The 129,378-nt window shown below is 38.2% G+C and overlaps 4 protein-coding genes and 1 long non-coding RNA gene across 10 annotated transcripts in view; 3 read left to right on the top strand and 2 right to left on the bottom strand.

Moving 5' to 3' along the window:
- Positions 1–9,967: 9,967 nt before the first annotated feature.
- Positions 9,968–27,157, top strand: LOC108244126 (B-cadherin-like). The gene is made up of 18 exons (XM_017430030.3): positions 9,968–10,161; positions 12,005–12,119; positions 14,683–14,771; positions 15,920–16,105; positions 16,525–16,665; positions 17,029–17,184; positions 18,704–18,851; positions 19,062–19,234; positions 20,316–20,444; positions 22,855–23,040; positions 23,251–23,495; positions 24,000–24,142; positions 24,455–24,546; positions 24,671–24,803; positions 25,152–25,373; positions 25,690–25,823; positions 26,000–26,143; positions 26,274–27,157. The coding sequence occupies exons 1-18, from the start codon at positions 10,114–10,116 to the stop codon at positions 26,490–26,492; spliced, it is 2,703 nt and encodes a 900-aa protein (XP_017285519.1). The 5' UTR covers positions 9,968–10,113; the 3' UTR covers positions 26,493–27,157.
- A 4,695-nt stretch (positions 27,158–31,852) lies between these two features.
- Positions 31,853–34,236, top strand: LOC112451106. The gene is made up of 3 exons (XR_003039856.2): positions 31,853–32,067; positions 33,055–33,169; positions 34,146–34,236. It is a non-coding gene; the product is annotated as an uncharacterized LOC112451106 (long non-coding RNA).
- Positions 34,237–34,610: 374 nt separating this feature from the next.
- On the top strand, positions 34,611–45,500 carry LOC108243357 (cadherin-1-like). Its single transcript, XM_025008481.2, has 14 exons — positions 34,611–34,828; positions 35,248–35,388; positions 35,754–35,909; positions 37,611–37,758; positions 37,982–38,154; positions 38,659–38,787; positions 40,658–40,843; positions 41,054–41,298; positions 41,872–42,014; positions 42,403–42,494; positions 43,023–43,155; positions 43,421–43,633; positions 44,121–44,230; positions 44,529–45,500. The coding sequence occupies exons 1-14, from the start codon at positions 34,718–34,720 to the stop codon at positions 44,574–44,576; spliced, it is 2,028 nt and encodes a 675-aa protein (XP_024864249.2). The 5' UTR covers positions 34,611–34,717; the 3' UTR covers positions 44,577–45,500.
- Positions 45,501–49,216: 3,716 nt separating this feature from the next.
- Positions 49,217–82,336, bottom strand: rasgrp3 (RAS guanyl releasing protein 3 (calcium and DAG-regulated)). 3 transcript variants are annotated; one of them, XM_017427325.3, is made up of 17 exons: positions 82,207–82,336; positions 66,024–66,166; positions 65,424–65,526; positions 64,931–64,993; positions 64,359–64,490; positions 63,756–63,903; positions 61,945–62,118; positions 58,698–58,814; positions 56,679–56,957; positions 55,171–55,251; positions 54,927–55,040; positions 54,706–54,821; positions 53,190–53,337; positions 51,655–51,691; positions 51,332–51,481; positions 49,814–50,181; positions 49,217–49,656 (listed from the first exon to the last, which is right to left on the bottom strand). In XM_017427325.3, exons 2-17 carry the CDS (start codon positions 66,091–66,093, stop codon positions 49,648–49,650), a joined length of 2,109 nt encoding a protein of 702 aa, XP_017282814.1. In that variant the 5' UTR covers positions 66,094–66,166; positions 82,207–82,336; the 3' UTR covers positions 49,217–49,647. The 3 variants fall into 3 exon arrangements, with proteins under 3 accessions (XP_017282814.1, XP_017282805.1, XP_017282822.1); XM_017427316.3 differs by lacking the exon at positions 82,207–82,336 and adding an exon at positions 78,575–78,823; XM_017427333.3 differs by lacking the exon at positions 82,207–82,336 and adding an exon at positions 68,900–69,054.
- A 2,205-nt stretch (positions 82,337–84,541) lies between these two features.
- ltbp1 (latent transforming growth factor beta binding protein 1) overlaps positions 84,542–129,378 on the bottom strand; it is a 114,527-nt gene continuing 69,690 nt past the window's right edge. For 3 of the 4 annotated variants that reach the window (XM_017430894.3, XM_017430903.3, XM_037973430.1), the window contains exons 7-28: positions 129,204–129,378; positions 126,980–127,082; positions 121,849–121,908; positions 120,924–121,046; positions 117,425–117,592; positions 112,918–113,091; positions 110,103–110,186; positions 109,373–109,498; positions 107,491–107,610; positions 103,120–103,242; positions 101,677–101,802; positions 100,829–100,957; positions 98,696–98,824; positions 95,112–95,249; positions 94,447–94,608; positions 93,807–93,896; positions 93,597–93,725; positions 93,370–93,510; positions 91,856–92,032; positions 90,553–90,714; positions 88,636–88,785; positions 84,542–88,553 (exon numbers count right to left, since the gene is read on the bottom strand). The exon at positions 129,204–129,378 is cut by the window's right edge and continues 127 nt beyond it. In XM_017430894.3, the coding sequence (XP_017286383.1) occupies positions 88,381–88,553; positions 88,636–88,785; positions 90,553–90,714; positions 91,856–92,032; positions 93,370–93,510; positions 93,597–93,725; positions 93,807–93,896; positions 94,447–94,608; positions 95,112–95,249; positions 98,696–98,824; positions 100,829–100,957; positions 101,677–101,802; positions 103,120–103,242; positions 107,491–107,610; positions 109,373–109,498; positions 110,103–110,186; positions 112,918–113,091; positions 117,425–117,592; positions 120,924–121,046; positions 121,849–121,908; positions 126,980–127,082; positions 129,204–129,378 (2,962 nt within the window). In that variant the 3' untranslated portion in view covers positions 84,542–88,380. The remainder of the gene's footprint in view (positions 88,554–88,635; positions 88,786–90,552; positions 90,715–91,855; positions 92,033–93,369; positions 93,511–93,596; positions 93,726–93,806; positions 93,897–94,446; positions 94,609–95,111; positions 95,250–98,695; positions 98,825–100,828; positions 100,958–101,676; positions 101,803–103,119; positions 103,243–107,490; positions 107,611–109,372; positions 109,499–110,102; positions 110,187–112,917; positions 113,092–117,424; positions 117,593–120,923; positions 121,047–121,848; positions 121,909–126,979; positions 127,083–129,203) is intronic. The other variant, XM_017430912.3, reaches the window with a different exon arrangement.

Raw genomic sequence — 129,378 nt, 5'->3', positions numbered from 1 at the left:
GAGCCGAGATTGTGTAAATTGGACAAACTAAATAGGAGAGAAATTACTCAGCAATTTATTGTGCCTAATGAGAGGCGCAGAATCACATTTGGGTGCTTTACTTAGGTGAGATCAGTGCACTGCTACATGGTCATGTTGTGGAAAACTTCTTTATTTCTGTGATAGAGGTTTAGGTAGAGATATCGGCCTATCACAGATACATATGTATATTTCATTCTGTTCTTCATTTATATACCATATATATATAAGATTATATATGTTTGTGCTTGTGTCTGTGTGTGTTGAGAACTGTAAGAACAAATAATCCTTCATTAGCACCCTCAATAAAATGCTTAGCACCCCCTTAGCACCTGCAGAAAAAAATATCTGGAGCCGCCCCTGGTTGGCAGCAACACATCTCGGGAAGAATGCAAAAAAAGGCTATAAAAGTACAAGAGGGCTCATCTGGTCTTCTATCAACACACAGTTGAAAAGCCTGCCTCTCTGATGGTATGGGGATGCATTAGTGCCTCTGGCATGGACATCTTACACATCTGGAAAGACACCATCAATGCAGAAAAGTTTATATAGGTTTTAGAACTACACATGCTCCCATCCAGACATCTTGTTCAGGGAAGGCCTTGCAGATTTCAGCAGACGATGTTAAACCTCAGACTGCATCATTCCAGCAGCAGGGCTTCGTATAGAAGAGTCCAGGAGCTGAACTGACCCGCCTGCAGTCCAGATCTTTCACCAGTTTAAAATGTTGGTGCGTTATGAAACAAAAGACTCCAGCAGAGACCCAGGACTGTCGAACATCTAGAATCCTCCATCAGACAAGAACGGGACAACAATCCCTCCAAACCCTCCAGCAGCTGCTCTCCTCGGCTCCTAGATGTTTACAGGCTGATGTTAGAAGAAGAAGAGATGCTTCACAGAGGGAAACCTGACATCATCCTAACTTTAATGAGATGTGTTGCTGCCATCTAAATCAAAACTACCTAATTTTTCTCCAAAAAGGTACAATTTCTTAGTTTAAACATTTGATATGTTTACTATATTTCATTGTGAAGAAAATACAAGTTTATTAAATTTGCAAAGTATTGCATTCTGCTTTTATTTACATTTTACACAATGTCCAAATGTTTTTGGAATTGAGGTTGTACTATAAAAGTCGAATTACACAAAGCTTTTAGTAACAGTTTAATTTATGGGTTCTGTTGTTTCCAATAAATACGAGAATAATAGGGTATTAATTGTAGGACTGAAAAATCATTTTACATTCCTTCCAGGCAAGGAATGGAGGCCCCATGTGGTCAGAGCCTCTAAAATGATGTGCTTTGCTAAAAGTCAATCAATTGACCACAATGGTCAAAGGAAGATGTTGGGTTTTTCCCAACGGAGAGATTACTCGTCATGATTAGGTGTTTATGCAGATATTGTATCTGTTTTTTGCCAAACCTGGTGCTGTGCATTATGAGTAAACATGTCTACTTTGGTCTCATCTGTCCAAAGGACATTGGTTTAGAGGTCTTGTTCTTGGTTCATTCAGATGCAGCTTTTAAAACCTAACTTGACTTGCCATGTTGTTTTAGAGAGAAGACTCTTTCTCCTGGCAACCCTTCCAAACAAAACATATTTGTTTAGTTTTTTTCTAAATGTCCTGCCATAAAGTCTAAGATTTAACCTGCTAACTGAGACCTGTCGAGTCTAGGAACCTGCAGTCACTCTGAACAAATATCTATTGTTAGAATGTGTTAAAATATATTCCTTAAAATGTATCGAACAAGACCACTTTTCATGTGGCTCACACTTTTTGCATAATCTCTGAGTTCTATAAATTTAGACGTTGTAGGCTAGTCCCTCAGCTTGTGCATTCAAATCTCACAAAAACAGATGTAAAAAACTGCATCTGAAAGTTTACCAGACATCAAAGCAAAGATGATTCTGGTCTTTATCTGAGTTTAAGTATAGGCCTGGTGCTAAAATGACCATCTGTTGCTTCCTATGTACATCCTGCTTTATAATCTAGTCTATAATCACAACTGAAGTTATGTTTCAGAAGTTAATCTGTATACTGTATCAACATTTCTCAGGGCTGCTGTTTTATATCTCATAGTTTCTGTGATTCCTCGTTGCTGTAACCAGATACCGCAGCTTGTAATCATTGACCCGGCAGTTAATAATTGACAAGATGTTCTTCTATGTGCCACCACTAATGGCCCTGACAGAGAAAGACTATCTTGCAGGCAGTGAAACATAGAAAAAAAGATTTGCGTTTAGTTCCTGCTGTGGAGCCAAAGAAGGATGAGTAATGCGTTTGTCTGCAGTGGGTGGCTGAAGGGCAGAAGACCATAACCGTCAGCCTCGGTGCTTCATGTCAAATGATCGAAATGGATGCAGTGGGATGGATTTAAACGAAACTCGCAGGAAGTAATCATTGCATATACCGCTACAATAATGAACTTTTAGAGTCAACGCAATCTAAGATGGCCGCCACCGCCAATCAGCCTTAGCAAACACAAAAGTGGCTCTAAATCAGTCAGTTTTACAGATGTTGAGCTAAAGTCCGATGTTGTGGTAGCTCATAGTACTTCACAACACACAGTCTGAGACCACTTTCAGTTTTGTACGAGGCGTGTTGGTAGTTTCCAACCACACAGGGAAGCACAAGAAATGTCAAAGGTCAGGTAAAACTTACAACGGTACTATTTCTCTCAAGAATAGTGCTAAGGGAGAAGTTAAGTGAATTCACAAGGCAACATGTGGGAAAATTACGATGGTGTATTAGGGTCACTCAGAAGAAAAAAAATTTGCTTTTTTTTTTCTTTTACATTTTTGTTTTTTTCAATTTTGAGGTGAAAGTTAAAATTCTGAGTGCTTTAAGTTTAAGCCTGAGGAGGTGAACCCAATTTTTCCATTTTATATTATTATTTTAGCCTAGGGTTATGGACGCACTTTTACTAAGTAAACTACAAAATAACAACAAGGAGCATTTTCCTTGAACCAGTCCAAGGTGCAGACTTTATCTCTCCCACAGCAGGCGATCTTAGGGAACTTCCTTCAATCCTTCACAATAAGAGTCTGAAACATACTTGTGTTGTTGACTTTAAAACCTTGAAAACATCTGAAGTTTATGAAAATCCCTTACTTGTTACTGTTCTCCAGTAAAACTCACACTGCAGCCTAAACTGCACTGGATTTTTAGAAAATATTAACGTGTTGGCAATAGGTACAAACACAGGTTTATCCATATTATTAAAACTTATTCAGAAGTATAAAGTCAGTATTTAAACAAGGCCTTTTTGTGTATTTTTGCAACAGCAATGGTTTGGATTTTATCACCTTTTTATCTTAAAAGTAACTTTAATCTCATCATCTCAACTTTATTACTGAGATATTTTTTGGACTTTTCTCTTTTTTTCTTGCATAAGTTTGACTTTATTAAAGTCAACTTTAGTCATAACAACTTTGATCTCCAAACTTGGATTTTTCTTTTCTCTTGAGTGGCCTTAAAATGCTGTTGCAAAGAAAACATGTTTGTACCTGAAACACTATGAACAGCAAACCATCAGTATAAAGTTACAAACAACAAATCTTGAAAACCTTGCAGTATTGTTAGCAACAAAAAATGACCAATATAAGACACACGGGTAGCTGATTCTTTTTATTTTAATCTTTACTAGTTCATCCTTTTTATTTGCACAGTTACTGGAACGCTTCTCTTTTTTCCTTTCTCTGTCTTTCAGTTCTCTCTACCTGTTCCCTTTTAACCCCAAGCTTCTGTGGGACTTCTGATTCAAAACATCCTCATACATGAAACCGGTTCACTACTTTCTCTCCCACAGCCACTCTGGTGAAGATTAGCTGCCTCTGCTAATAAACCACACCAAAGTCCAACTGGAGTCTGGGATGTTATACATACCTCACAGATAATGGAAGGAAGCAGATGGTTTGTGTGTGTGAGAGAGAGAGAAAAAGAGAAAGAGGGAGGGAAAAAGAGGGAAAGAAAAGAGATAACATTTTGATATCAGAAATTCCTCAAAGGATAAGAAATCTGCTATAAACTTTGTCTTGGAGCCGAGATAGAAAGCCACAGGCAAGGTCAGAGCTCCATTCCTTCAGTATGAATATGAAGAGAGTTACTGAAGCTCAAAGCCTCTGTTTACTGAGCTGATACACTTCAGTATTAATATAATGTGACATGTATGGGTACTGTTGTGGTCAGAAGTTTATACCTACTCATCATGGGGATGAATGTCATATTAATTTAAGGATTTTGTTTTTTTTATTTGAATCATTCTTTTTTTCCAAGTTTGAATGGTTATACAACATACAATTTCAATGAATTAAAAAAAAAAAAAAAAAAAAAAAAAAAAAAAACCTGAACGCACAAGTTTGACATTAATGTGGATTTTCTCCAATCCAGACGCCCCACTACTGTTTGGTTAGATGTCTCTTAGAAAGTTGCACCTCAACTACAGGCTTCTTGCATCCATCAACAAGCCTCTGGTATTAATCTGTGGGGATAATTGACCACTCTTTTTGGCAGAATTGGTAGAGTTCATTTAAACTGGTTGGTATCCTGCCAGAGACCAGGCTTTTAATCCCCAAACTCTCAACAGGGTTGAGGTTGGGGCTTTGGGGATCCTAGCTTGATTTTAGCCTGTTTTATCCAGTTAGAAACCAGTTTTGAGAGTCTGAGATCATTGTCTTGTTGGAACACTCAACTGTGTCCAAATTTCAACTGACTAGCTGTTGACTTGAGGTGAAATTAAAGAATTTGGAGGAAATAATGAACCATTAAATGTTTCTTAAGAAGACATTTAGCTTGTCCATGTGGAGCTTGAAGATGTTGCATTTGGAACAGGGGCTTCTTTCTTGGATTGTAGAACCACTAAAAAAATTAGGTAAATGTTAAAAAAGGTAAATATTTAAGCCTAGATTATGAAAACTGAACTAACAGGATAAAGACAGGCATTATAACAAAAACAATGATCTGGTTAAGAACAAAGGAAACCGGGCAGAATCAATACTGAGAGAAACTACAAATATAGTGGATAACAGCTGAGCAGCATTTAGCAAACAGAAACCAGCTTTGACAGGTCAATCAAACAGAGGAATAGGAACTACCAAAATGAAACAGGAAGCAAGCTAAAAAAAATTAACAGGAGTCCAGACTAAAACCATAGAACTAGAGAAATCAAAAGCAACCAAACTGCACCATTAAATAAAGGAACTAATAATTGCACAAAATGTTTCAAAACTCTTAAGAACCATGACAAGACAGAAGTCTTTTCATGGACCAAGGTACCTGTCACATTCTGTTGTCAGATTGGGTCGTCAGCACATGACTCAAAAATAAAAGGACAAAAAAGGCATATAACGGTGGTTATTGCTGAACTTTCTCAGACGCTCAGCTGCCAGCCATGGGCGTCTGAGAAAGAAGTTCTGTGCTGCATAAAATGATAAAATGTTCGGTTTTGCAGTTTGTCATTTTGCAGAAGTCTTTTGTTTTAAAATAAACTCAGACGATCTAAGACGTAACGTCGGCTTTAGGGCCAGTTCATGGTATTTGTCTGGGTCAGCTTAGTGTAAAATTTAGAAGTGTATCAAGATGAGCTGTTTAAGTTTAAGTTTGGAACTGGCAGCAAAAATATGACCAATGTAAACACTAAATACATTAGATTTATTTTTAAAACAAAACTAGTAAGATGAGAAGAGGCTTTGTACTGTTATGGACATGAAAGAAAAAGGCTGTCATCAATAATGTAACAAGGTGCCATGTTGAAAGAGCTTGTGTTCGAATAATCAGCAGTCGTTATGAAGACATGACAGTGACAGGAAAGCATGTTTTAAAGTTAAATCTGAAATTAAAGTTTCAGTGACTTGTACTGGGACCATTTTACACACTTGTATTAGTCTGAAATCTGTGGCTGCTGTGCTGATGGACATACACCTGGCTGTAAGGTGTAACAAAGACTATGTGTTACCAGTATATAAAGAACGCTCCACCTGGGAGGGAGATGTGGAGCAGATTCAGGGACCAGGTCTTTAGTAACACACTCCAAGAATGTGAAACATCACTTCCCTGTGGGGGAAGGGGCCGAGACATGTTGACTCTGAAACTCTTTTCCTTATCTGTGGATGGACAAGAAGACCACCTTAACCAACATGTTGCCACCTCAGTGACACATTTTGTCACACCATGCATTAACGTGTATTTTAGGTTATCTAATCACAATGGGCCAGCTCGTATTACGGGTGCAAATCCACCCACGGTGCATTAGGAGACTAACTCAGACCACATTCCAATGTGGGCTTTGCTAAATAGAGAAACCCTTTTTTTTCAGGTCAGTGTCCTACACTGACTTGTGACCATTATCAAACATATAAGACCTTGTCCACACGGAAACTCAGCTTTTCCAAAATGATCTTCTTATTTGTCGTTTCTAAAAATATCCTCACAGACACTGGTTCTGGAACGGTCTAAATTTGGACAGATAGAGTTTACGTCAGACAGACCTGATGAGCTAACAGCTAGTCTGAACACAACAACACGGATTGCTGCCATCCTCAAAGGATGCTGTATAATTTTTACACAGAAACCCACTTCAAGAAGGCAGAACTTTTCCTTTGAATTTTTGCTCTTGTCCACAAGTCTTTCAGGGATCCATATTTGCTATTTCAATACATACGAACCAACATTTTACCACAAAATATCTCCATGTCAAGTCCAGATGCCATGAATTTATTTTAAAAAGTGAGCTCTCAAACCAATCCAGACTTGACATGGAGATATTTTTCTTTGTCTTTTAGTCATTCTGCTGGCCCAACCCAAGGCTGCCAAAAAAAACCACTTTTTAACAAGAACTTAAACAAGCTATAAAAGATTTTGCTGTAAAGGTCGAAAAACAAAGCTTCTTCAAAACATAGTTGGGTCTTTTTTTACTTGTCTGATTGCATTTCCGCCCCAGTTTGTTGTCCAGTTGGGGATCTGTAGTTATCCACCTCTTCTCTCAGGTTTGATACAAGTATTTATCTTACATTACTCCTGTTAAAATGGCCGATAATCTCTTTTGTCTTGAATATAAAAGATGAGGAGTTCAAACACCTTGCCACAAGGCAGTTCCCTTTTCTCAGCCTTATCAACTCTGACACAGAAATGACCTGCTTTTTTTGCCATAGTTGTTTTGGAATTAGGTCAGGGGAACTTTGAGTCACAGCAGATCAGCAGAAATTTAAGGAATGCAGCTTCAGTTTGTGCATAATATGTACAAGCAGCAACATGAAGGTTGGTCAAGAAAATACTGATGATCCTGCCGCTAAGGAATTTTTAAATTTGAGTTGATTTAGATGGAAGAAATGCATCCTTTTTAGGCATTGTTTTGGTAAGATTTGAGCTTTTCTCCTACATGAAAAATCTTGTCTCTGGTTTTTCCAAACTGGGATTATTCTGACCGCTGTCTATATCTGTAACAATTGGGCTGCAAGAAAAGGAAGACTGAACGCTTTGGTAAACAGTTTAAGATTTTAATTGACAAAACAACTATTCTACAGTAAAAAACACCAAGGTCATGTGTTTTAAAGTCAACTTTAAGTGAGAATGTGACAATCATGTGACTGAAAAAGCAACTTCTGCACAGAGGCATTAGGATAGTGGTTACACTCATGGGCACATAAAAGGAAGTGAAACACTCAAACTCAAGACGCTAACAACGTAATCCGACACTGCTTACTGTCTTCCTCCCACTCTTCCTCCTCATTCCACTCCTCTTCTTCGTTCACTCCCCCCTTCCATCCCTGTCTTCATCACAGACTGACCATTTACTGGCTAAGTGGTGGCCGCTGTGGACTAACCGTTCGTTCTTCTGCCCCCACATCCCTCCGTCTGTCTGTGGGAGGGATGGAGGACTAGCAAAAGATAACATCACTTAATTGCTTTCTGAAAGGTCCCCGTCTTTAACGGCCACTCACTCTGAAGCTTCAAGAGGATTCAACTCCACATCACATTAGAGCAGCTAGGAGGGATGCTCCCATCACAGATTTACAACTCAGTGTTTACAGCCTGAAGCCTCAGTCCAGTCCAGTGAAATGCCACAAACCGGCAGAGAGGCAAAGTTTTGAGGAATGACTAGAACAACTTCTTTCATAAAGAACAAAACAGACATAAATGTTGTTCACACACTTTTATTTGTCTCTCTGCTTGTCCTCAGGTGTTGGACAGTCACACTGAGAAGCCTAAAGGTACTCGTTCCACTGTCATGAAGAAAAAAAAAAAAAACAATTCATAAAATAAGAAACAGAATTCGTAGTTATTTTTTTTTCTCATATGGATGATTGATGTGACTTTAAATTAAAAATTTGTTCACAAAATTTCTGACCTGATGCCACATGGGTTTGTTTACCTACAGAAACAGCCTTTTGATAAAGAGAAGTGTGACACTTTTGATGTACTGATACATATTTCTGCTCACATTTATTGAGTAAAGCATGCAGAGAGGTGTTGATAGTTGTTTTACTCGCTCTTTCTCTTTGCTTTTGTGTTTAGCAGCAGATTCACTTTTAAATTTAAACATCTTCTCCTTGATCCTGTGCTTGTCTGATTCCACCACATTGGTTTACCTACACAGACTCCACCGGCCTAATGTAGGTCAGTCATGTGACTCAAGCTTCGGTGTGGTTTTCGGCCAAATTCGTTGTTTACATTGAGTGTGTACCCGCATTTCAGAACTGCTTATCTCTATCTATATACATGAAAAACTACCAGAGTAAACTCTTTCAAACTGCACCCTTTGATATAGTTCCGGATAACCTTTTATTTTTTTATTTTACAGTTTACAATGAGTACTTTTAAACCTCACTTCTAATGGCTAATATGTGTTGAAAAGACTACAAACTGTATCGTACATTTCTGAAGACATGTCCTCCTGTATTTGTTTGTGTCGGAGGAAATATATTGATAATCCCTGCACACAAATTAAGAAGGAATGATATAATAGTGTGTGCACACTAATGCAGTGTATGCTTGTATGCAAGTCAAAAAAACCAAAAACCACATTGTGTGCCAGGAAGATAAATGAACAAAGCAGCCAAGAGGCTAAATGAAGTCAAATAAAGATGTAAAGTCATAATAAGTTAAATTTGTTATTAAAAAAACTGAAAGTTGTTGTACATTCTGCCATACAAAGTCGTATATATGTTTTTTTTTAAATTATTTAGTCAATATTATTCAACCTTTTTTTTATTGGGGAAAACTGACAACTCAAAGCACATTAAGTCTCATAATGCAGCAGCAAATGACTTTCTAGATGCTGAATACATAAATTAAAAATATTACAATAGCAAAAAAAAAAAAATAAATACTATTAGTGCGTTATACAAGTTCTGTTTTAACTTCATTTGAATTTAAATTTCCTGGCAGCAGACATGTGTTTGACAGTAAGAAGTCTAACCCGTCTCGCCATTTAAATGATTGGGTATGAAAAAGAGGAACCTGAAATTTCACCTGCTTCCACTGTTTTTCACAGGCCTGCTGGTGGGCTCTTTAAAGTGGTTTCAGCTGACTTAGCAGATTATTTTTCTGTTCTCATTTACGCCTGTTTTGGTTCACATACATGGAATCATGATCACTGTGATGAAGAGCTGACACTTAAGAATTAGATTCTGTTAATATTTAATGTAAGTGTTGAAGTACCACACTTCTCTTCTGATTGTGTGTGTGTGTGTGTGTGTGGGGGGTGTGAAACAGATCTCTGGGAAAGAGACAATAAAAGGAAATGAGACTCACTCTGGCCAGATTAGGCTCTTTGCTGTTTAATAACGCCGCTTTCTGTCGATTTCCCCGATGAGAAACTAACAGAAACTCCAGGTAACTGCCCCGTTCAGGTGTGCTCTGGTCTATGACCATATCAGGAGCTCCGGAAGCGGCGCACCTGTGAGCTGACGTCATTAGCTGAAAGTACCTGCTGAGACTCACTCGGTCGTTTCTCATTCAGGCGCTGAAACTGCGAGAGAGAGAGAGAGACGCCGCGGTAAAGGATTTTCAGAGGAATACGCTTTAAGTGGATTTTATTTGTTTGTTTTTACTTTTTTGACTTGGAGAGGAGTACCGACACGAGGCCGTACACAGAAATGGGGACCGCCTGGTTCACGGTTTGGACTGTTTTAGTAGTTTTTCAGGTGAGACTTCCTCGTTTCCTCGCTGCGGGCTGAGCTCTCCGGACAGACACCTTCGACGCTCTTTCAAAACGTGTCCTGGGTGTAATTAAAACCTCTTATTAAAACTTGCCTATTTGTTTGAAATACCCCATTAATAATAATAATAATAATAATATTTAATAAACTCCTTTAACTTTATTTCACTCGTTATCTCTGAGCGTTAAAGAGGCTTAGGTGCCGATAAAACACCCACTACTCAAAGTGCATTATTTAGCCTTGGAATAATAAACTATGTTTGAGTTGAGCTAAAACAAACAAAAAAAAAGTGAAGCTGGATTTAACACAACGTCCGTAAAGGTAGCACCACCTGGGCTCGAGCCTCGCCCTGCTTCCGGTAAAGACGGGAAACCTGACTGCAGGTTGAATTTTAACTCTGCATGTTTGAGGTGGAACAAATACACAAAGTTTTTGACTATCATTTAGTTTCATTTTTATCTTGTCGTGGCATGAAGCTTCTCAGACTGGTGTAGAGCTTCTTATTGGAGCCGAAAATAAAGAACTGATTTATTTCATATTCAGCAGTGCTCTTTTTAATTTTTACTTTATTCTACTATCTTTGTGCTTTATCCTATTTTATTCCTTGTGTTTTATGTTTTATTTTACCCACTAAAGCACTTTGGTTAACCTAGTGGTTACTGTAATGGGCTATACAAATAAATGTATTATTCTTTAGACTTCATTCTTTGTCTTTGCAGTAGAGTAAATACTAAGACTGGTATTACAGGTAAAGAGTAACGCTGGTACCAAAAGTGTGAAACTAAGCTGCGACGCCAGGCAAATGAAAAGTGAAAATTGTTGCTTTACCATTAGTGGTTTACTGAAAAAAATGGGGATTTTTCTATGACCAGTTCCACTCTGTGGAAGTCAAGCAAACCAGAACACAACGCTGACTTAATTATTTAAAATGTATGTTTTGTTTAACAAAGTTGCTCAACTTAAACATTTATTGGAGAGTCCTAAAAGCTCCAGAAGTTAATGCTATATGTGTCCATCCAGTGGTTACTTCCTGAAAAATCCAAATAAAGCTTCTGTTCTGTAGTTGAAGACGTTTCCCTTTATCGATTCCAAAAAAGCAGAGTGAGTGGAGTTCCAAGCTTTTATAAACCGATGTTTCTTGGAACTCCACTTGAAAGCTTCATTAAAATCCATCTTGTTCAGGAGATAAAAATAGTCGACTCTGAAGGTTAATTCTTAGTATTTTAGGCAAAGGATATTGTGCAATGAATATGATTTTTGAGCGACTCTTGGCTACAGCCACACCGAATTTGACCGCATTGTCTGTAAAGATCAACTGATTTAAAGCCATTTTTGAGCTTTCTAAGGTCAATTGGCTGTGGTGGCCATCTTGAATTAGGGTTGGCTTCAGCAGTTAATCAGTTGTCGATTATTTCCTGACAGTTTTCATTAAAATCTGTGCTGTGGTTCATGAGATCTTTTGCTAACAGACTTCAAATACCTAATGGCTGAATTTTAAACAAAGATCTTGCACAATCCGTTAGCGCTCAGAATATGTTGTTAATCAGTCTCAGCTACAACCAGGCCAAATTTTCTCATTATCTGTAAAATTGAGTAAGTTCTAACCATTTTAACAGGCTTGATAACATTTCAAACCTTTCCAAACAGCTTTATTAATGTGATGTAAATAAAAGGTTAAATTTATCCTCAGTGTTTTGTTGCCAACATACTATCCACCTTTCAGCAATAGAGAGCTGCTGTTTTCTTTTAATTATACGTTGATAAAATGTGTTCACCTATTCTAGACTTAAAAAAAGCAGGTTTAATGAGTTTTTTTCTCCTCTCCCAGGTCTTGCCTCACCTGGCTGCGGAGGAGTCATCATGTCTGCCTGGATTTCAGTCGGATTTGTTGATATTCAAAGTGAGCGGAAAGCACCTGAGGCCAGGCACAAGACTGGGCAGAGGTATGAGCAGGCCGTGAAACCGTAGTCTCACTCCCTCTGTAACACTCACATTCCTGAAAGGCATTGCGATGGTCGTTCCCCGTGTGGTGAATGTAGCTTTTTGCATGGAAAAGGATCTGATCATTCACGCCCAAAGTGCTGCTTTTGTCTCAGGTTAACTGTTCCCTTTGAAACCAGCCTGAAAATACACTCAGGTCTCGGCTTGCACTCGGCTCCACGCCCCTCCTAATGCGCTTAACTTTGGGCCCAAACAATGTCCCCGAGCCTGTTTCGCAGGGTTGGCTTTTCAAAAGGTGGCAGATACTCAGAACAAAAGCAGCAGCAGTTGGATGAGGGTCAGAGTTTGTACATTTTCACAGATCTTTTCCTTTTTAAACTCTTACTTGTTGGTACACGTTAGGTTTCCTTTTTTTCCCTTTGCTTTGTTACTAGAATAATTTTATCTGAGTCTTAGTTGTGACTGAGAACATTACTTTGACTTATAATTTCTTTAATAAATAGTGGTATAGACTTGTTGTGTTCAAGGTTTGCTTTCCTGCGTAGGAAACAATTCAGCTGGCGTGTCATTAAAAGGGACAGGTCACACATTTTAAAGTGCAGTAGTACTTAGTCACAACACCGAGTACATCCTGCTTGTTGGGGTATGGGGAAACAAGGACTTAAAGGGTTCAGGAGAAATAGTTACACAAGCTGTAAAGATTGTGGGGGTGTTTAATGCTAAAATAGTTAAAAATGGAGTGCGACGTTTAACAAGTTGAGCTTAAAGAAAATAAATTGTGAAAACACAAAAAGCGATTGAAGGCAGACTGAGTTTGAAACCGTTGAGAGCCATGCAAATAAAAAGAGGCACTGAAAAACTGACACGGTAGGTTTAAACGGATACTCCATTTGTTGGTCTAACACCAACTTTGAGGCTTTAAGTTGACCCGATTGTTAACAGCGGATAAGACATTTAGTGCAGGGGGCGACAGTGGAGAGGGGACAAAAACGTCACACCTCAGCACAGCAACCAACAACTTCTGTATTGATGTACATGAAGAGGATTCACTCAGGGTTCGGATGTTCGGTGTTTGGTTTTGGTCTGTTCAGATGCGTAATCATGGCAAACAGAAAATCAGCACTCGTGATACGAAAACATGTCAGGTCGGGATCATAGCAGCACTCCGTTTGAAATCTTATTTTAAGACTATGAGCTTTGGGCTCCTGTGACAGCTTGTCACAGTAAATATAAATATCCTTTTGGTGTTTTCTCACCATATCACTTGGCCCACAGCTTCCTGTTCATTTATAGTAGTAACTAGGGTTGGTGCCATGATCCAGAATGTACTGTAACACTGTTTTAAATTCCTTATTTGTACAGTGGATGAGTAACCAAGCAGACCTTATCAGTACCATATTGTTTTTAGGCTGGCATAAAGAGAGTCTAGTTGGATGTTTTTCATTTTTTTAATGCTCAAAGCCAATCATTACCTGCAGCTCTTTGTTTATCTGATTATCAGTTATGAGTCAGGATCTTACTCATGTCTGAACTACTTCAAATAAATCCAAAAACTAGTTTTCCAATTCTTGTAAACAGAATTTGAGCCCAACATTTAATCATATAATAGAACTTAAACACACATTTTATTTTTAATGTTAGTTTAAAAGTAGCAAGTTGCAGTTTTGTGGCTGGTTTCAACATTTGTACAAAAGCTATATTTTTCTTTTTAAATTGTGTTTTTTGTTTGCCAGAAGGTTGGAAGTTTAAAAATGGTTAGTTTTGTGAAAAGTCTGCTTTATTTTTTTATTTTTATAAAATTAAACAATTGAAAGAACATCCTCCAAGAGTGGTGACTCCATATTTTTTTGCCAGGGCATGTGCAATTATTTCTGATTATAACACGATCTTAGTTTGAAACTTTAGTGTCCAAGGCAGAAAGCGTTGATGGGCTTTCCTTCAAGGAATGCTAGGCCTTTTAATTTTATTAGCGTTTTTACATGCAAGTGACTCTCCTTAAGAAATGTATTTATTTAGTTGCTGATCGGCCGATCAAGCTGAAAATGGTCATTGTCTGAACAGTCGGGGCCTTCGTACTTTAAAGCTCAGTCCATGATGGATAAAGCGTCTGGTTGCAGCTGGCCACAGGTGTACGGGGTGGAGCTAATTCCTGTATGAGTGCAACTGGAACATGAATCACTCGAGTCCAGTCACGACTTGTACTCTGAAACTTCAAAACAACTTGGCATTCGCTGCAGCTTATAATTAATAACCATGTTTGTTTCTTTTTAAATTCAGATGCACTTAGACTCTGTCTTATTGGAAGGTGATGAGTTTTACAAACCTGCCTGTAGATGAACTGAATGTCTCAGATTATTCTGACAAATGCTTGGAAAAAACAAAATGTGTACTCTCTGCCATTAATCAATAAACCTGTAACTTTAAAAAAATGTATTTCACGTGTTATTTTGCATCCTGTTGCCTTTGTCATTGTTTTCAAGGGTTTAAATGTCATTTAAGCTGCGCTTAAAATTGACAGTGGTTTCCACAACCATTTTTTTTAATGGTTGATTATTTTGTTTTCAGTCGGCTTCACTGACTGCACGGACCGCACGAGATTTCTTTTCAGCACTGACGACAGCCGATTTGTGGTGCACACAGACGGAGTATTAACTGTGAGTGACAGACTTCATCCTGTGCAGTTTATGATTTAATGTTAATTTAAAGTCTTTACAGGTCCATTTGCAGATGTAAAAGTTACCCGTTTGTCTTATGTTTTTTAAATCTTATTTTTTTAAATTAATTTCTAAATTAGTTTGTGGCATTGCTGTCAAAGCACACTTTCTACATGGTGTCACATTAAAAAAATGTTGTTGTTCCCCATTTTTTGTCCTCTAACTGCATAACATTAATGCAGTTTAAAAGCTAAAACAAGTTTCTCATGAGTGGAAAAGAATCTGTATAGAAATGAATGAGCTCATTGTTTAGAACCATAGTAATGAGAGCTAAAATTAATATTTTAACCTGCCACATTGCTCAGAATTTGAAGTTTCCTTCTTTACATTAAAACATACCAAAAAGCTGTTTAATGTAGATCTCAAAGCCTTACAATATTTGCCAGGAGCTTCCAAATAATGGGAAATGTTCAATGCCTAAAAGACTCCAAACTAAAAAAAGGTAGGTGTTTTACAGAAAACTAACTACTTCTGTTTAACTTGATCCTGTTTTCTGAAACCAGAATCTCAAGCGTCCCACAGATGTCTTGTGGTTCTCAGGGCTACATTTGTTTGTCATTAGCAGCTGATAGACGTGGTTTTAGTAACTTCTCACTAAACTGTGCTTCAGATAACCTCAACATGGCAGCCAGAGCTCATATTTGATTGACAAGAGATAATAATCATTAGTTTTTCTCATCTCTGTTCTTTTTATGGAGTTTACTTTCATATGAGACGTTTTAACCAATGCCACAGGACATGGCATTTTCAGCAAATCTCCTGGTTTTTTTTCAGAAATATACATAAATGTATTCAACCTTTACATATGTAGTAACAAAACTGTTACTCTTAGACAATTAAAGTATGTTAGAGGTTTGAAGAGATCAACAGCAGATTTGTAACAAAGAAATTTTCTAAATGTTAACTTTGCTATAAAAACTGATTAGTGAGGACACTAAAGACACAAGTTGTGGCAACAGTTTGATACATGTAAAAGATGTCCACGTTTAAACTTTTGTAGCATTTTGTAAATTCTGTCAGTCTGTAAAGAAAAGGTTTTGTAACTCCAGACTTATTTCTAACTTCAGCTTGTTCTTCTGTTTCTGCAGGTAAAGAGACCGGTTGTTCTTCATGAGGGACACCGGGACTTCTTCATCCACTCATGGGACTCACAAGGTCGTAAAATGACTGTTCCTGTCATGGTGCTGCATCGAGGGCCTCATCATAACCACCACCAAAATGCTGAACATCAGCATGGAGCGGACAAACACCACAATCTGACCACCAACACAGAGGTGGGTTTAGAAACAACAGGAATATAATACAAGTAGAAGAAATGATGAATGGGTCACAAAGGATCTCTTATTTTCTAATCAGATTCTTGTTATTGTGTTCTGTTTTTGCAGACATCATATTCTATCAAACACTGCCCCTCTGTGGTTGTATTTAAATACACAACAATAACAGCATCTATATTGCTTCTTTATAAACCTGTGAGCCAATATTTTAGTCTAGAATAGAATTTGACAAACATTAGTACAAGGAGGAAATGTGGCCCAAAATGTTTGGGGTAAACTTGAAGCAATCACTGAGCTGTAAGAATCCTAAGAAGCTTTTTAAGTTTACTTATTCATATAATTTTACACCAGGAGCTGTCAACACTTTCTAAACATATCAGTTTGATCTCTTTCTGATCTTTTACTTGTTTCCTCAGAGTGCAGCAGATCCACAGGTGCCCATCCTGCATTTTCCCAAATCTAGTGAAGGACTGAAAAGGAGGAAGAGAGACTGGGTCATTCCTCCCCTCAGTGTTTCTGAGAATCATAGAGGACCCTACCCCCACAAAATCGCTCAGGTAAGAGGAAGAGATCTTTTTACTGTTTGATGCTGCATTTTCATTTTGTTCACTGCATTTATTTTCCTGTTTTGAAATTAAATTAAAAGGGTTTTGGTTTGGAATGTGTTCAGATGTTTACATTATTTGGGGAACTCTGCAAACTTGAGTTCTGGGCATATAATTTTACCATTTAACAACAGTTTCATTAGGTGAATGTTTAATACAATAAAATCTGTTCTTAATCTCATGTGGAAAGAATGAGATGATTTAATCAGGCAACTTTTTAGATGTTTGACACTTTATAAGCAACTTGTTTCCATCTGCATTTTTAAGTATTTGTAATATTTGCTTATTTCAGTTGTGCTGTTTTTTTTTTTTAAGATCCGCTCTGATAAGGACAAAACAACAAAAATCCATTACAGCATCACTGGTCCAGGAGCTGATCGGGATCCTGTTGACCTCTTCACCATGGACAGGACGAATGGTAACCTGTATGTCACGCAAGAACTTGACAGAGAGAAAAAGGATAAGTACACGGTAAGCACGTTCTTAGGTTATTTTTCTTACAGATGTTTTGTCTTTGGGTTCTTTGACTTTTTCAACTTCAATACTTAGTTAAACAAGTTACATGTTTGTCTGATGCATGCTCAATACTCCATGTAGAAAAATTTAACAAGGTTGATTCAGGTCCTCTGGACGGGTTCTTCTTAAGTTTCATTGTGCTGCTTATAAGGCTGAGTTTGTTTGCAGTTCCTTTTGGATAAAGGAGGTTCATCTATTGGATAAAAGACAAAATATGTCAACTAAGAAGAGCCTGTCCAGAGGACCTGACTTAACCTTTTTAGAAGTTACATGTTTATTACTGATAAAATGTGCAGTCTATTGATTGCACATCATTGCACAATCATGTTCCACAATTTTTCGTAATGTTGAAGACAAAACTATAGACAGACTTGCTGTTGTCCTGTTTGCTAAAGTTGAAGAAAAGGCTGCTAACTTTCTGTGTTGACCCTTGACAATCTGCTAAAGTAAGAGACTAAAGTATGTGTGTGTGTATATATATATATATATTTTTTTTTTATTTACACACATACATACATACAGGACGCATTCTACCTGTAGGTGTTCTATCCTCTCGATCTACAACATCTTATGGATGACGCAGATGAAGCCCAGAACTAAGGAAGCGTTATAGTTTCTAGGCTCTGCCACTTACAGAGGGCCAGAGCGTATCCTAACGTGATATCAGTTATTTTACTACGTGTAACCAAAACTGTAACTGGTTCAAACAAAGTGATCGTGTGGGTGTGATGCAACCTTGACATGTGAGCATGTGGCAACTAATGGAAGATAGCTTTTAATATGGAAAAGAGCTTTAAGACAGCCATAAAAAGCTTTCGAGTAACTGATTTATGTCTTTATAACACTTAAATTTACTTCAGGACATATCTAACAAGCTGAAGCAGTTAACTTTTTCAACTTGGAGAAGAAAACAAGCAATTCAAAAGTTGCTGTGTTTTTAATAATCAGCCAGGATTTAGACACATTATTACCACAGTTTACAGCCAAGTTTATATTTTTATATCATTCTTTTCATAAAGCTTGTTTTATCCTGAGATACAAATTAAAGCAGTGTTAATGATTTTGTTCATAAATACTGTAACACTTTATAGTATTGGTTTATAACAGGAGTTTACAATTTATTTCACTCATTTTTGAAGAGGCATTGAGTTTTGATTGAAACAGATTATCCATGTTTATAAATTGTTTTTCTCCAACATCCTTCATCTTTCCTGATATTCACCCACCACATTTTAGTTCTTTGCTATGTTTATTTTACTTCATTTTTAGTTGAGTTAATAAGAAGTACATACTGGTTGTTAAAATTGGTGTCTTCATTTTGTCATTGCCTTTAGTAACAGGGTTGTGACAATCAGCGTTTGACATTTAATTGTGATCTTGTTTTAAATGCTTCTATAACCCACTTTAAGGAACATGTCAGTGTTTGCTTTACAAAATTAACCTCTGAAATGATTAATCTTATTTTTTTCTTTAGTTTCAAGCACATGCTGTGGCAGAAGGCGGAAGTGAAGGTTCAGAACAGCCTATGGAGATTATAGTAAATGTAATCGACCAAAATGACAACAAACCTGTTTTTGTGGAGGCCTCCTACATAGCACAGGTTCCTGAGGCCTCAAAGAAAGGTAAAGCTGGTGAAATGGGTTTTTTTATATTGTAAATATTTTTTAAAAAGGAACTAAAAAATGTCAAATTATTGGCAAAACCCCAAATAAATACATTTTTACATTACGGAAATATACATTTTCCTTTTAAAATAGATTTTTGTAATGAACTATTTTAAAAATTATGTAAAGCTTTTTGTCTAAATTTATCCCGTTCTTTTTCTTGACAAGGTTTTCAGGTGGTTCAGGTTGTGGCAACTGATGCTGATGAAGAAAACACTGACAATTCTGAAATCCGCTACAGTATTGAAAGCCAGACCCCTGAGAAGCCTGACAAATACATGTTTTCCATCAACCCAGTCACAGGAGCCATCAAAGTCAATGATGAACGTCTGGACCGAGAGGTGAGACTCATAAGAAAACAAAGAGCCAATACGACTTAAAGAGTGTTTAAAGATGGTCATTAAAATATCAACAAAGAACCTGGTTCTGAACTAAAACACTGGATTTATGATCCAGCAGTGATGGGAATAAAGGTAAAACAGTTGACTAAAAATGTTCCTTTTAAAGCATTGCCATGAAAGGTAGCAATACCACAAACCTGAACTGTCTTAACCCTCTGGATCCAGCATGTTCAAGTCACATGATTGATTTAAATCGCTCTAGCTGGAAAATTGTGCCCTCTCTGAGACTCCAATTTTAATTTGTATTAAAGTTTTTAAATCATGTTGATAGGTAAAGTAAAACCAGAGTTACAATAAATAATTGATGCCATATCTTTTGTTTCTGAAAATCGTTGTCATATTTGAAACATGTTATAGCTAGACAGTCTCAGGAAGAAAACAGCCCCATCCTCCATCCAATCTCAGCCCCAACCCTGTTGAATGGACAAAAAACACACACCACTCTCCAATCTGACTGAGGCCTGAAGTTCTTAGTGAAGTGTCAAAAAAAATGCAAAGTGCAAAAGCTGAATAATGTTTAGCAGAGACAAAAAAAAACAGCAAGCAAAGGAGTGAGTAATGAGATTTGTGATATTTAGCATGTTTGGATTTTATAGTTAGGGTGTAGTGTAATGAGTTTAGTGTTGGGTTTAATCAGTTTCAGTGTGTTTGAGTCAAACCAAGGAGGCTTTTTGTTTGAATGTGGATCTCCAGCTTCTGTTTAAAGTTCAGACCCAGAGATGATGGAGCTGCAGGCAGAGCCTCTCAGACAGAAGGAGAAACTCAAAAGCAGAGATGGAGTCTAATACGGACAGGGATGATTTTGTTGATTAAGTAGATCTATTATTTGTTTTAGAAGAGGATTACTGGAAACAGAAACACATTTTGTCTGTGCCCTTTTAGCCAAAATAATGACAAGAGATAGATTTAGATCCTTTTTTTCTGGTTCCTTGTTCAATTCCAGCTGAATTAATGTCATTCTGTGTTTTAATAATGTTTTTCTGCTGGTGGTGCTTCTGATTAAACTGACTTTCTTCAACAGAATTACCCTCAGTATGAACTGACTGTTCAAGTAGCAGACAATAAGGGTGATGGTTTGACTGGATCTACAAAAGTAACAATCAAGGTGACAGACAGCAACGACCACGCTCCAGTCTTTACAGAGGCGACTGTAAGTATAACAAACATGCATGACTGGATTTGTTGTTAATCTGCTGCTTATTTGCTCATTTATTTTAGCAGATGACTACAGTCTACAGACTTTGGGTAATTCACTTAGTAACAGGGGTTTAGTGGTAGGACTAAAGTCACAGTTTATTATGTAGCTGGCATGAGAGTCATAGGTCTGTATGGGTTCAGTACAACAGGAAGTAAAAACAAATGATAGGGTCTTGTTCAAAGGCAGCAGGTTTTGTACAACAAGGTAGAATTTCCCAGCTGTTGATTTCACTACAAAAATAAAAAATGAAGTTGTTGTATCATCATCAGTCTGAACTGTAAATGATTTCCTACAGCCCATGTGTCAAAGTTTTGTAAACTCCAAAGTGTTATCTCTAAATTTGGTTAAGAAAATTTTACAAAAAAACAATTAGCAAAAAACAAGGAGTGTTTGCTTTAACTGACTTGATGTAAACAATGCTACTTTAGAAAAAGAAAACGGAGCTGATTAAGATCTCCAAATGCAAAAATGTAAAATAAATAAAATGTGAAATACTTCTCACTTCTCAGCTAGGTGAGGAAATGATACTGTATCAGGGACATTGACTAAATACTTAAAGGGTTGGGCATCGAGTCTCGAATCGTTTGAAAGTTTTAAATTTTGATTCCTAGTTTTGATACCTAAAAGAAAAAGCTGCAGAACAGGAATAAAGAATCTGCAGGAAGTGTGCACACAACCATGGACAGTGTGCAATAGAAATCAAGTGTGGCACACAGGCGCGTCTTAGTTGCACAACAGATTTAAATCACTCCAGTGGAAAAGATGCGTTCTCTCTGACACTCCAATTTAATTCATGTTAAAAGTACAGACTTCAAACTATATACCAGTTTTTAAATTGTGTCGAAAGGCAGAGTAAAACCAGAGTTCTGATAAATAGTTCACACCACTTTTTTTTTTCTTCTGAAAATCATCATTATTGTTGCGAGTTATAAGGACAGCAGTGAAGACGGAGTCTCCAGGAAAAAAAACCCACCATCCTCCATCCGATTTCACTCCCAACCCTACCAAATGAAAAAACGCACACCCCTCTCCAATCTGACTGAAGCCTAAAGTTATTAGTAAAGCATAAAATAAATTACACAGAAAAAGAAGAAAGAGGCCCAAAAGTTGAAGGAAGTTCAGCGGAGACAAAAACACACCAAAAAACAGCAACCTCTGGAGTGAGAAATGAGATTTGTAATATTTAGCATGTTTGGATTTTGGAGTTAGGGTGTACTTTGGTGTGTTTAGTGTTAAGTTTAGAGAGCTTCTCTGACAGAAGCAGCTCAAAGGCAGAGATGGAGGAAGATAAATAAATGATAATAAAAGAAATGACCAATCGGCTCAGTGCAACATTTGCAATAAGATTATATCGTGCAAAGGAGGCTAACCAGGCAGTTGACCAGACTGTTCCCCATAGCGTCCAAGGGAAAGATGTTGGTGTAATAAATTGAAGAGTGCTACAGAAAGGTTACAGCATATATTGTCTCTTTTAAGAATCTGAATCAAGAATTGTTAAGAACTGGAATTGAAACGAGAAATCGAAGTTGTTTGAATGCAAACGATGCCCAACCCTATTTAAAACGTACCTGCTTGCCATACAGGCACATCTCGTGGCTCTCCATAGCTGCATCAGATCATCTGCAAACCTTTCCACACAACTGGGAACAAACAAGCAGGTCTTTAGGATCCAAGTTTAGTAGCTGCTTTGGAAAATCATGCAGGAGCTTTGTTTGGGTAGAGTGCTTTAGAAAGTATCTTCCTTTGCTTATCTGACATGATGACCTTAAAATAAAGACTATGGGTACAAGAGCATACACACTGAAGGATCTTTGTTTTTCACCTGTTGTTATTCTGTATCTGTCACAAGTATTGACTCCCTATTCCTCCTACAGCTTTGGAAAAAAAAACCATCAAACATCAGAACATACAGTTTGATTAGGAATAGTGTAGCAGCAGTACATTTTATGGTGTAAATGACATTTGCAGAAAAACTGCAAAATTCTCCATAGACAAGATTTTGGTGAACCGGGGGGGCAGACTTCACAGTAGAAACATCTTTCAGAGTTTAAACGTGTAACAAAAAGTTGGACTTTACATGACTTAGAAAGTATTTCAGGTGGTGTCTGCATTGGCATCAAAATGTCAGAACCCTATGAGATGTTTGTTTTCCCCCAAATTCTGTTTTTATTAATTTTTAATATATTTTTATATTAAACTGTCATCTTGCTAATATTAGCTAAGTTTATATTTTTAATGTCCAATTTTGCAGATCTGGTTGCATTTTCTCTGCATCCCAGAAAGCATAGAGCCCTAATTATCTTTTTAATCTTTGGTGAATTACAGCCTAACACCATCTTTACATTTTATTCAATATTTTCAGTATACGGCAGCAGTTGAAGAAAATAAAGTAGACGCTATAGTTGTTCGAATGTCGGTGACAGACGGTGATGAACCACATACTCCAGCCTGGAACGCCAAGTTCAAGATTATTGATGGAGATCCTGGAAACCTTTTCAATGTAACAACAGGAGTTAACAAACAAGAAGGAATCCTTAAAACTGTCAAGGTAGGAACAGAACAAGCTTCTTGGTGTATTAATGCAAGAAATACTTCTTCCCAGATACATATAATTTATTGTACAGAGAATTTCACAGTGAAATTTACATTCCTCTTACCTTTTTATCAAATTGATTAGAGTAAATTTGTAGAGATTTGATTGTATCTGAACTGTTTGTCTGATCAGATGTGCTGTGATGTTTCTTCTTCCTTTAACCAGGGTCTTGACTTTGAGAAAGTCAGCAAACACACTCTGTTGGTTGCAGTGGAGAATGATGTTGATTTTGCAGTTCCTCTGACCACTTCTACAGCTACAGTAATAGTAACTGTGCAGGACGTCAATGAAGCTCCAATCTTTGATCCAAAAGAAAAACATGTGTCCAAACTTGAGAACCTTGCTGTTGGCAGTGAGGTGGTGACGTACACGGCTTATGATCCAGACACGGCACGCAAACAGAAAGTCATGTAAGGAAACTAAAATACTTTACAGTTGTAACATGCACTTCAACACAAGATAAAATGAAATGTTTATCTCAAAGGTTCAGGAAAGTTTCCAACTCAATAAGACATTATTTTTTCAGCAGCAATAAAGCAAGTTTTTCAGTACTATGCAAAAGTCTTGAGCCACTTCACTTTTTGTTTTTATATTATTTTTAATTTCCTTACAATAAGCCAATTAGGTAACAGAGGTTAACATGGTGTATCTCATACTACTGCCATTGTTCTTCAGAAGAAAAAAAAACATTTCCTTAAACGCTGTTGTAATTTTTGTCAGCAGCCGCTGTCATAACAGTTTGCCTTGTTGCCGAGGATTTGCCTGCAAACAGCAATGAAGTTTCATTATTTTTTAGCTAAAAAGTAAATAAAGAAATAAACTTAACAATGTTTGAACGTGCATCACATTGTGCCTCATAATAAAGCTCAGACCTGATTATAATCAACTCATCTTTCCTTCTTATAAACATCCAGGTATAAAATATTAGCTGACCGAGGAGGCTGGCTGGAGGTAAATAAGGACACAGGGTTGATTACAGTGAAAAGTCCAATGGACCGGGAGTCCCTCTTTGTAACGGACAACAAATACACAGCTCTTATTGGTGCATATGATAACGGTAGGTGTGAGGGTTTACTGGTTTATTCAACTGCTGCTTAGGATGAAATGTGAAATGAAACAATAACTTGGACACATTTTATTTTCAGTTCAGTGCTAAAAATGGAGATGTGTAAAAGTTTTTAATTTAATCATAAAATTATCATCTCATCTCAATAAATGTACTTTTAATGAGAATATCAGCTGTGGCAGATATAGATTTTTGAACATCTTCACAAGCAGAAATGTTTTGTCCATCTTTTTAGTAATGTAATAAAAGCTTTTCCAGAATTCCTTTCGCTTTGCTCTAATGATGCATGTTTGTCCTCATCAGATGAACTCCCAGCCACAGGAACTGGAACTGTGTTCATTACGCTTCAGGATGTTAACGACAACGCTCCAGTCATCGAGGAACGGCAATTAACGGTATGTCTTACTCCTTCATATCTGAGCACTTCTCATTAGATCTTTTTAAAGCAGATGAATCTTGTGGGTTTGTGACGCTGTTATGAGTGTGAAACAAAAGTTTGAAAGTTGTATTTTTCTACAGATATGTAACAACGATCCACAACCTCAGCTGCTGAGTGTAACAGATAAAGATGGACCGGGCTTCACCTATCCCTACAGCGTCACTTTAGTTAAGACTGCAGAAACTAACTGGACTGCTAAGATGAACGGCACCAGTATGTACACAAATCATAAATTTATATCTGATGAATATTAAAACACTTCTTTTTCTCGCAGAATCTGTTTTCACTCATCGTAAACAGTGTCATCCAGTCAAAACCCTTTTAAAGAGAAACCAGTTCAAATTAATTACATGTGCAAATTCACAAAATGCTGCAGCAAAATGAAAACGTAGTCATATTTTTTTTTTATAGTGCTGGAATCTTTCAGATTGTTAGAAAATGTATTTAAGTTTTCTGACTGACTAAGAAGTGCTTGGTGGGGATAAAAGAAATAAATGAACTTGTCAAAGTGAAAAATAAAATTTGTTGAACACTTTTTTTTTTTTTTTTTCTTGCCCACAGAAACGGGCATCGTCCTGACTTTAAAAAAAAAGCTTGAGAGTGGAGTATACCATGTGGGCATGAGTGTTTCGGACAACCAGGGTCTGTCTCAGGTCAGCACAGTCACAGCCAGAGTTTGTGACTGCACCGGAGAGGACAATTCCTGCAAAGAAGGACGCGCTGTTGCCGCCACCAACCTGCCGCTCATCCTGGGAATACTTGGGGGTGTCCTGCTGCTGCTCAGTGAGTTTGAGATTTTGTTTTATTTCAAGATAATTGGGTGGTTTGTACAAATCCAGAGACTCCAAGTAGGAAAAGGAAAAAAAAAACATTTTTGAAACGTCACATCACTAAGTTGGGACCCTGTAAATCAGTGTGTCACTGATATGTTCAGTGGTTTTAGAACAACAATGTAAATTTGTATCTTTTTGAAACATTACTGGGTAACACACACTATTTATTTGTTTGACTTTACAGAGTCGTCCTCTCCATTTAGTACAGTTTTGTTGGCCTAATGATGGTGGATGAATGTTTTTTTTTGTTTGTTTGTTTGTTTTAGTGTTGGTGCTGCTGCTGCTTCTGTTTGCTAGGCGAAAGAGTGCAGCAAAGAAAGGCCCTCTTCTGCTGCAAGAAGACGACACCAGAGACAACATCTATCACTATGCTGAAGAGGGAGGTGGAGAGGAAGATCAGGTAAATTGTGACACTGACTGATACTCAGAATATGTTCAGTGATGATTTTTACAATTGTTGACATGTGGCTGAAAATTATACTTCATATTGAAGTATAAAACTCCTTTCGTCCAGTGTTTTGACTGTTTTTGAACCATAATATGATCTGTGTAAAAATATTCATTACTTTCCATCAGGAGTATAATCTGGGTACTCTCCATCTTGGTCTGGACAATCGACCCGATGTGTTCAGGAACGATGTGGCTCCAAATTTTTTGCCAGCTCCTGAGTACAAGCCTCGTCCCGCCAACCCAGATGACATCGGCAACTTCATTGTTGATGTGAGTGAAGAACTTAACAAAATGGAAACAACTTATATCAGTGTTTAATAACATTTATTGTTGCAATCATTTTATGATTATAAAAATATAAGCTTGTAAAGCCTTAAATATATTTGTTGTTCTCTTTCAGAACCTGAAGGCGGCCGACAATGACCCCACTGCCCCACCCTATGACTCCTTGTTGGTGTTTGACTATGAGGGAGGAGGCTCTGAAGCAGGAAGTCTCTCCTCGCTGAACTCGTCGAACAGTGGGGACCAGGACTACAACTGCCTCAATGAATGGGGACCCCGCTTCAAGAAACTGGCTGACATGTACGGAGGAGGAGAGGATGATGATGATATGCTGTAGATGTACCAACAAACGCTGTGAGGAAAATGGCTGCGTGTATATTTAGTCTCTGAAAGCCACCCGAGAAAACTTTCAGCCAGACGAATGTTTTGTGGTTTTGTTTTATTTTTAAGTCCCACTGGTAATAAACAGCCACAGCTCAGAATCCAAAGGATGCTCTTCACTTTTATAGTTTCACCTTTAGAAAGACTTCACAGGCTTTTTTTCTTTTTAACGTTTAGGCTCAAGACCTTTGCTTTGTGTTCCCTGTAATGCAGAGCCACGGTGCAGAAACGTCATCTGTTTTGTAGCTCACTGCAGCTGCATATGTAACATTTGTGTAAAGGGGGCAAAACATAACTTTTTCTTGTACCTTTTGACATTTGTACTACTTTTTTACCTACATTTTTTCCTGTTTGAGGACTAATTTAGTGACTGTAAAGATAAAATCTAGGTAACCAGCCAATGACACTCTAAATAGCACTGGCTGACTGAGTTATTAAATGTTTTATTTTTGTTTTTTTGTTTATAAATACAGTATCTTTAGCTTCTGCTAAACTGTGTACTGCTTTGTCAAAAACCTTAACTGCAAGTGTTTGTTAATCTGACTTTTTTTAATTACAAAGTTCTTTTAATCCTGTATATTTTTAGTTTAAGGTCAATAAAAAACAACAACAAAAAACTGATTTTGATTTTAATTCCTGTTAATTAGAAGTCCAGTTCCTGAAAGCAAAACATTAGTTTCTGGTCACTTGATAGCTGTCAACAGTCAAGTCACCTTCACTTGACTGCTGACAGGTTGGAAAATAACATTACTGTAGATGATGTTACCTTTAAGGTGGTGAAAGGTTTATCAAGTGAAATGGCACATTAAACATTTCATAACAAACATTTTGCTTATTTTATGTGGGAGGTAGAACTTTATCTGGTCTAATTTTTTGTATATAGAACCATTTTGGTCATTTAAATATTATTGGTTTTATATTTTTATTATAACTACCTGCAGAAGCCTAATTAAATGATTGTGTGTAAATAAATGGAGCACGAGCTTCAGGTCTATATTTATTATTTTAAATGGGAAGAAATAAGGTGTCGAAACTTCTTAAATGGACTTTCCTTTGCCTGAAAATTGTTTGACTAAAGTTTCTTTTTGACAGACTGATTTCTGCCCAGAGTGAGTAAACAAAACTTGATGTGAATTCGCTGGAAGTTTCTGTGACAATTAGGAAATGTTTGTGGGCTGTAATGGTCCAGACACTACTACGAACTGCTTCAAAGCAGGGCTTCACGGTTGTCCCAACAAAAATTCAAACCTTAAAACCAGCATTATTTATACCTTTTTATCACCTGATGACAATCAAACACAGCATTGACACAGACACTACTCTGTGGAAGACTGTCTGCAGGCTTCTGGTCCCCAAGTCTGTGCACCCCAGGGAGCCTGACCTCGTCAGGCCTGTGGCTTTAACGACTCCTGATGAACAGTGAGCTGGATGCTTTGCAGTTCACATAAAAACCAGGCGACTTCCTGCCGCTTCCTGGTCCTTTTCCCACCAGGAAAAACGTGAGCTCTGTGAGAGTCATGCTTTTTGATTTCTGCAGTCTGTGATGCTTCATAACTGGGTCTGATGTAGTTGTCTGCAGTCCAGGCGCTTTCTCTGTACACTCCAAACTTCAAATACCTCTAGAAATTCTCTGATGACAGAAAATTTCTGTACTTGTAACAAAGAAGGATGGTCTGGAGTACAGGGAGGTCCGTCACTACCAACAATGTAAATGGATATATACATGCATAACATTAATACTCAAGTTATGAATCCCACAGCTTGGAGTACCTTTCAGTATCTTTTAGCAGATGGTTCTATGGCAGTTGAGATTTATTGTCTAAAAACTATCATAATCAAAGCTGTGATATAGTGCATAGAAAAATATAAATAGCAACTCAGACCTTTGCACTTATCCAAAATAAAAGTTAACAAACCTTCTGAAGGCATTATTAAGTTAGGACTCAGGATCCTGAAGAAATTGACCTAACATGCTGAAATTGCTTTAAGCTAACGAGATAAAATATTAAATTGCTTCAATTTTGGTGTCTTGAGGACAAAGACCTGGATGGCACTTGAATGAAAATAAGACTGAAGTGATGGTTTTTGGAGGCACTACTGGACCCTCTCCTAAGGATTTAGGTTCCTTGGCCCAGTACAGTAAGCAAACTAAGCAATCTGTGGGTCAAACTGGATTCTGAACTTAAACTAGACAGCCAGATCAGGGCGGTCATTAAGAGCGGTTTTTATCATTTAAGGCAGCTGGCCAAATTAAAACCCATCCTTCCAAGGAGGCACTTTGAGAAAGTAATCCATGCCTTTGTCACCACCTGGATGTATTACCGTAATGCACTTTACATGGAGGCTAGTGGGTCCTTCATTGCCCGACTGCAGAGGGTCCAAAGTGCTTCTGCACAGTTTTTCCCCTGTTTTATCTTCACGCCTGTCTGGTGTAGGATCCATTTTAAAATACTTTTATTTGTTATTAAATCTTTGAAAGGCCTGGCCTCACCCTACCTTTCTAAACTGCTGTGTCCCTACAAACCCACCTGCTCCCTCAGATCAGCTGACCAGCTGCTTCTGAGGGTCCCCAAATCTAGACTTAAGCTCACGGGGGGATCGTGCTTTTAGTGTAGCAGCTCCTAAACTGTGAAACGAACTTCCCCATCATCTTAGACAGGCCTCTTCACTGTCTCATTTTAAAACACTTCTTCAAATCCACCTGGTATGACCTTAAAATCAATGGCGATCACTCTTGACCTAAGAGGTGTCCAATTGTGAAGTTTAATTTTCCTCTGTTAAATGGTTGCATAGTTAGAGCACAAGGTCATCTGTGACCCAGACCCTTGTAATCAGTAGTGATCACCCTTGACCCATGTGGTCTCCAGCTGTGGAGTTTAATCTTCCTGGCTTACAGCTGCAGAGTTGGAGCATGGCTGATATGTGGCCTTGACCTTTGACCTCGAACTTTGACTGGATCACCACATTTTCTGAAAATGTCATGAAAACCCGTTCTTAACTTTTTGAGTAATCTTGTACACAGACAGACTCTACCGAAAACAGACCCTCCTTGGCAGGTAAAAATAGTATTTCTCCTGGTCACAATATTATTTTCAGTAGTCAGAATCAAGTTAGAGATATCTGCAGTCACTTTATTAGGCTAATAAATTCAAATTTAAAATATGTACAATTCTGATTATACTAATAAAAACAAATTACAAAATGTAAAACCCCTAAAATGTTTAAGTATAGTTTCATAGTCACACTAGATATTCGTCCATCCATCCGTCCGTCCATTTTCTTTACCCGCTTCTCCTTTTTGTTTTGCGGGGAACTGCTGCCTATCTCCAGCAGACACTGTGAGAGTCGAGGTACCATAATTAGATTGTTTGTGGTCAGACATTAATGGGTAAGAGTTTCTGATATGACTGGCTGTAAGAAGGAAGTGGCAACCTTGAAACTAAAGTCAACCTCAGACTTGTTTCTTTTTGGTTGCAAGATGTAGTTTTTTGCAACAGATTGAAATACTTAAATAAATGCATGCAAATTTTAAACCACACAAAGCTGTGCAGAAAGAAGGGCACAGCACATGAATATATTTCACAATAATTTGTAAAAATGTGTTACCTACAAACCACTATTTCCTGATTCCAGACTGAGCTGTCAACTGCAGTCTGTCTTGTGTGCAGTGAGCCTGAGAGACGCTGCTTTTTGTCTGGACTTCTCTCTGTTTCAGTTTTTGTGCAATAAGTTGTGTTTGTACTGCAACAAAATGATATTCAGATGATATTCAGAAGTGATGGAGCCTAAATGGAAACTTATGCAAAAACCTTGTACTAAACAGACCATCACATCCTGAACATGGGTTCAGTTACTTTAACACCAAAGAGACACAGAATTACAAGTTGGGTTTTTCATTTTTTCTACAACACCCACTTTTTCCACCTTCTCAGCATCAAATTCACAAAAGCATCACATTGAAATAATTATTTTTATTCTATGTCGCCTACCCCAAGTTTATAGGCTTTTAAAAGTCATTAGTATTAGTAAAATTAACTACAGACACTGGTAGCAGAGTTCTGGTATGACTAAGCAGACATGAAAAATACTTCATTACTTAAAGTGTACTTAAATGTACTCATCTGTCAAGAATAATTACAGAACTTGGTAATTGTTTTATGGTAGTGGTAGTGTGCCAGGTTGTCATTTTTTCCCTGAGAATGCGAACAGGCTCTTGTCTTCTGATTTTACATTAGACATAAGACAGTATATGTTTATTTAAATAAAATAAAGTTATTTCTATGCACCTTTGGACTCAAGGATGGCATACAGCATGCCCAAGTTGTTAACAAATGTGTGTCTCTGTGAAAATTTAAGTAAATGTGGCTCAGTGTCCCCCACCTCTGCTGAGATGTGGTTGAAACTCTGTCTGAGGTGTTTGATAATAAAAGGTGGGAGTTGAAGATCTTTCTGAGGGTTCTTCTACCAGGCATTACCAGCAAACCCTCACTACATGTTTGGGTATGCGGAGTCTGTCTGCCATCTGATCCAACACCTCCTCTCCTCTCTTCACCTCTCTTTACCCAGGTGTCCAAAACCTATGGCTGCAGATCAGATGACACGACTACAAAGTCTATCATTGATCCACTGCCTACAATGTCCTGGTGTCATGTGCTCTTATGACCACCGGTATGTTTGAACATGGTCCTTGTTATTGATAAACTGTGTCTTGCACAGAAGTCCAATGTCAGAATACTGCTCAGGTTCAAATCAGAGAGGCCATTCTTCCAAATCATGCCCCTCCAAGTTGAACTGTTGTTACCCACGTGGGCACTGAGGTCCCCCAGCAGAATGATGGAGTCCCCAGCTGGAGCACCTTCCAGCATCCTCTCTAAGGACGCCAACAAGCCTGGGTAGTGTTTATCAGTTCAACTGAAAAGTGATTTGAAGGTTGCTCTATGTGGTGCTCTCCTTCTTTGATTACATTAAGACAGTAAAACACACACACACAGAAGGAAGAGTGATATTTTGGTATTCCACAGAAAATTGGACTTTTTAAAAAGTAAAAAGTGAGTAAATGTCAAACTATGTTTTTAAACATGGCACACACAACATTGTAATTGACAAAAGTGGTTCTTTGTTCTGGTCCAGCAAAGAGTTGGTGCCGAGTTAGAACTAGTTTTTTTAGATCTCAGTGGTGGAAACAGAAAGAGCTGGTGCTAAGTGAGCTAAGTCAACCTCTGCAGCCTGTCTGGTGAAAAAACACCAGTGAGATTCTGCAGATGAAGGTGTGCAAAAGGAAGTGTTGAGGTTTGACAGCTGAGTATGTTTTCCGCTCTCAGTGTGTGTGGATGTTTAAGTGTGTGAGTGGGTGTTTAAGAAAGATATCTTTGTGACAACAGATGGCTTAAAGAAATTTAATTAGTACTTTTTTATTCTTTTGTGTTTCACCCCCCAACATTTTATTACTGAGAGGTACTCACAAGGAGTTTTACACACAAATGGCAACTTTTTGTTTAGCAGTTTGGAGTGTGTTGTTTGCCATTTTTCAGGTAAGATTTCCTTTTTAATAACCTAACTCTGAAAATGTCTTTGATTCGTTTTGAAAATTCTCCTTGTGTGACTGAAACTATTTCAGTTAATTCAATTTGACGTATTAAATAGTGATACAAGTCAAGTTTTAAAAGACTTCTTTATACATCTACTTGCCCTCATATGGCTAATCATTAACCTAGTCTGGAGGAAAACCTCTGCTCTTTTCTTCATACTTTTTTCTCTATGGCTGATGTTATGGCTAAAAAGGTACCGTATTCTCCGCACTACAGGGCACACTGGATTATAAGACACACTGTCAAGGAATGGTCCATTTTCGGACTTTTGTCATATATAAAGCACCAGATTATAAGGTGTATATTATAAGGTATAAGGTGCACCTCCCAGTCTTGTAATTCCATGCGCACCACAGGCGCTCCATTCAAAATGGATGATTTTGGTGCTCTAGGGAAGCTGGTACACCTGTATCAGCATTTATATTTTTTCCTCTCTCTCTCATGTAACTACAGGGCTGACACCCAAAAAAAAAAAAATTATGTTCAGTCTACTTAGCTTTTCACAAATATGAAATACAGACATTTTTGCTTAGGAAATGTTGTAAGAACGTTTTCCTTTTTCACTCAGTTCTCATTTCTGCAGTGTAAAAAATAAATAAATGAAAGGTCCCTCCCTCTTTCTTCCTTAGCTCTTTTTATGTGGCACAAATTGGTCTCTGCCAACACCTGTATGGGTAGCCAATTGTTGCACTCCACCTTTTTACTATACAGCCAAACTTCAACTCAAGATGTCTTTTGGAGGGGGTCACAGAGGGAAAGGAAATATAAACTACAGAACACAATATAAACATACAAAATACAAAAAAACAAAATCATTCAAAAATCATGTTTTTCCCCTGTGCAACAATAGTGTTCCTCAAGGACCAGGGTTGAGAATCACTGGTCTAACTAATGTAGGTCTAATTGAAAATACTTATTTTCTTTCCTCAGGCTCCAATTCTAGTGGCTGCAGAGGAATCAACATGTGTACCTGGATTTGAGTCAGATTTTTTGATACTCAGAGTAAACAGAAAGGACCTGAGGCAAGGCACAAAACTGGGCAGAGGTGGGAGCAATTCATTAAACTTTTACCTCACTTATTCTTTAACCCAAACATTTTTGAGGTGCAATGTTTATTTTCAGTGTTTTATGAATGTACTGGAGCTTTTTATACATATTACTATTTGAGCATTTGTGAAGTATTACATCTGACTGTTAGTAGTTATGGGAAGCTGTTGATATTGTTTATGCAAGTAGCCTAATTGACCACAGATCTTAGCTCTTACTCAGCTCCACACATCCCGTAATGTTTTTATCTTCAGGCCAAAATGGGTGAGAAGTGTCTTTTTATACAGTGTATGTAAACTTCCGGTTTCAACTGTACCTACATAATATTACTAAAAAACATCTTGAAGAAACATCTTGTCTCCAAATAATGCTGAAAAACGGGTTCATGCATTTATCACATCTAGGCTGGACTATTGTAATTCTTTATTATCTGGGCATCAAAAACCCTTTAAAAAGTCTTCAGCTGATCTAAAATGCTGCTGCTAGAGCGCAGACTCATATGCAAAAGAAACTAATTTATTTACAAAATAAATAAAAACAAAACAAAAAGCTGACGTGGCAGCAGAGACTAAATAATAACAAAAGTGAGAACATAAAACACGAAGCAAAGAGGTACAAACAAAAACCAGAACGGGCACTGAGCGAGATAACCAGGAACAATAAAACAGAATGCAAATAACCCAAAGAAAACCCAAAACCCGACACAGAGAAGATTAATGAGATGTAACCTTTAAGAAATCTCCTCATAGACAACCAGAATGTCTTTATTAGCATCATGACATAATTTCAGTCCTTGATTTATGAAGTCTAGAATACAAATTGATTTGTTTTTCTTTAGTTTCATGTTTTCCTGTTTTTAGCTGCATCAGATCTCATTTACTGTTATATTATTTACAGAATATGTTATCAAAATGGTCAACTTTTATTTTAAATGTATTTATTTTGCATGAAATAATTGTTTTGTTCATTCCTAGTTGGCTTCACTGATTGCACAGACCTCGCAAGATTTCTTTTCAGCACTGATGACAGCCATTTTGTTGTGCAGACAGGCGGCATATTAACTGTGAGTAGCAGACTTGACTTGAGTTTATTTTCATCTGAGATGTTTTAACCAATGCCACAGGACATGGCATGTTCAACAAATCTACTGCAGTTTCTTCAAAAATATACATAAATGTATTCAACTTTTACATAGTAACAAAACTGTTACTCTTAGACAATTAAAGTATGTTAGAGGTTTGAAGAGATCAACAGCAGATTTGTAAAAAAGGATTTTCTAAATGTTAACTTTGCTATAAAAACTGATTAGTGAGGACACTAAAGACACAAGTTGTGGCAACAGTTTGATACATGTAAAAGATGTCCACGTTTAAACTTTTGTAGCATTTTGTAAATTCTGTCAGTCTGTAAAGAAAAGGTTTTGTAACTCCAGACTTATTTCTAACTTCAGCTTGTTCTTCTGTTTCTGCAGGTAAAGAGACCGGTTGTTCTTCATGAGGGACACCGGGACTTCTTCATCCACTCATGGGACTCACAAGGTCGTAAAATGACTGTTCCTGTCATGGTGCTGCATCGAGGGCCTCATCATAACCACCACCAAAATGCTGAACATCAGCATGGAGCGGACAAACACCACAATCTGACCACCAACACAGAGGTGGGTTTAGAAACAACAGGAATATAATACAAGTAGAAGAAATGATGAATGGGTCACAAAGGATCTCTTATTTTCTAATCAGATTCTTGTTATTGTGTTCTGTTTTTGCAGACATCATATTCTATCAAACACTGCCCCTCTGTGGTTGTATTTAAATACACAACAATAACAGCATCTATATTGCTTCTTTATAAACCTGTGAGCCAATATTTTAGTCTAGAATAGAATTTGACAAACATTAGTACAAGGAGGAAATGTGGCCCAAAATGTTTGGGGTAAACTTGAAGCAATCACTGAGCTGTAAGAATCCTAAGAAGCTTTTTAAGTTTACTTATTCATATAATTTTACACCAGGAGCTGTCAACACTTTCTAAACATATCAGTTTGATCTCTTTCTGATCTTTTACTTGTTTCCTCAGAGTGCAGCAGATCCACAGGTGCCCATCCTGCATTTTCCCAAATCTAGTGAAGGACTGAAAAGGAGGAAGAGAGACTGGGTCATTCCTCCCCTCAGTGTTTCTGAGAATCATAGAGGACCCTACCCCCACAAAATCGCTCAGGTAAGAGGAAGAGATCTTTTTACTGTTTGATGCTGCATTTTCATTTTGTTCACTGGATTTTTTTTCCTGTTTTGAAATTAAATTAAAAGTCTTTTGGTTTAGATTTTGTTCAGGTTTTTAAATTATTTGGGGAACTCAGAAGAATTGAGTTTTGGGCACGTAATTTCATTAAATTTCATTAAGTGAGTGTTTAATACAATAAGAATCTGTTCTTAATCTCATGTGGAAAAATTAGATAATTGTTTTAATCAGGCAGCCCTTTGTTTAAACTCTTTATATTTTTTAGATGCAACTTGTTTTCTCTCTTTGTATTTTGTAAGTATTTGTAATAATCACTTATTTCTGCTTTGGTGTGTTTTGTTTAGATCCGCTCTGATAAGGACAAAACAACAAAAATCCATTACAGCATCACTGGTCCAGGAGCTGATCGGGATCCTGTTGACCTCTTCACCATGGACAGGACGAATGGTAACCTGTTTGTCACGCAAGAACTTGACAGAGAAAAACAAGATAAGTACCCAGTAAGCACACTCTTTGGTTATTTTTCCGACAGATGTTTTGTCTTTGGATTCTTTTTTTAACACTGCAATACTTATTTAAACAAGTTACTTGTTTGATATTTATAAAATGTGCAGTGTTTTGATTGCAAATTATTGCACAATCATGATCCAATTTTTTTTTACCAAATTTGTTTTCTATCCTCTTGTGCTGATGCATCAGGTTTTTCCTCAGCCAAATCACACTAATAACTCGTCCACTTAATCCTCCTCCTAGTAAAACAATCAATTATAGCAAATTAAGGGCAGTGCCAAGGGTTGCATCAGGAAACTGAAAATGCAAACAAAACAGAGGATTTGATCCTAAAAGAACTCCACCTTTGTTATGTGTATGTAGCTGGTTTAGCTTTTCCCAAATGAGACAAACAATTATTTAAGTTTGCATTTTGGCAACACAACAAACCTTTTCAGCCTCTCAGAGAGCATCAGCATCAGCTATGAGAGCAGCCACACTGCTGCCAGCAGAGGCAACGGGTAACTTTAGACCAAAACAAACCAATTCAACACAGGTGTTTAAGGCCCTGTTTACACATGATCCACCTCCAGGAAATGTTAGAGATTTTCCGATGTTGATTGGCAAAAAGTTACATGTTTACATGGTAATGCTGTGCCTGTTGAATCCACAGCAGTTTCCATGCCAGGTCACTAGTTGGCGCACAGACACCAGTCTCTCTAGCATGTAAGCAGTTAGATCCAAAATGGTGAATACACAGTTTGTTTGGACTTACAGTGAGGTTGGGTTGCTGATATATGTTAAAAAGGGTGAGCTGCACAAACAGTACTCTGCTGTGCGCCATTATTACTGCTATTGATCCACTCGTTCATGGGCAGAACAGCTATTGACTGGTCATGTGTGATTTCACCTGTTGCAGCTTCCTTGAAATGCAACAGGAAGTTTTCCAAAGTTCAACTCTGAAACCTGGGTTCAAAAGTTTTGGTCTCAGACAATCCAATCGTTGTTGACGTGTAGATGGACAATCAAATAGAAACAGAAATGTTTCAGTTTCACTGGAGAACAGCATCATGAAAACTGCCTCCAAGACAAAAAAACAATGGAAAGAAGTAGCTGAAGCAGTTACCTTTTTCAACTTAGAGAAGAAAACAAGCAATTCAAAAGTTGCTGTGTTTTTAATAATCAGCCAGGATTTAGACACATTATTACCACAGTTTACAGCCAAGTTTATATTTTTATATCATTCTTTTCATAAAGCTTGTTTTATCCTGAGATACAAATTAAAGCAGTGTTAATGATTTTGTTCATAAATACTGTAACACTTTATAGTATTGGTTTATAACAGGAGTTTACAATTTATTTCACTCATTTTTGAAGAGGCATTGAGTTTTGATTGAAACAGATTATCCATGTTTATAAATTGTTTTTCTCCAACATCCTTCATCTTTCCTGATATTCACCCACCACATTTTAGTTCTTTGCTATGTTTATTTTACTTCATTTTTAGTTGAGTTAATAAGAAGTACATACTGGTTGTTAAAATTGGTGTCTTCATTTTGTCATTGCCTTTAGTAACAGGGTTGTGACAATCAGCGTTTGACATTTAATTGTGATCTTGTTTTAAATGCTTCTATAACCCACTTTAAGGAACATGTCAGTGTTTGCTTTACAAAATTAACCTCTGAAATGATTAATCTTATTTTTTTCTTTAGTTTCAAGCACATGCTGTGGCAGAAGGCGGAAGTGAAGGTTCAGAACAGCCTATGGAGATTATAGTAAATGTAATCGACCAAAATGACAACAAACCTGTTTTTGTGGAGGCCTCCTACATAGCACAGGTTCCTGAGGCCTCAAAGAAAGGTAAAGCTGGTGAAAAGGTTTTTTGTTCTTTTATTGTACATATTTAAAATAAGGGAACTATAAAATGTCAAATTATAAAAAATCTAAAATAAATACATTTTTACATTAGTGAAAACATATGCATTTTGTTTTTAGATGGATTTATTTATTTTTTTACATGAAATATTTTACAAACTTAGTAAAGCTTCTTCTCTAAATTGCTCTTTTTCTTTTTCTTGACAAGGTTTTCAGGTGGTTCAGGTTGTGGCAACTGATGCTGATGAAGAAAACACTGACAATTCTGAAATCCGCTACAGTATTGAAAGCCAGACCCCTGAGAAGCCTGACAAATACATGTTTTCCATCAACCCAGTCACAGGAGCCATCAAAGTCAATGATGAACGTCTGGACCGAGAGGTGAGACTCATAAGAAAACAAAGAGCCAATACGACTTAAAGAGTGTTTAAAGATGGTCATTAAAATATCAACAAAGAACCTGGTTCTGAACTAAAACACTGGATTTATGATCCAGCAGTGATGGGAATAAAAGTAAAACAGTTGACTAAAAATGTTCCTTTTAAAGCATTGCCATGAAAGGTAGCAATACCACAAACCTGAACTGTCTTAAACTCTGAATGTTTGCAGTTCAACAAAAACCTGAAATGAACCCGCCACCAAGCAAATGACTGCTTCATTTGTAGACCCACTACTTAACTGTGACGTTATTGTTATTGTTCAGTAGTTTTCTTTTACACTTCCACCCTGGACTTCTGTGGGGAGCTGGGAGCCCCTCACAATTGACTGTGTTTGTTAATATCCCTCTGGTTCCTTGTTCAATTCCAGCTGAATTAGTGTAATTCTGTGTTTTAATAATGTTTTTCTGCTGGTGGTGCTTCTGATTAAACTGACTTTCTTCAACAGAATTACCCTCAGTATGAACTGACTGTTCAAGTAGCAGACAATAAGGGTGATGGTTTGACTGGATCTACAAAAGTAACAATCAAGGTGACAGACAGCAACGACAACGCTCCAGTCTTTACAGAGGCGACTGTAAGTATAACAAACATCTATGACTGGATTTGTTGTTAATCTGCTGCTTATTTGCTCATTTATTTTACCAGATGACTACAGTCTACAGACTTTGGGTAATTCACTTACTAACAGGCGTTTAGTGGTAGGACTAAAGTCACAGTTTATTATGTATCTGGTATGAGAGTCATAGGTCTGTATGGGTTCAGTACAACAGGAAGTAAAAACAAATGATAGGGTTTTGTTCAAAGGCAGCAGGTTTTGTACAACAAGGTAGGATTTTTCAGCTGCTGACTTCACTATAAAATAAAAAAAAACTAAGTTATTTTATCATCATCTTCATCAGACTGAACTATAAACAGTGCCCTACAGCCCAAGTGTCCAAACTCTCTCTAATTTAGGTTAAGGAAATATTATAACAGTTTAAGCATCAAAACACTGGCATTTTGTAAGTTTAGATCATTAAAGGAAGTTAAGGTTTAAAGACCCCGAGGAGGGAAACGTGTCAGGAGACAGAGGGAGAAGAGGATAGGCAAGAGTATAGGACAGTAAGCTGTGGACTGTAAGGTCGTGGCAGGGGAGAGTCTGGCCAGACAGCATTAGATGGTGGTGTGTAGGATGTGTTGTGGTGAAGAAGAGGAAAAGAGTGAAGGCAGAGAAGAGAACCAAATGGTGGAAGTTAAAGAAGGAAGGATGTTGAAGAGTTCAGAAAGGAGCTGTTAAAGGCTCTGGGTAGTAAGAAAGACCTTCCAAATGACTGGGCTACTACAGCAACAGCAATTAGAAAGACAGGTAGGAAGGGACTTGATGTGTCATCTGGACAGAGAGAAGATCATAAGGAGATCTGGTGGTGGAATAGTGAAGTACAGGAAGTTATCTAAAGGAGGAGCTTAGTCAGGAAAAAATGGGACAGTGAGAGGAGTGAAGAGAGTAGACAGGAATATAAGGAGATGCAACATAGGGCAAAGAGGAAGCAAAGGCAAAACAGAAGGTGTATGATGAGATGTACAGGAGGCTGTACACTAAGGAGGGAGAGAAGGACTTGTATCGACTGGGAAGACGAGAGGGACCAGGCTGGAAAGGATGTGCAGCAGGTTAGGCTTGTTAAAGACAGAAACTGTAATGTTCTAACAAGCAAGGAGAATGTGATGAGAAGATATAAAAAGTACTTTAAAGAGCTGATGAATGAAGAGAATGGTATGAAAAGACGAGTAAAGGTCATAGAAACTGGAGAAGATTAGTGAGGATGAAGTTTGGAAAACTTTGAAGAGGATGAAGAAGGGAAAGGCAGTTGGACCAGATGACATACCAGTGGAGGTACGGAAATGTCTAGGAGAGATGGCAGTGAGGTTTTTGACTCTATTATTCAATGGCAATTTTGAGAGTGAGAAAATACTTTAGGAATGGAGGAGAAGTGTGTTGGTGCCAATCTTTAAGAACAAGAATGATGTACAGAGTTGTAGCAACTACAGGGGAATTAAGTTGATGAGTCACATGATGAAGTGAAACTCATCGTGAGAGAGTTGTGGAAGCTAGACTTCGACAAGAGGTGACTATTTGTGAGCAGCAGTATTGTTTTAAGCCAAGAAAAAGAACCAAAGTCACCATCTTTGCTTTGAGGATGCTGATGGAAATGTACAGAAAGGTTTAGAAAGAACTTCATTGTGTTTTTGTAAATAAATTCACATCTTGCTCTTGCTGATATGTTTTCATGTGGACAAGTTAGCTGAAGTGATAAGTTGATATTAGATCTGTTTATATTTTTAACGTCCAATTCTGCAGATCTGTTTGCATTTTCTCCACATCCCAGAAAACAGAGCCCTAGTTATCCTTTTGATCTTTAGTGAATTACAGCCTAACACCATTTCTACATTTTATTTGTGTTTTTCAGTACAAGGCAACAGTTGAAGAAAATAAAGTAGACGCTATAGTTGTTCGAATGTCGGTGACAGACGGTGATGAACCACATACTCCAGCCTGGAACGCCAAGTTCAAGATTATTGATGGAGATCCTGGAAACCTTTTCAATGTAACAACAGGAGTTAACAAACAAGAAGGAATCCTTAAAACTGTCAAGGTAGGAACAGAACAAGCTTCTTGGTGTATTAATGCAAGAAATACTTCTTCCCAGATACATATAATTTATTGTACAGAGAATTTCACAGTGAAATTTACATTCCTCTTACCTTTTTATCAAATTGATTAGAGTAAATTTGTAGAGATTTGATTGTATCTGAACTGTTTGTCTGATCAGATGTGCTGTGATGTTTCTTCTTCCTTTAACCAGGGTCTTGACTTTGAGAAAGTCAGCAAACACACTCTGTTGGTTGCAGTGGAGAATGATGTTGATTTTGCAGTTCCTCTGACCACTTCTACAGCTACAGTAATAGTAACTGTGCAGGACGTCAATGAAGCTCCAATCTTTGATCCAAAAGAAAAACATGTGTCCAAACTTGAGAACCTTGCTGTTGGCAGTGAGGTGGTGACGTACACGGCTTATGATCCAGACACGGCACGCAAACAGAAAGTCATGTAAGGAAACTAAAATACTTTACAGTTGTAACATGCACTTCAACACAAGATAAAATGAAATGTTTATCTCAAAGGTTCAGGAAAGTTTCCAACTCAATAAGACATTATTTTTTCAGCAGCAATAAAGCAAGTCTGTCAGTACTATGCAAAGGTCCAGTTCCACTTCAGTTTAAAAACACATTTTTAAAAATTTTATTTTTAATTTCCTTGCAATAAACCAAACTAAACAGGGGTTAGCGTGGTTGAAAAATTGAATTATTCTTAAATTTGTCTGCTTTCAAATCTATGTCGGCATCACTGCCTTAGTGCATCTCATGCTAACACCTCCACTGTTCACAAAAACCAAAATATTTCCCTTCAAAAAACTTTTGTTAGTAGCCGTTGTCATAAACAATGTGCCTTGTTGCAGAGGATTTCCCTGTAGTTAGTTTTATTTTTTTGTTTAGCCAAAAAGAAGAAAAACGACGTCAAAAATGTCTCATTGTCTTGTTTGAACGTGCATCACATTGTGCCTCATAATAAAGCTCAGACCTGATTATAATCAACTCATCTTTCTTTCTTATAAACATCCAGGTATAAAATATTAGCTGACCGAGGAGGCTGGCTGGAGGTAAATAAGGACACAGGGTTGATTACAGTGAAAAGTCCAATGGACCGGGAGTCCCTTTTTGTAACGGACAACAACTACACAGCTCTTATTGGTGCATATGATAACGGTAGGTGTGAGGGTTTACTGGCTTTTGAATTTGCTGTTTAGGAGGAAGTGTTAGATCCTAACATGAAATAAAGTAAAAGGGGCTTAATTTTCAGGTCAGAGCTGACCCAAATGTAAAAACCCAAATGTTTATCACTTCATATCTCACAATCTGACTGAAAGAGCTCTCTACAAAACTTAATAGTGTGAAAACAAAAGTCCACCCTCTTTCAAATCTACAATTCTAGGGTTTTACTTATCAGGACATAATAAAACCATCTGGTCTTTACCAGGTTCTCAAATCATTCAAATGTAACCTCAAGTGTGCAAAAACTTTCCACATGTAAAGTTTGTGTTTTTATTTTCTTTCTGTAAGGTTTGTTGTACTGATGCATGTTTGTCCTCATCAGATGAACTCCCAGCCACAGGAACTGGAACTGTGTTCATTACGCTTCAGGATGTGAACGACAACGCTCCAGTCATCCAGGAACGGGAATTCACGGTATGTCTTACTCCTTCATATGTGAACAGTTGTAGTTGTTGTTCATTGAACATTTCTAAAACAAATTGTGGTGTTCCAGACACAGGAATCAATGAACCTGTAGCTTTAAGGCTTCTTAGAGCACTTTGCTGATATGATTTGTGCTCCTGTGTGGTGCAGGTTGTTACTGGAGGTTCAGTTGATTATATACAACAAATCACCACTGGGGTGCGCTCTCTTCTTGTGTATAGGAGACAGGGAGACAGTTCTGTACAGCTCATTATTTTAATCCTGTAATAAAGTGATGCCAAGTGGCACTTTCAGTTGCCTGCTTGAATAGTTATTTTATTCAACCTGGTGTATCAAACACAACACAAATGAAATGTGATGCGTTTGTAAGAAGTGTGTCGTAAAATATTCCCAAATTCAAAATGTATTTTATGGTAAATTACTACAGAGTTCTCAGCTTTAGAATTAAACAATCAAACTAACAATAAATTGCTGCACAATCAGCCTAAACCAAAGTCTGAAAGTTGTATTTTTCCACAGATGTGTAACAACGATCCACAACCTCAGCTGCTGAGTGTAACAGATAAAGATGGACCGGGCTTCACCTATCCCTACAGCGTCACTTTAGTTAAGACTGCAGAAACTAACTGGACTGCTAAGATGAACGGCACCAGTATGTACACAAATCATAAATTCATATTTGACAAATAATAAACCTTTTTTTTATCTTCAAACCTATTTTATCCTACATAAACTGGTATCATTTAATTAAGTAAATAACCTTAACTAAAAGAAACCAATTAAGAAAGCTTATGCAAATGTCAAATCTGTGCTGAAATTTTCCAGTTTGTCATTAATACCTTTTTAAAGAACTTGTATATTTTTTTTATGCAAAACTTCTAAATAAAAAGGCTTTTTTTGTTGTTGTTTGCACACAGAAACAGGCATCATCCTGACTTTAAAAACCAATCTTAGGAGTGGAGTATACCATGTGGGCATGAGTGTTTCAGACAACCAGGGTCTGTCTCAGGTCAGCACAGTCACAGCCAGAGTTTATTACTGCACCGGAGGAGAAGGAAACTGCCAAGAAGAACGTATTAATCACTTTACAGTCAACTTGATTAAACTTTTAGTTGTCCTGCTGCTGCCCAGTGAGTTTGAAATTTTATTGTATTTTAATATAATTGTGCTTACAAATCCAGGGACTCCAAGTGGGAGTTAGAACTTGGACATCATAAAACAATGATGAAACATCATATAACAGCTTTGGTTGGGACAGAGAGAGTGATACTGAATTACAAAATGAACATGCACCAAAATACTAATCCTCATGTCAAACCTGAATTTAGGAGAGGAGCATTCAGCTTTGCTGCTAAAATATGAATGTAAAATATCTAGATTTTTTTTTAGCTTTTTGTTCCATACTGAAAGACAGAGTCAGTGAGACCTTCGAACATTGCCTGTTTTTAAGTCTCTTAAAAATAGCAATAGCATTTTTTACAATCTGTTTCAATAAAGGTAATGAATGAACATTGCTAAACAGAAAAAAGGAAAACATTGGGTTGTTCTCATTCTCCTCCATTAATGATGACTAATTGATTGAAAATTAATCAATTAAAACTTTGTGCTCTTTTTTAGTAACAGTGCTGCTGGTTCTGTTCATAAAGTGGAGAAGACAAGTGAAAAATCTGCCTCCATCTAAACATGACAATACCTCTCATCAAGAGGGAGGTGGAGAAGAAGATCAGGTAAATGGTGACCCTGGCTGATTGTGCTCACACAGTCACAATATTTTCACACTCAGTTACACATCACACATTTTCACAGATGACTGAATTTTGTTTACTGTTCATGTAAAAGTGTAAAATAAATAGTAATGTTTGTTTCCAAAACAGGTATTTTTTGAAATAAATTACCTATTTTCAAAAGTCTTGTGGTTCAGCTTTACTCAAATAGAGTTCATTAAGTGACTAGGGAAGGACTGTGAAGTTACAGTGAATCTCATTATGTTCTTTGTAAAATGATTTCTTCATCACTCTTCATTAGAACCTTGAGCTGAGCGCTCTCAGCCGTTGTCCTGACAACCAACCATAGATGTTCAGGAATTAAATGGCTGCAGTTTTCTGACCAGCACCTCAGGGAGAACCTCATCCACCAACCCAGATGAGATTGGCAACTTCACTGTTAATGCAAAAGGTGAACTCAGTGGATATCAGGACATCTTCAAGCATTCCCTTCAAAAAACTGGCTGGCATATATGAAGGAGGAGAGAAATGTACCAGAAAACAACTGCTGTAAAGAAAAATGGCTGAAGATGAAAACTTTGCTTTGTTTTATCTTTGCTCCCACAGAGCATACTTTATTTAATAAGTTTCTTCAGCTACAGTGATAAGATAAGTGCATTAGTTACGTTTGTTCATGTGCAGTAGTTTTTATGTTTTGAGAAAAAAAGCCAATAACATTTAAGATTAAATCTAGGTAGCTATGGAGGGCCGAAACCAACATAATCAAAAATAGAAGCAGAAATATATTTATTTTGCTTTTGCCTTTTCCTTACACATGCATTTCATCAAGTAATGTTTATAATGCCACGACTGCGGCTCTCAAAACTTATATTTTTTCTGTTCTCCACCTCATTGACCAGCACATCAAGTTCTGCCTCGGTGAAATTTAGCTTCTTCGCTCTTTTCTCTGTGGTTGCCTTGGTAACCATGAAATAACATTGATCACCTGTATGGCGTGAAATGTTATTTCATGGTTACCAATGGCAACCACGAGGAGGAGGAAATGTCAAAAGAACAAACGCTTGTATAAGGAAAAAGCAAAATATATTTATTTCTGCTTTAATTTTTTAATAATGTCTGTCTCGGTCCTCCGTAGTTAGCTAGGCTATGCCATGCCATTTTTTAACCATAAGCTTGATGAGATTTTTTTTTATCCTTTATAAACATCTGCTCAGTTTCCTCTATATGTACTTTGGTTAAATTTGACTTTTAATAAAGCTATTTTATTACAGTGGATTTGTTAATTGTCTATATTTTACTTCAAGTATAATCACACCATGTAAAGTTACCGTAGTTGAATTATAAAGTCTCCCACAGAAATTTGATTATGATTTTGACTGATTAGAAATTTGTCTCCAAAACAAAACATCTAGCTCTGAACTGAAAACTCCAAAAGGTGCTTTACTCAAGACTGCTCAGGTTTTTGGTCTACATATAGAAGGATAATCATCCACAGAGAAGTTACTGAGAGTGATGTTATCCCAAACTTTACAAGTTCTAAAAATTGTTTTGTTGTTCTTTGGGTTTTTTTTTTTGTTTGTAAGTAGGTTTTAAGGTCAAAAGTTGAAGAAATAGTTAATTAAAAATTTCACAATACTTTTCTCTCCAATATACACTGCCTGGCCTCCACCTGGATTTAACTAAGGAAATAGGTACGAGCCTCCTATTGGATAATTACTGCATGAGTGATTATATTTCAGCTGGCAACAAGTTTTTTAACCCCAATTGGTGCAATGATTTGCTTCTCATTTCTTAAACAACCATGTTGAAAGACATCCTGTGGTTGTGGAAAAGATGTCGGTGTGTTTGACAATGGTCAAATAATTGGCATGCTTCAAGCAGAAAAAACATCTAAGGAGATTGTAGAAACTACTAAAATTGGGTTAAGAACAGTCCAACACATCGTCTTCGAGGAAGAAATGTGTCTGGAAAAAAATCCTGAATGATTGTGGTCGGTGATCACTTAAACATTTGGTGAAAGCAAATTGAAGAAAAACAACAGTAGAACTCTGGGCTACGTTTAGATTTACGCTGTTCCAGAGTGATGGGCGCATCAGTGTAAGAAGAGAGGCAGGTGAAGTGTTGCACCCATCATGCCTAGTGCCTACTGTACAAGCCTGTGGGGGAAGTGCTGTGATCTGGGGTTGCTGCAGTTGGTCAGGTCTAGATTCAGCAACAATATGTGCTCAAAGAATGAGGTCAGCTGACTACCTGAATATACTGAATGATTAGGTTATTCCATCAATGGATATTTTCTTCCCTGATGGCATGGACATATTCCAAGATGACAATGCCAGGATTCATCGGACTCAAATTGTGAAAGAGTGGTTCAGGGAGCATGAGACGACATTTTCACACATGGATTGGCCACCACAGAGTCCAGACCTGAACCCCATTGAGAATCTTTGGGATGTGCTGGAGAAGGCTTTGAGCAGCGGTCAGACTCTACCATCATCAGTGCAAGATATTGGAGAAAACTTAATGCAACACTGGATGGAAATAAATCTTGTGACATTTTTTTGGGTGGTAATTTTTTATTTTATTTTATTTTTTTGGCCAGGCAGTGTATTTTCATAGCAAAACTTTAGCAGTGTTATTGTTACCACCAGGTGTCAGCAAAGAACAAGGTTTAAATGAAGTTTTTGCCTATTGAATATTTTTTAAATTTGACCAAAACAGCTACAACACTGTAATTTCTCAGTATAAGATGATCTCAAATTAAAGTTCTGCCATGAAAGGCAGCGGGTGATAAGCATTACTTGGCCAGGCTTTTAAGTTTTTATTTTTTCAATAACACAGTTGTGTACACAAGAAGCTGTTCACTTGATTGATTTTGTCTGTAGATCAGTGAAGTCAGAGCTTTAGGCTTTGAGTTCTTTCTTTAAATGGAAATTTGTCATTAAGTAGAAAAATCTTTTGAATACTGTACATTAAAATGACATTTACTTTTACTGTACATTAAAATTTACTTCAAATATTATATACTGTGGATATAAAGAGATTACACACCCATGTCAAAATGCCATATTTTTGTGAAGTAAAAGAATGATGATGAATCATTTCAATCATTTCCCCCCTGACTGTGACATATTTCCTGTACATCATAACAGAAAAAAAAATCTGTTGCAGGGGAAAATATAAAAAATAAAAAGATGCAATAGACTGGTTGCATAAATGTACAAACCATTAAACTAATAGATGGTTGAAAAAATCTTCTGATTTATTTACAAGAGTTCGGTAGGAGTCTATCAGGGTGCTAAACCTTGACTTGGTACTATTTGTCCACTCTTCTTTGCAAAAGTGCTCCAAATTTGTCAGATTGCAAAGACATCTCTTGTGTGCATCTCTCTTTAGGTTACATACTTTTTATTTGTTTAAATCAGCTGAAGGTCTTGACTAGGCCACTTTAAATCATCTTCTGGTAAAGCCATTCTTTTGTTGATTTGGATATTTGCTTGGGGTCATTGCTTTTTTTGAAAAATGTTATTCTTCTTCATGGGGCAAGGATAAAAGGGTAAAATAGCAGAAGTTGAAGTAAGCAGAATGCTGATCAGAGGTCTAAGAGGAGTTGAGTCAGGCTGGGCAGTGAAGAGTAACCAGTACAGGGAAGATAGTGAGGGAAACTGCTAGGAAGGTGTTTGCACCTTCCTAGCAGTTTCCCTCACCATCTCCCCTGTATCCTCTGGAAAGTGGAAAGAAGAAAAAAAGAAGTTCAGCGATGAAATGAGGAAGTGCAAGAAAGTATTCAAAAGAGGTTAGCTAAAATAAAAAAGTGGGATAGTCAGGGAGAGTATTTAAGCAAGAGTAATTGAAGGCTAGGCACTTGGTATAAAGAGAAGTAACAAAAGCAACGGAAAAGGCTTATATAAATAGTATGCAAGGCTGGACATTGAGGAAGAGAAAAGGGACTTGTATAAACTGGCTAGGCAGACAGATCAAACTGGGAAGGATGTACAGTAGAGGGATTTAAATAAGAGTTGGACATGTACTGACAAGCGAAGAAAGTGTGTTAAGGAGGATGGAAGGAGGACTTTGAAGAACTGATATGAGAAGAAAATAATAGGGAGGACAAGCGAATCAGAAAGTGCATAGATTAGTGATATAGAAGTGAGGGTAGCTATAAAGAGGATAAAAAGAGAAAGGGCAGTTGGTTCAAATTACCTATCTGTGGAGGTATGGAGATATCAGGGAGAGATGGCATTAGACTTTTTATCACAATCGCAGTTCTTTAACACAATCATGGAGAGAGGAGGCTTGATGAACGGAGAAGAAGAGAGTACAGAGCTGTAGTACCTACAGAGGAATAAAGTTAACGATTCATGCCATGAAGATATGGGAAAGAGTTGTTGAAGCTGCGTTACGAAATGAGGTGATGATCAGTGAGCAGAGGTACGGTTTAATGCCAAGAAAGAGCACGAAGGGTACAATGTTTACTTTGAGAGTGTTGATGGAGAAGAGCAGAGAAGGTCAGAATGAGTTGCGGTGTGTGTTTCTGAATCTGTAGAAAGTAGATGATAGAGTTCAAAGAAAGTAACTGTGGTGCTTTATGAGGACGTCTGGTGTGGCGGAGCAGTATGTGAGGGTAGAGGGACAGCTCAAAACAAAGTCAGAAAGGCAAGGCTGATATGATGAAGAAGGACAAATGGATATTTTAGACAAAGAATTTAGAGCTGCCAGGGAGGAGGAAAAGAAGAAGACTACAGGTAAGATTCATGGCTGTACAGTGGTGAAAGATATGCAAAGGGTTGGTGTGACAAAGGAAGACATTGTGATGGGGAGAGGCAGATGATCTCCCTGAAGGGAGCAACTGAAAGAAGAAAAAAGAACATAAGAAAAATAATATATCAAAATATTCACATTCTGTATGATTTTCATTACGTTCACTTTCAAATCGTCTTTCCCTTTATTTGCAGCTTAATTTACACATATTGTTTACTTATTTACATTCTCTCCAACATCCATTCTGGCTTTTCTGAACAGTTGGCCAAAAAACTTCTATCTTGCAGCAGAGGATGATCTCTGTTCACAGCTTTGTCCATAGGTCATTGCTTATTGACCAACTGCTTCACTGACCCATTGCACATTTCTGTGAAATTTTCAGTCGACTTGCTTTTTCTTTTCTAAAAGCTCATGTAATGTACATCCAGGTGTAAACAGAAGCCTAAGATACAGCTTTGGATGGAAGAGTCATTAATGGGATTTACAGCAGAACACAGCTACGTTCTCACGCTCTGGTCTAAAGAGGACGAGATAATCTGGCCACTGAAGGGGAACCCTAAGCAGCCCAAAGTCTTCCTCAATGAGAAGTGCCTCCTGATCCCCTTGGCGAAGGGTCCCCTTGTCCTCTTCCTACGGGCCCAGCCCTTGCTGCTGTGGTCAAGTCAGCTGTCCTTGAGGGAAAGAAAGAGAAGTAAATTTTAACTTTTGTGTCTGGAAAGCTGGCATCCACATTTAGACATGTTCTCAATCTGAGAGCAGAAAATTTGTCATAGAGTTAAAATGTTACTTTTTAGTTTCAGTCAGGGGTGATTCCTTTCCTTTTCTTACATTTGTTACCCCGTTCTGTGCCGGCTCTTCAGAGAAGTCGGGCTTGTTCTGATAGTCCGTACTGCACCGGGAGGAAATTGCCTGGTGCTGCCCATCATTCTGGTTTTCCCAACAGGCAAATCCTTTATTTTTAGACATTTTCCTGTGAGTCCTGTATTTCATTTTGGGGAAGGTGTGGGAGCCGCTATCTGTGGCCCCCCAGCTAAGTTCAGGCCAGAGGGGCTCGGTCTGCGTGGCCTGGCTGGTTGTGGCCCTCTGCAGACGCACGGAGATCCTCTGGGCTGATCCCGTCATCAGGGTGATGGACTGAGTGTCCAGAGCTGGACCTGCTGAAGGGACAGCTGGGAACTCAAACACATCATCCTCATCTGAAGGAGAAGCACAGGACATGAATTCATCAGTTAGTTCCTGTAATCAAATGCTGTTGGATGTAGGGCTGACCTCCAGGAAGCAATAGGTGAAACATTCTTTTCAAACATTTTAGAAATGTTTGGGTTTTACTTTTCTACTTTTCTACAATTGACTTTAACAATGTATTACAGAATGTCACTGTTGCAGCATTACATTTTTTGCAGCTGCAGATGGCTTCCTGTCACATTAACATTGTTGTTCTGGTATTTGGTCATTTGTATTTAAATTTACAATTGAATCACCTAAAAATACTGAAAGTAAATTTGATGTTTTTTTACAGAAATAAGTTGTGTTTTTCACTTAAAGAAACCACCTTCTTTCCTTTATATTGACTATGGTGACACTGTTTATATCAGTGTTCCTGTTTTATCTCTAAGAATGTTGGACGCTGTTTTCCACAGAGCACTAAGATACATAACAAGATGTAAATTTGTCTCAGCACTCTGTATACTCAGGTTAAATGGCCATCATTGTCCACACACACATACTGTCCTCAGTCTTCTGCCATTTTATTTATCATAATATATGTGAATTAAACAAAGCAGCTACAGCCTACACTAACAGCCCTTCATTACTTTCACCACACCCTCAAACATACAGAACAGAAGGTATTTTCCTACTCTCCTCCTTCATCTCTCTTGGAATATACTACCACAAAATCTGGCTTAATTTCATTAAATGGAGTTTAAACTTATTTTAAGGACAAGTTTGTACTTGTTCTTTGAATTCTATCCTGATTAAAGGGTAGGTTAATTTATTTGCATCGTGCACATTATTGATTGTAATAGTACTACATTTTGTCCTGTTTGTTCATTTGAAACGGGTCTCTCTTGACGAGATCCTTGAGATTACCTACATAAACAAAGGTAAAATTAAGGTGTTTGTGTTGTTTTTAATGCATGCACATTCTGAAACTGCAGTGTTGAGTTCTCTTGACTGTCTCAGAAGAACAGTTTATGATAAATATGTTTAACAAACTGGTTTAATCTGGAAGTCAACACTGGTTAAAGTTCAAGAAGCCTTCACTGAGGCTGCATCTCCTTTGCAAATGACATATTCTCTTGTATGTCGTTTGTGATGTTTATAGATTTAGTAACTGATGATGACCTTTACAGGTGGGCAGTGTGGGGCTGCTGGGCAGTGAGCTGTGGGCCAGTCTGGTTGGAGAAACACTGCTTAGAGAACCCGAGCGAATCAGCTTCCTACAGGCCAGAACCAGCAGTTCCCGGCACTGTTTATGACAGTTAACGCCACAGTCTGCAAGGTAAATAAAGACCCATTAGCTTACAGCACAGATCAAGTGTTCAGGCATCACAACCCTGGCAGTTGGAGTAAAAGAAACCCAAAGCTGCAAGAGGTCAAACCATAATTAAATTCTGTGTTTTTGTAATAATACATGTAAGCAATTCAGAGAAAAAACTAAACTGTACCTTTGCACTTATATCCCTGTTTGATGATTCCCCAGAGCTGCACACATGCAATAAGAAAGACAAACATTAAAAACTTCAGCTAAGGCAGGGAAACACTGAGGCACACCATAGCACAATTGACAATCCTTTATATAACTTATGAGTATGCTATGTCGATCCAATTCCAGATTATTTTTACTGCAACAGTTAACAACATAAATAATCATCACTGATCGTATAAAGTGTGGTGATGTAGGAACAGAGTGAGGACGACGTCAGACAGTTCAGGCAGGTGAAAACTTCAACAAAATAAATAAAAAATTAAATATGTACAGTCCTGTCCAAAGGTTCTGAGCCACCAATTATTTCTGTACATTTTGCTTCAGAGGAGCCAGACATTTTTAGTTTTTTAAACCCAATCTTGAACAATAGTTCTTCCTCAAGATCTGATTAAATGTTTATTTGGATTTTTCTCTCTAACAGTTTTAGGGGAAATGTTTGCTTTTAAAAAGCAACTTTAACAACGATTTGTGAGTCGTTCTAGATAAAAATCATTACCTCGTAAAAGCAATAAACAAGTGTTGTGTTGACACATAAGACACCTTAACAAAGACTTCATTTGAAATTAGATTTTGCTACCTGCAGCTGGTCACAAACACTAAATTTCTTTAATTTCATCTACAAAAATTCCAACTGTTCCCAGTTTCACAAACACAATATGATATTTTGTTGTATTTTTGCACTAGCATGGTGATTCCAAAAGAGTTATTAGCCAATGTTTTGGCATACCAGCATGGTGTGTAATGTCTCCTTAAAGGTTTAAAATAAACTTGACAAGTTTTTTCTTTTTAAAGTTATGTCTTTAAGAAGCAGAAAAAAGGAATAAGCAAAATTCCAGGAAATGCATTATCCTTTAGTTTACTGTATACATTTGCAGCTAATAGCTCTTTTGGACTCTTTTGGAGCTAAAATCTTATTTTCTGTTTTGCAAACTATGTTATTTTTAATATTTTTCATATAATCAACTAAAGAAAACAGAAAAATGTGTCTTTGTGCCAGACTGGGTTAAAGAGAGCCAAAAGATCCAATTTATAATTGGTTTTTTCTAAGTTGTCTGTTTCGACACAACACTGGGTCATCTTTTGAGTTTAGGAGCTTTTTATACCTGAATGATTCATAAGTCAGGTTTAAGTGACCTAACAAACAAAACCAATAACAGCAACAAAAATAATAATAAAAAAAACATTAATCTACAATTGGTCATGTACAAGGACTGAAAAAAGCAGCCACAGTCAAAACTTCGACATTTTCAACTTCAGAAATTTTTAAAAATTATTGATTAAGACCACTTTAAAAGATTACAAAAAGAAAAATATGAAGAAAGAGGTGGCGTCTCAAGTCTTTGGCACAGTACTGTAGCTGAAACAAGGAATGTGTTGCATGCTGCAGTACTAAACGCCCAGTTTAATCCCTACATTGCAGAGTGGGATGTCAACTCTGGACCTAAACTTGTAAATATATGACACATGCAGTGACAGGATTGAAGAGATACACACAAATCCAGCACAATGTTCACAGAACGTGGGCTTCAGGTAGGTCATCTCTTGGAAGTTGTGGATGAATCCTGGTCCCATCTTACACTGGAGAAGGGGGTTAGCCCGAAGGAAATATGCTATCATCTCATCCTTACTAATTAATCCATCTCTGAGAGAGAGCACACAGAGGAACATAGAGAGGGAGAGACAATGACAACAAATTACAGGCTCTTCAGTCTGACCAGAAATCAAAACATTTTAGCAAAAATCCAGTAACGTTTTCAAGTTCACAGTTCACCATTTGAAATTCTGTCCCACTTTGTCATTTTAAGTAGTTCACATTAATTTCTCACTCCTTTAAAGTTCCTTTTGTTTATTTTATTCCATGTGGTTCATAAAACAATGCAGTGGCATGTAGTACTGGAAACGGGACTCCACAGCCATGTGAGCAGTCTGTGTAGGTTTTATTTTCAACTAGATCTCATCACGACAGAAAGAAAATCCAGCCCACCTTCTGGTATCAAGTAAAACTGCAGAAGAACCTTAAAAAAACTAGACTGGCAATTTCAGCATCCATCTTCAACCACAGGAATTGTTACCTGTCAAACTAAACACAAATTTCTATTCGACTATAAAATTTCAAATAGAGATGTATTTTACTATGCTAATGTAGTTTGTGTGAAACTGCTGGAACAATAAAAAGTAAAAAGAACCTATTTCTTTTCACAAGGCTGTATCATTATGTAAACCACAGACTAGAAATCATGAAGCACAGAAGTTTAAATCCATAATAGCTGACAAAATATGGGATTTTTCAATGTTTTTGTTTTGATTTTTTTTTTTTGCATGTGTATCATCTGTGAAAATAACCACTAAATACACATCATTCACTACTAAAAGTCCAACCCAATATTTGTAACAAATTAGCAAAATCAGCCTGATGAGTTTGAGTTACTTTAACCCACAATCATGCAAAAATTGTATTAGAAACAAAAGTTTTAATCAAAAACAATGAATTACATTTTTTTCCCTTTGAGCATAGTTCCATTTGCTTACAAAAAGTGCACTTTCTGTAAACTCTTCTGCTGCTGTCATTTCTGTGGTCTAGCAGTATTAATTCTCTGTAGTGACACCTACTGTTTAGGAGGAGAACTGCAGCAACTCCACAGTGCTGACATTGCTCACTACATTACCAGTTTGCAACCTGTTTATTGATAATAAAATCACTTAGTAAAGGTGTCCTTGATGTCAAAAGTTTAATAAATTATGTTGTTACTGGAATGTTATGAGCATTTTGTTCAAGCTGTCATCTACTGTTTTGCTATTTAAATGACTGTTCTGTGATGCAAAATGATGAGCTTGAAAATTGATGCGAAATATATTATAAAACCTTAAAATGCCCTCAGTATCATGCAGTATTTAGTAAAACATCATAAGCCCTTCCAGGAAGATAGTTATATTGTATACTGTGGTACACAATATATTATAAAGGTAGATACAGTACTACCTAACCCTAATAGTTATGCTCCATACTCACTGATCTTTGTCCAGAACACAGAAGGAATCAAGAAAAGGGAAGTTAGCTGCAATGCTCTCAAAGTCTTCCTGTGAAATGTAACCATCATGGTCATGGTCATAATTCCTAAAGACAGACTATCAAAAGACAAAGAAGACAGGGATTAAGGTTGAGGCCATATCCGTCAATTTGTTCTGCATTCTGAAAGCAAAGTTTGAAAGAAGGGGATGTTGTCAACTCACTTCCACCACCTTCCGGATGTGTTTATTGACCACAGAGGGATCTGGTTTGGTTGTGACACCAGAGGCCCAGTCCAGTGGGGCCAAAGGTTTGTTAGGAGTAGTTGGAGAGGTAGGCTGTAAGGATAGGTGCCCATAAATGAACTTTAATTTGAAAGTACAGAGGTTCTTGTTCTTCTATGAGACTCAGCCTTTCATAAATTTCTGACCTGTTTGCTCAGTGATCGTTATTTTATCTGATACTTACCTGTGATTTGGGGTTACGTGGTTCCCTCAGCAACGACAGCTCATAAATCTCATCTTCTGTGTAATAAAGGTCAAGAGAAAGCTGAAAAATATAAGTCATCAGGTAAAATCAGTTCAAATAAATTATTGGTACAGTTGAATGAAATTCAGTTGGAGTCCTAACAGAGAAGTCAGTACAGTCATGAGTTAGTCAGGGTAATACAGTATCATGAGTCAAAAAACATGGCATTTTATTCCTTTTTGTTTTAGATTAACTATGAATAAAAAAAAAAGATTATTTTTAGTCTGTAGCTGATGATAGATGATCCATTAATCAAAGTTTGGGCTTTGTCTCTGTGAAGGAAGTAGTGATAAATTAAATTTGTTGTGATATTTACATTCTCAGTCAGCTTTTTACTTTGTGGTTAAAAAACATAAAAACATATGAACATAAACTATTTTTGTTTATATAGAGCCAATTCAGTTTGGACCAAATAGAATCCAAATGTAATTTGATCCAACTCTCTATGTGCTAGCTTCAAAGAGTATACGGACCCTCCTTACAATTTGCAATTTTGTTATGTTGCAGTCTGATGTTACACTTGTTTAAACCAATTGTTTCTCATAGCTTTACACTCAGTACCCCATAATGACAAAGAGAAAACAAACCTTTATATAATTTTGTTTTTTGTTTTATTTCAAAAAGCTAAATCTGAAACATCACATTTCCATAAGTATTCAGACCTTTTGCAACAACACTTGAAATTTAGCTCAGGTGCCTGATATTCCTCCTGATCTCTGCTGAGATGTTTCTACACCTTCACTGGAGTCCACCTGTGGTAAATTAAATTGATTGGACCTAATTTGGAAATGCACACACACCTATCATAGATGACTAAATGTCTAAATGACAGAGCAAAAACTGAAACAATGAGGTCAATGGAACTGCCTGCAAAGCTTAGAGACAGGAATGTTGCAAGGCACAGATTAGTGCTGCATAAACGTTCTGCAGCACTAAAGTTTCCCAGAGCTCAGTGGCCTCCATGACTCTCAAATGGAAGAAGTTTCGTACAACCAGGACTACTTCTAGAGCAGGTTGCCCGACCACACTGAGCAACTGAGGGAGAAGGAACTGAATGAGAGAGGTGACCAAGAACCCAATGTTCACAGTAACTGAGCTTCAGAGATCCTGTGTGGAGATGGAACTCAGATCCAGAACTGCAGGCCTTTGCCAATCTGGGCTTTATGGCAAAGTGGCTAAATGGAAGCCTCTCTTCAGTCTAAAACACCTGAAAGCAGCTGCCAATTACAACCTCAAATGTCACATGTAATTGTGATATTTCACGTATTGTTTAGTTTGAATAAATTAGCATATTTGTACAAAATTCTTTTTTTATTTTGTCATTATGTGGTACTGAGCCTAAGGAGGAGGAAAATACAAGAGACTGTATGTGTAAATGTATTTGGCCAATACTATTTATTTCCTATGCATCTTTTCCCCTACAGACACTACTTGAGGTAATCCCTCACCGTCAGCAGGTAGATGAGGTCCATGTTGGGCTCCACTTGGGCCACTGCAGTCTGAAGTGACACCAGCTCATTGAAGGTCATGTAGAGTTGATGCATCTTCACAAGGTTCACCTGGTTACTGTTCCCAACCCAGTCAGGAAAGACCACGTGCACTGCAATCAGGTCCTTGAGGTGCACACCCAGAATGGGGATTTTAAACCTCCGGCACTCGTTGAAGGCCTTCCTGTAGTTCGAGTAGTTGTTGCTGGAGGAGACCAGCTCGGTCATCTCGTTCCAGATCTGGGATGGAAATTGGCGAACATTTGGAATAATAGTGGTTAAGTCACAAAGTAAGTACTGTGACATTTAAGGATTTTATTGTGGTTAAGTCATGACATCTTTGGCACGAAAACCAAATTAATTTTTTATGATTTATTTGAACCTGTCTTTTTCCAGGGTTGAATACATTACAACAGAAAAATTAACTGATTTTTAAAAACAAGCATTGTGTGCAAAAATTTGAATTTACAGTGAATTTTCTCTAAAATCCCCACTAATATTCGGTTAAATGTCCCTTTGCAAGTTGTACCTCAACCAAAAGCTTTTTGTATCCCTCAATAGGATTCTGACATATTTCTGACTGGATATTTGAACGTTCTTCTTGGCAGAAATGGAAGAGTTCATTTAAATTGGCTGGTTTTCTAGCAAGAGCAGCATGGTTGAGCTGTGGTTAGAGCTGGCGTCTCTCAGAAAAAAGGTCACGAGTTTAGCTCCTGACCTTTCTGGGTGGAGTTTGCATGTTCTCCGCGTGCTTGCATGGGTTTACTTTGGGTACTCCAGTTTCCTCTCATAGACCAAAAACATGCATGTTAGCTTAATTGGTAACTAAAATGTCCCCAGGTGAGAGTGTGACCTGTGTTTTGTCTTGTTTGTCTCTATGTGTCCCTGTGATGGACCTGCAACCTGTCCAGGATATACTCCACCTCTCACACAGTGACTGGCACCAGCTTCCACTGCGACTGAAAAAAGAAAAACTAGTAAAGAAGATGGATGGATGGATGGTTTCCTGAGACATACCTGACTTTTAAGCCTAGTGCACAAATTCACAAACAGGTTGAGATTGGGGCTTTAGGAAGACCATTCCAGAAGCTTAGAGTCCGCCTGCTTTATCCAATCAGCTCTGCTGTATGTTTGGGGTCACTGAACTGTTTTAACACCTATTTGTGTCCAAGTTTCACCTATTTAGCTGTTAATTTGAGGTGAAAGTGAATAATTTGGAGATAGCACATTTTGTCCAGTATACCAGTACCACTGGCAGTGAAACAGCCCCTCACCATGATGCTACTACTACCATGATTGACAGTTGGTACAGTGTTCTTAGGTTTGAACACCTCACCTTGACATATCTAAACATTCTTCTTGTCACTGTGGCCAAATAACTCAACCATTGTATCATAAAACCTTTCTTCATGAGGCATTTGGTTTGTCTATGTGGGCAGTTGCAAATTTTGTTGCTTTTAGAGCAGAGGCTGCTTTTATGGCTGACGTCTTCTCGGTCCATGGTGATGTAAAATTATCTTCACTGTGAATTGTGACACTGCTGTGGCAGCAGTTTCCAGTTCATGGCATACTTGAGCCTAGGTGGTTCCTGGGTTATTCCAGAACATCTTATCCAGTTTCCTCTCCTTCTTAGAGCTTCACTGAGTTTCTTGGACTTTCCCACTATTCTGAGTATTAGTTAATCCAATGATTGCTGTCAAAAAAACTTCTTTGTCCTGGCAAAGTGAAACTACAAAATGCAGATCACCAACAAGAAGTTAAAAAGCCTCAGTTTTCCTGAAGCTTTGAGGATTGTTGTCCATATGATCAGCTTCTACTTCAAATTCTGTGGTTTGAATTTAGTTTAATTATTGTTCATCCATCTGAAGGGAAGTAACACAGCTGCAGATTAGCTGCTCTGCCAACAAATTACTCTCGAATCCCCCTGTAAGAAAGCTGATTGATGTTGACGTCAATAAATGAGTAGCTGAAGAGTGGTACCTTCACAACCTCTGGAGCCAGGTAAGCATGAGTTTCCTTTAGTCGAGAAATGGAGCTGTGACTCAGTCCCCCCACCACAGCCATCAGAGTGTTGAAGTTCTGCAGGTGCAGGAGTTTCTGATAAGAGAGGAGAATTTTGAAACATTAATTTTTCTTCTTTTGTATCACTAATCTATTTATACAGATTATTCCCTCCTGATGATATCTAAATATCATGTTCTTTACTGCTTTCTAACACAAATACAATAAAAAATTTCCTAATAAAAGGTTATAAATTCAAATCTTGACTTCTCAATATAATTGCACACAGTGACATTTTCATTAGTTTAAGTTTTGGGAGAATTATTAGTATTTTGGCTTCTTTCTCACTCATTTTCTGTCCAACCTGTAATCTGTGAATGTTTCTTAAATTATTATCAGAATTGTTTGGATCGGAAGAATCAAACCACCCTGTGTTGACTTTGTGATCCCATGTTTGAGCACCTGTAATTCCACAGCATCTGCAGATTTGATTTGACTAGTCACCTTTGAACCACAGCTTGGAAAATAAGTTCAAAACAGTATGCCTAGTGTGCTATTATAGAAGATGGCAGCATTAAAAGCTTTTATCATTGAGCCCCAGACAGTCTCTATTCAGGAGACGGCATCTAAAGTGTATCAATAGGCATTAGGGCACTGATCTGTTCTTTCAGCTCAAGTGGGCAAGTAATGGAGAAGCTCTTCGGAAGCTCTACTCTTAGGATGAAGCACCTATACATACAAAATATAATCTCATCTTAAATATGAATGAGGTGAGGCAGCATTTCTGATGTAAACATAACTTGAGTGCATTTGTTTCCTTTATACTAAATGGGTGTGCCATTAATATTATTTGAGTTTACCTGTGGAAGTATCTATGGAAAATGTTCTCCACAGATGTTGGCTGTAGTATTATTACCAGCAATAAAAGCTGCATATTTAACTTTGTTCAACCTTAATTAAAATCTTTATCACAAAGTATTTAATTATTTTCTTAAAGGTGTAGTTTAGAATAATATTTAAAAGTAAAAGCAGATGTGAAATCTTGTTTGTTTTTTTTTTGGTAAGATTATTAATTTTTAATGTGCCTTACTTTTACAACTTTACTTGGCACATAAATAACTGTGTATTTATAAATGAATTTCTTGAACTAAACACGTGTATTTTGTATTTTCTTTAACAAGTCCTTGTTGTGTTCTTACAGAGCAAATGTTGGTGTGGAGTTTGTGTCACACACTGCAGAATATAGAACACAGTAACATTACATGTGGGTATAGCAGCACTGGAAAAGTAGTTTTCTCTCATTTAACAGGGTTTTGTGTTTTTTTGTGGATAAATGACAAAGTTTTGTCTATATCTCTGAAATATTGGACCAGATGAAACCTATGCTGAGTCTCATTTGCTTCAAATTTTGGAACTCCATACTGGACAAAATATCAAACTTCAAAAGTACAACCTATATGATTTCCACTGCAACAAGACTGGATATTATTAGCTATACAAAAAAATGCATGTACAGACACTATAGCAATAGGTTTACTGACCAAAGTTAGACAGTATTACCAACACTCACTAGCCACTTGATTAGGTACTCTTGTTCAATTGTTTGTTAACATAAATAGCTAATCAGCCAATAAAATAATAGCAACTCGATGTGTTTAGGCATGCAGACTTGGTATAGACGACTTGCTGAAGTTTAAACTGAGCATCAGAAAACTGACGCTTTGATTGAGGCATGGTTGTTGTGCCAGTGTGGTGATTTGGCTTTTTTCTGGGTTTTGTTTTTGTTTTTGTTTTATTTTGATTTTAGTTCTTTGGTTTTTGTTGTTTCTTTGGTGTTATTTGGTTGTATTTGCTTTTCATTCTGTCTCATGTTCATGTTCATTTTCACTCTCCCTCAGTCATTCACTTCTCTGTCAGCCACGCCCATCTTCACCTGTCCCGACTCAGTAATCAATCCACCTGTTCCCACTCACCTCATTATCCCCAGTCTTAAAAGCCCGGTCATTCTTCCCATACCTCACTGGTCCATTGTTTGATGTTTGTTTGCTGTTAGTCTGTTGTTTGTTACATGTTTCTGTCTTGTTCCTGGTTCTGTTCCTGTTCCTGCGCTTGTTATGTTCACTTTCTACTTACTTTTGATTTAGTTTATGTTTCTATTTGTTTGCTGCCCCGTCAGCTTTTGTTTTGGTTTGTTCTTTAGTTAAATAAATTAGTTTTCTTTAAGATGAGTCTGCACACCGGGTTTGTCTCCGTCATCTCCACCGATCGTGACAGCCAGATGGTCTGGTCTGAGTATTTCAGAAACTGCTGATCAGCTGAGATTTTTATACACAACCATCTCTAGGGTTTAAAGTAAATGGTCAAAAAAAAAAAGAGAAAATATCCAGTGAGGACTTTATCAGTATTTGTGTGGACAAAAATGCCAGAGGACAATGAGCAGACTAGTTTATGGTGACAGACAGGCAGCAGAAGCTCAGATAATCATTCACTGCAAACAAAGGTCTGCAGAAAGCCATCTCTGAACACACCAACCTGTCCAACCTTGAAGCAGATGGACTACAGCAGCAGAAGACCACACCGGGTGTCACTCCTGCCAGCTAAGAACAGGAAAATGAGGCTAAAGTTCACACAGGCTCACTAAAACTGGACAATAAGAGACTGGAAAAGCATTTCCTGCTCTGATGGGTCTGGATTCACTGAACTCCAAAGGTCTCCACAACCACCAGATCTCAGTCCCATCCAGCACCTCTGGGATGTGGTGGAGAGATTCACCTTATGGACATGCTGCTGACAAATGCAGCAACTGTGTGATGCTAACATATCAATATGGACCAAAATCTCTGAAGAATGTTTCCAACATCTTTTTGAATCCATGCCACAAAGAAGTAAGGCAGTGCTGAAGGCAGAGGGGATCCGAACACGTTGTAGCAAGGTGTACCTAATAAAGGGGCTGTTGAGTGTTATGTGTGTGACTGGTTTAATGAAACTAAGGTACTAATAGGCTGATAATTTCTTTAGCTATCACCAGTTTTGTGTGCAGCCAAGATGATTTTTAAATTGGAGCTACAGAGCTTTGTTCTTGACAATCCAAGTTTGAAATCCTAAATCTGACCATTAAAGTATTTCTTTCTTTAACATGTTGAAAGAAGATAGTAGTAGTTACCTAATATTGACAGTATACAAGCCCTTTCTAAAACTCACAGTGAAGGTTTTATCTCTGTGTTACCTGAGCCACATGGATGTATTTGGTGATAACTTCTGCACGGGTCTGAGGTGTGAGTTTGCTGAGCACCATCAGCTGGACCCACTGCGAGACGCCGTTGAACAGAGCAATGGATCGCTCCAGAGTTGGGTTGTCCACAAGGCAACCATGGGTCACGTAACTCTGGTAATCAGTGAACTGGGAACAAAAATAAATTATTGATCAAATACAGCTGTCTGCTTTTTTTACTTAATTATTTAAAGTCCTAGAAGTCATGCAGGATCATTAAAATCAAACTGCTCTTTGTGGATTTGAATAGTTAAGGGGTTGTAATTTTGTGCTTAACAAGTAAAAAACTGGACAAAATGATTTATTTTTGTGTGATAGTATGGAAAAAGCTGTATTAATGTCAAGATTTAAAGGGTTTAACATCAGTGTGCTCTGCAAATGTGATGGCTCTTTTTTTCTGATAAATTTGAAAGTTTCTTCTGTAAAAAAATTAAATTTTCCATTTGATAACTATAGGAAATATCTACAAAAATAACTTTAATTTCCAAAATGGAAATGTACAGCAAACCTTAAAGAACTTTTAAAATGTCCTATGCACAACTAAATAAATGTCAAGGGTTAATGTGACCAGGAGAGTCACATATTTAAGAGAGATTGATATTTTAAAATAGATTTATTTGACTATATGTTGGAATATATGTCTCTGTGATGGGAATCAAAGAAAGTATTTTGATCAGAATACCATATGGTGGCAAACATACAAAAAGCCATGTTTTTATCACAGTTTCACTGATGTGCTGAACATCGATAATGTTGTTTCTAATTTGGTAAGTTGGCAGTTCATCAAGAGGCAAGCCAATGTCACATCAGAGTTTGGTGGCAGGTGAGAAATTTCCCAGGACATTTTCAGGAACATTTTTATCACCGATGCCCTTGTTGACTCAGTTAAATACTAAGAAGTTACCTTGCTAACACACACAGTAAAGTGTTGATAATTCTCAGTTCTTTGAACACAAGACCAGCCGTTAACTAGATGTAGTACAACAAATATCTTAAGCTGCTGTTCTTATGGTTTCTTTATTAGTTGGTCTAAAACCAAAGTTAAATCTTTCCCTGAAAAGAACTTCTGGTTTTTGTTAAATGAGTATCTCTTGAGCAGCGATTAAAGACTGTAATAACAAGAAATGTCTGTAGAAATTTTGATGAATTCCTGGTCTGATATGATGATTTTCAAAGATTTTGCTAAAATCTGGAGCACCAGAAAAAAAGTCAAAGAATCACCAAAATCTTTCTCACTTGTCTGTGACTGTTAGAGACAACGTGTCAACGCAAAATTTTTGATAAAAAAGGTAATTTTTTTTGTTGTGGTCTCACTGAAATCTGAGTGTTTGTGACCAACCAGCAAGTCACACAACTGCATTTTGCAAGGCCGGTTTTTAAAAATCACAGCCTAATTTTGTAAATATAGCTTGCAAAACTATATTACAGGTTGTGCAAATGCTTTTCACTGCTCATCTCCACCCATGTCACACCTGTCACAGGCCACTTTGTACCCACCTTGGTAGTTACATTTACCAGTGAATTTACCAGATTACACGTTTGACAATAAGTCAGTGTAAAATATATATCGTCAACATGGTTTTTAGACCTGGGCATTTAGAGCTCAGATTTTTTTCTTTAATCATAGAAGAACTCCTGTGCAAATATCAAAACAGCTCTTGCAGTCTAGAATAAAAGAAGCTAAGTTGAAACAACTCTGCGGCTATTTTGAGAGAAAATGGATTGCACTTTTTTTTGTTAGCATATAACTGAAAAATGGGACATACTGATATTCTCCGTATAGACTTGAACTCCAGAAAGGTGAGATGTTCAGCCAGCTCCATGGGCTCCAAATGGTCGAACAACAGTGACGCCTTGCCTTTTTTAGCCTGCTTCTTCCTCTGGGTCAATTTTCGCATCCAGTCGTATGATGGACTGTGAGGAAAAACAATTAGAAACAATCAGCTTTTAGGTTAAAAACAGTAAAACCATCTGTATGGTTCCTTAACATAGTAAATAAGGTATTTTACAGCTGTGTAAAGCAGCTTGGGCTCACAAATTTTTAGAGATTCTTCACAGAAATATTTTCAGCACTAGGATTAAAATTGAACTGGGAAACTTCTTCTGGGAGCGGTGACATCATTTGGAAGAGAAAGTACTTTTAGTCAACTTACACTGGGATACAAATTTAACCCTCCTGTGGCCTTTGGGTCAAATTGACCCGAAGTTACAGGGGCTTCTCTACCTGTCTCTATCTCTCAGGGCTTCAGCAGGGTTAAGAAGTAGTACTTGCATAATGATGTTACAGATGCCTTTTATTCTAAATCATAATAATAATTCACGAGTTTTAATAAATAGTTATGAAGTATAGTATATGTTTGGTGGCTTACATGGTGGAGATGTCGATGAGCTTAAAATGCTCCTCGCAGCCCAGTTGAGCTGCCACCTCTCTGAACTCCTCTGTGATCCTGATCAGTCCTAAATCCAGGTTGAACTCTGCGGGGAACGTCACTATCCAGTACCTTAATGTACACATGTAATGAGCACTGAGCTGAAATTCATTTGAAATAGTAAATTCTGTATTTAAAACTCAGTGAGTAAAAGCTGACCAGAGGTAGTATTAGCTTTCTGTGAAACTAGAACTGAATAATTAATGTGAAGTGAAGTGAGATTTATTTTCATATAGCACTTTTCAGCAACAAGGCTATCCAAAGCGCTTTACAACAGAAACAAAAACAGAATCCAATACAGAATGAAACACAAAAGAAAAGAAAAATAGGATAATCTAAACAAAATCATGAAAACAGACATATCTAAGCATGAGCTGAGATAGTCAAATAATCTAAATCAGATAAACTAAACATATCTAAACATGGAATACAGGAAAACACATCAATCATGTATATTCTAAAAGAATCATGTATATGTGTTGGAAAAGAGAACTGTGTGTACACTACCATACCTCATTAAAAAGCAAATCTTTAGCCTGGTCCTCTGGCAGTCGTCACCTCTGCAGTTACGGTACGTGGAGTTTGGTTAAGGTCTTTGTACAGGAGTCAACAAACTGATACTCTGCAATATGCAATACCTCATAACACTAAAGAAATTGGTGAGGCTGGTAAAATTGCCCATTTTTTAAAGTTAAAAATAAAAGAACTACTCTAGGTTGATGCAGCAAAGTGTACTAAATGCTGTTTGCTTATGCGCATTGTGGTTTTGATTCCTTGTAGATTCCAAATGAGTCTGAGTCCAACAGGCCACAGACAAAGCAGCTCTAAGAACATTGATCCATGACAGGATCAATTCTACTCATCTGATATAACAGGAAGCAAAACAGCAGAAGGGAAAGCTTTGGACTCTCATTAAGAACAGAGAAGATTTGGATGGGATCTCCTATTAGGAGAGGAAGAGTTGCAGGTACCACAGCAGTTCTGTTCTTCTGCCTGATGGGATATATCATCAGTAGTTTTCCAGCCAACTCAGAGGACGTAACATACCAGCGATGCATAAGCAGGAGGGTTCGAGGAAGCAGGTTGTCATGTAGCTCCCCATGGTCATCTGTAAAGGGAAGGGATTATCCAGATCTCAAAAAACATAACGTGGGATTTGTCAGTCTCAAAATTATGCTTTTAGATGGGTTTCTAAGCAAACGCATTACAGAGCTGCCTAACTGTACCAAATACAAGAAACATGGATGGTTGTTGTTCAGTATTCTTAGAAGATCCCATCTTATGTCCCATAGTCAGCAAAAATAACCAACTTTTTATCTTAACATACAAAGGTTTGATTCTGAGTCATAAGACTTTGTCTGTGGTTACTAGCTACATGGCCACAGAAAACATTATATACATCTATGAAAATGAATGTTTAATCAATTTTCATTACAATCTCATGACTACAAACTGTATTTTTGTCCCTGAACTGCAACCCATCAGCAGTCTATATTTTAAATAAAAAGATAACTCATATCAATTATGAATAATCTGTTCCATAAAATAGATTTTATCTCAGAGCTTCTCTGGAAGAAAGGGTTCAGGATGTTCTCTGTCACTCACCAAATGCATGAATGCATTCATTTAGGAGAGCATCAAGAGATGCTGCCTTTCCTAATGTGGATGACCCCATGGTGCCAAACGGGTGGGAACACAGAGATCACCAGGCCTGTCAGGACTTTCCAGGGAACAGCAGACCTTAAGAACTGAGAGAACAAAAGCGGTCTGACCTCAGCGTTAACATGAAAATGACGAGAATATATTCACTTTTCTAAGGACATGAAATACATTAAAGAGATTCATGCTTGGTGTGTGTATGTGTGTTTCATAAAAAAACTTGTAAACATTGTTTTTCTTTGTCAGTTATCAAGGAGACACCTTTCAGATGATTTCTTGTAAAAACAAAGTGTCAACTTTTGACATGATTCCAGTAGGGGCAACAGAAGAGAACAAATGACTAATTTATATAAATTTAGTTCAGTATTCCTTAAAGGATTTCATATTGCTCGCTGTATTGCATGCCAAAGTTTTAGTATGTGGTGGAGATGACTCTCAGCTACTACCACACGTAGGTTTAGCTTAATATCTGTTATAGCCATTTTTGAGTTTCCTAAAGTCAATTAGCTCCGGCAGCCATCTTGACCCCAACAGTTAATCAGTTATAGATGAACATTCAATTATTACTTTCTTAGAGTTTCATTAAAAAGTGTCCACTGGTTCATAAGATTTTTTTGCTAATAGGTAGACAAACAAACAGACACACACACATACAGTACACACAGACACATTATGGTAGTGGGAGATGAAAAGAAAAGAAACAAAGGGTTTTTTTTTCATCAGAAAATCTTTCCCTCATCTCCACAGCAAGAGTAAAGCTGTGATGTTTCAGAAAGATCTCACACTTGATTCAGGTTGCCGACTTTTTGTGGTTTGGAATATTTGCATTGTAAATAGACGTCTGCATCATTCAGACAGCTGAATGAGGATTAGCAGAGCATTGTGGGAAAGGGGGCCACTGTGGGATTTTGGACCATGTCAGTAGCTCGGTCTATAATCAGCTGCAATCACCTTGGAGAGGAAACAAAGTGATGTCATGGGCCAACATTTCATTTACTCTGAAGCTTGCGTCAATGTTTGAACTCAGTGGATCTGTGTTTGACTGTGTGTGTGTGCGTGAGAGAGAGACCACTGTCAAATGAATATAGGCATTGTTCCCTAATTCTACAGAACTAATGACAAGAGGGAACTTTGTTTAGCTGTAATAACGCTATATATGTAGATCACTTCTTTTAGGCACGTAACTGCAGTAACCTAAAATGAACTCTCTACTGGCCAAGACGGCAAGCACTAACAGATACACCATCACTGTACATATGTTTGTGGATTCCAGGCCCCACAAGCCTCTCTTTTCTATTTTCTGTATCCAGTTTGTTATGTTTAGAGTCAACTGGGGGCTGGAGCCCAAACCAGCAGTCAACAGGGGAGAGACCGGGTTGCAGTTTAAATGAGTTGCCAGTCCATCATTGGTCTAACACGGAGACACTGAACCAACATCGTCAGTGTGAAGCAGCCAGAATGAGAGTCAGCTCCTCTAAATCTGAGGCCATGGTTTTCATCCAGAAAAAGGTGTAATGCTCCCTCTGGATCAAGGGTGAGTCTGTGCCTCAGCTGGAGGGGTTTGAGTATCTTGTGGCCTTGAGTGACGGTAGAATAGAGCAAGATGGATCAATAAATCTGCCGTAATGAGAGCATTGCTCTGGTCTGACGTGATGACAGAAGGGTTGATGTGAAAGGCAAAACTCTCGATTAACTGTTCGGTGGATGTTTCAGCCCTCACCTATAGATAGATGGATGAATTTAACGGTGCTGGACAGTTCAGGGTTTGAGGTTGTTTTGTTTTTTTTAAACCAACCCTGGTCTGTCCTTCTCCACAACTTTGTCTCTGACCTGTGTGGAGAGTTCCTTGGTCTTCATCCTATCTCTTGCTTGGTTACTTACTGCTTAGAGGTGCTGCCCTGGTGTTGATTCTGCAGGCTATCAGAACAGGCATATATATATACATATATATATATATATATATATATATATACTGAGATCATCTGACACTTAGGAGTCCCCACAGGTGAATCTTATTTAAGTAATTAAGAGGTTTTTAAGGTAATAATTGGGTCATCAAAACAAAAGGGGTGGATATAGATGCATGCACTTTTCAGTTTTATATTTGTTAAAATTATTTAAAACATGTTCTCTTCCCTCATTCAACTTCAATAATCTGGAGTACTTTGCGTAAGTCCCATTTGAGTAAAAAAAACGAGTGAAACTGCACGTTGGAAGCAGGGCTATTTAAAGCTCGTTGTTGCTGTCAGTGTGACACAGACAAACAAAGAGGCCTTTTTAAAACTAAAAGTGTTCCCTTTCATTTAGTCTGTGTGAACAACATACTGTTTTACGCCATTTCAGACATTTATGTGTTACACGTCAAATCCCCTTGTTGTATTTTTTTCCCAATTCAGTCTCACATTACCGTCAGCGGTGGCCCTTAGCACAGCTTGTGCTCTTTGAGCCCCAACAGTGGGTCACTATGTCTGCGCTTGTTGCTCCTGACTGCATCACTGTGTGCTTATACAAGTCCAGTGATATGTATTCCGCTTAGATGTGCACAATACAAACGTGTCTTTTACGAAGGTAGAACTGGCATACTGATTCACGCACACTCAGTTCTACAAACATGAAGATCCACTGGTCACTAAACCAACACTCTGACAGCCTTAAACACACAGTAAAGCCACAGCTAAAACAGCAAAGTGCCATTTTGTTCATTCAACTATAAAACAAACACATTACAAAACATACCTTCCATTAAACTATGTTTTGCTGCTTGAGAACCTCTGAAAAGCTCAATTTTATAGGTATAAAACGATAAAAAAGTCAGATCTTACCCCTTAAACAGCCTCATATCAGCAAACACCCCGGCTAAAGATTAGTCCTGATAGTGATATAACTAACTGCTGCTTGATGCTGCGGGCTGCTACTGGCTGACGAGCTCAGAGACTCCCATGGTGGAGCTACTCCACTGTATGACCTCCTCCACCGCCTCCTCCTGTTGGTAAACACAGCAGCCTGGAGGAGCAGCAGTCTGCCATGTGACCACACACACACAAACACACACACACACACACACGTTTGGATTTCTACCATTATCAGGACATTGTATTGACTTCCTTTCCTGTAGCCTAACCATGACCGTTACCTTAACCTTGATCATTACCAGTACATGTCTAACCCTAACCTTAACCTAAACTCAGTTCTCACTTTAGCCCTAAATCTAAACCCTAACCAAAAAGAACATTGAATTGTATTAGAACCAGACAGAAAGGTCCTAAAAACTTTCACACTCTCAGATAACACACTAACAAAAAACAAATAAGTAAAAGTAAACTCATATCACACATTTGCCCACGTTTTTATTTGATGTTATGTTCAGTATCTGCTACCAACACAAAGTAGTTTGAACCATAAATTGTTGGAGTTCTAAGGACCAAATTCATTTGTCAAAAATTAGGTCAAAGTAAGGATAACAAATGTTATAAACTTACTTTTAGATGATATACAAATTAAACTGGTTAGGGCTAATGTACAAATTAATTTATGAATGTCATTGTGTAATTGTGGCTGAAAGGACTCAAATGCAGGTAAGCAAGAGGAAAGTTCTGGATCCACACTTGAATCTTTACTAAACTAGAAAATGTCTCAAAAATACTTTTAAGGATGCCAATGCAGCTACTACTCAAACTTTTCCAGCATCTATTAACTTTGTTCTCTAAATCCCATTAATAATTTAGGACCTGCTATTGTAAGAAAAAAAGAAATTTTGAAGATTTTTAATCACGTATGTACGCAAACGCAAGCAGACACAGTTAACAGGTCAGTGCTAAATAGGATGTGCATGAGATTCGGTCTCTCGTAGCATCTTGATGGAGACAGATGCCCAGCCAGCTGGCAGAATATGTCTGCCAGAGTATTTCTGTGTGTGTGCGTGTGTGTGTGTGTTCAGAGCCGCTCTCCTGTCCAGTTTAAATTGTTTGGTTAGTTTTGATAATGAAACCTTTTTACTAGAATCTAAAAAAATACAATCAAGTGGATTTTAAATTTAAACTATATATAATTTAGAATTATTTGAATTTTAAATGAGCTAATATTAAACCTCCTCACTGTTTGTTTAGTGTTCTCCATCAGCCCAGCTAAGCTCGAACAGGTTGTGTCGATTGTTGAGACTGTAACAGGGTCATCATCCTGTGTGAAGTGGCCATTAAGGATATATTGTCATTTCATGATTTCTTAAAATTAACTGTGACACTGAAACATTTGGGAGATGTGGACAAACTCACCTATTACATGTTTTCTGATGAAAGTGGGCTTTCAAACTTCTGACTGGTATGCAAAGTTCCCTAAGTGTTGGATGGAGACCTACAACTTAATGGAGGTGTTTGGAGCTCAGCAGATTTTTTGTGAAAACATGTCTGCAGGAGTTAAAGCTATCTGTTCTGTATCACATGATTGTTCCTCACCCAAACAAGACTAAAAGACACTTTATCGACAGCAACTGGACCGCAGAGACTGTTGGGAAACAATAATTCTGATTAGATACACTTGTAGTATGAGTTTCAGTTAACTAAAAGCCAAAGTTATCCGTTTATGTGCATTATGTTAGTTCAACAGGGTCAGTCAGCTGTAAAAGAGAATAGGAAAAACAAGAAATAGAAAGAAAATAATCATGTTTCTAAAAAACAGAGATAATATTTAGACTGGTTCTGTCTACTTATTTCATTGTAAAATTCTATGAACTGCTGCTTAACTATGCAAAAATGAGCCAGAAGACATATGAGTGAATAAGCGGCAATGCGGAGGCACAAGATCTCGGATGGTTTCAACATGGCCTCTGGCCCAAACATCTAAACAGAAAGCATGAATAATTTAAAAGGCTTTGGACCATTTGGACATGATAAATAGTTACTCGTGAAGTTCACGTGAGCAGGATATTCTAAGCAAGTTATTGTTCAGTAAAAGGCTTCTGTATGAATTTTCTGTAAGGTTTGTTGCTTTCAGTAATGGAAAACATGGTGTTCCTTTAGTATGTGGTAAGGAAGCAACAAAGGTAGTTGTTTGGTATAACAGGAAAAGGAATCAAATATCATATGGTAGGTATTGTTGCTTTGCTTTGGCTTAGAAAGCTTTAGATAAAATCTTCCTCGACTCCGTTTCTGTCATAGCTGTTAGCAAAAAGTTCATTCTTAAAAATGTGCAGTCTCTTCTAGATTAGAGTAGTGGTTGTTTGTGACTAAAGGGTTCTTTGTCTAGTTGCCCACACCCAGCCCTGACATCTGAACTGTGACAGTTGGGTATGAATACAACTGATGTGAAAGTCCAGCTGGACTTTTTTCTATGTTCTAATAATCCTGAATATTTCTTGGCACACTTCAGTCACCTTTACACAGCATCGATCAGTCACGGTCTGAAGGGCCTGCAAGGTCTACATGAGTTTGTTGTTTAGACCTATCTTCTAATGCACCGTATAAGCAAACCAAAATCATCTTAAAAAAAGAATAACAAACCTGACCAGTGGCCTGTACCATGAAGCAGGTTCAACATATCCAAGGTTTCTTTGAGAGATCTAGTTCAACTAACCTCAACAATGGAGATCATGCTCAGTGGTAAGCTGGGTATCAACTCATTAAATCAACTCAGGATTTCTGACTCTGGGTATGTGCATGTTCATGCAAGTTAGGTGGACCTGCATCTGAGGACCAATCATAGATCAGGAAGTAGATCTGGCAACAATTTATAGCTCTGTATCAATGAAGCCCAGATTTCTGCAAACTAACTTCATGTATTTCACTAAGTTAATGTGCTGCAGGTGCTGTTTGTTAATGCAACATGAAAGAACAAAGATTTTTTTTAAAAATTAGGAACACTGATTGGTTGCAAAGTAGTTCAATCACATGCGTGAGCTCTTATCCTGAAAATTAATGTGCTCCGCTCCGCAGCAGAAAAGGTCTGTGTATCACCAGTAACATGCGGGACAGCAATGTGCATCTGACGCATTAACATGTCACAGTGACACACACATGTGGACAAAGGACGTGAACAAGAGCTGTGATACAACTTTGTTTACTTTGTGGATCAAATGCAGAGCAGTAAACCAGCTGTTGGGCACAAAATGAGTTGTAAACATCCAATTTCTACAGAACAGTTTTACTCTTTCAGTGAAATGTGAAATAATGATTTCATGACGCAGATTAAGGGCAGTGTGTACTATTCCTCTGTGAGGCCCTTTACACGGTCACTTGACATTCTGCAAGGTGAGGGCACTTGTACATCAGCCAGATGGAACTGGAGGACACCGTTTTACTTCATTAACCAAACCAAAGCACCAGCTCTGTACACCGAGCCCCCACCATGCTCTGGTTTCCTTTCTGTAGCAGTAGATCTGTCTCTGCTGGGCCTCCATTCACTAGCTGATACAGAAATGTTTTTTTAAAAAAACTGCTTCTCTATCTGAGGACAGCTGGTTTTTATGAAACACTCTGGGTGTTCTTAACATTCACAATGAAAACAAAATGTGAGCATCAGCTCCAAAGGCCAACACAGGAGTTATTTCCAACACGGTCAGACGGGGGAAAAAAGCCAAAGCGTGGATTTTCAAGCCCAGAGACGGCAGAGAGAGGTAGTTTCTATTTGTGCTCCCAGTTGGGGTCACACAGTAAATATTCTGCAACAGGAGCAGATACAATTTAGGATTTTGCTGGTATTAGCATAAAAACATGCAAAAAAGGTGTTAAAAAGAAAAGATGAGACAAGGAATGAGAATGCTTTATTTGAGACTGACACTGAGTTTTATCTTACATTTAACCCGATGGGTTTTAAAATAAGCTTGCTGGCACACCCAATTGGTTTAGGGCAATCCTTTAAAGGACTGAATGTTTTTTAAAGGCCAAAATCTGAGTCCTAATAATGATTTATGTGCAAAGATCTGACCCAACGAATTATCACACACCAACAGAACCCATCCTTCCTAATGAAGCTGGAGCCGTTCTGCCCTGAAGGTTGGCCAGAAATCCCAGTGACAAGATGTGCAGACTGATATAGACCCACACCCAAAGTTATAATTGGGGTGGCGGTTGGGATGTGCCGCTGTGAAGCTTTTTATTTCTTATTTGTTTCACAATTAAAACCATTAATGATACGGAGCAGCAGCGGACCCAAAATGCAGAATCGTCGTCCAAAATAACAGAGATTGTGTTTTACATCAATCCAATGAGTTATTGTTGAGAAATTTTCAAATTAAAAGCCCAGCATTTCTTGAAGGAACGTACTTTGCCCAATGCCTTTCATGCTAGAGTTTTAAACTAAAATCATCTTATGTTGAGAAATGATGGGGTTGTAAAATTTGGTAAAATCTAGAAAATATGCTAATGAAATATCACAAAATCTTGTGCAACCTGTAAGCTTTCAGAGTATGTGTTGTAAATTACTCTCTGCTCCTACCAGGTCATATTTTAGCTCAAAATTTGTAAAATTGACATAGCCATTAAACTGAAATAGCCATATTTGTGTTTGCTAAGGTTGATTAGCAGTGGCAGCCATCTTGAATTGAATTGTTCATCCAGTGGTTACTTTCTGAGTGTTGAATTGAAATCCATCCAGCGGTTCATAAGACAATTTGCAAAAAGACAGACAAGATAGACTATAACATTTAATGCCAAGGTTTTGGGCAAGAAACAGGCGCAATGTGTAGAGCTCATAGTATGTGTTGTGAATGACTCTCAGCTACTGCTACACCAATTTTTAACTCAATATGTGTTAAACTGACTGAGTTAGAACCATTTCTGTGTTTTCTATGGTCAATTAGCTGTGGAGGCCTTCTTCAGTCAGGTTGACTCCAATAGTTAATCACTTGATGTTCAGTACAGAGCGTTTCATTAAAATCTGTCCACTAGTTAATGAAATATTTTTGCTAACAGACTGGCAAATGCACACAAGCATCAATAGACACTAGCTGATGACAAAATTATAGCCGGCCTTTCGATGGCAGGCAATAATAGGTTATTCAATATTTGCAAATAAGTACCAAAGCTGAACAGTCTCAACAGGGCTCTAATAGACAGGTGAAGGCTCGCTCATAACTAACTTAGTGGGGATGTTGAATTTAAAACTGTGACATGAAGACCAGCAGGCCAAAGCTGTGGTAAACTGCAGTTATAATAAATAAGTGTAGACTATTATAAAATGCAGTCTTGGGTTGTTGTCAGAAAGTGTGGAAAGCTGTCTTTCTGCGGCATAAAGTTACTCATTAAATCCACAGGTGATACCCCCGCCAGCTGCAGCGATGACTAAATGGAGTACTGCTAGAAATAAACAAGGGACAGAGTCAGATTCCCATCAAGATATTCTCTAGGGTTACATAGGTGTCAGGTAATGAAAAAATTATTCTGATTAGACAAAGCATGTGTCTGCTGCTCATCATGAATACATGCAACTCTTGGAGAAAGCAGCAGTGAGGTTTTCTTTCGTCCCCACTGAGCTGTGAGGAAGTAATAGTCAATCTCAGGACACCGCAAAGCATTCTGCTTAATAAAGATCAAGTAAGGAGGTCAAATGTCCATCCATGTCACAGTTAATGGAGGGTGAACCTAGAATGCAGGCTGACACAGGAGAGCTCAGGTAAAAACGGAGATATTTATTAAAGGATGACGTGGTAGCAACTAGAAAACAAGAGCAATATAAAGGGCTGGGGCTGATTACAACTAAAAGCACCTGAACTGATAACAACGGGGAACAGCTGGGAGGAGAGACAGGAGCTGAGAGTAGAAACTGAAAAGTGACACAACGAACTAGAGAATAATCTAGATAAAAATAAAAACAACAAAAACTGAGATTCTAAAAATTCTGGTGCTTCAGCCCAACTGTTGTGAGACATTTTACTAGACAACTCACCTCCTCTTGCTGCTAAAATAAGCCACTAATATATTTTCTACGGCATGCATGTCCTTGCACATACCTCAGGATTGAGTCATGTGTTTGGTGCGAATGTTTTACAAATTAAAGGCCTATCATTCCTTAAAGGAATGCATATTGCCCGCCATCCTTCATGCTAGAGATTTAGACTCATCACCATGTCGTTTTGGTCAAATTATGAAAATAATAATATGTACAAACTCATACAACATGTCGCGTGATCTTGCATGATGTGTTTCGGTATGTGTTTGGGGACAACTCTCAGCTACTATCACACCAAATTTGAGCCAAATTCACTGAGTTACAGCCGTTTTTGTTCATCGGTTGTACATTCAGAGATGACTTTCTGAAAGTTTCATTCAAATCCGTTCAGTGATTCATGAGATATTTGGCTGATTGTACAAACAAACAGAGACACGGGCAAAAATCATTATCACTCCGTCTTCGCCTTCGGCAGCAGACGTTACAACAGTCACACGCTGCAGAATATGACTGAAAGTGTGAAGCCACACGGAAACCTTCTCACTATGACACAGAGTCAGGAGCAAATACTTGTGGGACATTAAAATATGTTGTTTTATTTTTATCTGCACAACAGGCAGACACATAAAAATGTATCTTTAGCCACAAAAAGAACAAGGAGTCCTGCAACAGATGGTGTGACCCAAACAAAGATCTGATCTGAGTGTTGTGGAGTCAGTGTGGGATTACACAAGACAGGAGAAAAAAAAAGAAAACAAATCAGAGCAACTGCTCCAAAAAAAGATGATCGACAATTACATTTACACGCACAACTATATTATGGTGCTAAATTAGTGATTAACTGAAAAATAATGGAAAAAATCTTCTCATCACTTGAACCTGAATTTGGAGCTTAAACATACCAAGGCCCGTGGGCCACATCCAGCCCACGCTATGATTTTATCTGGCCCACAAAATCATATTTTTATAATGTTTTATAAGCAGCCTGGGAACATGAAGTACACAAACCACTAAAGCTACAAATCCCAGCCTGCTGTGACTGATGGCTTGTGGCAATATGTTAAAAATACAGGAGACATGAATGTTATTGTCTCCTAAATTTACTCTTATGTTTATTTTAACCTGTACACTATGTTCTGACTTTAAAGTTAAGTATGGTTATTTTGACACATTTGAACCCATAGAAAAGTTACATTTTCAACAAATATTGACCGAGGTTATTCTTATTTTATTTTATTTTTTTAATGAACCAGGTTTTTAAATTTGGCCTGTTGTGAGAATGAGTTTGACAAGCCTGAGGTAATATTTGTTTAAACTGTGTCTATTCTGTTCATAGTCACGATACATAGACATGTTCTACCAAAGAATCTACAGCCTTTTGTGACACATCATAGGTTAATTAATTACTTGTTTTTTAAATAACAAAGCAGTTTTCCCTCTTCACATAGTGGATAAAGAAAATAAAATGACTCAAAACTCTGACTTACAGGTCACACTGAACGCAGTCCAGTCAGAGGAAAAATAGGATATAAAAAAAAAAGCTAAACTTTTGGGCAGAGGAATAAACCCAGGTAGCTCTCTGTGTTGACAAGAATAAAGACGTAACAAAGGCTTCGGATGAGTGCACACATCACAGCAGGATGTGATGTGAGCATGAGTCATTAATCAGACTACAACCCGTAAAGATGAAAACAGGAATCTGTTAGGCTGTCATATCTGCAACCCATGTCAGCGCCACAATTAGAATTTGGTTTTATTTAGACCAAAAGAACAATGGCCAAACAGAATAAACAGAACGTACACACAAACAAGGACATCTGCAGCCACAACAACACACGTGCAGAAAAGAAAACCTCTCAAAGATGCTGGAAAAAAAGCAGAAATGCAAAACATCAAAAGGAAAAACAGAGTTGCTCTACATTTACTGTATGCAAAAAAAAAAAAAATCTGAACCTTCGATAAAAACACACCTGATTAACAACTTTCACATTGTTTAAAAAAGATGTTTTCTCTTTATGTTTATTAATAAACTTGTCAGATTTGTTCCATCAAAGGTCTAATAAAATTTGTCCTGGGGCCAAAATCTTCCTGAACAGACTTAACGGGGCTCAGCCTTCGATGTAGAAATTTAATCAGTGAATAACAATAATAATAATCATAATAATAAAAAGACTCACAATTGTCAAGCTTGATGTCTAGAGGTTAGTGTCTGAGACAAAATACAGCTTCTCCCAGCAATCAAACATCTGTAGTTCAGCTTTAGGGGTTTATATACAGCATTTGTTGTTAAGTACAACAAGTGGGGTTTTTTATTTGATGCACAGATGCTGAGTAGTGGTTATATGTTTCATTTTTATCAGTTTAATTGAGTAAAAATATTAGTTTTTATTAACTATTTGTGAGTGTTATGAGTGTTAAATGAAGAAACAAATATAAGAACCTACTGTATGAAGCATGAAATGTTAAAAAGTATTACAAAAGTGAAATTTGGACCAAACAACTAAAAAGCTCTTAACAAACAGTTATGAGTTTGTGTCTGATATCAATAATGCACAATTTTAAGCACCACAAGCAGCAATCTATTATTAAAACCTAGAATAACATTTTATCTTCACCTGATTCCCATCCAAACAAGAACCAGTGGGACATTTACATCCTTCAGAGTTTCTGCATCAGAATATTTCTGTGTACTATGAATGAACTGTTAGAATAATACAGTTTTAGGAGGGCCCTCACAGAAAGCTGATAAAATAAAGCAAAGTTTTGTTGTTTTAGGGTTGCTTTAAACACTGTTGCACAGTTTGTTTTCCCCTCTCACATTGTTTTCATCATTCAGTACAATTCAGCTGTAACAGGTTTGTCACACAACTACAAAACAACATGAACCACTCATAATTACTGCTACAGCTCTTAGAAATCCTGAAGTTTTATCTTTCAAATATGGTGATTTAGAGTGTGGTCAATAATAAGGGACTATTTTCACCACTAAAGTAGGATGCACTGATTTTTTCATGTTGAATCAAGACAAACGGTGACAGAGATCATTAAAATGTAATAAAGATGGTGCTCAATATTGAACCAAGTCAACAATCAAACATGCTTCATTATATTTTTTAACTTTGACCTAATTTAGACTGATGGCTGAAACAGGTAACCATACGTAAACATCAAGTCTCTGTTGTTGTGGAACGGAAATATTCTTTCTACTTTTAGCATGAAGCATGAAAAGATTGTCTCCTGGCTACAATCCTGAAATCAGACACAACCAGGCTCAGTTAGACCTTCGTGTCTCCACCAGTGGACATACAGTAGTTCCTGTTAAGGCACAAAATTGTGCATTCCTAATAAAGTAATGTTTCAAATATTGTCAGAATTATAGTTGGATTTGCATATATATCCACTGCAAACGGCATCCACCCAACCATAACACAGATTTATAAACAAACAAGTGCAGGAACAGCAAACAGGTAACTAATTAAAAAATAAATAAAAAACGAGCACCACACAAATGTTGTGATCTGCATTTACTTCCCAAGTCAAGCAGAAGGAGCTAAACGAGTCAAACAGCAGCAGTTTCCAAACAAATCGATATTCAGGAAACCACAAAAGCACCTTACCTCGTCTGAGGCTTAAAACCACCAGAGTCTACCCACTCAAGTCATATCCAGATTTGATAGATATCCATGAAGCAATCTGCCGTTATAGCTTCTGAAATCTGCATGAAAACACAAATCCACTGGGATCCAGAGGATCCCCCAGCCTTTCTGTCTTTCCAAAGCCCTTTGTCTTTGTGAGCCACTCACAGTAATGTTTCGTATTCAACCACAGCAGTGAGTGTGTGAGTTTTGTTTGTCTAAATGACCACTAGACTTCCTTCAATTCTTTCCCAAACTTAGTTTTCCTGCCTGGATTAGTTGAACTGGGCTAAAAATAGGGCCCACACAAGGTAAAGAGGGAAAAAAAAGCAAAGCAGGAAATGGATCACAATATGCCTGTGCGCATGTTGGTGTTTGTTTCTGGATGTCTTCCTGCACCAGGTCCCAGAAAGAGTCCAAAGAACTTTGTTCGCTAAATGGGACGGCGTGCTACAAACTGGATCGGTCTGTGCCGTTTTGATTTGTCTTGAGTTTTATTGCCTGATAACGGAGCGGCAGGGTGGTCGAGTGCATGTGTGAGCTGCTGTATTGTTGCTGAGGGTCAAACCCATCCCATATTCCACTCTAATGACGTGGTACACATTGTTTTGTCTCTGCTGCGTCTAAAAATGTCTGCCTGAACAAAAGCACTGACAGCACATCCTGCCGCCTGGCCGGACAAAAAGAATTCAACTCAAACTTTGTTTCTCACACAATTTCAGCAGGCAGCTGCAGAGGGACGTGGGCATTCAGCGTCTTGTTTACAGCAGGGTCCCATGGTACTGAGCGGTCATTAAAGTGTCGTTACACAACCAGGAAATTTCTGGAGAAATTTCGAAGAGTGCCAATAAAGCCACTTCCAGAAATTCAGACAGCAATCAACTTTTCTTCTATAAACCCTAATAGCCATTTGGACCTTAGCTGTATCTTTGTAACAATATAAACTGACTGAATGCCTAAAGCTGCACATTTTGGTGTCACTTTTTTAACAGATTTATCAAAAGCTGTGGGAGAAGTGGCAAATCAAAAGTTGTGACGGAAATAAAAAAGAAAAAAAATATCAATAACAAGGGTGGTTTAATGCTCATGCATTGACGCCTTTAATTAATAAAAAAAAATTAAAACCCTGATTGTTTTCATATCATACATTTGTCAGATTAGTTGTGTTTGGATGGTTTGGACCCAAAATGCAGACACACAAGGAGCTCCAAAGAAAAACTAATTTATTTAGGAGAATAAAAAAAAACAAAATGCTGATGTGGCAGCAACAAAAACTAAAAAGCAAAACTTACAAAATCCAGACTTGCAGGGAACACGAAGGGCGAGACACGAGGAGGAAAACCGGACAGCGAATACGAGCGACAATGAGCCAGTGGGGCAGTGAAGAAGATGAACAGGTTTTAAAGACAGAATGGTGATAGGGAAGAGGAGACAGGTGACAGATTCCAGACGAAGGACAGGTGCAGATGGGCGTGGCAGGCTAACAAGTAATGAGCTGAGGAAAAGTGATGATGACAGGGAACACCGAGGGCACAGGGAACAAATCACCAACTAACAAAAAATTAAACACAGGTACAACTAAAAAATAACAGAATTGAACTTAATACAAAATAAACAAACAAAAAAAAAACTCAAACAAAACCCAAATCCTGACAGCATTAAGCTCCTTAAATAACACTAAGGAACAAAATTTCACTTTTGTCTTGTTCCTGGGTTAATACTCTAATTTCCAGGTCCCTACAACTAAACAAAATTAAATAAAGTTAATTTTTCATCCAAAACTTCACTTTTTTGGTTTGACAATGGTTTTCCCAATTTGCCTTTTTACCAGTTACTAATTTTCACTTCACCAAAGTTGTAGTCTTGAAAGTAAAGTTTTCAAAACACAGAAAATAAGTTCAAACAATATGAAAAAAGATAATAAAATGTGAAAATTTTCAATTCGATCTTCTTGAACTGTCTAGATCAAACAACTTTCTAGAATTTGGTAGAATTTATTTAAGATGGAGGAATATTTTCAAATATTCAAGAATAATTTATTAGAAATGAAAAATGTAGTAGTTTCTTGTCAAAATTCCATCCTGTAAGCCACAAAAGGGCATTTTCTATTTTTTCGCCAAAAAAAAAAAGGAGTTGGGAAATAACACTTGTCAGGAACAAAAATCCTGTAACCTAGTATAATGAGGTAATTTATTAGAATTGAGGGAGTTTTAAAAAAATGCAAGGAAGTTAAGTTATGGTTTATCTGTATTTCATAGAAGCAGCATCTTCTTTAGTACACCTGTATTACTGAGAGTGTCTGTGCACTAAATACATGAGTATTTATATGTTCTGTCAGTGTTTTAGCTCAGCTCTGTCTCAGATAATAGATTAACAAAGTGAGAGGATGGAAACTGAGTGGGAAAGCTTTGAAAGACCTTCAGAAAGCCTGAAGAAATATTGCTGAAGACCCCTTTTAAAAGATTACAAGAAAGTCTGGCTGCTTGAAACCAAACCATAAAAATAATCCAGGTGCTTTAAAACTACTGCACCAGTTCAGCTTCTTGCAGAGCCGAACACGCAGCAGAAGTTGGACCAATGCAGCAAATATTATCAGTGACAAAACAAGAATGTTGTGAAGCCTGAGCATCAGTGATATAATCTCATAATGTGTTTGAATGAATACACTCACAGACCTACATGATCTAATTTGTACCCAAAGAAGCTGCAGTTACAGGATCATAAAGAGTACAAAACATGTAGATCAACAGAATACCATCATGAGTTATGTTGACAATGACAGTGTACAATGTTTTCACATTTTGTCCAAAACTGCTAAGAAGTTTGGTAAAGTTTACAAAACTAACCATCCTTACAGCAAAGCATGGTGATGGCAGCATCATACTGTGGAGAAGTTGTTTTTTTTTCTCAGCTAACTGGGAAACTGGTCAGAGTTAAAAGAAAGCTGGATGGAGGAAAATAGAAATTCTCAAGGGAAACCTATTTGGACCTGGAGAGTGTGGGGAGAGGGATGCCTGTCTTTTGCCTTTGTGACCAAAACATGGATGGATGGATGGATGGACGGACGGACGGACGGACGGACGGATGGATGGATGGATGGATGGATGGATGGACGGATGGACGGATGGATGGATGGATGTCAAAGTAAATTGAGTTCTCTGACTGCACAGTCTAGACAAATGACTTTTAAATGTACAAAACTTCAAATGTTTCTGAGCTGTGCTAAGCCCCCACTGTTTCCACATCCTAACAACACCTCTGCTTCAGACCAGGTGTAATCAGAGCCCTACAGCTGGATGGAGCTCAGCAGCTCCATGCGTCACTGTTGGTTGACATTCAGTTCTGCTCATTTGTGTTTAAAATTGGTGAGAATAAATGTTACCATGCTAAACAGTCAGTAGTGTTTAGCATGGTGTTTTAGGAGCTTAATCCAAAGTTATTCTGACTGGTTCATGGACACTGGTCAACCAAACTTCTTCAGCAGAGAAAAAGAGAAAATGCAGCATGAATACTTAGAGCTAGGAGGTCCAGCACAGGAAACATTACAAAATGGAAAATTACCAGGTAAATACAATTAGTATTCTTAAATGAAAATGTGCAAATCCTACACGTACCTTATGGTGGTCCTGGCAAACATCCCTGCCCGGTGACCTCTGCCACAGATCCCATGCTCTTGTGTTATCAGTGGATACAAAGACTCCCTCATTGCTGCAGGGTAACTCTGCCTGCCCAATAACTCCTACTCTCTCTCTCTCTCTCTCTCTCTCTCTCTCACACACACACACACACACACAGAATCTATGAATAGACTTTAGGTTTACTGGAAACAAAGGCTGGTTTGCAGGACAGCCCTGCTAACATCAAAGTAACCTTGTTACAGACGGACGGACACACGTCAACAGAATGACTTCCACAGGGAAAGTAAAAATATGTAACAAGTTGATCACTTTGGTCCTGCTAATCCACAGCTCAGAAGATTTGATCAAAAAGGTTTGTTTAAAATAAAATTACTCTATTTTATTTTGTTTTCTTTTTTCATGATAGTTTTTTTTTGTCTGTTTATATTTTATGCATGTTCTGGGTGAAATAAATAAATAAATAAATTTGGGCTCTTCTGTTAAGAAGGCATGTAAGAGTCTCAGAAGAAAAAAATACAGTAATTGTTTTGGATTTCTTGACAACACCGAAGCAACACCTGCAGCAGCGTCAGTAAAAAATCTTTCACAAGAATTGTCTCAAACACACACATTGTTGACTCAAACTACTCTCAAAACATATGAAAATTATCAAAGTAAAAGTTTACAGCTCCACACAGGTTACAGCCTATGTGCTAAAATAATTTCCTTTTCAATAAAACCTGTTCAGTAGTACAGTCATTACAAAACATATGGCTATCATAGGACCAGTGATGGTTTGTTTTTTGATTTCCCTTTTAATTTCAAGATAACAACTTTAGGGCCACCATGTTCCACGGGATGGCTGTAAGAACAGCAACATCATGTATGTTTTCCCATGCAAACAGTAAGCTGTTTATAAAAGAAAACCACACATTCAGCTTTAAATTATATCTTGAATCTACAAAGTTTGGCATCAACAGCCTGGGTTTTTTATACTTTCAGTGGTTCTCGATAAAGAACCATTGATAAGCACCTCTGTGTCACAAGATGGCAGCAAAGAGCTGTGAAATGAGTATTGTTAGGCACCAGAGAAGCTTTTCATCTTCAAGCCACAACATAAAGAGATGAGATAACCAGCACAGGTTATCTCACAACAACGGACCCATTAATTAATAATATTTTACACTTCCTTTAACTAAAGTAGGTTCAGATCTTGAGATATTAAATGTTTGTCCAAAAGCAACATGACCAACATAAAAGCTGCACATATAAGGATGCCACATCAGTAGCTGCAAGGATTTAAAGTTAGAGCTGTTTCTCCAGATTATTTTACACTCTATGAACAAAAGTATTGACCATCAAACCAGTGAAGACTATGGAGTTGGTCCCTGTTTTCCAGCTACAACTTCAGCTCTTCTTAGCAGGTTTTTCACAAGATTTCAGACTGTTTTGTGGGAATTTCTGCCCATTCCTTTTGTAGAACATACATGAGGACAGGCGCTGATGTTGGACAAGAAGGTCTGGCTTTCAATCTCTATTCCAGTTCACACCGAAGGTGCTCGAAGGGGTTAAGGTCAGGGTTCGGTGCGGGCCAGTCGAGTTCTTCCTCACCTCCGTCAGTCTTTATTAAAAGTGTTGCTTCAGTTTGTCAGGGTGAAGATAAAGCTGAGCTGAAAGGCAGAGCTCGTGGTTCACTGGCCTTCACCTGTGGCCATGAACTACAGAACATGGTCAGCGGGATCCTGGATAGAAGCTGCTGAAATGAACTTCCTCCGTTGGGTAGCCGGGTTCAGCCTTTAAGGTAAAGTGAGGAGCTCGGGGGAGCTCGGAGACGCCTCATCAAAATGAGCCAGCTGAGGCAGTGATTTGGATTGCTTTCTGGGTGCCTCCTTTTGGAGGTTTTCCAGGCTTCTTGCTTTATGAAGAAGGGCTTGGGGCAGACCCAGAACTGCCTGGAGGGGTTATACTGTATATTGTCTGTGGCCCGGGAACGCTTTGGGATCCACCAGGAGGAGCTGGAGAGTGACGCTGGGGAAAGGGATGTCTGAGTTTCCCTCCTGGACCTGCTAACTGTAGGACCCCACCACTGATTGGAAGGATGGATGGAGGAGAGGGCAGCTGGTGCAGCCCTCAATGGACTGAATGTTGACTGAATTTGATGGTGAAAACTAGGAAAGCTCTTGCATACTTCTGTGTTTGATCCTCATGTTGGATTAGAAATCAGAACCCATGACTGAGAGAAAGAATGACATACAGCAGGCAGAGAAAAGAACAAAAAAAGGAATGTCAAAACAAAGACTTTTTTTAAGAAAAAGGAAGACGGACAAAACTGTGACAATATCACAATCTGTGGTTTATTACCAAGGGGGGTTTATTGTACACTGTGATATAAATTTATATAAAAAGTTGTTTATTCATGTACAAATGACAAATACATAAGCTGTTTTCTCCATTTCATAGCTTAAATGTACACAAGGTTCTTCTCTCCCATCGCTGTCCCATAGCAGCTTTGCAACCTGGCAACACAATTCAGCTGAACACGGATAAGAGAAGCTGGAAAATCGTTTGAGTCTCTTCATGATACAAAAGGAGGCAACGACAGGAAGCACAGCAGTCTTGTAGCTCTTTGTAGAAAAATATCAAAAATAAAAAAAAATCATTGCTTAATCTTGTGTTCCAGTCAACAGGTGGTTGACTGATTGCATCTGACCGCTGTGATACAACAAAGAGAAAGCTTCTTCTTAAAGCAATTTCCTTCGGCCCGGCCCAACACTCCCAAACGCTGAGCTGGTGTGGTTAGGAGTTTTTCCTCTGTGGCAAACAGAAGGATGGTGACTGAACAGACAGCTGACCTCTTCACAGAATTAAATATCCACAATCGGCTTGACTGGGTAGAACTTGATCGCCCTGCATGAGTCCATACGTTGGGTTTGTCAAAACGCTACATGAGCAGCACCGCCTCCTCTGACACACAAAGCACTACTCTGAGACAAAATAAAGGCAGCACTTAGAGAAGAAATAAAAAAAAAAAAACATACATTTTATACAGTTGTTTGTTTCAGTCCAACAAGTAGTAGACTAATTAGAATCTTCATCAAGTAATGTTGTGGTTTGTTTAACTTTATGAGTATTTTATACAGTGCAGAATAGTTTGGATTTGATTATGTTTGTGTGTGTGTGTGTGTGTGCATTTGGGTCTGTTTTGTATGGCTATACTTCTAAGGAGTGTGCACCTTATCAGGGATGAGAAAGGTGAAGAAGTTGAAGTAAAACTCACTGATCTACACTTCTCACAGATTTACAACGCACTTCGGTGCACCAAACACTAAACGCCCATGGACGTTTATTTATTAAAAAAAAGGCTATTTCAGGTCAGCCAGTCATTGCTCTGATATACTGTAGCTCAAACAAAGACAGTGAAATCTGAATTTTTTCTTAGCCTATCTGATGTGCTCCAGAATGAAGGCAAACAAAGGCAACATGGTCCAGGTTTAGCTTTAAATAAAAACAAAAATTAAAAAAAAGCATTAAAATTTGGACTAAAAGGTCCCGATTGAGCTAAAGACAATGAAAGATAAGCTTCGTTCAGCTTGTTGATAAAAAAATGTGTGTGCAATGACAGCAAAACAAGGTCAACTACACAATCACTTCGACAAAGAGGACAAATGGAAAACCAGACTTGCACAAAGTAAAGAGAGAAACAGACACAATCTAGATTTGTTGGGATTTATGTGGATGATTTGAAGTGAAAGATCATGGATCCTTTCGACAGACAATTTTAAGACATGTTTTTGTGTGAAACATGTTGCTGTTTGCACCATATTATACAGACAGAGAAACAATTTCCAATGTCTTTTTTTTTTGCATTGAATAATGGCAATGATGGTTCTGCTTAAATTATTCATGAAACAGACATCCAAGGAAGCTGATAATTACCTCAAACATACTGCTGAACCATCTAGTGGTGGATATTCATTCCTACAATATTTTTGTGGGGTTCTTCTATTTGTTTTTCTACTGGGACTGTAATCAGGCTGTAAAGGGAACCTCTGAAATTGGACCACTTTGAATCATATTTGGAAAAAAAACTGTGCAAGAAAAGAAAAAGAGACAACTATGCTTTAAAAGACAGATGAAGTGAGTTGGACTATGGCTTATTGGCTCAATAAATAGAGTTAATACTTTATAACAGGACACTCCAACTTATTTTTGAAAACAGCAACTAAGCTGCAACTACATGACAGCACTGCAATACACAAATCAGCCACAAGAGGGCGCTTAAAACTAACGGGAAAAATAAGAGGAACCTTCTGCAGAACAGATCCAGCAGCTGAGCTATAAACAAGATCTATAATATAAAATAGAGGGGTTAAAATTGCTCAGAAACAAAAGCAGGCACGCAAATAGGTGATTAGGAGTGGCGAATCGTTATAAAAGTGTCATTTAATGTACAAGAAGAAGGCGAATGAGACCTAAATGAACGTTTTGTGCAATTGAAGGGAAGAATATGATGTACCGTGTATTTATTCTTGTGTTTCACTATGGCTCTGTTTTCCATTTGTTTAAATTTACAACAACTTGTGGGGACATTTTTTAAATCATATTTGTTTTAGTGTTTTTAATAACATTCTCACGACTAAAGAAATGTTTCAGATGTCAGTCAGGTTAATATAAACTGAGTTCCTGTAAAGTGCTTCAGAGGCTGTCTGAAATAATTTCAGACAGCCTACATAAATATGTAATTTATTTCTTAAATTTATATATTTTTTTTCTCCAATTATGTTTTTTTTTCCTTTTCTCTGTCCCGTTTAATAAAAATGCTGAAGTACCCACGCTGTGCCAGTAGGTATCAAGATCATCCATACTGACGACGTATCAAAATATAGAGAACGAAGATTCTTAGCCTGGCTAAAGGTTTTTATGAAAACATTTCTCTTTTTCTTCTTATTATTTACAATTTTCTCTCAGTTATTAACTATTTCAGCACATGGTTGTAGTTTGATGGCAACAGCATCAGGACAAAGTAAGACAGGTGCAGAAAAATTGAAAAAAAGAAGAAAAAAAAGACTCCTTTGTTGTTTTGGTTTCTAGGACACCGATTGATAGTGGGCATATAGGCTGCTACATCATCATTTATGATTTGCTCTGTATTTCCTGTCCACACAGATACACAAAAACAGGGTTGTAAAAACATCTTCACTTTGGAAAGCGCTTTTAAAGATTTCTCAGCAAACACCCTGATTGTATGTAGACGGGAAGGTGCAAACGAAGCAGAAAGTCTCCAAAAAAAATAAAAAAAAAACAAAGTTTTTTGTTGATGGGGTCTAAATATTAGGGGAAACAACTTTTGATGAATAACACAAGACATCATCATTTACTTACAAAAGAATAAGAAACCAAAATGCATAAGTGGTATGAAATGACGGACACCATCTTTAGAAACAGATGTTTTGTGTCGGTTTGGTAAATAAATACTGATGCTGTGGGACATGTAGTGGGGGGTTAATTATTTCTGTTTATCCGGCTGTTGAGCTACAGTCAAAGTGGGCTCCCAAAAATGATGGCACAAACACTGAAATAGTTCATCTGAAGTAAGAGGAAGATCCTAAAACCTTCTGATGGTGTCCTTCACTTTCTGTAGTTGCCCCTGAAGACATCATGTCATCATGTCATCATGTTGTCACTATGGTGTCACCAAAACTGCCATTTTTGAAACCTACACAAATACGGTAGACTTTGGAGGCAAAGTCCAGGAGAGCAGAACTGAAAATGTACTGTATATATGGAGAAATGTGTACTGTTGAGGAATAAAATCATTTTAATTAAATAATGACCATTGGCACACTGATCTTAAGGGATAGATTTTGCTAATGACAACATGATGACACGACAAAGCAGAATTAAGTCAAAAATAATACAGTCAGATTAGTTCATATGTAAGGCTTTTCAGTACGTAAAACCTTAAAGGTGTAGTCCTTGTTTCTCTTCCTCCCGGTCAGTGCTGATGGTCCGCTCTGCTCTCAGGACGTTCAGAATTTGGTTGCAGCCGAGGTTTTCCGCGCTGACCGAGCGTAGTCGGAGGACATCCTGACAAGTATAGCGATACAAGCTTGTGTGTGTGGTTTTGGTGTTCCTTGTGTCCCATCCCCCTCCCCACGGTTTGTCCCCCGCTCACTGTGTGTGTGTGGACGTCTGCTGTGTTTCTGCCGGCACGCAGTAGTTTGGCTTGTCGGACGCCCTGAAGCCCGGCAAACACACACACTGGTAGGAGCCCACCGTGTTGATGCACTTTGCGTTTTTACACAACGACATCCGGTTGTTCAGCTCTGAACACTCGTTCACATCTGTGGAGAGGCCAGAGGGAAAATGAGAGTAATAATTAAAAAAAAAAAAAGAAAATGTGCGTTTGCGTTCTGCGTGTCCTACCGATGCAGGCCATGCGGGACAGGTCGAGGGTGTAGCCGTCGAAGCAGTCGCAGGTGTAGCCCTCCTGAACCCGGACACATCGGCCGTTCTCACAGCCGTTCAAGATCCCACACTCCTCTGCTTGCAAACCCTCAAATGCTCTGAATGGATCTGTTTAACAAACAAACAATACTCCATCAGACCACAGCTTTGAGGCACTAAAATGACAGAAATTACTTCAGTTAGAAAAGGACATTTTAGACTGAAGTTTATTTCTAAAGAGACTTTCTATTTTAAAAATATTCTAATATGAAGTGTCCTCACTGCAGCGTGGAGACTTTATTCTTAGTTTACCAGTTTTCTAGAACAAAATGGCTTGTGAACTACTTTGGAATCTGCTGCTTGGTCCCAATAAATTCCAACGATGAGTGAATGAATGAACAGTACAATTACATATTCCAATACATAAACTGGTCCATGTGTGGGAAGAACGGGAAGCACAGAGGTGCATCTGCTGAGATGTTCCTCTTTGTTCAGTAGGTTACGTTCTGGTATTTGAGATACTTGGCTGCTTGAACGCAATTCAGCGCTAATATCCTGCGTTGCAGAAAATGGTTTTATGAGCAAACAATATGGCCGCCTACCTCCATACAGAGGGGAGCAGGAACCATGCTTAAGTGCAACAGAACCAATATTTATAAAGGAGAACCACACATAGAGCTGTAAACTGGTTCTTGGATCTAAGCAGTTACTTTCATAGGTTCTGTGGTTTTTGCTTTAACAACCTGTGTCACAAGATGGCAGCAAAGAGCTGTCAAATGATTCTGAGTTTAAAGCCAGAGGTTTTCATCTTCAAGTCACAGGCAGGTGAAATAATCGACACTCAGTATCACACAACATCTTTACCTGTTATTAATTATTATTAACACGTTCTTTAGCTAGGTTCATCTCCTGAGAGGTGAAATGTTTTTCCAAAAGCAACATGATCAACATAGCAGCTGTACGTATTAAGATGCAGCATCAAAAACAATAAGGGTTTCTAGTTCGAGATGTTTCTGCAGATTATGTCCGAAGTGCACAAAGGGAGAATACAGCTCTCCTGACATGGGTTAAACCCTGAGCTGCAAAAAGCATCCATTCGGCCGAGAGAAGCTGGTAGCTGCTAGAACTGACACAAAAAGAGGAGTTTTTTACTCAGAGTTACTTCGTGGACAAAAATATACCAACATTTTGTCTGAATGAATTACGTTCCACAAACGAACTGAACTGAGATGAACTGCAAAAAAATCCTCCAATTCAGGTGTGCAAAGCTTGTTGCATCAAACCCACAAAGACTCACTCCCTGTACGGCTGAAAACAATCTGCGGAGCCTGCAGATGCACCAAGACATGCTATGGGAGTAACACAAGCCAGTGGAAGAATTCAGTACTGCTGGATGTTCTGATGCAAAAAAAAACCTCCCAGCATTTATGCAGATATTAGTTTGAGATGTATTACCCCACCTAAATATGACTTCAGTGGCATCTTTCAGCAGGCGAATGCGCCCTGCCACACTGTGAAAACTGTTCAGGGGTGACGAACATGCTAATGAGTCGAAGGTGTCCCTCTCAGATCACAGTGCCTTTTAGCATCAGTCGAGTGTGCTGAAAAAGCAAGTCTGAGCCCTGAAGGCAGCTTCCAGGCGTACGAATATTTGCTGCTAACTGATATGACCTGTCACTTTTTGGTGCTTGTGAAGTCAGTGCCTTTACAGGTCAGGAGTGTCTCACAGGCATGAAGGGCATCAACACTCCCTGGGTTTTTTTTTCACAAAGTGGTTGTGAATGACATCAATTCAATACAGAAGTAGCCATTTCTGCAGTATGGGGAGATGTCAACGTGTGTTGAAGTACTTTTCTTCTTTTGATGTAAAGTCTGTGGGGTAAGAATGATACTCACACTCTTCATTCTCATAAAAGGTTGGGGCAAGCTGCTCCTCAGGTGACGGCAGGTAGTCCGGACTCTCTTCATATACGTGAACCGGACCGGCAACAAGAGCGTCGTTACCGTACGGACGCCGCACCACACCCCAACGAATGTTACACATGGTTGCGTGGTCCTCTGAGGTTGTAAAAACAATAAGGGGCAGACAGTGAGGAAGACAAAGACGGGCAAAAGTTTCAGACAAGTAGATAAACACAGCGCTGGTGTCTATTGATTGATGCTTTTTAGTCAGTCACATGTTCACATCTTGTCATTTAGATTTTTAAAAAATGTATCTCTCATCAGAAAAGAGAGAATTTTTCTTTTAATAAATTGTTTTATGTTGTGCCCCATGGATCTCAGCTGTATTAGATTTTGTTGTATTTGGTTTTTACTTTGGGGCTTCAATACAGTACCAGAAATAAAAGGAGTTTAAATGGATAGTCTGGTCAATTTTGAAGTGATGTTTTGTCTAATAGCTATCAGTAGTTAGTTCCTTATCAACTGTGACATGAAGCATAGAACAAGGCAAAAGTCTTCATCCAGTCTAGGCTAAAGGCTCGCCAAACTAAAATTTGGTATGGTAGTAGCTAAAAATCATCCCCAACTTATATTTTAATGAAACATTCAGAAAGTAATCCCTGGTTTAAAATCTACAAGTTATTTAGATTTTGTGATTTGACCTAAGTCAAGACGGCCATCATGACCAATTGATGTTTGGAAACACAAAAACGACTATACCTCAGCCAGACAGGGAGCTGAACTTTGGTGTGGTAGTACCTGAGCCCAATTCACAACACATGCTCTGAGCACAACACATCTGCTCAAAATTTTGGCAATAACTGTTGGTGTCAACCCTGTTTGTCTGTTAGCAAAATGTCTCATGAACCACTGGACGAATTGTAATGAAACTCTCAAAGTAATCACTAGATGTACGTCTACAACTGATAGTAGGCGCAAGTCAAGATGGCAACCACAGCTAATTAACACTGACAAAAACAAAAATGGCTATAACTCAGCCAAAAGTACAGATATTGAGCTAAAATTCAGTAGTAGTGTGTTGACAGTAGCTGAAAGTCATCCCCAACACACACTCTGAGTGATAACAGATGAGATTCAAAAGGTTTGACCAAAATGCCTATAACTCATCCCGTTTCATCATAAGATGATCCCAGTTTAAAGATCTGGCATGAAAGGTGTTCAGCCTTTAATAATTTAAGTGACAGGGCCGTTCTCAGTGCCGCGCAGAGTTGTAGCAGTGTGTGTGTGTGAAGAGTACTTGAGTTTTTGGGGGGACACAAGGCACAGTCCATGCCCCAAGCCTCTCCGTACTGGCAGCAGCACTCCGTGTATGTGGTCTTTCTGTCGGGCTCCAGCGGGCGTGTGCACGTCTGGCTCTGTGTCACCGTCTGCCAGCAGATACCCTGATAGTCCGTCTGCTCCATCCCGTGTTGCTCTGCAAACACATCCAGTGTTACCGTCCGCACAGTAATGTTCCTCAGAAGCTTTGTTTCCACTCCAGTGTATCTTTATGTCATACATTGGAACACCATGTTGCATTAATTATAATACTACATCGTGCTAGAGCAAATACAAGGAGTTTAAAAATTACATTCTTTATATGATTGTAGCAATATTTACAGATACAGTAAATGAAAAACAAAGATGTTACTGCTTTTACTAAAACAGTCCGTGCTAATGAAGTGAGAGTACCAAGCCGCCATCTTGCTAGGTGTTACGTGGGATCCTTAGTTACTGCCAGGATGGGAGCAAACCATAATTACAGTATCAGATAAAAACTCAATCAAGGAGACCAGTGTCTTTCCATTAATTGTTATAATTATGAACCTGAACTTCATTACGTGGGATTACGTTTATTTTCAATAATACAGAGTCTGTTGCACTATTTTAATATATTAGGGGTTTCTGCTTTCTCTAAACTAAACTGCTATAATTCCTGTAAAGCAGGGTAAGAGGCACATACCATCTAACTGAAGACATATCATCAATATTAGTAACTTAATGTCTTAACTATTAAGCATTAGTACACCAAGCTAGTTTACATATTTTAAATATCTTGTATATGCTAAATATTTGTGAAAAAAGCTCAGTTATACATGTCTAAATGCTGAAGTACATGGCATTTAAGGCTGAAATATTTCCTGAATTATGAGGAAAAGACGACAATATGTAAGTTTCAGTTATTTGTCTGAATGTCATTAACTACAGACACTGCTGGCACAGCTCTGGTTAAACTATGTAGATAAGTAAAGTACATAATTAATTAAAGTGTACTGGTCTGACTACAATGACTACAGTACTTTATAAGTTTATCACAGAAGTAGTAGTACAACAGGTTGGCATTTTGTTGCCATTAATGCTTCACAGAGTTTGGTGGGAGGTGCATCGCAGCATACTTTTGTCTCCTTTTTTTACAACTTGCATGATATATGTTTATTTAAGTAACAAAGCTATTACTATGCATTTCTGGACTGATGAGACAGCATACAGCACACACAAGGCATTAACAATGTGTAGTTTTGACATGTAAACAGTACAGAGTGATAAGCATAGCACCTAGCAAGATGGCAGCCACAAATCTCGCCTAATGTTGTTAAGTGGCTGTTCCAGTGTATCTTAGTTGCAGTGGTTTCGCTGACAAGGCCTTCAACGGGCAAACTTTGCGGCAAAGCTTGTGACTCTTTACAATTTCTGTAAATGTTGATAAAACTTACATGGGAATAATATCACGGCTAGAGGAATTATAATTATTTTCCACTGGGGAAATCTTACCAGCCACATCATGAACCAAGACACAGCGGTTACTGTTTGGGTCCAGCACCATGGGATGTTTACACAGGCAGATGTATGCGCCATCAGTGTTCTGACACTGTCCACCGTCACACAGCGACTCATCCAAACACTCATTGATGTCTACAGGAAAGAAAAGCAGACAGAACAACCAATCAGACACCTTCAAACACAAAAAGTCCTCTCTTTCTGCTGGGCGTCACTCTCACCTCTGCACTCCAGCTTGACCGGGTCATAGTAATGTCCACCCATGCAGTAACACTCATAGCTTCCCTCTGTGTTCTTACAGTAGCCGCCTTTGCACACCTCCTGACCGAAAAGCATGCATTCATCTGCGTCTACATACATCCAGAGAGAAATCAGTCTGTGAGCAATGTTCAGAGCCTTGTTATTAAATGCTTACACTTGTCTTATCTTACCTTTGTAACTGTGAGAAAATGTTAACTCATAAAGCAAGTCCTCAGTGGGAATAAATCCTCTTCCTGATGGGCACATCTGGCTGAACTGGTCTGAAATGGCAGCAACAAGAAATTTAGGGATTCTATTTGCAGTCAGTTGTAGATGTACTTCCAATGATTACTTTCTGAAAGTTTTATTAAAATCCATCGAGTGGGTCATTAGATATTTTGCAGACAGACAGAGCTGCTTCCAATTAGGAAATTATAAATTTTTAGCCCAATTTGAACAGTTGGGGATCAGTCTGAGCTTTCACAACTCAAAATTTTAGGCCAAGATCTGTAAAACAAACTGAGTTACAGACATTTTTGGGCTTTTTAAGGTCAGTTGTCTGTGGCAGCCATCAGTCACCATTTATTAAAAATAAAAATACCACTGTCAGGACATATAGTCCCTGGTTGCTACGGCTCTGTCGGTTCTTTGCCATTTCGGTATTTTACTTCTGTGGAAATTATTTTTGTGATTGTACCATATATGTTGACATGACTGCACCTGCTACACTTACTTTTGTCCAAATAAATTTGTGAACACATTTCCTCCAGCATTAATTGCACACTTTAATCCTCGACAGGCACTGGACCTCTGCCCATTTCTCCGACTCACCTGTGCCGTTGACGGGACAAGGATACACCTCGCAGTTGTCCCCCCAGCCGGCTCCCAGCGTACAGCAGCACTCCTGCAGGGTGACGTGGCTGGTCAGCACACTCTCGCACAGGTTCTCATCATTCAGATTATAGTAGCACTCCTTCCGCTCCACTGGAGATGCTGAAAGATAAATGGAGAGGGGGCGAGGGTGGAGGGGACGAGCGCAAAGTGGAAACAGTTGATCTCTGCTAACCTTCTCTAACTACACGGCTGCAGCAATAAAGAGTTTTCAAGGCCCATGGAATTTCATTTGTCATCCAAACATTTTTTACACACCGGGCTGAACTATCCACTGCAGCACTGCAAGCACGGGCAGCCAAAACCTCCTGAGCTCAAAAGTCTCACAGTGCTTTGGAGGACTTTTGGCCCACTTTTCTTTATGCACATTGGTTTCTGCATGACTCTCAAAGTCCCAACCACAGCATTTCAGTCAGGCTGAGGTCTGGACTTTAAATGAGATGCTGGCAGAAAAAAATAAGTTTTGCTTTTTAAATGAAACCACATGCAGTCCGACCACAATAACTTAAAACATCCATTTTTTTTTTCTTCTTTCATGGCTGCAGTTTTACATGATGTTTTTGTGTAATGACAACAGCTCGTGTGTCGGCTGGAAAGTGGCTTACCTTTGGGAATGGGCTCGCACTTTGCTGTCATGTGTTTGTACTCATGGCCACTGGGACACAAACAGAGGAAGGAACCGTCAACGTTGACACACTCGGCCTCTCCACATACATTGCTCAGCAGCTCACACTCATTCAAATCTAAGAAAAGAGGAAAAACAGGCCGATAAATGGTATGTGGCTTCTCGTCTCACTCGCTGAACCTAGCTTCTAAAAGTCAGCATCCTTAACAGACTTAAGAGTTGACACTAGGACAGACTTTAAGCCTGAGACATGGTGTTTGTCACTAAAATACTGCTGCCTTTTAGTTGGACCTCCATGGTTTTAAACTACGTGCTGATTTTCTCCCTCTGAAGACAAAAGGACAGCCCATACTTGAGTTGCAAAAACGTGCAGAGCAGTTTTAAAGTTTGAACCCGTTAAAGGTGCCCTTATTACTATTGGGCCATTGTTTTTCATTATTTTTAGCTGCTATTTTCAATTCAGGAAAATCCCAAACAAAAAGTACATCAAAATGTACAGCTCAATTGGGAACAGTGCGCTGTGACTTTTGGTGGCTGTACAACCAGCAGAATAGACAAAATTAGCAAAAACAAAAAAAAAAAAATAAAGATTAGTGACATTAGAAAAGAAAAAAGCTAGCCCTGCTTGGAGCTCTACACCTCAGACATACCCCTCAGCAGAAACATGACTCAAAGTTTAAACAGACCACAGGAAGTTGGACTTTTAATAACTAATCTAAGATTTTGAAATCATTGCTGAACAGTCACATTTAAAGACTGTTGCATTTTGAAGCTTGTGCCATGGATTGTTTAACCTAGAGTGAGATGTCACACATTATCATTAGCGTTGTCTAAACTTTTAAACATTTTTGCAAACTCTTCTAATTTCCACATTCTTTACATTTTGTATGATTTTTTACATCAAAACCTGGGCATTTTTGTTGTCTCTCCCGCAACGTCTCTCACTGCTTAAGGACCTGTGGCTTTCTCTCAAATCTCTTTGAAAATGCAGAATGTGCACACCTCAACTCTCATTGACGACTATTGTATTTGAGCTCAGAATCTTCTCCTACAACTAGAGGTAAATGGTCATTTTACCTTGTCAGATTGCCTATATGAAACACTGTAGACAAAAATGAACATAAGTGGTGAGCAGACACTTCTACTAGTCAAGGTTGAGAATTTTTTTCAATGCTACCTGTTGGAGACACATGCAGTTACCATTAGTGATGCTAAGAAGCCACCAGCAGCAGAGGTAACATTTTTTTAATCTTGGTTTTTCTTCCCATTTATAACAGTTTATACTTTAAAACATTGGCAATTAGCTTAGACTGGCTACAAAAGTTAGCCTCAAATTACTGCTGGGCTTTAGGGAAGAAAGTTGATGAATGTTGAAATTTCGGGGAGTTGTTGGCACCCTTCAAAATTTCTTCAGCACATTTCCAGTTTATATTATTGTCTTGGTAGAGGGAGAGGACTTCCTGGGTTTTTTATTTTTTTAAATACCAGAGGTTCAAATCAACATGTGACTCAACTGCCAATTTGGCTAAACAACTCCATCTACTCAATCCTAACACTCTGTAGCTGGATGGCTTTTTGTCACTGATTTATACAAAAGTGTGAAGAGTAATTGCAAGAATGAAGTTGGAGGTGAAGAAAAACTTTAGTGGCAAGACAAGGAAACCACAGACAGAGAAGACAAGATAAAGGAGAGAGCGATAAAAAAAGAGCAAAGAAAAAGACCGTGCTTGCTAATAAACAGATAGATGGAGGGAAGGAAGAGAGTAAAAGGACTCTCACTCTGAATGGTTAGTGGTACACCACCACTGTTGGCTTTTTAAGGACTGTGTGTTTGTGTGTAAGTGAGTCCATCTGTGCAAGCCGCAGTACAGTGATGGTTTGGCAGTGCAGGGCAAACTGCAGGATGGGCTGAACCTGGGTGGAACCAAGCAGCATTGTGGAGGAACACATGAGAGCTGTGTTTAAGTGGGTATAAAACACATACTGCATGTGATAAATCTAACATTATACTGCGTGTTGTGATAGCATTGGTCAATAGGAGTGTGGCGGTGGGTAACCAGGGGCAGATGGAGGAAGTCAGTTTTGACAATCCTTCCAAGTAATTAAAGGAAATCGGTCGAGAAGGGAACTGCCTAGTTAGCCTGAAGATGTCACACCACATGAGCTGCAGTAAAAACACATAATGCAGCAGCATATATAGTCCCAGGCCTCACAAAAAGTACCTCTTCACCAGCGGAGAACCTCATTCTGTGCAGCTGGGACAATATAAACAACATGGGCATAGGATCTTTTAAAAAACTGATCTTTTCTGTTGTGTTAGTACTTCTTGTCCACAGAAACAGAAATTTTGGTAAGAACAGAGACCTTTAAAAATGCTTTCCAAAATCGCGATTTTTAAAAACTCCACTTTTTGGTATCTTTGTTTGGAGTTGAGATATGGAGCTTTTTTAGAAACAATGACATAGAAGCCAGTTTCATGGGTACTTTGTTTCATAGTAACCAAAACAAAAATAGAGTAAATCTTTGCTGTTTTTTTCTACATCTGTCTCACTTTATCCTGATCCTGTCACCATCAAAACTTTGACTGTGTGCTGAAATGGTGAATACCTAGACTGAAATTGTATATCAAGGATAAAAAAAGAAAGTTTTGTAGCCAAGCTAAGAATGTTCTTCCTCTGTATTTTTGATGCCATTAATGAGGATGTTCTTCTCTAATGAGTAGGAAAAATGTGGACAGACATTTTATTTTTGGTTAGTTTTGACTCCAGTGGGATCTCCAAAGTGTGTAAAAGTATTTTCAATTCTAAATTTTTCAACATAGCAAGCCTCGCTTCGATAAGAAAAATCTTTTAAAAAATCTTTGAGTGACATTCAGATATCTGCTGGTTAAACAGGCTTCTTTTTGGTCCCATCTGTAGTGGGAGGCTTGCACCTATTAAAGCCTAATTCACACAGTCACCTCTTTATCTGTGAAAACTCCAAGAGGCATCAATGTTTGTTTCACCCTAAGAGCTGTTAACAGGTCACCTTCAACTCTGGTAACCCCTCCATTCTTGGGTCGGTCATTAAGAGAGAGACGGTTTCATCGCTGTATTTGTTGGTTTCCTAAATTGATTTTGAACCAACTTATTCAGTTGTTGAAAGTTTACAGCATACAGGAAACTTTATTTTTATTTAGTGGAGCAGCTCTTGTCATGATTCACTAAAGCAGCTGAACTGAGCTATCCAATATTACCACCACAATATTATAGCACTCCAGTACTACAATCCAACTCAAAAGACTCAAAACCCTTTAAAAAAGCAAAACAAAACTGTCAAAGTATATGAAATATCATCTGTGAGCAGTAAACTATTCCAGTTGATGAACTGTCACAGTCCAAAAACATGCATGTTTGGTTATTTGGAGGTTCTAATTTGACCTTTGAGAGTGAGTGTGGAAGTGAATGCTTGTGTGTGTCTGTGTGTTGGCCCTGTGAAGGACCAGGTCAAGGTGTACCCCACCTCCTACCACCTGACTGTGATGTGGACAGAAAATGGGCATCCTGTTCGATACCAAACACTCACCTTCACAGCTTTCGCCTTCCTCAGTCGCATCGTAGCCCTGGAAACACATGCATCGGAAGGACCCCAGTGTGTTCTCACAAGCCCCTTGGGGTTTACACCGAGTCGCATTGAGAGCACACTCATCGATGTCTAAAAACCACACAAAGCAGAGAAAAATCCAAAATGATCTTTGGCGCAGTAATGGTTTTAACGCTTCCAAATCTAACACTCCATTCAAGTTTAAGGATCATTTTTTCAATCTTTTGTCAAAAAAAAAAATGAACTACTGAGTGATCAACACACTTCCATTTGTCTGCATTTACACATAGAATTTTGTGGTTATTTTTGTTTGTTTGCATGAAGTACTATAAGCTTTTGAAGACTGGAATTGTTTAGTTTGGAAGTGGGTCCACTCAACAAGCTCATAATAACTTGTTCAAGTGGACTCACTTTCAAAGCGGATCGCTGCCGTCAATTTTACACAACATGGTTATTTGGCTATTTTGATTATTCTGTATTATGAAAAAGGCAACTGTGTAAAAGTATATGAAATAGTAATTGGTTGGATGGCTTTGTAGTTTTGGAATTGCTGCGTTCTGAGTTTGTCAATGCTATCAAAAGTAAACTCCATTTCTCCAATTTAAAGCCATTCAAGAAACTACCTACAACAAGTAAAACATTAACTCTTCGCAACCTTTTTCACTTCAGAATGGCTGGAATATCCCTTTAAGTCAGTGGCATGAAAGGTGAAATATTGAATACAGCGTACAGAACTGAATCCTTTACCACGAAAACATATGCTGTAACAAAAAAGGGGCACAGATTACTTGGTTTTTATAAAAATATACACTCTGACAGCTACACACACACACACACACACACTCACACATGCTTCCACTTGAGTCAGAGTTTGTATAAATCACAAGACGGAGGGCAACAAATATCCCTCCTAGTCTAGACAGCCAGCTTAAAGGCTTCTGTCTGTTTCTTTTCCTCGATTTTTTATTTTCTTTCTGATTTTTCTGAGGAAGGAGAGGGCATTAAAAACAGCTCTGGCACAGAGGCCGAGGCTCCTGCCAAAGTGGAGAACGTTGGAGCACCATATGTAAAACAAATTGTAGACTTTCTCCTCCTCATCTTTCTCTTCCCGCAGTGACATGGAGTGACGGGGAAGAAAAGAGGGGAATTAAAAGGAGGTCAGATAAGCTGACACTCAGCCACCGTTTGGCTTGTTGACAGCTTTAGACATTGTTGGCAGAAACCTGACCAGCTTTACGAGCTCATCATTTGGATGGTATGAGCCAAGAGGTGAGCCTTGTCAAATGTGTGAACCAAAAGATTTTCATTTGATCATTGAGAATAAAATTTTCCTTCTTATCCTAATCCTTCAGAACTGTTTTCTGATCACAAAAGATTTTTCTTATTTCCCCTTTTTAACTTGACTAATCTGAAGTATGTTTTGTAGAATAGAGAAAAAAACTGCATTTTCTGCCTGAATGCAGCGTGAACACTGAGGGCTGAAGGGCTTGCTGAAATGTGCTGAAGAAGCTGATTTGTTAAGGCAAAACACTAGCTGAAAGCTAAAAGAAGCAAAACACAAGCTGAAAACCAAACAAAGAAAAATGCTACCTAAAAATTAAAAGTAGCAAATGCAAATGCAGTAATATAAGGCTAACTCAAAGCTAAAAGTAGCAAAAGGCTAGCTAAATGTTGCAGAAAAGTAGCTAAACAGTAAGAGTAGGAAGATGATAGCAAAAAGCTAAAAATACCACAAAAACAGCTAAAAGATAAAAGTAGCAGAATGTAGCTAAATATAGCAAAAGCCTAGCTAAAAACTAAAAATAGAATAAGAAGACAAAAATATAGCGAGTTTGCTGAAGCTGATTTCAAAAAGATGAATGTTTTAAAGGAATTGAAGAAATCTCAATGTAGTTCAAGGTAAATATTTTAAAAAGTGTAAAAGTTACAAAAAAAAAACAAAAAATGACTGCCTAAAATAACACAAAGTATTAGTAGTTATACCGTAAAAAAACATACGGAAAAATAAAAAAACAGTAAAAATGGTGTTAACGCTGAATCAGGGAGGGGGAATACTTTAGCATCAAACAGCTACTGCATGTCACAAAAGCTGTGTTTGCATCAGTTGCATCTTACCATCACAAGAGGGCGTGTCGAGGCTGGTGGTGAACCCGCGGTCACACACACACTGATAGGACCCCTCTGTGTTGAGACATCTGCCGTGAGGGTGGCAGAGCTCTGCTTCCTCCACACACTCATCGATATCTGAGACAACACAGAGAGAAACAACTAGGACCTCTGCTTTTGGGCTTCTTTCTCTGTCTTTGGAGAGCCCAAACACTGGAGCCATCTATGCTTCTGGGATCTGACAGCTCTTTGACGACCAAAATTGGTAAACTTCAACAATTTAAACCAGTGGTCTCCAATCCTGGTCCTGGAGGGCCACCATCCTGCATGTTTTACTTGTTTCTCTGCTCCAACACACCTGATTTCAATTAATGGGTGATTAACAGGCTTCTGCAGAACATGAAGAGGTGATTTAACCACTGAATCAGGTGTGTTGGAGCAGAGGAACAAGTAACACATGCAGGATAGTGGCCCTCGAGGACCAGGATTGGAGACCCCTGATTTAAAGCGTCAGGGTCAGAAACCCTCACAAAAGAAACACCTAGCATTAAATGAAGGATTGAATATTGCTCATCACTTTCACGCCAGTTTAAAACACAACCATTTTATGTTGAGAAATGATGACGTTTATAGCTGCTTTGGTTAAACCATAAAAATAACATTAATGCAAGATCTCATGCTTGGAGTTTGTTGTGAATATGAATGTTTCTCAGCTTCTACCACATCAAATTTTCAGCTCAGTATCTGTAAAACTGATTGAGTTACAGCCATTTTTGGGTTTTTAAGATTGCTTTGTTGAAACATGTAAATTCCAGATCGATGTGGGTCTCAAGAATAGTTTTCTCCTAAAGGCCTACCTGTGCAGCTGGTTCCGTTGATCTGCCGGTACCCATCAGGGCAGGAACACGTGTAGGAGCCCACGTTGTTGACACATTCGCCCACAGCCCCGCATGGTCGGTCCTCCTCTTCACACTCATCCACATCTGGAAGATCAACACATTACATAGAAACGAGTGGGATGATGATAAGGAGCGCTTGTCTAAAATGTCCACACCAACAACACATTTATTCACAACACGTGGTACCACCACCGAACCACTTCCTCAGGCTTACAGACTGCAGTTCTGAAGATTCGTAGGCAGAGATTCAGGTCAGTGACAGAAACCAGGTCTGCCTAATTAAAGCCACATATGTTCCATCAGCGAGACACTGGAGTCATAAAACAGGAATTATGTTTCTTGTTTATTATCTGCAACAAATGCTGCCATCATGAGGGCTGCAGGAACACACAACAAGGGGGAAAAAAAGTGCAATCCACAGCTTACTCATCACATATTCAGCTATAATAAAACATCTCTGGTCTTCAATGAAGCAGTAAAGCCATTCCACTTTTATTGATTAGTGCATTTGACTGTAAAGTTGATGCACGATCAAGGTCTGACACATTGGGTTTTGACTCGTGGACAACGATGGAAGCTATTCTTGGGCACCCACAGGCAAAAGACAAAAGCATACTTTACAGAAGAACAAACAAAAAACCAACTAGGCGTTAGTTTAAGCAATAAAAACTCATGTGATTAACCTCACAGAGACTGACTGGCACAGAGTATCGTCTACCGCCTTTCATATCAGAGTTTAGAATAAAGATTATTTTATGTTGAGAAATGACGGTGGTATACCCATTTAGGTCGAATTTACAGAATAACATTATATGCAATTTCACACAATCTTGTAAGCTCTCTCGTGATCAGTTAGTGCTCGTAGTGCGTGCTGTGTATCTGCGAGAATGGAAAATTTCTGCAAATCAGCATAAACCTGTTCTGGATCGGCTGTCTTCAGGTCAGGTTCATCCACAGATGATTTATGGGCCCTAGCCCCCTCCGTCCTGTCTGAGCCACTGAGCCCATACCATGAAACAGCTGCTACTATTCTCCAACCTAGGGATGGCAGGTTAAGAGAGATGCCTTTTGTTTGCCGGAATTATTTCTTGACTGACAGGGTTCAGATTATTTTTCACAAGTGTTTATAGAGTAATTTAAAGCAAAATGGTTAAAAGATCTTTTAGATAAAGCGCTGTCTGTGCTATTTTTTTTTCTCGTCTGGCAGCTTTCATTTTACAGTAACTGAGTCAAAAGTTCAAGGTTCCTGTCGTGACATCCTACTGTGTTTAGAGCGTTAAAAAAGCAGCACAGCCCGCGATCTTTCAGTTACACAACGGCTCTAAAAGTCATCGCCGTTTCTGTGCTCGATTAAAACAAAGTTCTCGATGTGCAAAGAACCGAAAGAAACAGGAACCATACCGTCACACTGGTCTCCAGTCGGTGACATTCTGAAACCGGTCCCACACTGGCAGAAGAACGAGCCTTGGGTATTTTGGCAGTGACCTCTGAGGCAGACTTGCTCGTCCTGGCACTCGTCTACATCTGACGGGGAGAGCGACATCGCATCAATTAAAAGTTGAATCAATGAACTCGTCTCGCATTCATTTCGTTAGCGATTACATAAACAGGATGCTGAGCTCAGTAAATTGCCTTATTGAGTAAATGTTTAAAAGAACATTTGTAAAGACGAGTTGTAAACAGTAATAAACAAACTAATCGTGAGTGACTGACTGCGGTGTTTTCTCACCGAGTGAAGGAACAGAATCTGAGTGGTGCACGTCCCTGAGAGCTAATTTAATTAAATGTTAGAGGAGTAAACAACAAGGGTAAACAGAAGAGAAAGAAGCACATCATGGTTGGACAACATTATATTTAGAGCCGATAGCAAAAAAAAAAAAAGTAATATGATTAAACATTTATAGTTACTGTAAACTAGTATTACGTTGTTCAAAATAATCTCCAGAGTAGTTGTAAATTTGTTTCCCTGCAGCTTCAAACACTGCAAATGTAACAGATGTGAGACAGTCTGAGACTTAGGGTAGATAAGTCAAAATACAGAAAGCTCAGAAAGCAAATACGCTACCTACACATTCGCCTAATCAGAGTTGTGCACTCCTGAGGACGTTTTGAGTTTGTAACTGCTGTGCAAAATGTGATACGTTAGATTGTTTTTCTTTGCCTACTGTTTTGTTCAGCAGCAACAGGCTGCAATTTGCTTCTCACCTCTTCATCACTGCAGGTCAGTCTCAGCTCTGAATTGTTGAATAGAAGAGTAGTGGTCAATATTGAATACTGTGCTTGCAAAGACCGAAGTTAGAAGCTTAGACTTAATTAGACCTAATTTTCTTCTTTCAGCTGCTCCCTTTAGGGGTTTACCACAGCAGATCATTTGTCTCCATCTCATCCTACCTCCTCTGCCACACCAACTCACTGCATATCCTCCTTCACTCCATCCAGGAACCTTCTCTATGGTCTTTGTCTTTTCCTTCTCCCTGTCAACTCCATTTTCGACATCCTTTTTCTTATATCTACATTATACCTCCTCTGCACATGTCCACACCGTCTCAGCCTTGTCTCACTAAAATGAACTGTCCTTCTGATACACCCATTACTATTCCTGTCCATTTTGGTCACTCCCAAATAAAATCCTAATGTCTTCATCTCTGCCACTTCCAGCTTTGCTTTCTGTCTTTTTGTTAGCCCCTGTCACTTGTCTCTATCCACACCACACTGCCTGAACTCTCTTTTTCACCTGTCTTGTACACCAGCTGTTGCGTTCTATCTTGCGTCTGCTGCTTTTTAATCCTCTTCTTTCTGGAGCACACCTTTACCTCTCCAGGCTCTCTTCCACCTGCTCCCTGCTCTCACTGGGGACTCCTGCCTGACCTCATCTGCCAACCTGTCCATCACCATTACTCACACTTCTTAATACTGAACACAAAGCTTTGCCCTAGCTTTAAACCAATTTAAATACTTCCCAATAAGCAGTGTTTCAGTTTTTAAAAAATGGTATTTCAAATAGTCACATCAGTTTTGCTTCCATGGGTTAGTATACAGACAAGTTTAACATACAAACACACAGACATGACACTTCCCTGACTTTGGCTGCATGGTGCAAACATCTGCATGATGGATTATTCATTTCTATAAAAAATTCTGTTGCTCTGATTTAATATTTCCTCCTGCTGCCACCATCATTTCTTTCCCACCCCACTGTGGCTTGGCTTGCCTTATTCGGTGCACGAACAGCCAAAACCTTGTAGCCTGCTAACCCCATGTCACATCCTTTGTGACATGGGGTTAGCAGGCTACTGAAATAAGAGAGAGATGAGCACATCTTTGGTTTCTGCTTGATGTTTCAGGCCTTCCAGAGGGGGGAAAAAATGGGTCCTTGCTGTGAGTGGTTCGAAATGGTTTGTTATTTTACTGCTTGATGAGTGGATTATTTTTGTCTGCATGTGTTTCCTGGGCTGATTTATATATGTGTGTTAGTGGCTAGACATTCGGAATTGACAGGGCAGGATGTAATCTATTCTCAAAATGGCACAAAGCTCCAGGAAACAAAAACTGGAAACTCCATCAGTCAGAGTGTCAGCAGACACCAGCATTGAAGGTCACACACCACTTTTAATCAGGGGAGGAATAAGGGACACTGGAAAAACTACTATTGTGTATTTTTATTAATGTTTCAACCGTATCACTATAGGATTGTGCATTAGGTTGTTATGAATATTTTCATTTGTTCCACTGTGTATTAACTTGTAATTTTAAAGGGGGGGACAACCTCTGAATAGTTAATAGGGCTCTATTGCCAGAACCTAAAAACTTGTGGTTGTGAATGTAATTGCCATTATTTTGTGGCTTTTGCACTTGCTTTGTAAGATAAGTATATTTCTGTTATTTGTTCTAAGTTCAGCCATAATTTTCCATGTGTTTTCCATTAGTTGGTTCTCTCCTGTGCCACTGACCATTGTTTTCCTTCTTCATCCTTGCCTTCAGTTAATCACACCTGTTCTTCTGCTCATTAGCCTCAGCTGCATACTCACACTCCTGGTTCTTACTGTTTGCTATGGTTTTGCTCCTTGTTGCTCCTTCTTCTGTAGTTTTTTGTGTTAGTTATTTTGCTGCCCTGCCAGCCTTTTTAAATTTTGATAAAAGTCCCAGTTTTAATCTTAGCTATTTGCCTCCTAGTCTGAGCCTTGTTTTTTTTTACACCACTACACCTTGTAGCAATAATGTCAACTTATTAAAATTCAAACAACAATGTAAAAAATCTAATTTATGAAGAAACATTGAAGGGCGCCAATGCAGCTACAGCCTGAAATTCGAACATCCATCAACTTTCTTCTTTAAAGCCCAATAATAATTTGAGAACTACTTTTGTAATAATCTAAGCTGACAAAATGTCCACATTTTTATGCATGCACTGTATAAGAAGTAAAAGGAGAACTAAGATCAAAAGAAGTGTTAAAACTGCTGCTCGTGGCTCATTAGGGTCATCATGGTAACAACACACTTGTGTCTGACACTCAATGACAGCACTGTGTGAAAACTATAAGTTGTATAAAATAATTCTTAACAGTAAGTGACAGAAGTGTCTGGTGGGCCCATACATCAGTTTTTCATGTCTACACTGTTTTATTTAGGAGATATGACAAGTTAACAAACCCCTTCATTTTGAAACCCTTAAGATTTAAAGAGAACTTGAACTCAAATACAATGAAAGTTTGGATGTGTGTATCCTGAGGAGGTCTGAGAGAAGCAGTGAGAGACGCATTGGATGAAAGAAGACAAACATGCCTACGCTTTAATGTATAAACTACGTACGTGTAAAGATTTTAGAAATAAGAAAGTTTGCAAAATGCTTGTGAAGTTTAGACAACTCATATGTATATGTGACATCATCTTTATCCAAACTGAGTCTTAAAGTTCATAAAACAAATTCTGACTGCATAAAAATCAGTAGAGATATCAAAAAAATATCAGGGACTGCAGATGTGTATTAGCTTTTGCTATAATCCGGTACAGCGCAGCAAATGGTGACATTTATGGTTAAATTGTACATGGTCTCTTTTTTAAATAAAGTTCATTCATTCAGTTCAGTCATGAAAAGTACAACTTTCTGTGACCACTTTAAACTTTGAATGATGTTTCTACTGTGAAGTCTGTCTGAGCGTAGAGCTCCAAAGAGGGCTGGGTTTTCTCACTCAATTCACCAAAATCCCATTGTTGTGCATGAAGAATTATTTTGCAGTTTTAAGAAGCTTAAAAATCATAGCACTCTATTCCCGATTAAGCCACACGGTTTGATGTTTTTTTTGTTTGTTTTTTTTTGCAAAAGCTGTTTTCAAAGCTAGAAGAGGAGGAAATCAAAAATTGAGATGGAAAGGAAAAAAAACAATTCATAAATAAAAGGTCTAAATCAAAATAAATGTACATATTTGAAATAAAGGGAAAAACCAGGAGTCTGTAAGAGTCCCTGGATATGTTTGTATATCTTTTAAATTCTTAGCTACTCAAACACGGGCGCCAGGCTTTTAAGTGACATAAAGCAGTCTATCTTACATTTAGGTACATCTTGGTGCTTTTAGCCTATTTATACCATTAAAGTAAAAGTAGTTTCATTGTATCTTCAGAGCATAAAATTTGAGAATAATTGTTTACAGCATTGATGTGGATCAACGTTTGGCTTATTACAGACACAACAGATTACTGGAGCTTTGAATTAAAAAGACCACATGCACTGCAGTACAGTCCCAAACATGGACAGATCCAGAGTGTTGGACTTACCTACACACTGGCCTCCTTGCCCTAAAAAGCCATCAGGGCAGGAGCCACAGGTGTAACCCCCCACCTCATTATAGCAGATACCAGAAGGACACTTTGTCCTGTTTTCACATTCATCAATATCTGAAAGAAAAAAGAAAAAAGAAAAACAGGAGAAAGAAGACAAGATGAGGTTGTTTTTACATTCTGCGATTCTTCAGTTTGTCTAAAACCTACAAAATACGAGCATGTTTTCGAACTCTTTTTATTACATACTTTGGTTGCATATAAATAATTACATAAACTTCTAAAAAAATAAATCATCTTGTGATTACACACCCTCAGCAGCTGAGGAGAGATTTTACTGCAGCTATGGGGAAATAATCATCAGGCCTGCTTGCCCCCACAGCCCTGATTCAGTATTATTTTGGTGGGTGGGGAGAGCTACGCTGAAACAGCAGGAAACCACAGAATGACAGAGTGCCTCACATTTAGATCCCGGCACGGGCGATGAAGCGGGCAGGAGGGTGGTGCTCAGACCGGTAACTATGTGGTCGCTGGTCTTATTCAAAATTCCACTCACTTATAAAGTAAATGTGAAGAAGTTTTGTTGGACGGAGTGTGGACCTGTGCTTGAAGCTTTGGCTGTGCCAAGAAGACATGCAGCAGAAGCTGGATGCTTCACTAGAGCCTGATCTTTTATGACTCCTCTAAGGACCCCTTCGTGCTGGTTGTCAACCTGCTATGACATAAAACATCAACCAGAACCAGGATGGGTTTCGCAGGTTTTTAGAGTGGGTGCCTCATTATGCGTGACAGGTCCACAGTGGTTTTGACTTGCACAAAACTTTGATAGCAAGAGTGTGGTGTTTTTTATTGTGGTGCCAGCATACTGGGATCCAGGGTGGAGCACTCAGGAGCATTGTGGCAATAGTGGCATTGTAATCTTGACATGGGGCTCATTGTGTCCTACTGTTGTCTATGTCGAAACCTTAGCAATTTAATGGGAATTTGGTATGTATTATACAATTTACTACCAAAACTCATAACACACTATTCATGATCATGTTGCATACTGGTTTCTGTAAAACTATAGGAAGAGAAGAAATGCAAGAAAAACAGTTGAACAATACTGAGGGTGTTTCAATGCCTAGACAATGGCACACTTAATTGGTTTAGATTTATTTATGTGTTTGTAAGTTAAATACTTAAAAAAGAAGTTAAATCTTGATCAAATTTGTTTAGTGCTAATCCCTCTCCCCAGGAACACTCCAGCTCCAGAACGTCAAGGCATTACCAGGCCAGACAGGATATAGCATCCTTCCAGCAAGTTCTGGGTCTGCTTCAGGGTCTCTTCCTAGTGGAACATGCCAGGAAAACCTCCAAAGGGAAGCATTTAGGAGACATCCTAATCAGATGCCTAAACCACCTTAACTGACTCCTTTTGATGCAAAAGAGCAGCGGCTCTGATTGGAGTTCCTCAGGTCTAAGGCTGACCCCGGCCACCCTATGGAGGAAGCTCATTTCAGCTGCTTGTATCCAGGATTTCGTTCTTTCAGTCATGATCTAAACCTTGTGACCATAGGTGAGGTCTAGGATGTAGACAGACCAGTAAATCAAGAGGTTTGGACTTAGAGGAGCTGACCCTCATCCCAGACGTTTTGTGCTATCTAACATATTTATTGCAATAAGTTTGCATTAAGTTTGTGCTGTTTTTGAGAAGCTGAAAATGATCAAGAATCAAAGCTTGTTATAAATTTGGAGCCCAACAGTTGGCTGTTTCAAGGAGGATTAATTTTACACATCACTCTCTTTCTTGTTGTACGCTGATGGTCTGAATATGAAAAAAGTCGACCCTGAATACATGAACACACACCATACGTCCTCTGTCGATTCTGTACCTTACCTACACATGTGATCTCGCTGTCATCCAGGTGGTAGCCCTCCTCACAGTGGCAGGTGTAGCTCTCAGCTGTGTTGTAACAAACCCCCTGACCACAAATGTGAGGGTTTATCTGGCACTCATCCACCTCTGAGCCAAAGGACAGACAGAATAAGAACTTTACTGAGCACCATATGATAAAAAATGTCAAGTACAACAAAATTGAATTTTTTTGCAAATACATACAAATACATTGCAAATTCTATCACATTTATTCATGTTTAAACTAACTGAACTATCAATATTTCAATTAAACTGGTGATGCTTATAAAAGATTTCTAAATACTTCATAATTAGGTTTTAGACACAACATAAATTATTAACCATTTTTAAAAGTGTTATAAGGAACATGTCGTACACTGATGCAAACACAGTTTTTTGTTTTGTTTTGTTTGTTTGATTTTTGGAAGATTAAGTAGGATATTTACTATTATTTTTACTACTTTTGCTTGTTGTTTAGCTTATGTTTTCATGTTTGTTACTTGACTGATTATTCTTTTTCATTATAATATTTCTGACAAAAAAAGCATTTCAATTCCAGGTTGTAAGGCAACAAAACCAAAGGAATACCAGACCACTGTAAGCCACAATGATCCTATAGCTGTTGCTTTAAATATTGCCTGGCATCTAATATTATTTAAATTATTTGTCTTATTTTTCGTGGAGAAAAGGCGAAAACAAGCTTCAGTCTTACCAGCTGACTGAGTCGGAGCGATGTCCTGGCCTGCATTAGTTGGGAGGATCTCGACAGGTGCAGGAGGGGAGGTCCTCTCAACAACTGCTCAAACAAAGCAACAAAACACAAGAATGGATTAAGACTATGGATTAACAAGGATTACCAGATACATCGTGGCATATCATAGCTGGACTAATAATTTTTTTCTCCATCATGTAGCAGTAAAAAATCTGATGGTTTATCATCAGGACTTGCCCAACAGCTGAGTTTAGGATTATGTTTTAAGATTAAGCTGGTAACTCAGTTTAGAGCTGGAAGGTGATCAAAACAAATGTACAGACAAGGATACATTTGTTGGTACTTTTACAGCTCATTGAAACAGTGTTTCATTCCTCATGGAGAAAAGATATTCAGTTAAATGCAACTTTCTAATGTATATCTGCATCTCTTTAGTATCTGATAGATTAAACAAAAAATGTAAAAAGAACTTATTTGTTTATTTTAGAAAATCGTAAAGGCAGATTTGTTAGTACCCTTAAAGAGATTATTAATCTTTGCATTACAGTCATGTTTCAAACTAAGTTTTTAACTTTAATCAGTATCATAGGTGCCTTCAAGCTCTTCTTCAGCCATTCAGCCTATTTAAAGGAAACAAACTGTTATGTTGTGTGCACCACACTGAACATGGAGCTCAGACAGAAGATTATAGATATTCATGTTAAAAGTAAAGGCTACAAGACCATCTCCAAGCAGCTTCATTTTCCTCTGACCACAGCTGCCAATGTTCATGGGACGAAAGCCAATCTCCCAAGAGGAAATGCGACCCCAGATTGAAAATATGGGTATTGAGGATGGTAGAAAAGAGCCAAGGAAATCATCTAAAACCATTCAAGCTGTACTTCAAGGTCAAGGTACGGCACATTCTAATTGCACCAACACTCTGGATTGGTCTCATTTTAAATCATATTGGGTGCCATGGAAGAAGACCCAGGAGGGCTCCAGTACTGACAGAAAACTCTAAAACCCCAGACTGGAATTGTCCAAAATGCACGTTTACCAATTTTTGTGTACGACATGCATGTACTGCTATGAAAAGTCATTTCAAACCATTCCTGATCAAGTCGCATGTTGTGTTGTAATTTTGGTGTGAATTTTTCCAAAGCTGTGGCAGGAACTGTGTATCAAAACGTGTGATGGAAATGAAAGAATAACAACCAAACAGTAATAAAAGTGCTTCAATGCTTATGCACAGCCCCCCCCCCCCACTCCAATTACTGCATATTCTTTGTTTTATTGCCATTTTTATTACTTTCTCAACATTTCCTGTTTTCAGCTTCTGTGGTTTCTTTTATTAGTCCTTGTGCATAGACCCTGTGCTTTCCAAAGCTTGAAATCTGAGGCTTGTGTTTGCAGGCTCATAAAGAAACGATCAAGTCACAAGAATAACCTTTACAGCCCATAATTAATGTGAAGACACTGTCTTTTCCGTGCATACTTAAGGACTGAACAAACAGCCCTAAAACTAAAAAAAAAAAGTTCTAATCTTCCACCATACATTGTGTTCTGCTTTGCACAAATTTAAGTGTGCACAGCTGCCAGGTGCCGCATTACCTTTAGGGGTAGTTCAAACACTAATCTACACAAAATTTCAGGGAACCTTTTTTTTTTCTTTCAGCCTGTTCTGTGTCCCTTGTGCGTTCAAAGCTCTGCAGTAATTTGAACCCTGTCTGAATCGGCTAAGGTGCTGCAAAGTTTCCTCTTCCCTCAGAGACTCCAAGCATGTCCTGAATAATAAGAGAGGAGGCTGGAGCTCATCTCTTTCTGTCGGCCGGGCTCATCCCCCCACCCCCCACCCCACCCCCACCTCTCCTTGTGAAGCCCGCTGGGCCGGGCTGTGTCTGAAGGGAGTGCGTGCTGAGCCGAAGCAGTTCAATCCTTGTCCTCTCCAAACAAATGCCACGGGAGGGAAGTTTCTTTTAAGATCTATCTTCTTAATCACATGCCAGCGGGATCATAAATCAGAGTTTCTAGTGCTACTTTGTAGTTTGTAATTTGCATAAAGTGAGATTGCTGTTTAAACCATCGTCTCCGCATTTTTCACCGAGACACTGATAAATAAACAGCACTCTTCAAACAAGAGAGGGCAGGTGTAATTTGTTACACCAGTTCATACTTGGTACATCTTTATCATTCATGAAATTAGGAAAAATAAAATAAATTACATCTTTAAATGTAATTCTGTAAATAAACACTTCAGTCGCCTTAAAGGGCCTTTATGTCTACACCTCTCAATTCTAAAGATTTTTGTTGGAAAATAATGATGACCCTGCTTTGATGTAAAAAAAAAAATGAGACAGAAAGTGGATGGTCTTTATAGAGTCTTGGTGAAGTCTTCAGGAGAAATTAAGAATAAAACAGCATGCAGAGAACTTCTATAGTGAGGTTGGCATGGTTTATTATCGTGGTGGCAGAATATTGTGTAGCCATCAGACCCGAATTAAACGTGAATCTCTGTAACTTACTGTAAAGTTCTAAAAAAAACATAATCTGATCTATACCTGAAACCCTGCAGCAGTGTCCCTCCATAAAAGAGCATTACAATCAGTCATTCTATAGGCAGCTAATGGGGTAATGAAACAATAGTTAAAGATATTTATGGTTTTATAGCTCTAATGCTACAAAGAGCTTCATGTCAAAAGTCAGCACTTAAGAAAACAAACAAAAACTTTTCCACCGAGAATCTTACAGTAAGTCAAACAGTCATTAAACTCTTTTATTTTCACAAGTGCTTCAAACAAAGCTTCATAAATATGGACTGTTATACAAGACTGACCTTGTAAAATCACTTCTTTTGTCCCGAATGCCTCCACTGGTCGCTCAGGTGTTGGCAGGGGGTGTGGGGGTAAAACGTCCATGGGCTCCTGGTAAACGGTTACCGGTTTATTCACAGGAGGGTTTGGCAAAACCGTGTATCCCATCCCACCGGGGCAGATCTCTTTGAACATGGCTGCGAAATGACACAAAACAAACACCACTGAAGACATTTTCACATTGAAATGGAAACTTTTGGTTGGAAAATCTTTAGAGTGGCAGCCTCTAAAATTTTGCAGAAAAATTTTAGCCATTTTGAAAAGACGTTCCGTGGATGAACAACATTATCTTACCTGTTGCGGATAACTTTTAAATAGACTAAGTTTGAAGATTTCATTCGACAGGACTGACAAACTAACAGGTAGTCTGATTGAAGCTATGACCAAAGTGGATTGATGCCATCTTAAAACAACTTTAGTCTCAAAGATTTCATCGTGTTTTATGTAATCTTTTCTAAGGAACCCCATTTAAAAATGGCTGAATCTTTTACACAAAAGAAGTAGCCTGCATTTAAACCCAAAAATTTAAATCCACAAATCAAATCTTTACGTAAAACAGCAGCAAATTTAGTTTAAACTAACAGCTTGTGTTGTGATGTTCAGCAGCTCTCATCACAGAAGCATTATGAGAAGCTTCAAATTTCCTGATCAGGACAGAAATGTTTTCTTCGTACTGCAGCAGGTGTCCAGGCACGTGAGGCTCATCAAGCTCAAGCTTCACTTTATTTCAGTGAAGGAAAGGAGACACTAAACATAAAGTGAAAACCTGATAACAAAATAAACTACTTTAAACGACAGAATGACATCTGAATTCACCATTTTACCTGGAAATAGCTAAACTTTTCCTTTCCAAATAGCACTTTTCAAGCTGTGACACATATCAAAGTGCTTTACAGGACAAAACAAAACTTACAAATACACATGCAAAAAAAACAAATATCCCAGATGAAAAGAATAACACCACTTGTGAACTAAATTTGCAAAAATCAATTAAAAATTTTTTTTGCACGAATTACATTTTGAAAAAATAAGTAAATAAGAAAAACTCTGCTCACCATGAGGCTTCATTCAAAACAACAGCAGGTGTATTGATGGGAAGGGAGAAATATAAAAATTTTGACAGATTAATGTCATTACTACAATTAGAATGAGAGGAATTTATAGAAAATTATTAGTTGTGTAGATCAGCAAGTTAATTTCTCTGTATAAGTTTTTCCTCAGGTTTTCTCTTTATAATTATCTGCACTTGTGTTTTCTTTTCTTCTGGAACAGCATTCCAGACCCTTTTGAAGAAAAAAAAAAAAAAACATCTCGTAGACTAATGCTGCCACCGCCGTGTTTGACAGAAGGTATGGGTTTTCAGTATCTGGTTTCCTTGGAATAACTGTGTCCAAGTAGTTTATTATTTATTTCAACACACGAGGCAGATTGATTTTAATGAGTCTGAATGTCGTAACCTTTCTGGGGAAGTCTCAGAAAGCTTTGGTTACTCCACCACAAAGACCAGACTGACTGCACAGATGCAGGTCTTCTTCTAAGCAGCTTTCCTTTTTCTTCAAGGAGTTTTCAGTCTCGCTCATAGTGATAATTACCTCGTTAGTTACCTGTTTGGCAATTTCAAACTGCAAAAAAAAAAGGACAGACTTTTTTGTATCCTTTCCCACATTTGTACCATGACAAAATCCCAACTTACAGGTCTCCAGAAATGGTTTTAAACTTTTGCCTTTGTTGTTATTTTGGAATACACCATCAGCTGTGCAACTTCACACAGACATGTGTAGCTCTTTTCTATATATCTACCAGTCATGATGGAGAAGTCTGACAAGGGTCCACTGGAGATTTAACATGAGAGTTGAAGTGAATTTTAAATGAACAAATTCAGGTATTTCTGTTGCTTGTGTCAGACTGTTTCAGACAAAAATGTATCTTGTTTTTCTATTAAATATATTGAAAAGAGAATAAATTGAATGATTTTGATCTGAAAGGTATACAAACTGAAAGGGTCTGAATACTTTCCTAATAGGTCTTGTTGACATGAACTCTGTGACAAAGTTTGCTATGATCATTTGCTTTTTTTCTTCACATAGTGAATCAGTGAATTTATCCTTTCATCGATTCTTTTAACCCACTTGCTTCTGGGCAAGGGTCGGGAAGAACTGGTGCCTATCTCCAGCAGTCACTGGGCAAGAAGCGAGGTATACCCTGGACAGGTTGCCGGTCCATCAAAGGCAACCATTCATGGTCTCACTCAGAGTTTCCAGTGACCCTAGCACTTGGAGAAAACCTATGCATGAACTGGGAGAACATGCAAACTCCAATCAAAAAAGCTCCAGCCAGGAGTTGAACCTGTGACCTCCTGCCTTGTAAGCATCAAGTAACCAACTGCACCTACATACATCTGCAATAAAGCTAAATATCACTGAATTACCTTGACTTGTTAAACCACAAAACACCAGCTTTAAATGAGAGCTATCCATGAAATCCCTTTATTATATTCAAGGCTGAAACCAACGGCACAAGCCAACAGTAACTGCCTGAGAAACCCGCACTGACATTTGGATATGGAAGTAAAAAAGGAGACAAACAGAGAAGTCAAAAGGGTGATAGCAGCCACAACAATAGATATTCCTAATGTACTCTAAAAGCAACTACTGAGCCATGCCCCGAACATCCATGCAGACACAAAATTTTAGGATAAAGATACAGAAACATGGTAAAGCTCATTTATGAAGGGGAAAATGAAATTGTACGGGCGTAATATGTAGAAGGCTTCTTTCAACAGTGTTCCTTATAAAGGCTGTGTGAGGCCTCATCAAAAATGTTTATTCTACCATGATGGATGGTAAAATACTGATGTGCATTGTGTATAGCAACGTTAAATTTGCAAAGCTACATGTATTTAGCACTTGTATACACAGTTAGTCATGTAGGAATTATTCTCAGACAAAGGCCAGGGCAGGACCATCGCACCACACGAGAGAATGAATTCTGAGGTTTGGGCCCAAACTCTGAGTCACTAGCACACTGTGTTTCATACAAAACCACCATGCACAGACCATTGTTAATCCCTGTCAAACCCTCTGAGCAGCCTGCTGAGCCCTCATGCTTTAGAGTGAAAGCAGAACCCATGAAGTAAACTATGGAATCAGGAGTGGACAATGGTTACCTGATGTACTAGTGACTATTTAAGCAGCACATGTGAAATTTCTATAGGACCTGCTTGTAACAGAGGGTACAAAACAGCCAAGAAATTTGATTAAAGTTGGATCAAATTTGTATTCAGTTGTTATGGGGGAAGAAAAAGAGCGAAAACCACAATGTATATTACACTATTCTCAGCCATGTAGGGAACCATGAATGGTTCCCCCTGAACCAGTCCAATAACCAAAGCTGTTTGGAGCAGGTAGTCAAAGCCAAGGCTGGCATGACAATCAAGATCATGTCTCCTTTGTTTAGCCCAGGAGGTAATTTGTGTTAAAATAATTAAGTTTACTTAGTGATCCAAGCATGTTTGGGTTTGTTGTTAAAACGTTGGGACCAAACCTCAGTAGTGGACCCTGTGTCCTTCAGGTGTTTTGGCCATTACCAGCAGACACCTTCACCCAGCCAGCCGAGATGATCAAGCCTTGGTGTGTGTCTCTACCTATTGGATTTGTTGAAGAATAAGCTTCGGATAAAGTGAGGCATTCAAGTAGATTAGTTAGTTCTTTTCATTATGTCAGTTATGAATATAAGGTTATCATGCTCTTTTTAATGTCTGTCATAATGATGAGACTTGGAAAAATAAGTATTTTCTGAAGTGGTAGTTGTTTGAGAACCACTGCACTAAATTTTTCAGTTAGTCGTAGCATACCGACTCTAAAACTTTTTTCTTTCTATTCGCTGCTTGAACCTTTGTTCTGGGTCATTATTTGGAAAAAATGGTTGGTTTGGTTGAATTTCTTTCCTTAGCCATTTCTACAGATACAGATAGAACAACTTGTTTACTGATGTTAGCGAGGAATTTCCCACTTTTAACAGGAGTGACACAACATCGCAAAGAAAGCCTGCCGCCCAATATGAAGAATAAACATAGATCATGTGATTCCTAGATGAAAGTCACATGGGATCTATTAATTGGAAATATGAATTAACATCTATGCAAATCAATTCACCAAAGGGTGTTTAGTTTTGATCAAATTTGCATTTATTTACATTGCTGATGGTTTCCAACACTTTAGATGTGCAGGTGAGCATCAACTAAAGGGCTCAGAGGTTTATGATAACCAGAATCTAAAGCTACACTTACATCTGTGTGAAGAGAAGAATCATTTTTAAACAAACAGAGCTCTGCAAACTGCTGAGTGAGAGGACAAACCTGACAGGGATGCTTAAATGGCACAGCCAATGAGAGTCAGAGTAATGTTTGCTCCATACAGTGGGGAAGGAAAGTCTGGGGGCACAAAAGCCTCGCAAGACTTGGAACCTTACCTGTTCCTGGAGGGGGGCATTTGTCACAATGAGGGCCCCAGGCTTTGCCTACACTGCAGCAGCAGAGCTGTTTGCTCAGCTGGGCAGACACTGGGTGCAAACACTGCCTCCCTGAGCCAACCAAACGGAAGCAAGCGCCCTTTTCCTCCTGGATGGCAGCTGTGTTGGCTGAAGAGGAGCGCAGGAGCAGGGTGGAGAAGTGGTACACCAAAGAGTAGAAGACACATACATGAGGGGAGGGGAGGGGACGGGGACGACAAGACAAAACATGAAGAAATAAAAAGGTTCCCTTCACCAGAGCAAAAGTTTTTTTCTGCCACAAAAACTCAACAATTAAAGCTAAAAACATAATCTAACACACCATAGGAAGGACAACATGTAGGAAAATAATTTTAAAAAAATCTATTTTGTCATGCAAATGCTTCATGCACTATCAACGTCAAGTGTTGACTCAGATGAAGGCATGCAGGAGAGTTTGGCTAAGTTCCTGTGTTTTGTTTTATGGCACAGTAAAACCTCTTCACAGCATCCAACTGGAGACGGTTCACAGACAAAGTAATGATCTCCAATGCAAGCCAAGAATGTTCGGTTCAGGATTTCTTTCTTCCAGGAAACATTACCTCAAGTAAATCATGTCAGTCACTGGTTGAACACTTGACCTATATTTTCCCAACAAATAAACAGATTATAAAACATCTGGGATGATTCTGGTTTCCAAAAATTGCTAAAGCTTGTTTCGAGACTCTATTTTAGATCAAACTTAGCTACTTGAATATTTGCAATGGTGAAATATTTCTTGACTTTCAGGTTCAATTAATTTAGCTGCAAACTAATATTTTAAAAAACATTTCATTAACATACAAACACTACTGAGGATGTTAGTGAAACTTAAAAGAACAATACTGGATAATAAATTCCAATTTCTTCCCTTTTGTGAATATGAGGTGAAAATATTGGCTTCATAGTTATATTTGAACGTGTAAGGCCTGATGGAGGACTTTGTTCAGCCCCATTCACACTGCAGCCGAACAACCCCATGACTATGTAAAATAAATCTGCCAGATTGCAAATGGTCTCTGCAGGGTCTTGATGTAATGGATGGAGAAGCATTCAGTCAGTAGCTTGAGTTTGATTTAGGCACATTGCAAAGGCAATCCGTCATCAGACAGAATGGTAGAAATGTCTGGATGCACCCTGCATAGTAGGGGGGCAGCTGGGTATCCAAAACAATGCCAGAGATCTTGTTAGTACTTATACTTCCTCTAAATAATCGCGTTGTTGTTGCTCCACCATGGCTGAGCCTATCCAAGGACCTGACTAAAACATTGAATCTGTAGAAGCAATGTACCCATCTCCCAATTTTTTTTTCTCTAAAGTCAACTGAACCTCTGTTTTGGGTTGTTTTATTCAAAACAACGGAATGGCAGTTTTGTTTTAACCCCCTGACAATTTGTATGACCTACTGCCAAAGCATGAGATGACTTTTTTGCTGATTTAAGGAGAAAATTTAACATGAATCATCACCATCAAAATAAATCAACAATGGAAGCTCACTGTACAACATGAGAGATTCTCTGACATAAGATGAACAGGCTCTACAGAGCTTTGTGATTGACTTCACACATCCAAAGTCGCTATAATCCACTGAACATTTGGATTTACCAGCTTGTTGTGACTCTGTCTTGTTGTAGTCCCGATGCATTTTAAATCTACAGGCTGTTTGAAGAAGACTCGTGATAAAGATGCATCAGTAACGCAGCACATGTTGCACCTCTGTGACAAATTGTCTTTAATCTTTATTCTCTTTACCTGTAGAAAGACTTCATTTTGAGTCAGCCAGCGTTAGCCAAAAAGCACGAATAGGAAAGTTACGCTGGTTTTACACACACACACACTGTAGTTCAGACCTGAACATTTCCAGGGCTGCATGGAAGAATGGAAATCAAAGCAACACTGGGTCTGACTCTTTACAGGGTTTACCCAGCCAGCTGGCTGGTAACAAGTCCAGAGGATCACCAAGTGTGCCCATGTGGGAAAACAGCAAGTTAATCTTCAACACAGAACCTCTCGCTGTGACGTGCATGTGTTGAACAGCAACAAGAGAAAGAGTCTGGGCTGAACTGTCTGCATTCTACAAACAAATCTATAGTGCTCATGGGTGAAAACACAGATTTAAAAACCTTTAAACTAAAGAGTTGCATTTGTGAGCCTCTGGTTTCAAGCGAGGAGACAGTTGTAGGTGAAAGTGGCTAAAGTGAACCAATGGACAAATGCATGTTTAGCCAATAAAAGGTCCTGTTAATACTGGACATCAAACAATATTTAAATTTTAGTGAAAAATGAGATGGCATTGTTTTTAGAGAAGACCTGGATTATTTTAAAAAAAATTATACCAGTGGTGAACTCTCAGGGCCTTCAAGGTATTCAAAGAACGCCCTTAGTTGATCCAAGAATGGGAAAAAAATAAAAATAAATAAATATATATATATATATATATATATACATAGAAATAAAATAGTCTTGCATTAGGAAACAAAATAATCAATCAGTTTATTATATGCAGTCCCTCCAACCTGGTTGTTCTGTATTCTTGTTAGATCACCAGACCACCAGATAAAATTAGTATATAAGTTTGAAAAAATGGTTTAATTATTCCATCACATTTGGATTTGTATTTCTCATGGCTTGAGGGTATTGTAGCTGACCTGTTTGTTGATCTCCATACAGACATTGCTAATACTGATCAATAATATTCAACAACACTGAAAATTGCAAAAGGTGGATATAATATTGTTGTTCTTTTCAAAGTGACTGCTCAGTAGAAAGATGGACTTTATTAAAAACAAAGGCTGCCCAACACCTGAACATTTACAGAATTTACAAAAACCTTTGGGAAAAATATGGATAAACATAATAAAATATATAATTGAGATGTACAGAAATATGGATTTCATTGTCAAAGCAATACCAGTGGTGAGTGAAACTTTTTCTTTTTTGTCTGGTTTTGTCACAGTATTGTAGTCTATTTAGTTTAAATAGTTCAAACATTTTTCAGTTTAAAAGGCTTTTGTTCTCTTAGAAATATTATAAAAAAGGAATATAGTGTTCAACCCTTCCCAGATCCTTGCGTTCAGTTCGTTTGGTTTACATTTTAGTTGATGTCACTAAGTATTTGGGATTAGAGGTAGAAGGTATGATATAAGTCAAGTTTGGCCGCAAGTTTCTAGCAGCTCATGCTTGAGTTATTCTGAATATGAAATGAACACCATGCTTTCCTCCATGCCTTGTGTTCACATATGCATGTCATCAAACACACATTTAAGCCAAATTCTGCGGTTGTATTGAATCGAATGCACATTTCATTATGTATTCAGAGAGGAATGATAAATAATAAACTCAGGGATGGTTTGAAAGAGCAAAACTCAGAGACCAGCATGCAAATGGAATGCAGCGTCTGTTACTTTACCGGTGGATACCGGGAGAGAGTGTGTGTACTTACATATGCATGTGGTGAGCGTGGGGTCGGGGGTGTAGCCAGCTTTACACGTGCACCTGTAGCTGCCCACTGTGTTCACACACTTTCCATTGGGACAAACACCCAGCAGCTGGCACTCATCCAAATCTGTAAACCCACAAAAAAAAAAAAAAAAAAAATGAAAATAAGATCAAATCCTGGAATCTTTTAGAAGATTCCCTCAGATTGCTGTTCACAGAATTGTTGCCAATTTCCTAGACTGTTAAAAAGAAGAGGGCCTGTTTACTCTAAAAGTATTTCCTTCTTCAACATTTCTGTTATTTGGTTCCAGATCATGTTTTCAGCTTTAAAAGACAATTCCATATAATGCTGTTACAAGCATGTGTATCACTGCTGATTTTGAATTTCCCTATTTTATTTAAGGGTGCCGTTAGCACTGAACCACCCTTTGGCCTTTATTTCCATCACAGTTTTTATTTCGCTGGCTGCTCCTCCCACAGACTACGAAAAAACATGCAAAATTTACACCAAAATGTGCAGTTCAATCAGAAGTACTGTACAAAGTACTGTGCAGATGAAGTTCCACTTAGAGAACAATAACATTTTGGAAAAACAAGCAAAAAAGACCAAAACAGCCTTCTCTGGAGCTCTATAGCTCAGACATACTTCACATAAAAAATGTTTAAGAGTCAAGGAAAGTTTGACCTAACAAGTCTGAACTGGTATTTTGATATATTTTATGGTGTTTACACAATCAGAGTTTAAGTTGTCTGATTTTTGAAGATTCTACCAGATAAGTTCAAGCTGAACATTTCATGATATTGTTCAACAAAAGCTTGTCTGTTCCTAATTTGATTCTGTTCTACCCAACAGCTGCTGAGAGATTTTCTTTAATCTCGGCCAAACTGGTTAAAGAACCGATCAACAATCAGAATCCTAAATCTCTTACCTTGGCAATGAGAACTGTTGATCCTCTTGTAACCCTGGGGACAACTGATCAGAGGAATAGCTGGTAAAACAAAACAAAACAAAAATTGTCATGCGTGTTTAGACTTAAAAATAAATTTAAATATTAGAAAAAAGCCAATATGGCTACTTGAATAAAAGTATTTTGTTTCTCAAAAAATGTTGCTTTAATGTTGTTAGCTCAAATGTTGCTTTTGTTAAAATAGTTCTGCCAACTCATGCACAGCTGTATTATGCTTTATGCATATTTGTACTGGAGTTGGCCCTCCAGTCTATCGTTGTCCTGGGTGTTTTGGCCCCGTCCAACCAAAATTTGTCTTTGATTCGAGCTGCCTCGCTGCCTGAGTCAGTCTGGGCCCAGCTACCCACCGAACATGTCTCTGTGTCCCTGACTACCTCTGTCCTTTAGCGTGAGGTTTCAGCTTCTAACCTCAGAACTTGATTTCGAGAGAAGTCCAGTGGTCTCACCCTAGGCCTTTGATTAAAAGTTAATTCTGCACGACCAACTATGAGGACTAAAGTTGTGCTAAATGCATGTACACAATGCACAGTAATTGTCATCCATGACAGGGAAATAAATACTCCTCACAACGTCAATGCAAAGGCTCTATAAAGATTTTTTTTTTAATAAAAGGTCAACAAGGGTAATAAAATAAATGTTGTTTTTACAAAAACACCAACATTTATGGGAAGTGAAATAAAGACACCACCTGAGAAGAAAGAAAATAGACCAAATTTCTCATTATAACAAATATATCAACATTGTTGGTGGGTGTAAGGCAGTGGCGTTCAATCCTGGTCCTGGAGGGCCACTATCCTGCACGTTTTAGGTGTTTCTTTGCTTTGACACACCTGATTTGAATGAATGAGTGATTAACAGGCTTCTGAAGACCTGCTGAAAAGAAAAAAACATCTAAAACATGCAGGATAGTGGCCTTGTTGACCAGGATTAGACACCACTGCTTTAAGCTAATTACTGATGAATAACACTGGTACTTACAGGCAGCAGAAAAAAACAGAAGCTCATTTTAAAATTTGACAGGAATTAGAAAAATAAATCAAATTATGATACAACTTTATGGCTAACAATGTTAAAATATTGCTGTTTGAAGTTGTGGTTTTGAAAAATAAATGTCTCGTAAAAAAAATGGCTGACAGAAGAGATCTGAGTAAAAAGTAATCAGGATGAAATGGTATAATGTTTGGAACTAGGCTCTACTCTGCTGTTGGATGAAGGTACAAGTGAGGAACTGGTACCCAAATACCTGAAAGCAGATTAAGAGTTTGTACAGAGGGTAACAACAAGGCAAAGTTTGTCTGATGCCAAATCTAATGCAACCACCAGAACCAGAGGCAAATGAAGATCATCTGTGAGTGACTGTAGGCTTTTACCAAACCAAACCCAGTAATGTGAGCATTAAAGTCATTGGCAGGTGTTGAGAGGTACTACAGAAAACAGCATCTTTAGTATTCATCAAAACAATGATTATCAACTGAGAGTCTGCGGGCCACATTGGGTCTTCAGGGTGGTTGTTGGGGGTCCTGGAACAGGAATGTTGGGCTCATTGAAGCTGTGATTTTCCAAGTCAGCTTTGCATTTAAAGTTCTTGGATTTTTGCCTTTTTTTCCTTCCCTGTCCATGAACAAAAGGCTTGACTTCCTGTTTCCTACAAACATTTTCCAACTATATACGTACTAGACATATATTATAAATACTCACACACATCATGACATTGAGTGCTGTATTGGGCATCTATGTCTCTAGAATTAAAGATTGACACTTCTCAAGGAATTGCTGGTGAGTTTTGCCAAAAAGTTAACACAATAAAGACGGTTAAAATTAAAAATATAAATAAACTGTTATAAATATAGCTAAATAAAATAATAAAGAAAAAAATTAAACCTAAATTCTTACTCAATTGTTTGTATAATAATCTTATTATTATTATACATTATATTTATTACTTGTTAGTTATTTATATTATTAGTTTATTTATCTTTTTTATACATCCAATGCTGGCCCTTGCAGAATCAACTAAAAAAAATTGCCCCTGAACAAATTTTTGTTTGAGATCCCTGCATTAAAATCTCAAATCTTTTGCTCATGTTTTGCATTGAAGGCGGAGTGTTTGAAATAAAATGTTGGTGCAATCAGCACTAAATACCTTACTGTAAAACCAAAACCACTGGTGGAGTAAGTGTGTATTTATATGAGAAGTCTGGGTTAATACTCTGAGGTCACAGTCTTGGCTGTTCATGAGATTGACTGAGCTATTTTCATAAAACTCATGACTCACTTTCTCACCATTTAAGCAGCTCCGTGACTCTTCATGCTCTACATCCAGCAGCTCTGGCTCTAAAAACAAGTTCCATACGTCTATAAAGGGAGTAGTGTTGAATAGCCAGCGACCACATAAAAAGACTGGCAGCACCTTCCATTACTCCTTCTCGCTCTCACTTTAGCTGTCTAAAAAGAGCTGCGGGACAAGGACAGCACGCCACCGTGGCATTTAGTGCCTTTCCTGTCTGGAAATAACTTGTGTGCTGAAAGTCACCTGTGTGTTAATACGCCACCCGGCACAAAGCTCAGACGATGCTTCCCGTCTACTGCAGCTCTTTGTTTCGCACACTGCTGGCTCGACGCAACGGCTGCGAGAGATACTTTGTTGAGTTCTAGGGTTTGAGCCGGCAGCGTCATTTCTTTTCTTGTTGAAACAACTCCGTCTAAAGTTTCATTTAGAGGATAATGCATCTTTAAAGTGGCATCAGAAAGTTTCAGTCAGTGCCTGGATTCTGTTCCATTTTGAGTCTTGATTTCTCAGAACATGTATGACAAAAAGCTGGGGTTTTTGATTTCGTACCACCTTTTCCTGTTCAAAATAATCACAAACGATCAATGAAGCTCACAGCCAGCGTGTAAAATAACGGGTTACTGAGGTTTGCTGAGAAAGAGAATACAGCAGCAGTCTCAACACCACATTTCTGAGACACTTAGGCCCCGTTCAGACCTGGGACTATAAATCCGTCTTGGGTGATTCGACTGCAAGCAGTCAGCTCTGAATGAGAGCATTCACACCCGGCAGCAAAATGTGTACCCCAAAACATTGTTGTGATCGAATGTCTATTTCAGGTCTGCAAACATTTCTGTAAAAACTATAATACAATCAAACATCTGAAATATATTACTTTGACAATAACATGATTCAGCCATTTGATAGATTGATAGCTCATCTCTTGATGAGCACATGCCGTTGAAAAACAAAAATCACAACACAACATGTTTTTGTGGTCTCGTCCAAACAGCAATTGCCAATTACAGCGATGCCATGTTCACGTGAAACTTTTTTACAATCAAGATCAGGAAATATATAACATTTCCATCAAATCGTTCACATGTAAATAGGGTCTCAGACTACCAAACAAATGTTGATAAAAGGGATCCGGACCTCTTCTAAAGGAGGTTGATGTTTTTATTATGCCCTGAGGTCGTTTACATTTGCATTCAGCACTAACAGAATGAAATCTGATTGCTAAGGACAGATTTTAGCACCAGGTGTGAACGGAGTCTTATTAGCGTTGCTTTAAACCTTTTGAGAATGTACAGTCAGTTCCCCCTAGGTCAAGTTTCATACAAGCTCAATAATATTTGAAAACTAGCAGAAATGCAGGTGTCACTTATGTATGCACATAAATATTATCAAAAAGTTGGAGCTGTCAGCGGCTGAGTTTGGTGTCTTACAGATTCAAATGTGTCTCATTAATTTTAAAGAGCTCTTCCAGTGAACTTGTATGACTTCAGAAAGTTGAGAATCTGGTGAGGCTATAAAAGAATCCTGTTCTTGTCCTGACTCAAGCTATTTAGGCCCTCCTTCACACAGTCAACTTCCCTTGGGCTCTGTCCTTGGGTGTTGTACTGAAAAAAGCGCCCCTGTCATGACAGGCACCCCATCACAGGAAGTGCACTGGCAAGAGAGGGTAGTGTCAAGTGCAACAACTCAGTGCTGCCCACAGCTTAAAATGTTTAAGCATGGATTATTTTAAAATGAAAAATAAATCAACCTAGTTAATTATCCAAACCATTAAATCATTGTTGCTGCTTCATAGCTCCTTTTGGAGGCACTAAATAGTTAAAATGAAAGAAACATGACCAGAAATGAACAAGATAAAGAAAAAGACCTGAATGTAATCTTTACAGGATTTTTGTTATTATAATCAGACTGTGTAAATATGTTTTTATTACATGTATAAGCATTTTATGATAAAGCAAAGCTGATGTTGTGTAATATGTTTGGATTCAAGGACCATATGATGTGTACAATATTAAATTGGAAGATACTTTTCACCTTTACTCTGTATCCCAGCATGACATCCGGTTTGTTTGAGAGGGAGCCCAAACAGTCCTGTCAGTATGATTTATTACACTGTTGACACTCTGCTAGGTTAGTCTTTATCACTGAGGTCCTCTATGTTATGATGTGACTAAAATCTAAAGCCTCTTCCTGCTACACCAACTAGAATTACAGCACAGGTGCAAGACGATGCATCAAATCCTACTGAACAAGCAGGAAGATGGGGCACAGTTTCCCCTGAGTGTGTTACTGACATTAAAATGATGTCATTCAGTAAAGACAAAATCATTGTCCTACATATTTTTGTCTGTTTGCATGACTGCTCTATTGCTGGATATTATTGAAGGCTTTATTCCCACTTAAATTCTCAACATTGAAAAATGCGTACACTGGATATTTTTCAGCTAAACAGAGTTTTTGTTGAAAGAAACAAAGACTTTTAAAAACTATGATTGTGTGTTGGAATGGCTAATAACTGAGATGGAGGAAACTGTAAACAATACCCCGAAAGAAACTGAGAGAAAAGTGTTCCCCAAGCTAAGAACGTTCTTTCTCTTTATTTTTTCTTCCATTAATGGGAACAGTCGCACCACCTAGCAGCATGGAATGGGTATTTCAACATTTCAGTTTGAAATGTTTTGTTTTTTTCATAAATGCAGAAAAAATGTCAATTTTAAAGGCAGGGATTTAGAGGTACTGAAGATGTATCACATGGAAGCTCTAAAAGGAAAGGTGATGTTTTCTGGGTAAATCAGTTGTACTTACATGGGTTCTGTGGACACTTTTGGCATTTGTGGAACCCCCAGGAAGTCCCTACGGACCCACAGCACTGCTCCTGCATGGTGAGACCTGGCAGAGCCTTTCCACACTGATGCATCAAGTCAGAGAGTGGGGGAGGAAAAAAAAGTGTGGAAGTGATTAATTATTATATTAGAGTTATAACAATTAAAAAATTTCTGTGTTCCATTCCCTCTCTTTGTGTGATCTTCTAGTGACAAACAAACACACGCCTCCGTCCTATACCAGATGAATACTTCTTTGCCCTTTTCTGACCTCTTATCTTTATGGCAACAACTGCTCTGCAAAATGTGAACCGGGGATGACTGTTCAAGAACACCTCAACTCAACAGAGTGATATTTCTTGTTTTGAGCCCATTAGATAGTAAATCTGTTCTTCATTTTACATCCTTTATCTCCAGGACCTGGTATCAACACCAACCACCAGGCCCAAGATGGATTGTTTTGGCAGTGGCACCGTAAATTTGTCCATTTTAACTGTCTGCTTCCAGTGTTTCCCGGCCTCATAAGTAAGAAATACAGTAGGTTGATGCGAATACGTTTTATCGAGCCAAACACATGGTGGGTAGAAACCATAAGTCTGTTAGCTGCTCTGGGAGCCGCATCCAAATATGGATATGCTCACAGTTGCTTAGCTAACATGAATTCTCAGAATACACGTTTACGAAAATCCCTAGTTATTCAGTTTTACTTTTTATAGCTCACAAGGACAATAGTTGAGACAAAATAACAGTCTCAAATTATATATATATATATATATATATTGATATATTTGTTAAATGTGGACAAACATACTTGTGAGACATTTTCTGATGAGAGTGAAGTCTGGATTCATGACAGAAATGGGAAAAGGATGTAACAGCACATGTATTTGACCTAAACATTAGGGTTTGGTGCGTCCAATCAGAAGAAGAATACATAATACATAAGTCATCTAAATAAGGGTGTGCATGTTTTTTTTTTAATTGCTTTTTGCTAACTCCCGGAAAAAGAGCAGAGAAAGAGAATATCTAAAGCACTTTACAATAAAGCAAAAGAAGAATGGTTAGTTCAGTTTTTTTCTAGCTGCTCCTTTTATGGGACCCCACAACAGATCATCTACATCCATCTCAGCCTATTCCAGCACACTCGCCTGTCACACCAACTCTCTGCATGTCCACACTTGACTTTCTCATACAGTACCACAGATTAGAGACCACTCTGGTCTGCCTATCATAAGTTTTCTCTAAATCCACAAAGACACAATGCAGCTCTTTCTGACCTCCTCTATACCTCTCCATCAACACCCTTAAATTAAATATTACATTGGTAGTGCACTTTCTGGGCATTAAACCATACTGCTGCTCACTGATCAACACCTCATTACTTAACCTGGCTTCTACAACTCTTTGAAGCTCCCTCTGGTGTGTAATAAACACCGCTGAATACACCACCAGGTGTTTAATAGGTGCCACCTGTGTATAACAGCACATAAGCGCTCAGCTAGCTGAGAAGCTCAATGTGAGTGTTTCACATTCTCTTTATGTTGCATTTTCACATTGGGAGAGGTTATTCAGGTCTGTACTGCTTTTAATTTGTCAGCAAGTCTAGGTTAAATGAACCAACACTTTTTTGGTGCTGTTTTCTTAAAAAAAGAGCAATATCTGTTGGTTTTGGAGTTTGTCAAACCTTTTGTTTGACACATGGCCTGTAGGACACTGTTTAATATTCAGATTTGACAAAAAGGACTGTACAAGGACTGTTTTTATTTTTAGTTTCATAGTTGACAAATCCTACCTTACTGCGTCTTTAGACACTCCCCACTAGCAGTGTGTGTCTCTGTTTATGGGAGAGTTATTGCCTGTTTAAAATAGCTTAAAAATAGCATTTGGTATTTGTCTCTTTTTTCTGTTATTCAAAATCAATAATAAACCATGACCCTAAAATTAAGATATATGCCAAATTATGATTTATGCGTACTATTACACCCCACTGTTTATGAACCAGATGCATCTAGTATGCTGCTTGATGCGAAAAGACAACATCGCCACTTCAGTTCTTGTATGTCCAACCTGAGGCCAGTTTTGATTTACACACACTACATTGAATTATGAGTCATATAGTTCAGTTGATACACATGTGGACATAAAATAAAAGCCAGTCTGTTCTGCTCAATATGTTCCCAAAATAAACCATCATAAACCCAGTGTACCTGACCAGCTGCAGTCTCCTGGAAGCAGCGACCCAGTGTGTTCTTTGACGTGACGGGTTGGTAATGCGGAAGCTGGTAGCCATGCTGGTTGGAATACACCATATTATAGCCATGGTGCTGAATCTTCTGACTGCTTTCGGAGTGGTGGTAGCTGTAGCCGGTGGATGATGAGGAA

Source organism: Kryptolebias marmoratus, linkage group LG22 (assembly GCF_001649575.2).
Source record: "Kryptolebias marmoratus isolate JLee-2015 linkage group LG22, ASM164957v2, whole genome shotgun sequence".
NCBI lineage: Eukaryota > Metazoa > Chordata > Actinopteri > Cyprinodontiformes > Rivulidae > Kryptolebias > Kryptolebias marmoratus.
The sequence above is the reverse complement of the archived record's forward strand: the minus strand, read 5'-3'. Positions and strand labels throughout refer to the sequence as shown.

What these genes read in the sequence shown, in the direction of transcription:
- LOC108244126 (XM_017430030.3), top strand. Translation starts at nt 10,114, where the DNA reads ATGGGGACCGCCTGGTTCACGGTTTGGACTGTTTTAGTAGTTTTTCAG. An exon ending in AGAAAAAGGATAAGTACACG is followed by an intron (nt 17,185 to 18,703) that starts GTAAGCACGTTC and finishes TTTTTTCTTTAG; the next exon opens with TTTCAAGCACATGCTGTGGC. An exon ending in TGCTAAGATGAACGGCACCA is followed by an intron (nt 24,804 to 25,151) that starts GTATGTACACAA and finishes TCTTGCCCACAG; the next exon opens with AAACGGGCATCGTCCTGACT.
- LOC108243357 (XM_025008481.2), top strand. Translation starts at nt 34,718, where the DNA reads ATGACTGTTCCTGTCATGGTGCTGCATCGAGGGCCTCATCATAACCAC. An exon ending in GCACGCAAACAGAAAGTCAT is followed by an intron (nt 41,299 to 41,871) that starts GTAAGGAAACTA and finishes ATAAACATCCAG; the next exon opens with GTATAAAATATTAGCTGACC. An exon ending in TGCTAAGATGAACGGCACCA is followed by an intron (nt 43,156 to 43,420) that starts GTATGTACACAA and finishes GTTTGCACACAG; the next exon opens with AAACAGGCATCATCCTGACT.
- rasgrp3 (XM_017427325.3), bottom strand. Translation starts at nt 66,093, where the DNA reads ATGGGGTCATCCACATTAGGAAAGGCAGCATCTCTTGATGCTCTCCTA. An exon ending in ACATCCGGAAGGTGGTGGAA is followed by an intron (nt 54,822 to 54,926) that starts GTGAGTTGACAA and finishes GTCTTTTGATAG; the next exon opens with TCTGTCTTTAGGAATTATGA. An exon ending in GTGAACATTGTGCTGGATTT is followed by an intron (nt 51,692 to 53,189) that starts GTGTGTATCTCT and finishes GCATGTGTGCAG; the next exon opens with CTCTGGGGAATCATCAAACA.